Source organism: Globicephala melas, chromosome 17, assembly GCF_963455315.2.
Source record: "Globicephala melas chromosome 17, mGloMel1.2, whole genome shotgun sequence".
Classification (NCBI taxonomy): Eukaryota; Metazoa; Chordata; class Mammalia; order Artiodactyla; family Delphinidae; genus Globicephala; species Globicephala melas.
The window spans coordinates 6,035,720-6,179,898 of NC_083330.1; the positions used below are offsets into that span (position 1 = coordinate 6,035,720).

The 144,179-nt window shown below is 42.5% G+C and overlaps 2 protein-coding genes across 12 annotated transcripts; one reads left to right on the top strand and one right to left on the bottom strand.

Annotated features, from left to right (window-relative positions):
* The first annotated feature begins 941 nt into the window (after positions 1-941).
* Positions 942-46,973, top strand: SDCBP (syndecan binding protein). Of its 4 annotated transcripts, XM_060287010.2 has the most exons (15): positions 942-1,034; positions 1,849-1,895; positions 5,247-5,367; positions 6,127-6,245; positions 6,831-6,979; positions 7,533-7,718; positions 8,135-8,472; positions 31,528-31,593; positions 36,033-36,111; positions 37,218-37,327; positions 40,245-40,406; positions 42,151-42,326; positions 43,678-43,849; positions 44,599-44,690; positions 45,904-46,973. In XM_060287010.2, exons 8-15 carry the CDS (start codon positions 31,543-31,545, stop codon positions 45,956-45,958), a joined length of 897 nt encoding a protein of 298 aa, XP_060142993.1. In that variant the 5' UTR covers positions 942-1,034; positions 1,849-1,895; positions 5,247-5,367; positions 6,127-6,245; positions 6,831-6,979; positions 7,533-7,718; positions 8,135-8,472; positions 31,528-31,542; the 3' UTR covers positions 45,959-46,973. The 4 variants fall into 4 exon arrangements, with proteins under 4 accessions (XP_060142993.1, XP_060142995.1, XP_060142991.1 ...); XM_060287012.2 differs by lacking the exons at positions 942-1,034; positions 1,849-1,895; positions 5,247-5,367; ... (2 more) ...; positions 7,533-7,718; positions 8,135-8,472 and adding an exon at positions 15,128-15,261; XM_060287008.2 differs by lacking the exons at positions 942-1,034; positions 1,849-1,895; positions 5,247-5,367; ... (2 more) ...; positions 7,533-7,718; positions 8,135-8,472 and adding an exon at positions 23,688-23,710.
* On the bottom strand, positions 43,564-108,627 carry NSMAF (neutral sphingomyelinase activation associated factor). 8 transcript variants are annotated; one of them, XR_009559482.2, is made up of 32 exons: positions 107,721-108,623; positions 93,439-93,528; positions 90,248-90,326; positions 90,083-90,150; positions 89,967-90,003; positions 83,842-83,892; positions 81,225-81,296; positions 80,871-80,918; positions 80,714-80,766; positions 71,288-71,417; positions 69,573-69,644; positions 67,757-67,865; positions 65,580-65,756; positions 64,464-64,543; positions 63,476-63,566; positions 63,314-63,377; positions 61,349-61,400; positions 61,130-61,250; positions 60,628-60,759; positions 59,853-59,895; positions 59,379-59,542; positions 57,838-57,946; positions 55,484-55,542; positions 53,272-53,339; positions 52,447-52,514; positions 51,916-52,039; positions 50,898-50,981; positions 49,873-50,023; positions 49,330-49,432; positions 49,093-49,202; positions 48,345-48,451; positions 43,564-48,154 (listed from the first exon to the last, which is right to left on the bottom strand). XR_009559482.2 is itself a non-coding variant. In XM_030859696.3 (31 exons), the coding sequence occupies exons 1-31, from the start codon at positions 107,777-107,779 to the stop codon at positions 48,060-48,062; spliced, it is 2,754 nt and encodes a 917-aa protein (XP_030715556.1). In that variant the 5' UTR covers positions 107,780-108,623; the 3' UTR covers positions 43,564-48,059. The 8 variants fall into 8 exon arrangements, 6 of the variants coding, with proteins under 6 accessions (XP_030715556.1, XP_060142988.1, XP_060142989.1 ...); XM_030859696.3 differs by lacking the exon at positions 48,345-48,451 and having other exon boundaries at positions 57,838-57,937; XM_060287005.2 differs by lacking the exon at positions 48,345-48,451 and having other exon boundaries at positions 43,564-45,386.
* Between the last annotated feature and the right edge of the window lie 35,552 nt (positions 108,628-144,179).

The window sequence follows — 144,179 nt, forward strand, 5'->3', positions numbered from 1 at the left end:
ACATAGAGTCCCTGACTGCTTCTGCACATAGAGGCCGCCGAGTAAGGGGAGGCTGGTACACACTCAGTCTTTCCTAAGTATAAGGGTATATCAGATAGTTAAAAGTCATGCCACCTCTCGGAGGGGGAAGAGTCTCTTCTAGATATGATACACGGAAGTCCAGCCTTGAAGAGTAGTTGCTGTTATCAAGAGCAAGAGGATCAGGAAAACATACTGGAAAAGGAAAATAAAGGAGCAACTTAAAAGATTGCCAGAGGGCTTCCCTGGTGGCGCAGTGGTTGGGGGTCCGCCTGCCGATGCAGGGGACACGGGTTCGTGCCCCGATCCGGGAAGATCCCATATGCCGCGGAGCGGCTGGGCCCGTGAGCCATGGCCGCTGAGCCTGCGCGTCCGGAGCCTGTGCTCCGCAACGGGAGAGGCCACAGCAGTGAGAGGCCCGCGTACCACAAAAAAAGAGAGAGAAAAAAAATGATTGCCAGATCTAAAGTTATATTTACTATATATTCTTTCATCTTGCATGTTCGGTATTACTTGACCATTAATTTTGCACTTTGTGGCTTAGTTCCTAGGTAGTTCATTTGGACAAAGCGAAGTTTCCCTTTTTACCTAAATCTTTTTGGCACATAATAAGTTGTGAATTCTTATTCTGGTTTATTCGGCAGATTCTATCAAATTGTTTCCCTGGTTTATGTAAACAAAAATGTGTAAGACTAAGCAAGTAAAGTTTGATTCTAATCTGAATAATGAATGATAAAAATCAAGTCCATCAACTTTGTTAAAAATGGTTAGTAACTATCAATATTTAGTATGGGTTTTGTTTTTATGTTTAATTGATATAGAAAAATAATACACTAAGTAAATTTAAAACCCTTGTTTCTATTTTTCTTTACCCAAGAGTTAAACAACAAGGGTTTGAACCGTGTGGGTTCACCTATACACAGATTCTTTTCAATAAATATACAAAAAAATACATGGAAAACAAAGTGTGCAAGACTTGTATTGAAGTGGTTAGCCTGTCCTTACATAGGCATATGGTAAGTGATATTTAATATTTTCTTATTGTTTTATAACTTTGCTTTCAAAGAATTACAGTACAGTATGCCTCTCTGTCATAATTGGAAGAACTGCATGTCAGCCTACCATCACGAGTAAGTGTTCTTTTTTAAAGTGTAACAGTATTTCCAATACTGTATTATGAATATGACTAATTCTGTGTGCCATGAAATTTTTATAAAGATTCATTAGTGTACAGGCTGAGCTACTGTGAAGCAATCATACTGATTACATGAGGCTACAATAGAGCAGTCATATTGCTGCTGCTTCATTATCAGTGCATGAATCGTTACACTTGTAAATATGAGTATTTTTGTTATAATACAAAACACTGCATGTTATGTATCATCCAAGACTATTGATAGAGGTACTGACAGATGATTCATTTTGTAAACAGTGGACGTAAACTTCATCCATAAATACAGTACAGCACTGTAACTGTGTTTTCTCTTAATGATTTTCTTAACACTTTGTCTCTAGCTTTATTGCAAGAATATATAATACATATAACCCACAACATAAGTATTAATCTACTGTTTGTTATCGGTGAGGCTCCTGGTCAATAGGAGGCTATTAGTAGTTAAGTTTTGGGGGTGTCAAAAGTTACACGTAGATTTTTGACTGAGTTGGGGGTCAGCACCACATTGTTCAAGGGTTAACTGTTTAAAAGGATGATTGTAAATCTTCGAAAGGAAGAGGTGTGTTTTGTTTTGATTTATTATTATTTTGTTGTGAATTTCCACATTTTCTGCATTGTGGTCAGAAAATGTGATCTTTTATGAATTCTGCTTTTAGGGCTCTGTTTAAAATTTTTCAGTGTGGCCTAACATATCATCAGTTTGGTGAGTACTCCATGTGGATTTCACAATAAAGTACTGTATGTTTTTACATGTTAAGAGTAGGTTCTATATCTCTTTTAATAAGAATTATTAATTATATTAAATTTTTTTATATCCTTTGATATTTTGATTTCTGAGTTATAAACTTTCCTGCTGTGGTTGAGGATTTGTCAATTTCTCCTCATCATTCCGTCGACTTTTGGTCGCTGTATATTTGAAGCTGTGTTGATAGGTATATACAACTAGCCCTCAGTATCCATAGGTTTTCCAACTGTGGAATCAACTAGCCTGGATCGAAAATATTTGAAATAAAAATTCCAGAAAGTTCCAAAAGCAAAATTTGAATTTGCACACTGCCGTAGCATTTACATTGTATTTATAACTATTTACATAGCATTTATATTGTATCAGGTATTACAAGTAATCTAGAGATGATTTAAAGTATATGGGAGAATGTATGTAGATTATATGCAAATACTATGCCATTTTATATGAGATTTGAGCATCTGGATTTTGGTACCCATGAGGGGTCCTGGAACCTGTCCCCAGTGGATACCCAGGGACAAATGAATAGGTTCATGATTAAGGAATGACTATTTCATTAATAAAAGCTTTATGCCATATAGTCAAATTAGTTTTATATTTATGTTGTTAGCCTATCTTCTTTATATCAGTATTTGCCTTGAATATCTTTTCCATATTTACAATTAAAAAATTTTTAATGTGTGGTTTTTAAAGACCAAAGAGCTGAAATTTGTTTATCCCAGTATGAATGAGAGCTTCTGTCTTTTAACGGAATGAAACTATCCTTTTCATGTTTATTTTAGTTTCTCATATCTGTCCGTTCTACTTTTTATTTGTCCATCCTACTTTTTATTTTCCAGTTATCACTTTCTTATTTCTTATCCCCTTCCTACTTTTATTGGCTTGAGGGTTTTTTCCCCTCTATATTTTTCATTCTCTTGTGGTATAGAAGATATGTAGGTATATATGCACATATATGTATTTGAAATTATGTATATTTGAAATAATGTATATATTATTGAAATTATATATAAGGAGAATATATACATAGAAGCAAACCTCCAGGATTATGTTCTAATAGTTCTGTACTCCAATTCTTACACCTAGAAGCAACCTGCTCTTTCAGATGTTCACTTACTTTTAACAGCTAAAATATATGTCTGTATATTTATGTATTAGCTATTGGAAATTAATGTTTCAATGTCAGTGGCGCTCTCTTGCTTCTTGTATTATTTGCGCTTGGAGTTGCTGTGAAATGTGCTTGCCTTCAAATCAGCTGTTCTGCCTATGTTTTGGGCTAACATTTCCTTCAGGCCTTTTTTCTGGTGGGGCAAAAAGCAGCTCGGCACCTGTACAGGTTGCCTAGGTGCTTCTGAGTGTCTCAGAGGGGAGGGGTCTGTTCCACTAGGACCTGCCTCAGTGAATTCCCAGCAGCAGACGGCCTGCCGGTTGAGTCACAGGTGGCCATGGGGAGTGGTGTCCAAGGCAGGAAGCTAAACAATCTCTTTTCACAGAGGCCACATGTGCTAGGGTGGTGCAGTAGCCAGAGCAACGACCTCCCCAAGATGTCCACGTTCCAATGCCCAGAACTTGAGAATGTGCACAGGCAACGTGCCCAGGTGCTGAGCTGCTTTTTGCCCCACCAGAAAAAAGGCCTGAAGGAAGTGTTAGCCCAAAGCATAGGCAGAGCAGCTGATTTGAAGGCAAAGCACGTTTCACAGCAGCTCCAGCCCAAATAAGTAACTACAAGAAGCAAGAGAGCACCACTGACATTGGAAAGGGATTTTGCAGGTGCTGTTAAGTTAATGATCATGAGATGGAGAGACTACTGCATCATCCCTGGGTCCTTATAAGAGGGAGGGGAAAGGTAGGTGTGGTGGCAGAAGCAGAGTTTGGAGGGATGCACTGGAGATGGAGGAAGGACCCCTGAGTCAAGGAATGCTGGCATCCTCCCGAAGGGGAAGGAAATGACTTCTCCCCCGGAGCCTCCACAAGGGATACAACTCTGCCAACACCCTGAGTTCAGCCCATAAAACCCATTTCTGACTTCTGACCTCCAGAACAGCAAGATGATAAATCTGTGCTGTTCTAAGTCACTAAGTTTGTCATACGTTGCTACAGCAGCAACAGGAAGCTAAGGCAGGTGGCATCTTTCTCCAGCAGTAGTGATCTTTGGGTGCGGGTTACCTATTCTCCATGCCATCTTCAGTGAAAGGTCGTCCCAGCCAAACCGGCCAAAGCTGTTCAGGTAAACCTGCTTTGTCCTTCCCTGCCCCAGACTCAAGAGAACGGACAGGTGCCTGTCACTGCACAGATGGGGCAGCGTGGAGGTTTGCGTGCGCTTCCGTGGAACAGCGCTGTTGCGTCTTACTGGCTGCTGGAAATGCAGAACGGCCCAGGCATGGAACTGGGGCTGGTGAGAGATGAAATATTGTTCAGAAAGGTGGGGGAAATGAAGCAAGCAAAGAAGGGCCCCGTGCCCTGAGGGAACCATGCCTGCAAGCTGGGAGGAAGGCCTGGTCCTCCGGGCTCATTCCTCTGCTCTGGCTGCTCCCCCAGGGGCTCTTGGCCGTGGGTCTACAGGGGAAGGAAATTTCCAGGATTATGTCCTTAAGTTCTGCACCCCAGCTCCGCACCCCAGCTCCTACATCTAGAAACAACAGGCTCTTTCAGGTGGGTGGGTGCTTCCCAAGCACAAGGTGCGTTCTGGAGACTGGGCCCATCCCAGGACCCGACCTCACGGGGCCCAGATGCACTATCCGTTCACCACTTCTCTGACTCAGTATTAGAGCTGGTCCCCCATCTAACTTTACAGTAACTCTGTTTGGGGGGCCCTATTTTCTATACCTAGTCCTGAAATTTTATCTAAGTCATCATTTTGATTCTAGAAGACTCCATAACTTCAAATCTTAGAGGATTAGAGTATAGCTTCCTTTCCTCCAAGAAGTCTCTGACTTCTCGAACTGAACTGGAACTGGTTCTTCCTCCTCCTGTGTAAGAAAAATCTGCTTCAAGATGATTTTTCTGCCCCTGGCTGTGACTGGAAATCAAGTGGCAATCTCTCTATATAAAGAGAAAAGTTAAACTAATGCGGTTTTTGGCGGTACACCCATGACTGGGCTTAAATCCTCGTTGTGTGACTTACCGTGAATTTTTATGACTAACTTTGCACATGTTCATTATCTCTACTGACAGAAATCAAGTTTTACTGACCTTTGACAGTTTCTGGCGTATAAAAAATGCTCAATACGCATTAAATATTTTGAAATAATACTGTGACAAAGAATGCCAATTGCCTGTCAAGGTCCATTCTCCCTTCTCCTTTAATAGCAAAACCCCAGGAAATGTGCTTGGCTACGAGACGCTGTTTCTTAGACCCTTCTGCAACTAGATGTGGCCAGTGGGATATAATTTAAGTGGTCTCTGAAGCTTCTCAGAAGGCTTCTGTTGGGTAAGTGTGCCTCACGTGGCATATTGATTAATTTGAATTCAAGTTACTTAGGAAATGGCCAACACGGGAGGAATACTCTGACCCGCCCTTCTGTCTACCCAAAAGCAGGAAATACAGTCTCATGTGAAAGGTGCTCTCCCTGCATATGGAGGTGGAAAGACACCCTTGCCACCAAAGATCTGGATCTCAGGGCCAAGAAGCCTCTGTAAATAAACCTAGTTACTTCTGTAATTGACGACCGCAAAGCCCAAACTGAGTTTACATTCTTCACTAATTGGGCACCGGAATCTAAGCTTATTTGTCCTGTCAATTCCTCACAAATGTATTGTTTATTTGTCTAAAAAGTATAAAAGCTGCCTGCTTTGGCCACTTCTTAGGCCCCATTTCTATGAGGCCTCTGTGTGCAAGATGAAAATTCTTTTTCTCCTGTTAATCTGTCTTGTGCTAGTTTTATTGGGTCCAGCCACAAGAACTTGAGAGGGGCAGAGGGGGAAATTTCCCATTCCCCAACACTTCATAAAAAGGGGGGCTTTTAGGCCCATCTGCTCTTTCTCTTCTTTTTGTCTGGGATGTGGATGTGATGGCTGGAGCACAGCAGGAATTTTGTATTATGAGATGATCTTAGTTCTGAATTTCTTTTATGTGAGGAAAAAGTTAACATCTGTCTTATTTAAGATTCTTTATTTTAGGTTTCTGTTTACAGCTGAACACAATACTACTAAATCAAGCCTTTTTTCTTTTTTTTTTTTTGGCTTGTAGAGCAAAAAAGAAAAGAAACATGGAGAGAGGATTGAGGACACAGGATGCAAAAAACAAACCAAAACAGTGTTAAGATTCTAGGGGTGGTGTTTGCCCTGACGTCTTTCAAAGGACAAAACGTATGGTTTGTTCTACTATCACATGTGTTTTGGGAATGGGCATTAGCGCATACACAATTGATAAATGCGGGGTGATATCAGTGTAATGATGCTGATATGGGATTTCTAAGAGGCCGGGAGCAAACTTTCTTCACAATTAAAAAGCAAGTCATAGCAATATGCAAACACCTTAAGAAAGAAATCCTACAGAGGTACCTTCCTTCAGTGAAAGCAAGGGCTGGGTTAGTGGTTTCAGGAACTGCTATGCATTTCCCAACGTTAAGCTGTCTGGTAAAGCCATGAAGACAAAGAAGGAAGTTGCAAAAGTATTTTCCTTTGTGTTTAAGAAAAAAAAAAGATGAAGGCTCCTAAATCAGATTTCTAATTTTGAGAAATCTGGTCACTTAGAAACAAATGCCCTTATATCTCAAAGAGGAAAATGCAAGCTCCCAAGTTCAAAGGCGGCATAGGGCAGGCTCTAGTGGAGATTGACTGAGCTTTTTTTTTTTAATAGTTGTTTGTTGTTTTTGTTGGTGCTCCTGTTATAAAGTTGGGTGGTGTGGTCTGCCCCAACCCTGTTTATCCCATATGCCCTGTTATTTTTAGTGTATGCTTTTGGAGAATGCAAAGCTTTAAATGATGCGCGTATGACTTTATGAAGAACTGGCTGTTCAAAGGAAACAGTATGAATAGCATCGAAGTATAACTAAAAGAAGACTCCTCTTTCACATCTCAACACTAATCCTTCAGTCAAGGTTGGCTTTCCAAACTGCCACTTTCCGTGATTTTATTTTCTTTAGTCATCGAGAATAAAATCTTGAAAAATGCAAAGCCTTAAACACTTTACTTTTCACACTCCTTTTCTCAGGAAGCTACTAGAGGATGTAGCTCTTCCAAAGCCAGGAGGGTGTGTGAAGGAAGGGGTGCAGGAGACCCAGGGGTGTAAGGACCAGGGTGACGGTGATGGAGAGTCCTCAGAAAACAGCTCTGAGGCTGACAGAGGAGTAAATTACTCAGATGGGGCTTGGGAAGGGAGGTCCCAGGGGAAATGGACAGGAGGTGCAGATGGAAAAGTAATGCTGTAAGGTCTGTTGCAGCTCGATTGGGGAAACCAGGAAGAGTTACCTGGAAGACCACTCGGAACCAGTTCTAACTTGATTTAGAAACGAGATAAGACGGTATTTGCGCCTCCCACTGTGTAGAGCGGGTCACACATCCTGCATCGGCTCTTAGGATTTAAGAATGAAAAAAGCCATGTCATCTTGTCACTTTTCAAGAGTTCCAGTAACAACCCTGTTTTTCAAATAGGAGATTTACCTGTACTAGGCACGTGGAATACTTCCTGCTGTTGTGCTGGTGGCCAAGCACAGAGTGCGGCTCCATCTCCCAGTATCCTGGTTGGAGAGCCCCATCTCTGCACCTTCCCACGGGCATAAAATTCTGATCGTTCCTGTTGCTCTTCCTGAGTATCCTTATCCAGACCTTTGGCTTCAGGTAACAACGGTGCACCTCCTTCGCCCAGTTTCCCAAGTCCAGCCTAGATCTGACACCTCAAAGTGTCCCCTGCTCATTTGATCCACTTCTTTTATAGATGTTAGGTTTACGGTCATATATGCCCCCCTTGCAGAGGGTGGGCCTTCTTAGGGTCAATCTCTGGAGCAGAGGCTAATTGGAGGAAACGAGACCCCCTACAAACTGCCCAGGGTGACGGAAAGGAATTCTGGCCTTTACATTCTTTCTGGCCTTGTTGCCTTTAATTGCACAAGCTATCTGTTTCTTCCCTAGTGGTTTTGCGTTACTTCACTGAGCAATCTTTTTGAAGGCATTTTCAGTGACAACAAGGAATCCAAATTTAAGTTAAAAATGTAACAGTTGGAGTGCTAATAATGTAACTAGGTGACTGTTCACAGGGTTGCCCGTGGAGCTGAAGGGGAACACTGAGCTGGCAAAGAAAACTGTCTCAACTTCTCCCGGCAGCTGAAATATTCCACTGACATCATTACAGAAATCTGAAGTTCTGAGTTGTTCAAAATGTGGAAAACAATGTGGCTCATAGAACCAGGAAAATACGGTGATTCCAGAACTCTAGAAAACTGTTTTGTTTCTTGGAAATTGTGCCAGGCATCAAAGACCTTTTAAAGCATAGCCCCAGCCCTCAGGAAGTTTCTATAAGATGAAGTAATGATTAATACAGAAGAAACCACAGGGGAGAGAAGCAAAGACCACTGCTGATCACATGTAAAATACGGTAAGGACTATAATAGCTGAAGGACAAGGGTGAGGTCCAAAGGTCAAATTAATACAATTGCCCTATTATCCACACACGGAACTAAATTAATGAAAGAAACTACTGTAATTTTCCACACGAATAGGGTTCCGAAGTTATGCATTTTCCTGGCTGTGTAAACACAGCTAATATGGTTGATTCTGAACATCTGGAACACTTTTGGCCACGTGTAACTTGGAACAGAACATTTGGCATCCTTTCTAAGGGTGTGTGTATTCACAACTTGGGAAGGAATCTTCAACTAGAATTCCACAGTTAAAAGCAAATAGTTTTTAACATACTGAAAGAGTACTACTATCCTGTGTGGTAGAGAGACACCAGCCAATAAAAGATGGAACCCAGGGCAACACAAATGTCCACGTGGCACATGTCCTGTGGAATGTGGATGTATTCAGAGACTTCAGTGATTTTAAATTCTTAATGGAACCCAGATGCTCTTAAGTATTCCAGATATTATTAAAAATTAAACGGAATAAGAAGTGGCCACAAAATACTGTAGTGTTCCTATAATGTTTTGAACACTGATGTACAAAGAGCTGCCTCCTTTTACCAACATGGCTGTTTCAAACCTACACTAGTAAAATTTTATGTAGTATTGATTATTTTTTATATTTCCTGTTATAGAAATCCTGTACCAAGGGGGATAAGATATATTTAAATTTCTTTCCTTCTAATTATTATCCATCATGGCCAATGCAAGAAGGTAGAAAATAGAACCTTGAAAATGACCCAAATGACAGTTGAAGCTCCTTGTTTTTAAAGTCACATGTTATTTTACCTTTGCTCTAAAGTTTTTCAGCAGCCCCACAAAATATTTTGTGGTGGAAAGAAATTTCTAAATATCATAAAATTTGTTTTAATTTTTTAAGAAAGCAGAATTCAACATACACCTTTGAAAGGGGAGACAAATGCCGTACGGTAAGTTAATTTAACTTATATTTGCAAGTTACGTTTGAACTTAATGGGATGTCAACCAACCATATTTGTATCAAATGTCAGAGACATGGCTCATGACTGTGATGGAATCTTTAGTACACATGATCACTAGGGGCAAAATAATCTCTGATGAAAGAACTTTACAAATAGCTTTGCAAAAATGGTAAATACATGGGGAAATGGTAATTTAGGATGAGACTATTATCGTTTACAGAGGAATGTTTCTATTATCAGATAACCAGCTACACTCTATCCAAACTTAAAAAGTAGTATTTACTAAGGAATAGTTACTCGCCTTTCACAAATGTCTAGGCTGTACAAAATGATTTGCTTCAATGTTCTTTTTAGACAGTGAGCAGCCCTTGTGCATTTAAAAAGTGATCGAGTTGACAAAGTATCATTTACATTTTTTTTCAGGAACATATTCCCTCTTAAGTGAGATTCTCTAGAAGGTACATAAACAAATTTGTTCCAGGAAAGTCAGCTGAGGAGTGTTTTGAGTGGCAGTTTCACTTCTGAACAAAGCGTTGTTTATAACCTTGTTGATATAAAACCCTGAGGAGGAAAATGTATTTTGGAACAAAGGCTAACGTCATAAGGAGTTTAGGGCAGTCTGGTTTGTCATGTGGCTGAGATTTTTAAAAGGAAGCGGAAGTTACATAATTCAGTAGATCAAGTGGTCTGCAAGGGTTTGACTATTTTTGGTTCTGATGGTGAAGTTAAATCTTCAGAAATAACACTGCTAATTAAGATAGTGTTCATATTTCAGGAACCTTAAAAAGACAAAATTCTCAGTTCTGAAAATTGAATACAAATGCATGTGCCTCTTTACTCCTTCCCATATGCAACATTATCAACCAGAAAGATATCTAAGAGGCATCCTTTTAAGTAAGAGCGCTGTACTTTAGGTTTCCACTGTACATGGAATATTAAAGAGGTTTTAACGTGCAGTGATATCCTTGGGTAGTCATGCCCTACCATGGTAATTGTTAGCGTATATTCATATTTGTGGTCCAGTTTTGTATCAGACCACTGAAAGTTCTAAAGAAAGTAACATGTTCCGGAAAATAACTGCATTTCAGCTGTAGCTAATATATTTATGATCACGGTTTGACTCTAAACCGATAATATTTTGATCTTACTATGTCTACATAAATATTCAAAGATGAGTCGTGTAGAGTGATTACATTTCTTGGTCAATTTTCCTCACTTTTTTTCACTGCTTTGTACTCTAATTTCTTATCATTAATTCACCTCCCCACTCCCAGAAGCAAGAATCCCTCCCAATGTTCAAATTATTATTCTTTGGGGAATTCAGTGGTTAAGACTCTGCGCTTTCACTGCTGAGGGCGTGGGTTCCACCCCTGGTCAGGGAACTAAAATCCTGCAAGCTGTGTGGCATGGCCCAAAAAAACAAAACAAAAACAAGTTATTACTTTTTCTGGAGACATTCCTCCTAGAGCCTTCTATCACCCAGTTTCATGTGGGACTGCATAGCCATCATCCTAGAATCTCCCTTCGACATTGTCCTTTGACTCTCTGGGCCTCTCTCCAGTGCTCTGGGAACCTTCTCATCCCAGTTTTCCTTTCTTGTAGTGTTCTTACTAAGTGCAGCGAAGTGTACATTTCCTTTGTCGTTTACTTCCTGACAGAGGGAACATGAGCGAGGAGCTTGTCGATTCCTTGGTTGATATCAAAGTGTCTTCATTCTATCAAACTGGAATGACATAGTTTAGCCCAGGATAGACTTCCAGGTTAGACGTCACTTTCCCTCATAAGTTTGAAGGCATTGCTCCATTGTTTTCTAGCTTCAGGCATTTCTGTTGAGATGTCCAATCTATTCTGATTCTCAGTCATGGGTATATGGCCTGTTTCTTCTACCTGGGAACTTTTAGGATCTTCTCTTTAATGTTTAAAATTTCACATCTTCCAATTTGCCTTCCTTGAACTCTTAGACTAATTTTTGTTCCCTTGTATATTTCCACAGTCCCCTGACCTTTTTTGTTTTTTAATTTACTGAAGTACAGTTGATGTATAATGTTCATTTCTACTGTACAGCAAAGTGATTCAGTTATACATATATCTATTTTTCATATTCATTTCCTTTATCACAGGATATTGAATATAGTTCCCTGTGCTATACAGTAGGACATTGTTTATCCATTCTCTATATGCCCTTGAGCTTTTTCTTAAACACCCATCACAATTCTATTTGTGTAATTATTATATTTTAAATTAATAGACTTTATTTCTTAGAACAGTTTTAGGTTCACAGAAAAATTGAGCAAATAGTACAGAGTTCTCAAGTACTCCCATCTCCCCACAGTTCACCCTTAATCTCTGGTATTAGTGTTGTACATCTGTTACAAATGATGAACCCATATTGATACATTGTTGCACATCAGGGTTCACCCTTGGCATTGTACAGTGTGTTCCATTCCATCAACAATTCTTTGACACCACCTGGGTGTCCTACAATTTCATTCAATCTGGCCCTAGCTACCCAGAGTTATAGTGTCAGATCCTACAGGTTAAGGACAAGGTCTCTAACAAGACTGCACCCATATCACACAGGAGCCACAGATGGCATCCTCATGATGTCAGCACTTCTGTCCAACTTGGTTATAAATCTGGTGATTCCCACAATGCACCTTCAAATTTGGTGCTAAGAGTGACTCACTGGAAGCACTAGACTTTGGATTACGGTTTTATTATAAAGTACACAAATAGCCAGATGAAGAGATACACAGGGCAAGGTCTGGAAGAGTCCCAAGCGCAGAAGCCTCAGTCTCCTGAGTTGGAGGTGCGTCACTCTCCCGGTACCTTGATATGTTCACTATGATCAGGAAACTCCACCATGCACTGGTGTTCAGACTTTTTATCTGGGGTTTCATGACGTAGGCGTGATTGAGTAAATTACTGGCCCATAGAGGAACAAACTCTTCGGCACCCTCCCCTTCCTGAAGGTTGGGGAGTGGGCCTGAAAATACCAACCTTGTCATCTTGTGCTTGGTCTTTCTGGTGACCAGCCTCCATCCTGAAGCTTTCTAGGGCCCCTATTCCCCCACCCACATTTCAGCCATGAGCTACCTCCTTAGCATAACAAGGACACGCTGGCACTCATGAAACTCCAAGGGTTTTGGAAAGACTAAGTATATATGTACATATATGATTATACCACGTATTCCCGTAATGTCATGTGTCTACCATTCTAGTATCCTACAGAATAGCTTCACCATCCTAAAAAAAATCCCGTGCTTCACCTACCTTATCCTTCCCCGTATTTTCCAAACCCCTGGCAACCACTGATCTTTTTTTTTTTACTGCTGCTATCGTTTTGCCTTTTTCCAGAACGTCACATGATTGGAATCATATAAGAGGTAGCCTTTTCAACTGGTTTCTTTCACACACAGTATGCATTTAAGGTTTCTTCATGTCCTCCACGGCTGCAAGTCTTTGAGCAGATATGTATTTTGCGAATATTTTCTCCCAGTTTGTGGCTTGTCTTTTCGTTCTCTAAACAGTGTCTTTCATAAAGAAGAATTTTTAAATTTTAATGAAGTCTAACTTGTCAATTTTTTCTGTCATGGATTGTGCTTTTGATGCTGTATCTAAAAAGTTATCATCAAACCAGAGGTCACCTAGATTTCCTTCTGTGTTACCTTCCAGAAACTTTATTGTTTTGAGTTATAAATTTAGGCCTATGATCTATTTCAAGTTAATTTTTGTGAAAGTGATAAGTTCTGTGTCTAGATTCTTTAAAAAAATTTTTTTTCTTTTGCATAAGGAGGTCCAGTTGTCCCAGTACCATTTGTTGAAAAGATTACCCTTTGTCTATTGAAGAGTTTGCTCCTCTGTCAAAGATCCATTGAATGTATTTGTGAGAGTCTGTTTCTGGGCTCTGTATTCTGTTCCATTGATCGATTTTTCTATTGCTGATACCCCACAGTCTTGATTACTGCAGCCTTTTTTTTTTTTTTTTGGCAGGCGGATTCTCATCCACTACGCCTCCAGGGAAGCCCTGCGTTGGGTCTTTGTTACTGTGCGCGGGCTTTCTCTAGTTGTGGTGAGCGAGGGCTACTCTTCGTTGCGGTGCACGGGCTTCTCGTTGCGGTGGCTTCCCTTGTTGCGGGGCGCGGGCTTCAGTAGTTGTGGCTTGCGGGCTCTAGAGCTCAGGCTCAGTAGTTGTGGCGCATGGGCTTAGTTGCTCCGCGGCATGTGGGATCTTCCCGGGCCAGGGCTCGAACCTGTGTCCCCTGCATTGGCAGGTGGATTCTTAACTACTGCCCCGCCAGGGAAGTCCCTACTGCAGCCTTACAGTAAGTTTGGACGTTGGGCACACACAGGCCCGTGACTTTGTTCTTCTTCTTCCAGTTTGGGTTGGCTCTTCTGGGACTTTTGTCTTTCCATACAAACTTTCGAATCATTTTGTTCATATCCAAAATATAACTCGCCGGGATTTTGACTGAGATTGTGTCAAATCAGGTTGGGGAAAAACTGACATCTTGACAATAACAAGTCTTCCTATTCATGAACGTGGACTGTCCTTGCATTTATTTGTATCTTCTTTGGTTTCTTTCATCAGAATCTTAGTTTTTCTCATATAAATTTTGTACATATTTTGTTAGTTTTACCTAAGTATTGTTTCATTGTTTTTGTGCTAATATCAGTGATATTGTGTCCTTAATCTCGAATTCCAGTTGTTTATTGCTGTTATATAGGAAAGTGGTTGGCTTTTATATGTTAACCTTGAATCCTGCAACCTTGCTATAACTGCTTAGTTTTAGGGTTGTTTTTTGGGGGGTCAATTCTTTGGGACTTTCTACATAACCATGTCACCTGTGAACAAAACCAGTTTTGTTCCTTCCCATTGCAATTTTTTTTCCATTGCAATTATTTTAAAATGTCTATCAGACCACAAACTCTCTGAGGGCAAAGTTTTCATCTTATTGTCACTTCTTTTATGCTCAGGTTTTTATTTTACCATAGATTAAATTATTATGGCACTAAATAATTTAGCTAGAAATAAAATGCTTCTAAGTTAATGCTATTTTGTCAAGTACTCTGTTACTCCATGGTAAGTACAGAAAACTTAGGCAAACTGTGCCTCAGTGTCTTTGCATGTTAAAGAAGATGCTGTATCTGTCTTTGATGTAAGGACCAAATAAGACTGCTATACATCAAGTTCTTCGGACAGTGCTTGGAACGTAGCCCTTAAGAAATAGTTTTTCAGTTTTTGTATTAGGATAAAGCTATTACTTTTGTGCACTACCACACATAACCTTCAACAACCAGCAAACTTCAGCTCAGACGGACAAAGTAATAAATGCCAAAGAAAAAAGTTGTAACGCAAAGAAGGCAGGAGTCGAGAAGGGTTAGTGGGAGGAACGTTGCGGGGCCCGTGGGTGTGGTGGAAGTTTAGGGCTGGCTGGGAAATGGGCGAACGGTAGGTTCTCGGGCCTCTCGATGTGTCGGAGGTGATGGGGAACTAAGTGACCGTGAGGGCGGATGATCAGCAGTGAGCTGGGGGCCCCCGGCCGTTAGGCAGGGAACTGTCTGGAGAGCGGAGCAGGTGGGCGGGAGCGGCGGAGCAGGCGCACGCCCCGCCCCGCCCCGCCCCGTCCCGTTACCATGGGGAGCGGGTCACCTGACCGAGCGCGCGGAGACGGAAGGCGTTGGGGGAAGGCGCGGGCGGAAGGCGGGGACGCGCGGCGCGGGCGGTCCTCGGGCGCGCACCGTTCTCCTCTCTCTGGGTCTCGGAAGTCTGAGCCAGTGACCGGCGGCGGCTGCAGTGTGTGCGTCCCTGCGGCCTCGGTGAGCAGCCCTTGGGGGAACGGGGAAGCTCACGGCATCTCGGGCGCGGGGCCCCGGACCGCTGGGCGGAGGGCGTCTCGGCGCCGTCTTCCCCTCTGTGGGCTCCGCTCCGCGCTCTTCCCGGCGCCCGGCCGGGCCCGGGGCGAAAGTTTGCGCGAGCGGCGCTCTCCGAGCGCCCACCACCCTGTGGGTTTCGGGGTTCCGTCTGGGGGTGGAGGGCGAGCCTGGGGCCCGGCCGGGGGCGACGCCCGCCGCCCCCAGTCCCCGTCCGCCTCGACCCTTTTTGTTCGTGTCGGGTGAGCTACCCGGGTCTGGTGAGGGGAGAGTCGCCGGCTGCGGGCTGTCCCGGTGCCGCGTCCCCAGGCTGGGCTGCGTCGCCTTCCTCGGTGGCCGCTTCGGAACGTCGGGACGTGGACGGAGGAAGGAGGTGTCCGTTGCGCGGGCGAAGCCTTGCCTTTCGGGAGGGGGAGGGGGAGAGGTGTTCGCGGGGCGCTGGCTTCTGGAGAAGTTGGAGGAAAGGGAGAAACGCCCCCAGCAGGGTGCGCTCAGCAGGAATCCTCCCTCGAGGGTCGCGATTCTCAGCTTTCGTTTCAGGATTCGCTTGTAATACGGGGCAGGTGGAGGCATGTAGATGTGGGTAAAGTTTTCCCTTTTTACCAAAAACGGATTCATTTAAGCTGGGAGTCTGTTAAGGTGCTAGTTTTTAACGGGAGATTTCTAGGTTTATCTGGTCTGTGTATATCATCTGTACAGCCGTTCCTGGTTATTTTTAATATTATGTACCTCTCTTAGGAAGTACGTTTGGTTTACGAATCTCACAACATCCGGTTGTTTCAAAGAAGAAACAGTTGATTAAAAAGGAAAGTTACAGGGGAACCCAGCCGCAGCCTGGTTAGCTTTATCGCCAGTATATACAAATGGTGAAATAAAATGTGTCTATTCTTTTAAGTTTTTCTCTTTGAGGTTGAGGGTAAACGGTAAAAATGTGTGCGTTTGTTTTTTGATTTGCTCTGTTACCAACTTCGTTCTACGAACTTCTGTTCTTTGAACAGTGTGTAAACATTATAGATCAGATAGTTTGTGCTGCAGAATAAAAATAAGGATATGGAATGTCTTTTTTTTCTTTTACATCTTTATTGGAGTATAATTGCTTTACAGTGGTGTTGGAATGTCTTTTAATAGGTTCAGGAAAGAGTCATTCTATTATAATTCACATTTAACTTTGGCACCATTAGTTTTTAGTTACGTTTGGGTGTTATAAGAAAGGATACGAAAATCGTGACTAAAAGAGGAAGCGTTTACTAATAGTTGGCGGTTGAGTGTACTATTCAGTAAACAGTTCCTTTAATTGAGCATGACTCAACTCTTTTTTCTTTCCTGTTTTTTTTTTGTCGGATTTAGGTACTTCTTTAGGTAGTAAATGCCATAAGTTTCTAAAAAGAAAGATTCCCCCCCCCAAAAAAAACCAACCGTTACATCTAGTCATAGTTATATTCACATTTATTCATTTCTTTCCAAGTGCTGCCAAGATTTTTTGCACGTTTATTTAGTTTTTGAGGAGGTAAGCAGTTACAGGGCTCAGCATTTAAGCAAAAAAGGGTATACAGTGTAAAATTTCCTTCCTTCAAGGTCCTCTAGCCAACCGTATTCTCTTCCTGTGGGAGCCAACTGTTCGGCATTTTTTAGGTATCGTTCCAGGGATATTTTATACCTGTACAAACCTATAAATATATTTTTCCCCCTTCTGTTGTTTTTCTTTTTTTTTTTATTGTGGTAAAGTACGCGTAAATTTTTACCATCTTAACCATTGTTAAGTGTACAGTTCAGAGATATTAAATACACTGACATTGGTGTGCAGCCATCATCCATCCCCTTGAGTCTTTTCATCTTAACACTGGAAGTCTCTGCGCATTAAACAGTAACGCCGCATTCTGTCCTCCCCCCAGCCCCTGGCAACCATCGCTGTACTTTGTGTCTTTATGATTTTGATACTGCAAGTACCTCATGTAAGTGGGATCACATATTTGTCTTGCTTGTGTTTGGCTTATTTCGCTTCGCACGATGTCCTCAAGGTTTCATCCATGTTGTATCAATAGTACGTTGCAGAGTTTCCTTCCATTTTTAAGGTAGGATAAAGTTCCGTTGTGTGTGTGTGTGTGTGCGCGCGTTTGTGCGTGCATATATATGTGTTGACATTTTGTTCATCCGTTCATCTGTCGATAGACACTTGGGTTGCTTCCACGTTTGAGCTGTTGCGAATAATGCTGCTGTGAATGTAGGTATACAAATACCTCTTCAGATCCAGATTTCGATTCTTTTGGGTGTATACTCAGAAATGGAATTGCTGGATCATACAGCGTTCTATTTTTAATTATGGGGGGAACTGCCATACTGTGTTTTATAGCACCTGTACCATTTTCCATTCCCGCCAACAGTGAATAAAAGTTCTAATTTCTCCACGTCCTCGCCAACACTTGTTTTCTTTTTTTGATAGTTGTTACTCTGGTGGCTGTGAGGTGGTATCTCATAGTTTTGATTTTGTTGTTGTTTTAGGAGTTCTCTAAATATTCTGGATATTAATCCCTTATCAGTTACGATTTGCAAATATTTTCTTGCATTCAGTGGGTTGCCTGTTTACGCTCTTGATAGTGTCCTTTGATGCACAAATTTTTTAAAATTTTCATTAAGTCCAATATGTATTTTTCTTTTGTGACCTGTGCCTTTGGTGTCATATCGAAGAAACCATTGCTAAATCCAATGTCAGGAATGTTTTGTCCTGTGTTTTCTTCTAAGAGTTTTATTGTTTTAGGTCTTACCTTTAGATCCTGGATCCATTTTGAGTTAAGTTTTGTATATATTGTGTTAGGTAAGGGTCCACCTTCATTCTTTTGCATGTGGATATCCAGTTTTCCCAGCGCCATTTGTTGAAAAGACTGTCTTTTCCATTGAATGGTCTTGGCACCCTTGTCAAAAATCATTTGACCATGTATACGAGGGTTTATTTTAGGCTGTCTGTTCTATTCCATTGGTCTATGTTTGTCTTTATGCTAATACTATACCATTTTGATTGGTTTTTTAAAAAATTTTTCAAATTTTTGGCTGTGTTGGGTCTTTGTTGCTGCACGTGGGCTTTCTCTAGCTGCAGCGAGCCGGGGCTACTCTTCATTGCGGTGCGCAGGCTTCTCAGTGCGGTGGCTTCTCGTTGCAGAGCACGGGCTCTAGGCTTGTGGGCTTCAGTAGTTACCATTTTGAATACTCTAGCTTTATAGTAAATTTTGAAATCAGGAAGTGTGAGTTCTCCAGTTTTGTTTCTAAGATTGTTTTCAATTTCTTTCAGCAGTGTTTTGTGGTTTTCATTGTACAAGTTTTTTACCTTCTTGATTAGATTCGTTAAGTAGTTTATTTTTTTTGATGCTATTGTAAGTGGATTTGGTTTTGTTTTCCTTTTCAGATTGCTTGTTATTTACGTATAAAAATGCAGCTGATTTTTGTGCATTGACTGTATCCTGTTACATTGCTGAATTTGTTTTTTAGTTTTAATGCTTTTTTGTGGAGTCTTTAAGGTTTTTTAAACCCTAAACATATAAGGTCGTATCTGAAAACAGAGATAATTTTACTTCTTTTCCTGTTTGGATGCCTTTTATTTCTTTTTCTTGCTCTGGCTAGAACTTGCAGTACTGTGTTGAAGAGTAGTGTTGAAAGTGGGCATGCTTGCCTTGTTCCTGACCTTAGTGGAAAAATATTCAGTCTTTCACCATTGAGTATGATGTTTGCTGTGGGTTTTGCATATATGGCTTTTATCATGTGGAAGTTGTTTTCTTCTACTCCTATTCTCTTGTGTGTTTATCATAAAGCGGTGTTGAATTTTGTCAAATGCTTTTCCTACATCAATTCAGATGATCTTGTGTTTTTTGCACTTCATTTTGTTGATATGTATTACTTTGAACAATTTTCATATGTTGAACTATCTTCGTATTCCAGAAATAAATCCCATTTGTTAAGAGATGTCTAATCCTTTTAACATGCTGTTGAATTCTGTTTGCTAGTATTTTGTTGAGGATTGCATCAGTGTTCATAAGGGGTGTTGGTCTATAGTTTGCTTTCTTGTGTCTTTATCTGGCTTTGGTATCAGGGTAATGCTGTCCTCATAGAATGAAAGTGTCCCCTTTTCAATTTTTTTGCAAAATTTTGAGAAAGATTGGTATTCTTCAAGTGTTTAGTAGAGTTCACCAATGAAGCTATCAGGTTCAGGGCTTTTCCTTGTTGAGACATTTTTGATTACTGATTCAGTCTCTTTATTAGTTTTGGGTCTATTTAGATTTTCTATTTCTTTCTGAGTTAGTCTTGATAGGTTTTGTGTTTCTAGGAATGTGTGCATTTCATCTAGTTTATCCAATTTTTTAGTGTACAGTTGTTTATAGTGCTCTCTTGTAGAGAGACTTAATGTTTTATTTCTGTAGAAACTCTGCTAGTATTTCCACTTTCATTTTAACATGTTGAGTTTTCTTTTTATTTCCTAGTCCATTTAGCTAAAGGTTTGTCGATTTTGTTGATCTTTTTAAAGAACTAAATTTAGTTTTCATTGATTTTTTCTTAATTTTTTTCTTCTCTTTTTTATTTATGTCTGTTACTTCCTTACTTCTGCTAGCTTTGGGTTTAGTTTGTGTTTCCTCTTCTGGTTCCTTAAGTTCCCCCTTCCTTTGAACACAAATTTGAGCATACTTTATATACTGCACTAAATAATGCTTTGTTTTTTCCAGTTAATGTGATAATATTTTCGACCTCGTTTACTATTTTGTGTATCTAGTACTTCCTCCTTTGTTTAAAGAATTTTGCTATTACAGTTGGTGTTTCAGTGAATAAAATGTTACATTTGTTGCTTTTTGTGTGTAGGTATATTTACAGACTAAAACCTGAAGTGGTATTGCTGGGTTGGAGGGTATCTGCATGTACAATTTTCGTAGATGTTGCAAACTTACTCTTTGTGGAAATTATACTACTTTACACTTTTACCAGTAATGTATGAGTGTTTCTCAGAGCCTCATTATCAGAGTGTTCAGCTTTGGATTTTTGCCAGTTCAATAGGTGGGAAATGGAATCTTATGGGTAAAAAGAAGTTGTACTTAGAGTAGACTTCATATGACCATAATTCTCAATTGCTTATCATCATAGTCTCCTGGGATATTTATTAAAAGAATAATTCCTACGTCCTTCCATGAAATCTGTGTCAGCTTGGTAAAGTATTTTTAACTAGTGCCCAAATAATTCTGATCTGGTGGTGAGCCAAGTTTGAGAAACACTGCCATGAAGACTGTTTAGGACTTTATCACAGTGTGTTGCTTGACACCATATGTGAATCGTCTGGAATGCTTATGAATCCACAGTGTGCTAGAAAACATGATCATTACTATTTATCATCTGGGTCCAGTGAATATTTTGTATAATTTAGGTCATTTTATGAATAACTTGCAGAAATGAAAATAAAGGCATAGGGAAACACGGTTTTACTAGAAACAGAATTTTAATAACAACTTGAACATAAGAAACCAAAAATTTTGTTCTAAGTTTTCCTGGTTTTGAAGGTATATATAGCTGAAACGGGCAACATCTTTGAGTGCAACTAATTGCTCATCAACTGTCCTCCATACAGTTGGGAGATATCCTTTTTATAAATATCGTTCCAGATTTCAGTTACATCTCTAATATATCTTAGCTTATCATTACTTTTAGGTTTTTTTCATGCACTTGGTTGTCAAAACACAATACTGGATTTTAGATTTCATACCCATCTCTCATAGGTTCTAACGTTACTGTTCAGTAATTTTTGTACTTGCGTTGTCAAAATGCAGTATTTTTGCAAACTTTCATGGTTCATGATTTTGCAGGGATGACCATCTAACTTACATTTGCAAAGAATTTTCATTTATACTTTTATAAATACCAATTAGAATAGTCAGTGCAACAGATTTTTTAAAATTTCTCTACATTGCTATTTTCATCTGGTCACCTTTGTTTAACTACCTGCCTTCATTTGGCTACTTACAAACCAAATCCAGTAAGTTTTGCTGTATAGATGTAAAAGAGGAAAGAAGATGGTAAATATCCTTTTAAACAGGATCTAGGGACTTGTTTCAAAATATTGTACGATAAAGTGCTTTCTTCAGAATGACTAACTGAAAAATTGTATTTTTTAAATTAAGTATAGGCATATTGTTTACTCATTGATCTTTAAGTTTGAGGAATTTCAATTAAGATATCTTCATCTGAAAACTCATAGTCTGAGGTTTGCTTTTGATCAATTCCCTCATTATCATAAAAGTCTAGAGTACAGCTATTTGTTTCTTTGTATTCATTTCTGATTTGTCTAATGTCTTCCTCCAGTTTATTCTCTGTGCCATCATGGGTGAAAAATGAAAAATCCCATATTTTCTACTGTGTTCAAAGAATACAGTTTAAAAACAAGGCTACAAAGATGGTGTCTCCAGACTTCATACATTTTTGGAAGAGGATGCAGTACTTTGGGCAACACACACTGAAGGATGACATAATGTATTCCTAGAATGAATAAGAATGATTCTACTTTTTGTTCCTATTGTCATTTTAGTTTTTTCTTTAGCATACTTGGGAATAACGGATGAATAATGATTAAGTAATTCCTAGATACAGTAGCAAAACTGTTTCAAGATATGGGAAAAATAAGTTCACTAAGATTCCATAACGCATCTTAGATTTATAAAGGAGTCCAGTTGAACCCTTGAGATATTTGTAAGGTAGGGTGATTTTACTCTATTTAAAGATTTTTTTTTTCCAGTTCATCCCTCCCTCTCTTTCTTTTGTCTAAGAAAGAATAAAAGTTGTGAAATAGAACTTCTGAAAAAAGAAACTCAGAATTTAAAATTGTGTCCATTGGATGCTGATGGTATACAAAGGGTTAAAGGGCAGATTTCTGGACTCTACTCCAGACTTACTCTTTTAGTTTCTGGGGCCAGGACTCAAGAATCTGTGTTATTAACAAGATTTCCAGGTTATCCTTATGGACTTGAAGACACGATGTTTTAGGACCTTAAGAAGGTTTTTACTTTACTACCATATGCAAGTACTTTAGATTACTTCTCTGATAGAGCATTTCAATTGTTTCCTGTGCTGTGAGGTGATAATCTCACTGTGGTTTTGATTTGCATTTCCCTGATGATGTTGCACACCATTGCATGTATCTGTTGACCATCTGTATGTCTTCTTTGGGAAAATGTCTGTTCAGATCCTCTGCCCTTTTTTTAATTGTATTTTTTATTTTATTTTTTTCGTTGTGGAGTTATATGAGTTCCTTTTTTAGCTTGGCTGTTAATCCTAATCAGATGCATGATTTGCAAATATTTTCTACCATTTGGTAGGTTGCCTTTTCAATTTATTGTTTCCTTTGCTGTACAGAACCTTTTTAGTTTGATGTAGTACCACTTGTTTATTTTTCTTCTGTTGCCTTTACTTTTGGTGTTAAATCCAAATAGTCATCACCAAGACTAATGTCAAGTGGCTCATTGCCAATGTTTCCTTCTAGAAATTTTATGGTTTCAGGTCTTATGTTCAAGTTTTAATATATTTGTGTATGGTGTAAGATAGGGGTCAGATTTCATTCTTTTCCATGTGGTTGTCCAGTTTTCCCATTTACTGAAGAGAATGTACTTTTCCCATTGTATATTTTTGACACCTTTCTCACAAATTAATTGACCATACATGGCGTGGGTTTGTTTTGGGGCTCTTTATTCTCTTCTGTTGGTCTATGTGTGTGTTTTTATGCAGTATCATACTGTTTCAGTTACTATAGCTCTGTAATATAGTTCGAAGTGAAAGTGTCATGCTTCTAGCTTTGTTTTTTCCCTCAAGTTTGCTTTGACTATTGGGGTTTTCTATGATTGCATACAAATTTTAGGGTCGTTTATTTTCTTTCTTTTAAAAATGCCATTGGAACTTTGACAGAGATTGCATTAAATCTTTAGATTACTTTGGATAGTATGGACATTTTAACAATATTAATTCCTCCAGCCCAGGAGCATGGAATATCTTTCCATTTATTTGTGTTGTCTTTCATTTCTTTATCAGTGTGCTGTAGTTTCACTGTACAGGTCTTTCACCTCCTTATTTAAATTTATTTCTCTGATGCAGTTGTAAATGGGATTGTTTTCTTAATTTCTGTTTCTGGTAGTTAATTGCTAGTGTATAGAAAGGCAACAGATTTTTGTGTATTGGTTTTGTATCTTCCAGCTTTACTGAATTTATTAGGTCTAACAGTTTTTTGGTGATTCTTTCAGCTTTTCTACGTATTAGTAACATTTCACCTGCAAATACTGACAGTTTTACTTATTCCTTTCTAATTTGGGTGCCTTTTCTTTCTTTCTCTTGCCTAGTTGCTCTGGCTGGGACTTCCAAGAGTATGTTGAATAAAAGTGGCAAGGTGGGCATCCTTGTGACTACATTTTTACATCCCCCACCCCCATTTATACTTTTGATGTCACAGTTTACATCCGTTTATCTGTGTTTCCCTTAACAAATGGTTGTAGTTAGTTGTGTTTTGTTTTGTCTTTTAACCTTTATTCCAGCTTTGTGATTAATCCACCATGTTTACAGCTTTAGGTTACTCTGAATTTTTTTATATATTTACTTTTACCATTGGGATTGATACTTTGTTTTCCTGTTACTAATTAGCACCTTTTTGTTTCAACTAAAATCCCTATAAAATTTCTTATAAGGCTGGTCTAGCGGTGATGAACTCTGTTAGCTTTTGCTTGTCTGAGAAACTCTTTACCTTGCCTTCAAATCTGAAGGACAACTTTTCTGAGTGGAGTTTTTTTTTTAAAGATTTAATTTATGTTTGGCTGTGTTGGGTCTTCGTTGCGGTGCGTGGGCTTCTCCTTGCGGTGGCTTCTCTTGTTGCGGAGCACGGGCTCTAGGCGCATGGGCTTCAGTAGTTGTGGCACGTGGGCTCAGTGGTTGTGGCTCGTGAGCTCTAGTGCACAGGCTCGCTAGTTGCGGTGCGTGGGCTTAGTTCCTCCGCGGGATGTGGGACCTTGCCGGACCGGGGCTCGAACCCATGTTCCCTGCATTGGCAGGTGGATTCTTAACCACTGCGCCACCTGAGAAAGCCCCCTGAGTGGAGTGTTCTTGGCGGCAGTTCTTTCTTTCAGCGCTTTGAGTTATATCCTGCCACTTCCTTCTGGCCTGCGGTGTCTGCTGAAAAGTCTGCTCAGAGTCTCTTGGGAGTTCTCTTGTACGTAACAGGTGGTTCTTCTCCTGTCACTTTTTAAGATTCTCTCCTCGTTTTGATATTTTAATTATAATATGTATTGGTGTGGGTATCTTCATCTCTTTTTTGGAACTCCCTGAACTTCCTGGATCTAGATGTCTGTTTCCTTCCCAAAATTAGGGAAATCTTCAGCCATTGTTTCTTCTTTCTTATGTGAAGGAAACTTTCTTCACGTAAGTTTTCTGCCTCTTTCTCTCATTTCCTTCAGAGAACCTTACGATGCAAATGTTGGTTAGCATGTTGTCTCATACCTCTCTTAAGCTATCTTCATTCTTTTTTTGCTGCTCTGATCAGATGAGTTACACTGCCCTGTCTTCTGCTTTGTTTCTTCCTTTCTTCAGATTCATTTCTTCCTTTATTCTGCTCTGTCTAGTCTGCTGTTGAACTCCTCTATTGTGTTTTTTAGTTAAGTTATTGCATTTTTTAGCCTTATGATTTCTACTGGGCGCCTTCTTATATTTTCAGTATCTTCTGAAATACTTTGTTCATCCATCGTTCTTCCGAGCTTGGCGAGCATCTTTATGACGGTAATTTAAACCTCTTTATCAGGTAAATCACTTTCATTAAGGTCTTTTTTACAGAGCTTTTATCTTGGTCTTTCGTTTGGGTCATATCCTTCTGTTTCTTCGTTTTCCTTGACTCTCTGTTTAGATAAAACAGCCACCTCTCCTAGTCTTAAACGACTGGCCTTATAGATGAGCCTTCTCGTTCGACCCTGCACCAGCTCTTGGTTGTATCTCATAACCATTCAGCTTTCCCAGCAGCCTGCTTTATTGCTTTTGGCTCCCAGTAGCTGAGGGTGTGTCAGGTCTGTCACTGGCCCAACGGGGAGGATTGCGGTCAGCACCTAGATTCAGGCCGTTGGGAAGCCACGCTCTCAGGCAGCAGTTTTAAAAGTGTGCGAATTTACCTGTTTCAGGGGAAGATTGGGAAATAGGCATTTCTGTCTGCTCCCTCTGCACTGAGCCCTGGTAAGACTGCCAGTTGACTGTGGCTTGTTTGCTGCAGGCCTGTTGAACTGGTGGCCGCCAGGGCCAGGGATGTCCCCTGTGGGCGGCAGACGTGTACACTGGCACTAGGTCCTTGCTCAGAGACGCTAGCTGCCTCGGGTGGGACAGAGAGAGGGAGAGTGCAGATGGTACCTGCTGGCCCTCCCAGTTTCTGGAGAGAATTATAGCCCCTGGGTGTGTGTTTAATTACAAGCCTGCTTGCTCTACAGGCCCCAGCTTTGAAGATAAGGTAATCGACCTCTTTTACAGGGAGTCTGGGGTGCAGTTCAGTCTGCTGTCTTTACACTGTGTCCTGGAGGAGAACCTGTTAAGAACTGTTTTCTCGTAGGCCAGCTGGTGGGGCACCAACTTGTATGGGTTCCGCAGTTAGACCATCACTGGGCCGCACCTTTGGGCTGACAGCCAGATGATGGTGCCGTTGTCCTCTCCACAGATGCAGCGCACTGTTGGCTTGTTGGTGGTGGAGGGGACTCAGGTAGGGTCTTCCTCACACCTGAAGCTGCCTTCGGGGTGAGCCTGTCATACAGGTCCAGCCCCTTCCATGCTGCCGTCAGTAGGAGCGCTGTAGTCCTGGGGGACCTGTGAATGTACGCCCTGCTGGCAGCCGGAGCCAGGCGATCAGGGGTTGACCCCTGGGCGGCGGCTACAAAAACCGGAGCACCAGACGTGTTGCACCGTGTTTTTTTTTAAGATCAGTGGTTCTGCAGTCCTGAATTTTCACCATCCCAAGATTTTTTAAAAACAACTCAGACTAAACAAGCTGACAGACATTGTTTTACCTTGAACGATCACACCATTTGTAAAAGGGGAGGCCAGTTGTAGTGGGTGGTTTGAGGGAAGGAATGAGTCAGTCGCTCAGAAATGATAAGTGCTGCCATTTAGGTGACATTAACGGGACGTCTTCACGAGCATGTTTCCTACTTTGTTGATCAGAGCATTGCTGCTAGAAAGCAAGTTAACTAGGTGTTCCAAACTATCCCATACAGCGTCTGAATTTCGGAGTTCTTTGGTCTGTGCACATATTTAAGGACTGAGGAGGTTACCCTGACATTGCCCTGAGGAGGTAGAGGGTCAGATGGAAAACTTGATACTGAGGCAGAATTAGTCAAATTTTTTGTCTTCAGTTGCTCTGGAAGAACCCTGAAACTGTTCGAAGCACTGCGAAATCTCTTCGTAGTAATTGATTTGGGGGGTTATTTTCTAAAGGCCTGCACCACGGCGTGCAGAGGCGTTCAGTGAGGCGTGAGATGCAAGGAGGTTGCCGGAAGCATAGAGTGGCCCAGGCCTGGGTTTAGGGGTCAGTGAAGAGCACCAGTTCTTCCCAGGAATTAGACCAATGAAACAAAGTTGTTACTTTGTCAGGAATGTTGTGAGCAGACCATTAGAGTACATGGCAAAGGTGTGGTGCCTACTGATCTCAGGAGCAGTGAGAGCTGTAAGCTCTCCCTTCTCACTGATTGCTCCGTCGGCTGAAGAGAAGGCCTGCAAAGAGATTTTGTCTTTAGTTGGTACAGTCATAGTGTTTGATAGAGTTTTAAGTGAGAGTAAAATGGGAATTCTCACACTGATGTAATGGAATTATTTTTGGAGTTCTCTTAAATCTCATTATTGATCATTCTGAAATTCCAAACATAATTGAAAGGATATCAAGAGTAGCCTTGTGGTTCTTCAAAAAGGGCTAAGTATTTTTTTTTAATATTTATTTATTTATTTGGTTGCACTGGGTCTTAGTTGTGGCAGGCAGGCTCCCCAGTTGCGGCTCATGGGCTCCTTAGCTGTGGCATGCGGTCTTCCCAATTGTGGCATGTGAACTCTTAGTTGTGGCGTGCATGTGGGATCTAGTTCCCCGACCAGGGATTGAACCCGGGCCTCCTGCATAGGGAGCGTGGAGTCTTATCCACTGCGCCACCAGGGAAGTCCCCAGGGCTAAGTATTTTTGACACTTAGCTTTAGGTCAAAGGTTTAAATATACCATACAAGTGAGTTAATGGAGTCCTTCAAGAAAAATAATACAAACATTTATTATTTTCCTGGAACGCTTTTAACAGTGTTGTTCGAAGTAGTAGGTTTGTTGGGAGTTCCCTGGTGGCTTAGTGGTTAGGATCCCAGGCTTTTATGGCCCTGGCCTGGATTTAATCCCTGTTCTGGGAACTGAGACCTCATAAGCTGCTCGATGTGGCAAAAACAAAACAAAGCAAAAAAACCCAAAAAACAGAAAAACCAAACCCAACAAAGTAGTAGACTTGCAAGGTGAGACAATTAGAACTTTCCAGTAAGTTTTAACCATATCTTGTTTACTGTAATTTTGATACTATTGGCTAAAATATTTGATAAACAGTTGTTTCCTTTCAGGATAAGGTATTGTGTTAGATAAATAAAAAGTTAAATGTGGGCCTTGATCTCAAGTAGCGGAGTTAAACATAAACCAGCTGTGATGAGAGGCAGAGTGAAACTGCTGAACTGAGAAACAAATGATGTCTGACTGAAGTCATCAAAGGTGACCTCACAGAAGTCACCTTGACTAAGATGTTGATAGAAAAGTCCTGGGAGAATATTCCAGGAAGAAGACAAAGCTTTTATAAAGATGTGGAGACACAGAAACACTTGACCTGGGTAGGAAATGGCAAGTCATTTGTGGCTGGAATGTTGTAATGTTTGGAAAGAAACTGGATGAAATGAGACCAAGAAATAGTTTGAAGTAAAAACATTAAGGAATCCTTTGTATTTTAGAAGAGTGGTGAGATTTAATTAAGGTCAACATACTTAAAATGAACAAACTAAATTTTTAAAAAAGTGTAAGTTGGGGTGATATTTGTTTTTAAAAAAATTCTGGAAAGCCCATTTCTTTTCTTGGCCTGAGTGTGTGGGTATGAGTGACCTCAGAGTTGTTGAGACAACTTCAGTTAATATTAGTTTGAAGAAAAGCTGCTGTGGGGAAAAAAATTGAGAAAACTACTCGGTGAGTTTTGAAATGAGCCACTCGTCCATTTCATTTTTCATGAGGAAAAATGGGATCTTGTAGGTGACCAGTGGCAGAACCAAACATGGAAATAGCACCTGGATTACTGGTCACCATTAGTTACAGTGAATTTAAAATGATTGTGTTTATGATGTCGATAAAATGGTTGAAAGTTTAAATAAAATGTGTTTAAGGAGAAAGCTTCTAGGGAAGTGATCTTTTGAGACACAAAAGGTACTTCATTTTGTTTCCCCGGATTAACAGAGTTAAGCCATGTTTGATTGTGCTTTCTCAAGAATTTGCATTTTATCCACAAACCTAGGCCCCGTTTTCCTCTTCAAAACTGTTTCAGGCTACTGCTATCCAGCATTTTATTGGAGGTTCTACCCCAGGGCAATTAGGCAAGAAAAAGAAAGAACATGGGCAGAGGATTTAAATAGACATTTCTCCAAAGAAGATATAAAATAGCTACTAGGCACATGAAAGATGCTCAACGTTATTAGTCATTAGGGAAATTCAGATCAAAACTACGATGAGATGCTGCTTCACGTGCAGCAGGATTGCTGTAATAAACAGACGATAGCGGGCATGTGCTGTGCCGTCTTACGTAAGGGCCTTGAGCCTTCACAGGCTGTATGTGTGCGGGCGTGGGCAGCGGAGCTCTTAGAACCAGTCCCCGCAGATGCCGAGGGACAACCGCACTGGCCAAGATAGAGAGAAACTGGAACCCTCTCGTGCGCCGGTGGGAATGTAAAGTGGTGCAGTCACTTCAGAAACCAGTTCAGTTCCTCAAAAAGTTAGAGGATGCCCATATAACCTGGCAGTTTTACTCTTAGCTGTATACCAAGACAGGTAAGCGTTGTGTTTACACACAGATTTGGATATAAATGCTCATTAGCATTATTAGCAGCATCGTTCGTAAGTCAGAAAGTGTAAAGCCACCCAAAATGTCATCGACTGCTACCCAGAAGTGTCATGTCCATACAATGGAATATTGTTCAGCCATTAAAAAGGAGTGAAGTACTCGTACTCGCTACAGCATGAATGGACTTTGGAAGCATTATACTAAGTGAAAGAAACTAGACACAAAAGGCCACATGTCCTGTGATTCCAAGTTAAATGTCCAGAACAGGCAAATCGAGAGGCAGAAAGTAGACTCATACTTGCTGGGAGCTGGAGGGACGGGAGAATGGGTGGGCCTGGGGCTGCTTTCTGGGGTGATGGAAATGTTATATTAGATGATAGGGACGGTTGCACAACTCAGAATGTACTAAAAACTGTCAAATTGTATACTTTATAAGAGTGAATTTTGTGGTATGTGAAGTGTATCAATTTAAAAAAGAACTGTCATTTAGTATCCAACTAGGAGACAGAAACCATATAGTAATTTGAACAGTGAAAGTTTAGTGTACAGAATTTTTAACGATACCATGATTGAAGAAACAGGGATTGGCCAGTCAGAAGTAAAGAGAACTTTAAAGAACACAGGAAGAGCACATTTACTAAGTGTCTGCTCACCCCAGGGCTGAGATAGAGTGCCCCAGGATGAGCTGTCCTCTTCCTGTATCGGGATCCAGGCTTTGTTGGAGAGAGTGCAGCCGTCACTCAATGGACGGTGAAGTTGCTGAGATACCAGACTTCCTGGATAAGTCTCCCTTTGGGGTGCTGCACCTTGGAACTTGCTGCAAGCCACAGGAAGGGGGTGCTAGGGAAAGCTACTCATGAGGGATGCCTGGCTGGTGACACCATTGCTGGGAACATGCTCGACAGAGTATTGGGGACGGTTGGCTGCTGTGCACTGCGGGAGCTGGGTGCTTAGGCTGCTCCAAGCTGGCGCCTGGCTGGAGCCATACACTGGAACTTAGAAAGGAAAAAACCCTTTCTCCTGTGGTGTGCCTCCAGCTTCCTCTGCTGACAGAGCTCAGCATCTTGCCACCTGGCAGAAGAGCAGATAATTAGAGGGCCCATCTCCATTTCCACAGAGCAGCCAATTATGGGTGGATTTTGATTGGGAGGTAATAAATTGATATGTCAAACCCTGTACCAATTTAGAATATATTCTGTTTTGTTGGGTTTAAAGGAAGTGTTCATCTCAAAACAGCTAAACAATTATGGAGTGTATATTCCTGTAATTCTTTTAGAGAATTGTGTTTTAAATTACTACAAAAAGCAATTCATGGTCACTAAAAATCGTTGAACCATATAGGAATGTTTAAAATATAAAAATGTCCCTCTTATCTCAGTCCCTTACCATCTAGTTCATTCATTTCTCTTAAAGATAGAACTCTTGATAACAGTTGGTGTATATTGTTTTTTTACATATACATATTTATGTAATATCTGTATATATATATATTTTCCTAATAATAGAGGTTTTATACATAGGTAACACGTATGAGCTGTTGTCGATTTTTGTTAGAAGGATGTAATAATACTGGCTCAGTTGCCAAGCCCTTGTGTAAGCTAGATGAGTCACATAATCGTTCTCTTTGATTTTATTTTTTTTGGGGGGGGGTGGGTGGTACGCGGGCCTCTCACTGTTGTGGCCTCTCCCGTTGCGGAGCACAGGCTCCGGACGCGCAGGCTCAGCGGCCGTGGCTCACGGGCCCAGCCGCTCCGCGGCATGTGGGATCTTCCCGGACCGGGGCACGAACCCGTGTCCCCTGCATCGGCAGGCAGACTCTCAACCACTGCCCCACCAGGGAAGCCCCTCTTTGACTTTCTAAACTTCAGAAATCAAGGGGCTTTTTACTAAGGGACGTTTAAGATCTGTAATGGATGTAGTTTGATCACAGAAGGGAGGGAGAGGTAGTTTGGCAACCATTCATCAGCCAGCAGTTTTTAGTATAGCTGCACGCTCATATTTTCCCATGTGTTTTGCAAATTAAATGTCTCTTGTGTTAAACATTTATACACGTTTATGTGTATGTTGCTGGCTGCATGTACTGTTGAAATTTCAATAAAATCTGAATCTTAGAAATTTTTTCTTTTTTCTTTAGGAAAATCCTGCAAAAATGTCTCTGTACCCATCTCTTGAAGACCTGAAGGTAGACAAGGTGATTCAGGTATGTTTAAGTCCTTTAATTTAAGTACTTTTTTTCCCCATGTACTCTGCCTATATGTTCTGGTTATAGGTGAAGTGAAGTAAGAAACTTAAATAGTAGATGTATTTGTCCGTTTTTACACTTTATAAACTTTTCAATTTTTTCTAAAGTTTTTCTAACTAAAAATTTAGAAAAGCTAGAGATTCTTCTTCATTTCACTGTGGATTAATGGGTACAGGTTATTATTTCTTTGAAACGGGACTTAAACTCTTCAAAGATAGCTTGGTTTTATAAGTAAGGTTTAAATTAAATACATCTTTTTTTTTCTTGTTGCGGTACACGGGCCTCTCACTGTTGCGGCCTCTCCCGTTGCGGAGCGCAGGCCCAGCGGCCATGGCTCACGGGCCCAGCCGCTCCGCGGCATGTGGAATCTTCCCAGACCGGGGCACGAACCCGTGTCCCCTGCATCGGCAGGCGGACTCTCAACCACTGTGCCGCCAGGGAAGCCCTAAATTAAATACATTTTAAGTTGGTAAAATATACTACAACTTCTTAGCTAGTTCATTGTCTTGTTTAAAATTCGTACGTTCTTTTGGGTTTTCAGGTATGACAAGTCGTTAACATAATTGTCTTCTCTGAAGTTAAAAATCATAGAAATAGGGAGGTACATGCTGCTTTAGGAATAGTAGTGTAAATGCACAATGAAAGTGTAGTGATTTGTTTCTTTTTAAATGTAAGCAGCAGACAGTTTACTTGTTCCTGCTCTAAGTGGCTGTGTTAGTACAGTTTTTCTAATTTCATTAAGTCAGAAATTTTTGTATTCCTTTATGTAAGTATTAGTTTTGAAGGTAGATGCTTCTGCTTAAGAAGAAAGTTTGCGATTGGGATCAATTCTTGCAGTTCTGTAAATTTTTATTTTTCTTTTTAACTAGAGATAATTGTATTTAATGAACCCATCGTGTTTCCAGTTTACTTTCAACTTGTTCTCTCAAAGTCAGAATTTTTTCAGCTGTCATTTGTTCTTCTAATTTGACAAGACAGATTGAGCTCCCTGTTATAATTCTTTATTGCTAAAATCTTTTTGATATGATAAATGTGATGAAATTCTTTCATTTTGAGTTGTTTTAGTACTTCACAGCTTCTTCCCCTAAAGATCATTTTACTTGAGGTCTTGACCTCAGTTTACTCTAAATGAGATTTACTGCTTAACAATTATTTAATGAACAGAAAAACGTTTATTAGAAACTTGTGAGAAGAACACAAGAATACAAGTGTTTTTTAGGCAAATTGTTGGCCCTTTTAGGGTGAAAAAAAACCCCAGCAAAAATAGTGACAAATGTGTAGCTGAAATCGTCCGCCGTGTAGCAGTGATTGGATAAAAATGGGGGGGTCACGACCACTTGCTTTCCGTCATGGCGCCCCTGTGGATGTTGACGGGTGGTTTGTAAAATCTCTGACATCCGTTCAGCTGCAAAGGCTTTGGTGCCGGACCGTTTTAAGTGGACTGTTGGGTCATCTGAAATCTCTCTTTTTTTCTTTGGTATTTTGTCATTGTTTTTCTCATGGTTTTTATTTCCACGAAGTTCATCTGAACAGGCACTTTCTTTTTAAAAAGCTTTTATTTGTAATATTTATCCTTCAAGAATAACACTTAGGCCATTAATGTGATATCAGGGCACTAAGTGATAGGATTTGCAGATGGGTCTGAGAAAATGACTCATTTCCTTTTCGTGCTTTTTTTTTTTTAGTTTTGATGGAATTGAACTTTAAATTAACCATAGTAGACTTTGAGCAGAGGTTTTTTATTTTGAGAGCAGCGGAAAGAGAAGGAAACGGTTGATACTGGCAAATGTTGGATTGGAGGATAAAGAGGGCTGTAGTCTACGTCAGGCTGACCTCTTGAAGGAGAGGCAAATTATATGGGTATTTCCATTAGAAGACTTTTTATGTCCTGAGCAGAAAGCTGGCTGCCTGGAGATATAACAGCAAGTAAGGAGGGGGGACAGATGGTTCTTAAATTCTCACTGGATTTTAAAAGATTCCTAACCCAGCCACTGCAGTCTGGGGCTGGTTTTATTTTTTGTCTTCATTTTCTATGGTAGGTGATACTTGGGCTTTTGTTTTTGAGATGCCTCTGTAAAGGTGGTGGTCATTTTCTCCTCTCCTGGCCTTTTATACCACGGCAAAACTAAATTGCAGCATTTTGTAAACTGTCTTACAATCAACGTTAGGCTTGTGGCTTTCAGTATCATACAGTCCCTGAACCTCCCTGTCCCCTGTGAGTCTTTGAGAGGAACCTGTGGTTGCCACACCTGTGCAGGATAAGCTGGTAAGAAACCGTGATTTCGTCAGTTTCCTGTCACAGTGAGCAGAGATTGACACTGGTGGCTCCATGAGCGTGGTGTCTCCACATGCTTTCTGTAATGGCAGAAACAACACGCTCTGGCATAACTGCGCTCCGTGGGACACCCCCTGCCTCCAGACACCATCCCCCTCCCACCCTTTTATTTAAAAAATAGTTTGAGATTTCAAGTATGTGTGAAATGCTGTGCTACATTTAATGGCTTATAGTCCTTAAGCCCTTATTGTACCATCTTTCTTTTGTTTTTACTACAGAATATATAGTAAGTAAATACATAACTTTGCAGAGAGCTTTTTATATATGTTCTTACTTCAGTATTCCTTGGATGAGAACAATAGCAGTGAATGAAAGAACAGAAAATAATCAGTGTAAAAAAGGATCAACTTTTTAAAATTAGTAAATTCTATTTTTTCAGAGCAGTTTTTAGGTTCACAGCAAAATTAAATGGAAGGTAGTTTCCATGCCAGTGACCCCTCCCATGCACCTCCCCCCGACTCCACCTACACAGTGCATACAGTGCCCGCCTTCCCCACTGCCAGCATCCTCCCCAGCACGGTGTATTTGTTACCGTTGATTAACCTGCCCTGACACAGTACTGCCACCTCAAGTCCAGAGTTACACTTGACGTCCACTCTTGAGGTTGTTCGCTCTGTTGGTTTGGACAGATGTGTGGTGACATATGGCCACTGTTGTAGTGTCGTGTAGAATATTTTCACTGCCCTCACCGTCCTCTGTGCTGTCCATTCCCCCCTCCTTTTCCAGAATGTCCTATAGTTGGAGCCTTTTCTGATTGGTGTCTTTTGCTTAGTGATGTGCATTTAAGATTCCTCCATGTCTTTTCATGGCAAGCTCATTTCTTTTTAGTGCTGAACAGTATTTTTTTTCTTAGAGATTAGCCAAGAAGCAGTCCACTGGCCACTAACTAGCTCCTTTTAGCTGATAGTTGCTGAAAGAATTTTCATAATTCAGCATACTTTGAGTCTGTGGATATGTTTAAAATTATAAAGATTTTCATGCTGCATTTTATTTGTTTAGATTGTGACAGATTATGAAACAGTAAATATTAAAGAATGACCCAATAACAAGCATATCAGAACATTTACAATCCAGAGAGTGAGGTACCTTCAGTGGTTTTGTAGACTTTCCTTATTTAATTAAGCTTCTATCTCTCTAAGCATCTTTGGGACTACTCTTAGCATTAATTTCAGTGCTAGGTTGATATGTAGGTATAAACTTCATTACCTAATCGACATATTTCTGACTAAGTAAAAAATGATATTAGAGATGGATCTTACAACTTACTGCCAACCAGTGACATGTGTCTATTTTAGAAAGTCAGATGTATCTGTAAAGGAAAAAGGAGTTCCTTCAGTGGAATACTTAAAATGACACAAGTTGCAAAGGCAGCCCTGGGAGGAGTTCCTGGCATGCTTGCGCATGAGTCGTACTGATTAAGTGTGTGCGCACTGTCAAAGTTTCTGCAAGCTTGACAGTTATAAGTTACATTACTTTACCGTCATTTTTATGTCAGTGATACAGTATGTGTTTTGCATAGTTTGTATTATTTATGTATTTAGTATAACATAACCCCTTCTCATACTTGCTAAAATGTAGATAAAGATTATTTCAGTGGGATATGCTAAAATGGCGAAATAAATATAAGTAACTTAATAAATATTTAAATTTTTAGGTGTTTTTCTGATATATGACGTTTTATATAAATACGGTTAAGCTTTTTTCACATGTAAATAAGATACTTAGACTAATTAGCAAAAGAATAACGAAAACGTAATGTGTGTAACCTTCATTTTATAATGCATTTTGAAAATATTAATTTGCAGTAGCACTGTGAAATATTGATTATATTTAGAATGGTGCTAAGTCACGTTTTATACGATAGTGTTAAATATAACATGAAATACATTTTTGATTTGTGGATTTTCTTTGAAAAATATATTGCTGAAAGTGTTTGGAATTAAAATTTCTTGAATAAAACTAAAGTGTTTTAGTTTCTTTTTGGAATTACTGGATTTAACTTATAAATTATATAACAAGCTTAAGTATAGCATTGGTGTTAGAATTTTCTTTTCTTTTTCAGGCTCAAGCTGCCTTTTCTGCAAACCCTGCCAATCCAGCGATTCTATCTGAAGCGTCTGCTCCCATCTCTCAAGATGGAAGTAGGTTTATACTTCGGGTTCATTCTCCTTGAACACAGATACTTGTTAAGCCTTCTTTTGCTGAAATAGGGAATCCAAGATTCTTTTTTTTAACATATACAGCATGAAATGGTGGTTAAAGCTCTAATAGTAAGAAGAAAAAAATGTTCATTTCAAAAAATAACCCTTTAATCAAGAAAGTGAACTGTGAATATGAAGGTGTGTTTTATGACTTAATGAAAATTAAGTTAAATGGAACTCGCTGGCTGAACTGTCCTCTCTTTGCAGGGCTTGGGGGTTGGTAGAGTTGAAATTTCCAGCCGCTTCCTTCTGAGGGAACTTCCCAAATCCTGGAGTCTCTCCCCGGGTTTCATATCCTCCTTCCTGGTCCCTTTTCCTTCTAAGTTCATAGGGATTCAGGACGGAACCCTTAAATAACATGACTTAAGATACAAAAGGAGTGTTAAATGGGTTTTTATGGCCTGTCATCTTAGAACATTGTTTCTTTTAGAAAATTCATTTTAAGTCACAGAGCATGTCAAAAAGAGCTTTTGGAAATAGTACCTGACTTTGCTACTCGGTTAAATACTGTCAGTATTTAAATGTACTGTTTCCAAGATTTCATTGGTATGTGCTTTTAACATTCCTAAAATGATACGACACTAAATAAATTTACAAGCTTTCAGTTTGTTTTTTGTAGTTCAGAAGAATCATTTCATAGCTGTGTTTACTGAATGAATTTAAAAAGTAGCTGACTGGACAGTGTACATTTTGGTCCGTTGTTCTTAAGTGGAGAATCAGTGGTATGTTTACAAAATTCCTAATCAAATAGGTTTAAGAAAAAGGCAGGGCAAGGTAATTTGGAAAAATTATTTCTACTCTTGAGTATTGTGAAATCTGAGGTTTCAGTTCAAATGTCTTATTTTACTTTCATCTTTAACTTTTTCTGTATTTTCCATTTCTACTTGTCATTACAGAGAGAGTGGGATTTTCCAAATTGCTAATTTAAATCCATCTTAGATTTTATAAGTTAAATGTAATTTTTTAACACAAGTAAAAGTCCATAATAACAGTTTTTGAGTATTCTGCCAATGTTTTTTCTTTATTCATTTATTCGTTTATATTAGATCTCTATCCTAAACTGTATCCGGAGCTCTCTCAGTACATGGGCCTGAGTTTAAATGAAGAAGAAATGTGTGGAAATCTGGCCGTGGTCCCTGGAGCACCAAGTCAGGGGGTGCGTATAGTGTGATCTTGAATTATGTGGAATCATACCTTACACGCAGATATAAGCTAACTCGTCTCTGTGGTTAACTCACAAATGTATAACTTGAGCACTGACCTCTTCTCAGGGATTTTAGATTGCCTTCTAGATATCGCTTTTTATGTAGTCTACTTATGTGCTATGGCCGCTTTTCTAATTAGGAGTTAAAGATTCAGATGCCTCTGACTGGTCCATTCTCCTTCATCTTCTGCATTTAGTCAGTTAAAGACCTAGTGATTCTGTTTCTACTGTGTTTCTTCTATTCATGTAATCCATTCCAGTCCTGGTATAACCCTATTCAGGGTTCCTGTACTTGTAACCTAGATTATTATAGTAGTCTCTGACTTTTCCTCTAGTAACTTCTTATATCAAACAGTACTAGGCTGCTGCTGGACTCGTCATTCAGAAATACAGGTCTGTCATACCTTCTTGTTGCTCATAATCTTCTAAGGTTAAGTCTAAAGTTCCTTGTAATTAGACACCAAATTCTCGGCTTAAATATAGTGTATCTCAGTCTTTTGTTAAGATTACTGCGGTAAGACCATAGTACTTCATAGCACTTGTCATGATTATAGGTAAATGCTTAACTTCATGAAGATGGGGTCCATGTCTGTGTTGTTGCCATGACCCCAGTGCTTAACACAGTACCTGGCTTTTATTTATTCACCAAATATTTATTAAAAACTTACATGAGTCAGGACAGTTGGGACAATAGAAACCACACTAGATTTTTCAACAGAGATAACTTAAGAAATCACACAGGTTGAAGAATTTAAAAAAGCAAAAGTGGAACACAGATGTAATTGCAGAAGGTAGCTGCTTCTCCTAGGAATGGGGCGCTACACAGGGTGGAGGTTGGAATTATCAGAGCTGACAGGCATGGTGGAAGAGCCCCGTGACCTGGGCCTCAGAGGCGGGGACGCTGGCTGTGGGTACTGGTGCCTCTGAGGGGGGTTGTACCAGGGAGGCTGGTCCTGGGAGTGGGAGTGTCAGTAAAATCTGGAGAATGGAATCAACTGCTGTCAGCAGCGTTAAGGGATAGACTCAGGCAGTGCTGCTAGCAGCAGGGGGCAGGCAGGAGGAAGGAGACACTTGCCCTCCTCCGCGTGTGCTGGGTGCTAACCAGAAACCCCCGGTAGAGGAGTGTGTCATTTGCATGGTCAGGCCCCAGCTGCACCAGCTAGGGTGGGTTCGGAGCTGACAGTAGCTTATACCTGGTGCTGCCTGCTCCTCTGACCATTCAGTATATCCACATGCTTCCTTATAGTTTCCCCTTAAAAGATGCAGTGCTTCCTAAGATTGAGGTTCAGCAAATATTTTCTGTTAAGGGAACCATGGTAAGTATTTTAGGCTTTGCTAGCCACATATGTCAGTACAGACAGAGAACTCGAAAGCCTTCAGGCAGACGTGAACTTGGCAGACCTGAGAGACAAGGCCTAGGTGATGGGCAGACAAGGCAGAACATGGTAGCAGATGGCATTGGAGGGGTTGGCATTGGAAGGGTAGTCAGGGCCAGGTGGCCTGCAGCCTCGTAGCGCATGGTAAGGGACTGGGCTCTGAGTTGGGAAGTGACATAATGTGATTTATTTTAAAAAGGTTTCTATGCTTGCTGTGTGGCAAATGAATAGAGGGCAAGATGGAAGCAGGGAGACTATCTGGAAGGTTATTGTAGCTGCCCTGGGCAGGAGGGGGCAGAGGTCACGTGGTGTTGATCATGCGGTCTTCTTAGTAAGAACACTAGGCAAGTGCTTAGCAAAACTTGGTGGGAAGAATGAAGATTTCTTTTCCAAAAGTAAGGCCGCTCCAAAGCTGCTCCTTTTTTGTCCTATATTCCAGCGAAACTAAATAATTCATTTGCTTCTTAAGTTTTTCTTTTTCTATCCTATTACCTAATTTTCCTGTGCTCTTATAGCTATAATCATTGACTTTTTGTAATTCTTCAAAAGTTACATTTTCTGGTATTGTGTTCTAATTTGTAGTATAGCTCTGTGTGTTACTCCGATAGACCATCAACTTTGGAATATGGTATCATAATTACCATGGATTCTGAACGAAAAAATTTGCAGTCTGTGGTGTGTGTGTAACTGAGGTTCCTCTTTCCCTATCATTGCTGCTCTGAGCATCACAATTATTAGGTGGATCAGAGCTTTTTATGACAGATTCCAATTAAGAAGCCTTGGTAATAAATAAGCTCTTCCCTCACTGTCTCTGGTAGAGGGTAAAGGGTCCACTTAAAACAATAAACTGATTTTGGTCAAGAAAACTTGAAAAAATGAGGAACTTGAAACAATGGTACCTGACAGAGTCCCTAGTATAGCTATTCTAGGGCTGTTTGGTGTGTCTGTTCAGTTGGTTAATCCATAGATGTTTATCACTGGGGACGAGAAATACCGTTTGACTGTCTTGTGTGTGTCAGCACTCGTATAACATGCACTTTTCATCCTCACAGTGGAGCTGTGAGCTAAGAAGTTTTCCCCTTTTATAGAAACTCTGAAAGCGTAAGTAGATTGTTGAAGATTGTTGAAGAAGGCCATATAAAAGAACCCTCTGGAAAATGCTGAGTGAATTTCAAAAGTATGATATGGCCTTTTTAACGTTCAAGGATAATTTGGCTTGAAGACAAGCCAAAGTACACATGGAATAGATGCCAGTGAATTCACGAGGCAGCAGAGAGAGTCTCTTGGAGACATAGATGTGGGAATAAGTTACCTGAAGAATTAGTTTTAAAAAAAAAGTCATTTTTGCAAAAAGTCAAATTTTATCTGAAGGAAATAATTTTCAGATTATATTTTGGGAAACCACAACTGAATATATTCAAGTAACTTATCATTTTAGAGTTTTTCAGGGAGAATGTTTCTACATACTGACAGGTTGTGTATGTTTCTGTCAGCAGTTGGTAGCAAGAGCTTCCAGCATGAACTATATGGTGGCTCCTGTAACTGGTAATGATACTGGAATCCGCAGAGCAGAAATTAAGCAAGGGATTCGGGAAGTCATTTTGTGTAAGGATCAAGATGGAAAAATCGGGCTCAGGCTTAAATCCATAGATAATGTGAGTATTTTGTACTGTTTATTTGAATTTGTCTATTATTAAGTGACCAACGTTAGAATGATTTAAAATGTAGGTGCTTTAGTTTTAATGGTGCTCTGTGATCGAGAGTATTTTAAATCCGACCTTCCACTTGGAGACGCCGCCCCGTTCTGAAGAGGCAGAGTTGGGACTTCCAGCATTACCGTGAATGAAATTTTTTTTTCTTTTTTGAGTCCTTTTCTTGGAATAAAGTTGACTAGTCTGCCTGTAAACATAACAGTTTATACAAGTAGAATTCTGGCATTGAAATAGGGCAACACATGAGAAAGTTAAGGGAAGACTGACCAGTGAGAATCAGTGGTCTTATGATGTGTGTTTTTAAACTAAAAGATCATGTAACTTGTTGTAATGTGGTCTTACAGGTCTGTTATTTCCATCCTTCAGTTTGGGTTTAATGAGGCATTTTCTAGGCAACAGTGACTTTCAAAAGTACTTTAGAGTTACTTTTGCCTCTCACCTTACCAGACTGAAGAAATTAAACCCGGTTACTCTGAGGAAACGTTCAGGAATGTTGAGGATGTGCTGAGTCTTCACCCCGATTTGTGGGTTTGGGCATTATTTATTGGATTCCTTTTCAGTCTTCTTAGCTCAGTGTGACCACCTTTGCACATAGAAAAGGATGGTGTGGCCCATGGCGGAAGGTGGCTGAGGGCATTGTGTTTGTCTTTGCACACTCGTGGCTTGTGCAAGACACGTGAGCTTGCTGCTCTGGGAAGCTCGGACTTCTCTGCTCTCCCTTCCTGTTCGGTGAATAGAGTACACTGCTGCCCCTTCCTCTGTCCTAAAGAAGGAGACCACACTCTTCACAGCCCGTCCCCCATAGCAGTTATCCTTGCAGTGGGTTTGTCCACTTGACTGAAGCTCGTTGGTCCAGCCACTTTGCTGGGTGCCGCCTAGTTTCAGGCCCTGCCCTAAAGTGTAAGACATGTGACATCATGTCTGCCCCAGCTTAAGGTGGGAGAAAGGATCCAGCCTTATAAATGCTTTCGTATTGATGTCTTACCATGCTTCCTTTTCCTTTATGCTACTTATTTATATTGTGCTCAGCATCTGAGATTGAGAGTTTACATAAGTAAAAACATCCCTGTGGGTTTAGTTCTCAGGTACTCGTACTTGAGTTTTCTGTATTTACTTCATAGTAGATTCTTTTAACTGGAATGGTATTGAATGTGCCCACCTTTTTAGGCTGTTAAATCTAATCGTAGTGATTATGCACAATTTAGCAAGTGGGCAAAGGAATTCTTCAGCTCAAAAGGTAGAGTTCTGACCTTAGACTATCATTTTTTAAACTGTAAGAGAAATCACACAACTTCTAACACTTTACTCCCTTTCCCCCTAAATAATGATCAGGTGCTAATACCTGTTTGGTATTTTATCAAACTCATAGAAGCTTACATTTATTACAGTAATCTGACTTTATTTTCCTTAGTCTTTTTATTCCAAGATGGGGGGGGTGATGGAGGTTGGTCGGGTGGGTCATGATTTGAGGTAGAAATTACCACTGAGATCTCACTTTTTTACCTATTTATCAAGGTACTGCCTTGATAAAATTTTCAGTTTCGTTCTTGGGGATAATGACACATACTTACTCATGTAATTTTTTTATTTTTAAATAGGGTAGATTCCTAACCAGTTGGTTCCTAATTTTCCAGCATTTTTAAACATGTAACAGTGGTAAATGACCGGTGATTTTCCTGTTCTCTAGGGTATATTTGTTCAGCTAGTCCAGGCCAATTCTCCGTCCTCGCTGGTTGGTCTGCGATTCGGGGACCAGGTGCTCCAGATCAACGGGGAGAACTGTGCTGGCTGGAGCTCCGACCGAGCACACAAGGTGCTCAAGCAGGCTTTTGGAGAGAAGATCACTATGACCATTCGTGACAGGTGAGCTGACTAAACGGTCCACGGGGACACTCAAGACTCGTTTTCCTTTTCTTGGGCTTTTAAGATTCTGTGAATGTAATATTTTGTTGCAGAAAATGATCAAATGTTTCTGATTAGCCTTCTACCCTTGCAGTTGTGCAGTGCAGATTTTTCTTACGTAGTTTGACTTTTTAAAAATAGCATTCTGGTTTAGCATACACTTTATTCCAGAGCTTATAGAAATCGGTCCTCTAAGAAGTCACTTTCCTTTCTTAATCTGTTTCTCTAGAAAATAGAAAAGAAGGATAGAACGGTAACTAAGCAGGCGTCTCAGCCTTGCTTTCCGGTTTCCTGCTCAGGGTAGACACGTGGTGCAGGGCCCCTGCAGAACTCCACGGGGTCTGCAGGTTCAGGAAACCCAATCTGGCCTTTTGGGTGGATGAGGCTCTAGTTGTCAGGTGGGAGGATGGAACGCTTTCTTTAGCTTGTTTATTTATATTGGAAACATTCAGCACACGTACTGCGGGCTTCCTTCCCGGCCACATGGGCGTTGAGGGTGGACCTGTATCACATTGTTAGCTTTAGGGGTTTTATTCGTCTTAGTTAAATTTGTTTTATCTACCTGTGTGTTGCCATATCACACATGGTAGGTGGTAAACATTTTGTAGAGGAATGCCACCTTTGCTTTATATCTAAGGAAAATTTCAAAAAGTAACTTGGACTAACACGAAGACATGACTGTTGTGAAGTTTATAACGTGCAGTTCGTATTTTGTCATGAAACCTGTGCAGTCACGTGGCAGCAGAGTTGCAGAGTGGGCAGGTGCAGCTGGCGGGCGGCCGGCGCACGCAAGCACACGGCCGTCTTAACCACCTTTTCTCCTAAGGGGCTGGGGAACTTCCGTCTCGCTGCTTCTGCGGTTCTTCTAAAACAGAGCAAAAATATCTTCTATAAAGTTTTCGAAATCAAGATGTGAGAAATATTTTAAAGGTTCTAAACAAAATAAGTATTTCCTAAGAAGTTAAAAAAGATAAAAATTCATTTTTAAGACTGATTTTTGTTCAAACCTGTCTTCATGTTAAATTACAGCGAGTACTGTAATTTCAAGGGAAGAGCATATTGATAACTGCATGAAGGTTAAGTCTTTGATGCTTATAAGAAGGAAATCGTAAGGCAGGCAAACCGTAATGGAGAATTTCTTAAAAAGTCATCTTTTGCACTAAGATGTACAAAATCCGTGCCAGACATACTAAGTAGCTCTCATTGGAAACAGTGAGTTTATTGTGACAAAGTATCCAGTATGTCAGAATGGAGAGCCATGAAAATGCTTACTTTGGAATTAAAGTTTTAATTGGAGCCATTATGTTTACAGGCCCTTTGAACGGACAATTACCATGCACAAGGACAGTACTGGACATGTTGGCTTTGTCTTTAAAAATGGAAAAATCACATCCATAGTGAAAGATAGTTCTGCAGCTAGAAACGGTCTTCTCACGGAACACAACATCTGTGAGGTCAACGGACAGAACGTCATTGGACTGAAGGTCAGGAGCACAACTTAGGACTCACTCTGCTGCAGTTTGATTTTAGGAAAAGCGTCTTTTTCATTTGTCTATTTCACTGGTGCTGTTATTGACCAACCTGTAGAAATTCAGTGGGGTCCTGGGCTCTGGCCGTGCTCTCACGCTGGGGCTACCACCTGGAATTGTGGCTTCTGTAGTGGGGGGCAGGGGCTAGGCTAGATCTCTGAAGTCCCTCGACCCAGAACCGTGGAGACCTGAGCACTGAAGATTTTGAGGACACTCTGGATGGATGGATGATAGCTTTTTTCAATCCAGGAGTTGTAGGAAATGCGCAATAGTTTACGTTCAGATTAGTCCTTCACTCTTATGGTTTATTCCCTCCACATATTCCTAAATAGAACTATTTTGACGTCTAAAGGTTTTCATTAAGACCTGCTCGTTTCATTAACCTGGGTTAAGAATACAGTTAGCCGAGGGGCTATGGTAATATTCTATATGGGGACAGTGATTTGATCGTACGTGATGAGAAGAATGATTTGTTGGCTGATATTTTCAACTCGGTTTACTTAGCAGTTACCACTCATGAAATTGTGGTTCTGTTGAATTGAAACTTGGTAAAGAAACTAGAAAAACTATAAATACCAAGGGTCAGGATTTTAGAGACATTAGCAAAACCTCAAAGGACATATATTTTTTTTTTACCAACAATAGTTTTATATGTATTTAACAAAGCTTCAGTAGAATTAATTTTCATTGTGTGTTTTCAACAGGACTCTCAAATCGCAGACATACTGTCAACAGCTGGGAATGTAGTTACTATTACAATCATGCCTGCTTTTATATTTGAACATATTATTAAACGGTAAGTAGACAAATTCTTCAACCTGATGCTACGTTCACGTGACCTCATAGAAGCACTGTGCTTCTTGTAATTCTCAAACCTTCGGGTTTTTTTTTTTTACCTAAGAGATGACATTGGCATTATCTAGAAATTTGAAGTAAATTATTTAAATCAGAGGAGTTGGTTGGTAAGGATGACCCCTCACAAATTCCCAAGTATGGAATAAAATCCACTTCCTAAATTTTGATGTTTCCTAGTAGAAAAAGGTACACAGCAGGGGTGGGCAGGCTCTTATCGGTTTTCAGTGAAATCGTAGTTGTGGTCTGCCTGCAGCTCCTCCGCTCGGTAGACACCTGCTTGTGGTTCATGAAGAATTCTTGCATGTGGGGTGTTGGAGGAAGTCTTTTTTTTTTTGGCTGTGTTGGGTCTTCATTGCTGCACGCGGGCTTTCTCTAGTTGCGGCGGCTTCTCGTTGCGGAGCACGGGCTCTAGGCACGCAGGCTTCAGTAGTTGTGGCACACGAGCTTAGTTGCTCGGTGGCATGTGGGATCTTCCCGGACCAGGGCTGAAACCCGTGTCCCTGAACTGGCAGGCGGCTTCTTAAGACTGTTCCCCCAGGGCTTCTCTGGTGGCACAGGGGTTGATTCCCGGGAGCATCTCAGGAGGCAGCAAAGCGCGTGGGGTGTGCTGTCCGTCCTCAGGAATGGGACTGGAAAGCTGAGGAGGGAGAACAGAAAGGGGGCGGCCAGGGCTGTCTGCCCAGCAGCTTCTACACTCTGGCTTGGCTCAGCCAGCGTAGAATTCTTCTTGCAGAATCTACCTTGCATGTGGAAACAGAATTTAAAATATTAAAAACATACCACCTGTAATGGTTTGTTTCAGCATTCTGGGTAGCATGCAGCTAGCCGCTCTTGGGGTCTCGGCGGGGAGAGTTGTCAGGGCTGATCCTGCAAGAGCTCACTTTTTTTAAACCAGTAACAGCTCCCACCCACTTCCTGCCAACAAGTGGCATTGTCATCTTCTGTCTTCTGAACTATCCAGCCTTGATATACAAAGAAACAAGGACTTTGCTGTATCTTATCTAACTTTACTAGCCAGGATGCAGATAGCTTTTCACACTGGGTATTTTGCAAACTACTAGATTAAAACCTTCCCCCGCATTCCAACCTGATGCTCACAGCGCTAGTCTGGATTGGAGTTTTCTCGGTATTTAATAGAAGTGGCTCTCTTGTAGGATGGCCCCGAGCATTATGAAAAGCTTGATGGATCACACCATTCCTGAGGTTTAGAAGCCGCGGCGCAGTGGAAACTTCACTCAAGTTCTCCCGTTTACATCTCTGGCAACGTACCTTTCTATTATGCACATGAAGCTTTCTAGGAGCCAGCAGGCGTATTTCCTGTCTTACAGCAGGGCTGGGGATCTTACTGTCTGATCCGGTATCTTGTTCAGACTTCAAGATAGTTGTAGCCTTATCCTGATTTTACAGTTGAAAGACTTACTTTTGTAGACTAGTGTGTCTTTACTGGAGACCGACTGATACAGGCTCAGCTCTGTTGGAACCAGTCACCTTCAGTCCTGGGTATCAGGTAGTGCTGTTCATATCACTTTAGTTCTATGGTATATGTGCATTTTTCCTGTTACCCATAGTACATTTAGAATGATTACTTTTTTCTTTCAGTTCTGTTTGTATAAAACACCAATTAAGTAACACTGGTTTCATTCCATGTAAGCATTATTATATAGTGTATGTAGGCTGCAGGAGACTGTATTGACTATCATTACGTTTTAACTACCTTTACTTAAATAATAACAACGTTAAGCCTCTAGAATAAAAGCCAAACTCTTGCTGCCTTTCTCAAGCCCCCAATGCAGTTCTCTGTTAAACGGACACTAGCCCAGAGCAGTGTAACGGTACATGCTGAGCACAGCACAGCTGCTTAGCTGCATTTGAGATTTTCTAGTCCTTGTGTAATGGAAACTTTTCCTCTCAAGAGTTACTGGTATCACTTTCTGAGAAATGAATCACTATATATGTAATGTAAAAATTCTTGTGCTCTATAGGAGAAACTTTGACTTCTTTTCCATGTGTAGATTAAGTGGGATAAGACCTGGCTTTAGGCACTTACATGTAACCCAGCTGCTCTGGGATGTCTTGGAATGCTATCATTTGTTCCATTTCCTGACCCCTCCCTGCAAACAGAATGACAGCGACACTTCATCCTGATTTGTTTTTCCTTCTCTTTGGTTTATGACTATTCTATTTTAATTGAAAATGTATAAATAAAGTTAGAGTTTAGTCTGTCTGTCATTGCATCATTGGAAACATTAGGCCTGTGGGAGAGAGTCATCTCCCAGAGCGGCCGCCACCTGGGAGCCTGAGGAAAGCCCCTCTGTACTGAGAGGGCCTGAGTGTTGGGAGAAGGGCCTCCAGGCGGGAAGCTGGACTGCACTATTGCTTCCCTGGGGGTACCCAGGCCGAGTCATAGTTAACATTCAACAGACCCAGGGCTTGTAAACGGTGTAGAAAGATCTTACGTCACATACTTGCTGTGGTTCAGAGGTGGTCAGTGCTGCTGCTTCACAGCTTACCTCGTGCGAAATTCAGAAAAGCCAAGCACGGCACGTTTTTCAGTTTGATTCTCTACCTCGTTATCTGGATTTTGGTCTGAAGGTAGTTACTGAAGCAGAGGATGATGTTCACGGTACTCAGTATGGTTTTCTGGAAGGATCAGTACTTGAAGTACCCAGTACTTTGTTAATAAATCATTTAAATGAGAATATGAAAACTGCTTTCATTACAGAAAAATATTTTTAATGTCATAGAAAAGATGGGCATTTAATAGCTATAATGAAATAAACCGTTCCCAAGAACTGCTAATCCTTCCCCAGGTTCTTAGAACCTGGGGGCCAGGCGGTTATAGAAAGTAAGCACTCGGTGGAAACACACATCCCAAAACCCAGCGGGCAGCAATTGTGTCGAGTAGGAAGACATAACGGAGTGACTCGGCAGCAGAGAATACTCACATTTTCTTGGAAAGTCCTTAAATTGTTCAGTGCTTTTGGGAAGTTTCCCCAGCTGGTTTAGTATCTCTTAGCTACGCTCTTTGCCACCCAAACTTGTCTTCTGACCATCGTCATCCTGGGCTGACCACCTGCCTTACAAATGTTAATGTTTTTCTCCCCAGTACTGCCACATCTCCATCTGCCTTAGAGCATGACAACTAATGGCTTTCAGTGAAGTCACCATGATTTATAAAGTTTTACTAAAACCACAAATTTCTCATGTGGTAAGACTTCTAACTACTATAATTGCACGTTCACCAGGTCGTTTAAAAGTTTGGTTTAAAAAAGCATTACATAGAGTTCAATAATATTCGAGGAAAAGGCACTTAATACTGCAATTTCCAGAACATAATTTGTCTGTCTTCCCCTCCCGTGATGACACTGCTACACTGGTCGTTCATCCACATACACGTTACGGCACCTGCGAGAAGAGACGTGTGGTTAGGGGGTGAGCTGACCAGGAGGTACCACGTGGTCTTGTCCTATAATACAATCTGCATGAACTCAGAATAACTACTCAGTACAAGGAACTTGGGAGGAATAAGAAACTATTTGAATGTAAAGCTAAAGCAACTGGGAATTGCAGAACAGAATACAAATATTATATACACCTGTGACAAAAGTCAGGCAGCAGATGAGAGAAGTAGGGAATTGGTGTGAGTTTGCTGGTTTACTTCCATTTCTATCAGGAGTCAAAGTGTTATTTAAAGCTTGTGAGCTGGGGAAGAAAGGCATAGACAAGTCACTTCAATGTATAATGTTACGAAGAAATAACCACACGCAACAGTGACAGAGGGAAGAGAGTGAAGGTGGGCAGTCAGTAGATACTTATAACCATAGCCATTACACGAATTAACCATAAATCCTCCAAGTGCTTGAGAGGAGAGGAAGACGTGCAAATGTAAGCAGAGTGAAAACCCAACGGGCAGAACGGTGACGCACACAGCAGCGCATCCTTCACTAATGTGAGACATCTCCAGAAACCCAGCTGCAGAGTCTTCCCAGGATGAGGCCCGGGGGGGGGGGGGGGTCTGTGGGAGGAAGACTTCATTTCCACTGTGACTCATTACTTTGGTACCGTTTCCATTACTTTCGTATTGTTTCTTTCTACCGTGTGCATGTATTAAATGCACATACAGCTTTTACTTGGCTTTTAATTCTCCATGTGGAAGTCAAAAACTTCCATTCTGGAATCGACTGTCTCTGAAACCAAGAGCTGCAGGTGGCCTGGCCAGCCAGGATCTGGAGGGGAACGTCCACGGCACAGAGGACACACGGGGAGTTTTCTGCTTGAGAAGGGCTCGTCTGCTGGTGGGAAAAGCAGGTTTGGTGGAGTCAGGTCAGCGGCAGACAGCTTACCTGTGTGGCCCTGGATTCTCTCCCTGATCTTCCCCCCGAGAAGGTCCCAGACAAGCAGCTCACCGGACTGACTCCCGGATAAAACCGAATTTCCGTCCCAGAGAAAGCACCTGCAAGAAGGATTCAGAGATCATCCTTTCATCGTTGGTCACGAAGGAAGGGCCAAAGCAGGCCCTGCGCCGTGATCGTGAGCCTGTCCATAAATGTCTTCACCACGAGTAACTCGAGAAAGTGCACCTCTGGGGCTCTTCCGAAGTCATAGAAGAGATGAGCATTCCTGTCTGCACATCGACGACGTTTAGACAGCCATCTTCTCCTGCGCTGAGGACGTGGCGACTGTCTGTAACACAAGGCGGAACGTGGATACGGGTTACAGCTTCACAAGTGTGGTTTAGATTAACCTGAGATTTTACTGCTGAATCCAGGGGCCAAATGTTCGCTTGAGCTACAGCTACTCGTTGTATTTAACCAATGATGACTAGCCTCTCCCTGAAACGCTTCTGTTTTTAAGACACTGGGCTGATGACCCTTTGGTGTGAATTCATTTACACCTTATAAATTAATTTCTCCAGTGAGGTGAGGAATTAAGAACAGTACCTGATACTGCTTTTCTGATACAAATACCACATATACTGTATTTTCCCATGAAGCAGCCTTACCCATAGGCAAAACCTCTTTTTATCAGCAAACAGTGCTTTTCTTTTTATATTCTTATTATATATTTCAAAGTAATAATTCCAGTTCCCCTGGTGTTATCTGTATTAAAAAGGCTAACACTACCTGGGCTGAAAGCAGTATCACATACAGTCCCTGAGTGACATGGAATCTGGTGCAATACGGTGGCTGCAGTGAGGTCCCAGATAGTCACTGTGCCTTCTTTGGTGCCTGAAACCAACAGTGTGCTTGCAGCGCTTAAACTGATGGTATCGACCTAGACGAGAAAACAGACGGTACTCCATTTAGAATCATGGTCACTGAGCTGCGTTTCCCCAGCCCATTCCTTCAACACCACCTACTGAATGATAATTCATGTAAAAGTGAAATTCTTCATATGCCAGTGAATACAATGAAGTATTGCTGGGGTAAACGTAACACTTTTCAAAAGAGCCTAAAATTGACAGTCTCAGAATGATAACTCCACGAGTGATCAGTGGTAGCAGGGTGCCGGACTGCCCGAAGCACAGCGGCTCCACGATCACCTGGGGAGGTGGGCATCTCTCGGGGTTATCCTCACACGCCCTTCTTGAACTACACAGTAAATAATATGTCTCAACCCCAGTGAGTCTGCTGACCGTGCAGATTCGACACCAGTTCACCACCTCAGAGGAAAGGCAGTAGTACCGCAGGCCACGGCAGGAGATGCAGCCGTGACCTCATGGAGACAGAGCGGGTGAACAGGACGCGGTGCCAGGCTTGTGCGCCCGCTGCACGCACCATGCAGACAGGTTGGTGTCCTCACCCTAGACAGAGGGCCCCCTTTCCACCCTTGGTGTCAGAAAACACATCTAGTTGCCCCGATAGTGTGAGGATACCCAGGTGTTCAACGTCGTGCTCAGACACTGGTCTTTTGGAAGTCTAGCTGGACGGTAGCTAATTCTCAAAGAAACAGCAAACTGGGGGAAAAGAGACAAAGACGACTTGGAAGCCCAAAGAGCTCCAAGAAACGAGCTTGCCTGTGCTCTCCCCTCCGATGAGCAAAATAATAAGCAAAGCAAAAGATCGTAAACACACAAGTGAAGCCAAGAACCTCCACCACCCCGGACGGGTCAGCTGGGCTCCCGTGCAGCTCTGTTGCCGGTACTCACGCTGACATCGTGCTCCAGCTCGGCCAGCAGGTCAAATTGGTGTCTCCTGGAGCCTGGCATCTCTGCAGGAACCCCGGACCACACCTAGGACGGGACCCATTGCAGAAGGTAGTTGCAAACACTATATTTTATAGCATTTCTAACACGTGCAGGAAAAACTCTCCTGACTGACCAACTCCCCAGCTGCCAACAAAATGAAATGTCGTGAGGCTCGGTCCCTCTGCCACATGCCTGAGCTTTTATTCCCGCCACCACGTGCTTCCCGAGAGTCTGCTGTACCCGTGTCTGCTTCCGTCTCTTGCACTTGCTGCTGTGACTTAAGCATTGTGTGAACTAAAGAAATCAGTGCGGAAGTGTTGTGTCTATTACGGTTTTGAGAAAACTCAAAAAGGCAAGTCACCAAAAAAATTTACTGAAATCACACGTAGGCAAGAAAACTTACCTACCATAATGTCCCCCTCAGAGGCGGGGGCACAGAAATGATGAAAACGTCTTGAAGAAATTCTAATGGTTTTAGGTTCTTGCTTTCTGTTTATATAAATGCAAATTGGAAACCAAAGAGGATGAATACTGCTGTGGTTTATGCAATAAAGTTGTGCAGAATTCCAAAGAAAAGGCCAAGTATGGTCCCACGTCAATAATGGTGAAGGGCTGTGTGGTTCTGTGTTCTGACTTCAAATACAATGTCTTGCCTTACAGTGATTCTCCACTTTAACTTGATATTTACTGATCAACTGCTAGTTCCTTAGCTGCGTGAGGTAAGGGGGCTGCTGTATGTTTCCCTCTAAGTCCGCTGTCTAATGAACCACCCAACCCCCAGCGGAACACACAGGACAGACTCAGGAAAACGTCCTCTTATATTAAGATGTGCACACACTAAACACAGGCAATAACCTTCCACATCCTTATACGTCACTCACACTTTGTGAGAGTGTGACAACACGTCAACAGCAGGGAGCTGAATGGCTTATAATATCTGTATTATCCAAACATTTTAACTTAGAAATTGTATATAAACCTTCACAGTAGAGTCCCACGACGCCGAATACAGCCTGTTGTCATGCCAACAGATCTTACTAACAGCATCATCGTGTCCCATTAATGTGTCTTGGCGTCTTCCAAATGCAATGGAATAAAAATAGCTAACATAAAAGATAACGAGAGCTATTAAGACAGCATTCCAGCTTAATGTTAACACTCTTAAATACATCTTCAAGAAACTTTAGAGAATTTAATTCTATACTTACTAAGGCCCACTGGAATTACAAATTACTTGTTCTCATGTTATTAAACCAAATACTCAAAATGTGAATTGAAAACTAGAGATTTCCAGGTCTGGCTCATCTGTGTTTTTACCTCAATTTAAAAACTTAGAGGAAAATAGAGTCTGACTGGAGAAATTACTAGATTCAGGTAATCACATCCAAACCCAACTGTCCTCATCTGTTCCCTTTTGAAAACAACGGGAGATCCGCCCTCTCCTGCTTCACGTCCACACAGGGAGCTGCACTGCGTGTGGAATCGTGAAGGGGCCCGCGCAGATACATACACATTGTTATCCCACGAAGAGCTTACGACAGTGGCATCTCCTGGTAAAAGTAAACACGATGATAAAGCCTGAAATACAGATGATCCAACATTAATAATTTACAAAACTTAGTGAATCCTTAATGGGGTAAAGCTATCTTACAGGTTCCCCCCAAAATTCATGCTCAAATTCCGTTCATGTTGGCCTTCCTCATATTCATGAAGTTTCTTTTCATCTGGCTAATTCCAGGTGCCTAGTTTCTTCCCAAATGTAGGAAAGTCAAAAGGGTGTCGAGTGCACGAGGACCTAGCCTGACGGTCCTCACTGCCCTGGGCTGAGGGACCCCTAACTCACTTCAGAGTGAGTCGCGAGGGGTGCAGGTGGGGACTGTCCTCAAGAATCCGAACACCAGCTCTGGGTTACAAGACTCAGGTGGGGAAGGAAAGCTTCCAAAGGTCTTTAGGGAATTTCAGAATCTTTCGGATGCTTTACATTAACAATAAAATGTATTTTTTCAGAAGAACTGATTTTCTAGTATTAGGTATCCTATCAACTCAGAAACGCATTAAGTTATGTAAGCAGCACACAGACATTTAGTCTGACAGTTCCAAAAAAGGCAAGATTTACTAAGGAGAATTCTACTTTTTAGGTTACAGATAAAACCACAATAACGTGAGAAAGGCAGCCTGAAAAAATTTCTAGTTTAGAAGGAATCTATCTAAGGCATTCTGAACAGAAATAAGCCCGATTGTTTGCGAAGAAACAAACTCATATATGCGTGTATATAAAACAAACTGCTACATGAAATTCCACCGTAACACTGATGTGAAATTAAAATGAACTCACCATATTTGAAAATGATATACTTCTTTGTAGCATCTTGGATTCTTTGGAAAACATCTTCAAGGTGGAATCTAATTTAATAATGACAAAGCAAACATATAAGAAAGATTTCCTGACCCTTACAGGTGACCAGCACACGCAGAGGTAACAGGCGAGGTGACTGAGGGTCATGTCCCCGATGAGGACGCTATGGTCTGTGGAATTCTATGATCTGCGGCTCCACAACAAGGAGGTCAACTTAAAGCCATGACCGAAGGCAGATTTAAGCCTAATTACTGACAGAAGCTAAAGAGGAAGAAAAGAGCAATTTTAATATTAAAGAAAACAAAAAGATTTGGGCAATGTTTTTCTTTTTCACATAGCCCAATTATGGTGTGATATCCTTGTAGCGTATGACCATTCATGGAGGAGAAGCACTAACTTTCTAAATAATAATAAACTAGAGATTACAATGTCCAAGCTCTTAATTTCCTTGCCGAACAGAAGCTTTTAGAAGTGCATCAAGGTAAACCTCTTAAGCGACAAGACTGCAAATTACAATGTGCTCCAAACATCCCATATTTGCAATATGTAACATTACGGTTCCTAATTTGAAAACATACAGCATGATAAATAAAAGGTCAGATGAGCTTCAAATAATGTCTTCTGTATAGTAAAATCTAATATTTCCACCTAATTTTTGCCAACACCAACACGCAGACGTGCACTGGGGCGTCCTACAGAAAACAGTCAGCCAGCCTGGTGTGTAAAGCTGCTTTTCTCAAAATCAGAGGTTCCCTCTCGTACTAGAGGTAATCACATCAGAGGCTGCTGAGAGCTGGTCCCCCCCAGGTGATGGGGTCACCCGGGGGGTCACCCATAAGCCTGGACACACACCACCTCTGAGGAAGAACCGTAACTCTGGGGTGGTCGTCAGGGTATACATGAGTCAGTAATGCAGGTGTAAACAAAAATGCGTATAGGTCAGCAACATGAGTTATTAACGCTGAAGAAACAAACAAAAACCAAAAGCTTCTGACTGAAAAGAACCCCCCACGCCCCCTTATTCGGCAAGTTCACAAAGAAGTGCTAGGCTTACTAAGCCTCAGAGGGTTAAACCCTGATGCTCGTAAAACTCACGGTTTACAAGGTCAGACCAGTACAGGGAACGGGGGGATTTAACAACCATGACAGACAAATCCAGCCAAGAATGCCGGCTTTGCTAACAGGTCAGGGTCTCGTCTCGGGGGGTAGCGCCGGCAGGAACCCTGGCAAAGCGCCACTGCTCACTCGTGCCACCGCGTCGTCGTCTCGGTGACCCTGGAGTGGCCCCGTGTGTACGCCGCACGTGAACCCACTTTGGTCCACAGCGGGATCATTTTCTGTGCTTTGTGGAAAACTCTGTTTTACGCAATCTGAGATCATAGTTGAAAGCGAAAGGAAGGACGCTACGGATGTGAAGCCACGATCCCAGAATCTGAGAGCAGTAACTCTGATTTGCCCGGAGGTGTGCAGCTGGACAGCACCTTTCCTTAACTTAATGGATGAAAAGCAGAATTTCCTACAATGACGACCAAAGCGCCAGTAGCCAGCCACTCACAGCCAGGTACGAACTCTGTCCACCAGGCAGCTAAGCGACTCGCTTCTCATCTCCGCTGCCCCCCGCGCGCCTGTCAGCACGCTTCAAACGGGACGGGGACCAGATAAACAATGACTAATGGTGTAGACGGCCAGGAAGGCTTGACGCTTAGCCCTTTCGTAGGATCAAAACAGTGAAGTTCCAGTGTGTCATCAAGCTAGTTACAAGTCCCATCAAACAGCCACTGCAGGGCTTCTGCGTGACTTTGGTAACGTGTAAGACATTAACAATGTGTGAATTAGATTTCGAGCTAAATCCTCCAGTCAACACCCAGAAGCACACACCCAGTGACGAACGTGAAAAGCTGACAGCACGTGTGCCCTGTGCTGGCGACGCCCCGTGTGCGGCTCGGCCCTCAGGGCGGGAAAGGTCCCAGCACACCCCCCAAATCCTGGGAAACCTTATCAGCAACAGGGAGGCATTTTTCATTACTGTTTTTGGCTAATCACAGTGGAATGTTACACAATACACAACAAACCAACTGCTCAAAATTTATTTTACGTAGAGGCAGCACATGAAGGTACAGTCCTGGACCGAGTCAGGAAACTTGGACATTTGTGATTCCAGGTAACCCCCCTTTCAGGTAGGAAAACCTACCTTGTGAGGTTGTAAAGACAGACGACCCACTGCGAGAGACTGCTATTCCAGTGACTGCCCTGTTGGAAAACAAGGTTTCATAAATTACCATCAACCACGTGCTAGGACACCGGTCTCCTTCAAGGCCTTGATTTAATTCAGCCCAAGTGTCTGTCATCGTTTTCGTCACAGCTCGTTCTGTGGGACCTGTCCCACCTTCCACCAGGCGTTAGCAAGTCATGGCTTGGCAACTTCTAATTCTGTCCTGACAACGCCTGCGGCTGGAAAACACCCCGACCCTTAGCTCCCGGGCCGCCCTGCACGAAGGCTGCCTGCCCACGTCTGCCCCCTAGATAACCAGTAATGCTAGGTGACCGCCACCCAAACCACTGACGCCCCCCGAGCAGTCACTGCACTCGCTTCATCACTTAGCATCTGGCCAATGACAATGTCACCGTCTGGTCCTGAGGCAGGCTGGGACGGGGACCCTTGGCCACAGTGCCTGCACCCGGATGAACTTCTCCTCCGGCAACAGATACACAAAGAAACTGTGAAACTATAAGGAACTGAAAATAACTGCATGCGTGCGCAGCTGGGGCAAATTATGGGCAAGATACAAAAAGACTAAAAAACCCAACTGCCACTTCTGAAGAGCTGGGAGCAAAAGCAGGGCACTGCCCGAGCCCCCTGCACACAGCACCACCCAAGGGGTGGGCACGCCACCTAAGCCCCGCTCCAGCCGACCCCTGGACACACCCCTGCCCTCACCCCAAAGAGGAGACCAGCTCGCCACTGCCTCGTGGGCCCAGCAAGGGCACCTGCTGTTTGTTCTCACTCCCCTCCCCCCGCGGCAGCAGGAGCCCCAATAAAGCCTTGCCTGAATCTCCTGTCTGGCCTCTTATCAGTTTCTATTGATTAAGGAGGCCAAGGACCCTGACTGGTATCAGTCCCGGCACGTCCTCTTAAAGGTTCACTCATGTCTTCACTGCCTCGGGTGACAAGGCCCCTTTCTACGTGCCGTTTAGAGAAGGTGACAAAGGAAAGCCGTGTTATAACGAGTAAGGTGGGACTCTGGGTTGCTTTGCAGGAGGCTGTGCTCTGATTTGGAGCCACCGATCGGACGGGGACCGGCCCGTTCCGTTCCACCCATGACCAAGTGTACGTGATATCAAACGTCAGACAGGACGTCGGTGGCCCTGGAGCAGAACAATGGGCCTCGTCCCTGGCCCTGAGTTTTCTTTTCTGGAACAGGATGGGTCAGCAAGGTCAGTGCTTCCCCAGCCTTCCCACCAAAGTCCATCACTAGCCCTGCAGACAGGGGACCAGGGACACTCATGACCCCTCTAGGGCCAACAGCAAGCCTGATTTTGGGGAAGAAAAGGTTTGTTAGTTTTTTTAATAGATCTTTATTAGAGTATAATTGCTTCACAATACTGTGTTAGTTTCTGTTGTACAGCAAAGTGAATCAGCCATATGCACACACATGACCCCGTATCCCCTCCCTCTCGAGCCTCCCTCCCACCCTCCCTACCCCACCCCTCTAGGTCATCGCAAAGCACTGAGCTGATCTCCCTGTGCTGTGCTGCTGCTTCCCACCAGCCAACTATTTTACATTCCGTAGTGTATATACATTGATGTTACTCTCACTTCACCCCAGCTTCGCCCTCCCACCCCATGTCCTCAAGTCCATTTTCTACGTCTGAGTCTTTATTCCTGCCCTGCAACTAGGTTCATCAGAACTTTTTTTTTTTTTAGATTCCATATATATGTGTTAGCATACAGTATTTGTTTTTCTCTTTCTGACTTACTTCACTCTGTATGACAGACTCTAGGTCCATCCACCTCACTACAAATAACTCAATTTCATTTCTTTTTATGGCTGAGTAATATTCCATCGTATATATGTGCCACATCTTCTTTATCCATTCATCTGTCGATGGACACTTAGGTTGCTTCCATGTCCCAGCTACCGTAAAGAGTGCTGCAATGAACTTTGCAATGTTCTCTGTGTGTATAACACACACATCTGTTACCATGTTTTAAAAAAGATACATTTTCCCTGACAATATCAGTAAATGCAACACGTGGGTAAGACATATCCTGTTCCTCCCCGAAGGTTCCCACCATCAAGGACTGGAGGTGCCGTGTACGTCTCTGAGAGGCACACGGCTGCCTGCTGTCTGCAGACCCCATCCCGTGCTCTAGAATGACCGACAGCAGAAATGACACACACCCATTTTGTGCCAAGCTTTCCCATGCCACACTGACCCCTGGTGGCTGTTCACTGCTATGGACAGTTTAGGGGGATTAAAACCAATCAAGACCCCCAGGCCAAGACCCCGGCATGTGCGAAGCCGCGGCCGAGACGTTCTTACTCTTTGTGGATTTTGTGCTGCTCGTGGAGCTGCAGTCGCGTGATGTTACTCCAGGCCAGCGTTCTGCTTTCTTCGGTCAGGTCTTCAAAAGACTCTTCACCTGGAGAGACTACGTTAAATTGCAGCTCAGTCAGTCAGCTAAATTTCTGACCAGTGTCGGAGACGACAAGCGTCAGAGGCACAAGATTTTCTATTAAAATCAAATAACCAAGAAAGCAAAACGCCCACCGAAACAGAACTGCTTCGAAAGGTCCATGTTAGTCAAGGGAGAAGAATGAGGTGCATCATCGAAATAAAACAGCAATCATTTGGAGAAAGATTAAAAAGTATCTTTGAACACTGCAGGTCTTTGTATACTTCTATCAGTGTCTGCAGAGTTTTCACTCCGCCCCTAAACTGGGAACTTCAGGAACCATGACACTGAGTAACCATTTCCTTGTCAGCAATCTTTGTAAAAACCTGACAGTTCCCTAAGAACACTGCCGTTTGCTTTTGGCTTCCAGACACAGGAAGAAGAGATGAAACCAATTACTACCACGCTCCTGGACAGGACTAGCTAAGCAGTCCCTTCACTTCTGTTTTAAGAAAGGCTGGAACAATTTCCCTTTTAAGATAATCCTCGTGGATGGGCCTGGTGACTAAGCAGAGCACGGGTTTAAGGGCATCACGAGATAATCTCCAGTCTTCATGACTTAACCCCAGAGACGCGCTGCCGGCCAGCCCTGGGTCGCGTGACCGCGAGAGGCCCAGCTGTGTGGCCCGAGAAGCCTGGACACTCCTGGGACGGAGCGCAGAGCGGGAGAAAACGAGAAATCCAGCGACTTTGCTCCCGAGGTTCCATACAGTGTCAGACTCCTGGGGGTCTGAGGCTGTCTTATGTGAAATGTAAAACGTGGAAAACTGGATGAAGGGGAGCACCTTCTCCTCCCTTTCCAAATACCAGATGTGACACAGTCAAGTTCATTTCAGCATCTGGCATAGACACTCTGTAAATGTCTGTCAAATGACTGAATAAGGAAACAGAATCAAATGAAGAAAACAGAGCACCCCGCATTCAAGATCTGTGTGTCGGGGTAGAAGAGGAGAGTCAGGACGCTGGAAGTCGTTCCTGGGAAAGAGCAGGAACGAGCAGGGCGACGGGGACTGCTACAGCAGTCACGGCCAGGGCGGATCAACAAGAACGCAAGAATGGCTAAGAATCAAACACCAGCTGGGCAAACCTCAGAAAAGAAAGAACATAACAGCAACAATGAAAACTACTGCCAAGTCTCATTAAATTACCAGAAAGTGAAAGTGATTTGATTTCCTTTAAGGTCAAAAGTTAAAACAAACAAAACAACAGCACAACAACAAAGCAACGACTGAAAAAACACAAAAGATCTGTTTGTTTGCAGGAGAAATGCAGTGAGACAGTAAGACAGAATCATCTCTAAGCTGCCCAGGTTCATGACTGGTCTTCTCTCCAGAATCCTCAGAAACGTCTTAATCAGAAAAGAGAACCAGAAGGTGCTCACATGGTTTGTTCTCTTTTCAAAATTTACCTGGAGCGTCTGCCGTGGAAGCATTGTAACCGGAGGGCTGGGCCAAGCTTTTAAACTTTGGGGTGATCCTTCGAGGATGCGGTGTCACAAAGAGCTGCTTTGGTGTCTGCCCGAACTCCAAGATCTGGGTGAGCATGGCTACCTTCTCATCAGGGTCCTCAATGCTTTAGGACAGAACACAAACCATGTGGTGACCTCTAGGTGCAAGCTCCTTGATCTGTATCACTTGAACTTTGTGCATTCAACAGGAGAGAGATTAACCCTCAAACAGTAATAGACGCTACATGCCGGGACTGTCTAGACCGTATCACACATCTTTAATTTCTGAAGCTCGGTAATTTCCACAGCGGTGAAAGCAAGCCGTAATTCACTGTAACACTTCCATACCTTAATATCGTCAAATAACTGCACTACTCATGTAGACAAAGAGGTCATTTGTACTCATGTAGAAACTCCTTACTGACACATAAATACCTGTTCAAGTCGACACCTCCTTCGTAGGTCAGGGGATGAAACACTGAAAAAAAGAGACGTAAAACACTATCGAAAGATGTACTATTTTGTTACAATATACACTCTGTTTATTTTAAAAACTCAACAACTTTAAACTTTTATTCAAAGAAACTGATTTTCACTTTGCGCAACAGCCTGATAATATCCAGCTTGGGTAAGTATCAAGCTGAACTGTTATCTTTTCTGAGCAGCGATCCAACTGGCCGTGGGACGGTGGGCTACCTCAGGGTGCTTCTCGGTCAGCAGGCCTCTCCCCAGGAGAGCGCAAAGCACCCAGTGCGGCACGTGAGGGGTCAGGTCCACACCCATCCCCGTCGCCAACGCTGAGAAGCCCGGCGGAGGAAGAACCGGCCCCGAACAGGAGAGGGCGACCGCGGGCTTCCCTCCGCTCAGTCACAAAGACACTCTGGGGCCTTCGTGGGAACCAAGGCCACCGTTCCATCCTGCTCTGACTGAGCTTTAGTAAAAGTGATGGAACAGGATGGAGAGTACATGCTAAAATTAGAAGACTCTAGCAAAAGACCTCTTGGGACCATGGCGAAGCGGGTATTTTTAGACAAAAGCACTTTCTCTCCCGCCTTTCATTCAGTTATCTAGTCTGGGGTCGCTGAGCCAGGAGGCACCGTCCGCTGAGACAAGATGCTTCTGCTAAGGAAATAAGCTGCTCTGAGCTCAGTTTGGGGGTTGCTTTTGTTTCCATCGAATGCTAAACGGAGTTTCAGTGACTGTTACACACCATTGTGGGCTCCAACAGCATCCCTTCCCTTCTGCTTGTAGCCAAACACGAGATCGATCCACTCGTGAAGGTGCTCTGACACGTAATCGCTTTCCAGCGCGTCTCTGCTCTTCTGGAGAAAGTCCTCGGGACCTAGTAGGTTAGACTCGATCAAAACACCCCATTCCTTTCATCTATCCATATGCAGACAGAGCTTCTGGGACAGGCACGAGGGACGTATTTCTTAATGAGTCTCCCCCCAGTCATATAAAATATAAATTCTGGGGGTTGGACGGAGAGGCAAAAACCATTTTCACAACACTTAGCTCTCTCGTATGCATAATAATGGTTTTACATCACAGACTCATGGAATACTTACAATTTGGAATAAGACGTTACCATCTCATTGAGGTAGAGGATTATACTGTCATTCTGAAAACTCTAAGCCACTAAATAGTAACACTGAGATTGCACGACTAAGTAGAGAATTTCTATAATTCAATACTTCCAAGGTGGTACTCACTCCGTGCCCAAGGGGGCAGTTCTACGTCATCAACCATCTGCCCTCCTTGTCTCTTTCCCAAATCCAGCTTCAGACGATTGACTAAAAAGCTGACATCATCACCATAGAATTCCGGAATCAGCTGAAAGTTTCAGGGGAAGAAAAAGAACAGTAACAAACATTTTTTAAAGCGGTCACAAACCACAAGCCCAGTGAGTCACTGGCTTGGTGACTGCTTACCTCTTTAAAATCAGTCGCACCGTCCAAACAGTTCTTCCAAGTTTCTGCAATACTAAATATGAAAACAAAATTCAACTGATTTTAAATCTAGGGAATGGAAACAGCAACAGCAGCACTTTCTAGGCCCCTGGGTGCTATTCTACACTTTACCTAAACTACATCATCTTGCTCATTAATCCACAATCCCCAGTATTCACATGAGCCATGAGCCACCCCATCGGAGGAGCTCACGTGGATACTGGGGATTCACAGAAAACTCCGGGCCCACGTAGGGAGTGAGCAAGGAGTCGGGATAGGGACCTGGGGGGGTGTCCCCAAGCCCAGGCCAGGGACCTCCCCCATACATGGCCTCATCGAAGGGCCACTCGGGGCAGGTGCTTAAACATGAAACATCAGCAGTTATTTTAAGGGCTCATTTCGAAAAGGGATTATAAACAGCCATGTGCAGAGCTTAGAGAAAGACTGTAAAGACACAGACCAGGGCTTCCCTGGTGGCGCAGTGGTTGAGAGTCCGCCTGCCGATGCAGGGGACACGGGTTCGTGCCCCGGTCCGGGAAGATCCCACATGCCGCGGAGCGGCTGGGCCCGTGAGCCATGGCCGCTGAGCCTGCGCATCCCGTCCGGAGCCTGTGCTCCACAACAGGGGAGGCCACAACAGTGAGAGGCCCGCGTACGGAAAAAAAAAAAAAAAAAAAAAAAAAAAAAAAATCACCGTTTTGAAGAACATCCAATAATACAGGGAAAACTTCAAGATCTAACAAAAGGCTATAAAATACAAAAGGCAGGACAACAATACTGTATTTAAAATATGTTCTCCATCACTAATCATTAGAGAAATGCAAATCAAAACTACAAAGAGGTATCACCTCACACCAGTCAGAATGGCCATCATCAAAAAATCTAGAAACAATAAATGCTGGAGAGGGTGTGGAGAAAAGGGAACCCTCTTGCACTGTTGGTGGGAATGTAAATTGATACAGCCACTGTGGAGAGCAGTATGGAGGTTCCTTAAAAAACTAAAAATCGAACTACCATGCGACCCAGCAATCCCACTACTGGGCATATACCCTGAGAAAACCATAATTCAAAAAGAGTCATGTACCAAAATGTTCATTGCAGCTCTATTTACAATAGGCAGGACATGGAAGCAACCTAAGTGTCCATCAACAGATGAATGGATAAAGAAGATGTGGCACATATATACAATGGAATATTACTCAGCCATAAAAAGGAACAAAATTGAGTTATTTGTAGTGAGGTAGATGGACCTAGAGTCTGTCATACAGAGTGAAGTAAGTCAGAAAGAGAAAAACAAATACCGTATGCTAACACATATATATGGAATCTAAAAAAAAAAGAAATGGTTAGGAAGAACCTAGGAGCAGGACAGGAATAAAGATGCAGATGTAGAGAACGGACTTGAGGACATGGGGAGGGAGAAGGGTAAGCTGGGACGAAGTGAGAGAGTGGCATGGACATATATACACTACCAAATGTAAAATAGATAGCTAGTGGGAAGCAGCCGCATAGCACGGGGAGATCAGCTCGGTGCTGTGTGACCACCTAGAGGGGTGGGATAGGGAGGGTGGGAAGGAGATGCAAGAGGGAGAGGATATGGGGATATATGTATACGTATAGCTGATACACTTTGTTATACAGCAGGAACTAACACACCATTGTAAAGCAATTATACTCCAATAAAGATGTTAAAAATATATATATAATACTTACACAATTGAACAAATATCAAAAAGAAAAAAAAAGATGTTAAAAAATAAAATATGTTCTCACATTTACACACACACACGACTACACAAAGCCTGAGAGGAATAGATACAACAATTACTGTAGTGGTGTTTTTCATTTCCTTCCATTTTTGTTTAAATCTGGTTTTTTGAACAGAACGTATTGCATATGCATAATGAGAAAGTTTAAAAAGTGCTAAGTGAGGCATTTATGCCGAACCTGTTGAACATTCTGTCTGCGTTGTCGAATCTTCCGTTCTGCAGACACAGCATATACTCTGGTGCTAGAGGGGAAAAAAGTCAGAGTTAAGCAAGATCACAAAACCACTGAAGAGTCCACGTGAAATAACATGTCCCTGGGAGAGACGGCGAGGAGTCTTACCAATCCTGACCAGATAAAACAGAACGTAGCCCGGGGAGGAGTAGTGGCTGCCGTACATGAACTTGGGCTCCGGCATCTCCTGGTAGCGTGTCTACAACACAGAGAGAAAAAGTCCTGCTGAGCGCTGGCTGTGAAGACAATAACCGACTCCAGTAGTAAAAGCCTAAGGAAATCGTGGCCTGGACACATTCTAGCCCCTAATTTCTCTCCTAAAGAGGAAAAGGAGAAAATAAAAAAGGGGGGGGGGCTTCCCTGGTGGCGCAGTGGTTGAGAGTCCGCCTGCCGATGCAGGGGACACGGGTTCGTGCCCCGGTCCAGGAAGATCCCACATGCCGCGGAGCGGCTGGGCCCATGAGCCATGGCCGCTGAGCCTGCGCATCCGGATCCTGTGCTCCACAATGGGAGAGGCCACAATGGTGAGAGGCCCGCGTACCGCAAATAAATAAATAAAAACTTTAAAAAAAAAGAGGGGTGAAAATCTGAGTAAACACAGCATTCTTGCAACAAGTATCTTGGTGTTCTTGGCCTCATGGTAACAATGTCTGCCGGGGCAGGACTGAAAAGAAGACATTTTATGCATCTCTTGTGCAGTTCACCAGAGAGCACCTTCGTGAAAATAAATGGGTAAACCTGTGATCGGCTCAGCTTCCTACCTCCTGAATTGTAAGCAGAAATGCAGATGGTGAGCCGCTAAGTTCACAGGGGAAGGAAGGCAGCGGGCAGAGGGCAGAGGGCAGAGGGAGAGAGAGTACGCTCAGAAACTTCGGTCTCTCCAGACATACTTCCCCTAAGTCTTGAAGAAACGAGTTTCAGGTACTATAAAAACACAGGGGAAGGGGGTTCAATCCCTGGTCAGGGAACTAAGATCCCACGTGCTGTGTGGTGTGGCCACAGAGTAAATTTAAAAAAACCGACAAAAACAATCAAACAAAACATACGCCAAGGCTCCCGGGTTGCTTAGACACCAGGAATCTCTGAGTCCACGTACCAGCAGCCTCTCCAGACGTTCCTTGTTGAGGGCCCCTACTGGCTTACTGAGATCCCGGAAGGTTCCTGGATTTGACAGATCTATAAAGGAAATAAATTTTTAAAAATTACTTACAATAAATAAAGCAAACAAGCTTACCCTTAATGACATTATCTCCCTGAATGAATTCACATGCACACATTTATTTCCACATAATAAATAGCTTTTTAAAAATTGAGACAGATCCATTAGAATTAATATTTCTGATGATTATTAATATAGCTGTAAAGGTTAGAATCTGAAGACCTACTGACCAAAAAAACTATATTCCAAGTAAAACAACAACGAAAAATAAACAAATTTCAAAAGCCATTATTCTATCAAAATTTACTTTTTAAGTTTGAATTATAGTGAATAGTATTATTCTGTGATAAGAGCATAATTTGAGAACTGGGGACCTGAATATTATCAGATAAATAAATTATATTGCTAGAAAATCTGTTACCTCTTTCAACTACAAGGGTGCAATCAGTGTCAAAAGTGATTCAGTGTTCACAATATCTAATTTTAAGATATTACAAAATAAAATTACAGTACAATCACATTTTTCGTAAAATAATTTGAGAGAGAGAAAGAAGTATATATACCACAAAGTTAAAATGGTTCTCTCTCGGTAATGTAATTACTGATGAGCCTTATTTCCTTCTTTGAGTGTTTCAGTACTTTCTAAGTGTTCTTTAATGAACAGCTATTATGCTTGGTAATCACATGTTTTCATGTGAATTGAAAAATAATACGGTAACCTGAGGCGCAATTTTCAAAGTGAAAACTTAAGTATTTGAAAACATAGTACTTATTGGTAGCAGTGGTAACACTGGCTGAAGATCCCATGCATGTCTTCTGGGTGTGGCTTTCAAGAAGTATGTGAGTACTTTTAGAATTAAAAAAAATTCAGAGACAGTAGAGAAAACATACGGAACACACGTAATTCCCATGACACCCATCCAGTATCGTGGCATGGAGACGGGCCATCGTCAGTAATAAAATCAAACGGGTTCTGCTCTGTCCACGAATCACAACGTGGCTCTAAGAGGGAAGGTGTTCTTCGCTCTAAAAGCCCGGCTCTGTGGCACGCACCCAGCTCGGAGCTGCTGTAGTCGCCGACGACCCAGGGGAACACGGGGTACTGGGAGAGGTCGTTGCAGCTGCGGTCGGCCAGCGTGTTGAGGTGCAGCAGGTACTGGTAGTTGGACAGAAGCCCGCGCTGCCACTGCAGCGTGTAGCCCTCGGCCGTGCGCTCCGCCACGTGGTGCTCTGGGGGGACAGGTGAGGGCAGGCCCGGGTCACACTGAGCTCCGCGTGTGTGGGCAGCGGTCACTCAGCATGTGAAGGCGTTACAGAGGCTTTCAGTGTAGACCCTTCAACCCATTTTTGAAACGTACATTTTAAAACAAGAAAAGTAGGCTACAGTTTGCTTTTACCGAAGAGTTGTTCTGTCAGGTATGAACGAGCATCTCCAAGATCCAGGAGGGAAATTATTAAATGTATGATATAAAACATATCTACTAAATATATGATATAAAACATATCACATCTATGAAATATATGATATAAAACAAATATGAAAGTATGGAGCAAATACATAAACATGACATGGTAATATATGTAACATTTGCAATATTTATATATAGTCTACAACAATATGTACTAACAAAGAATCCTTCCAAACGTGCTTGAGTTTTAATGCCTTTAAGAAGCCATGACCATCTGTAAAACTCATTTCCTCCATTTCTTATGAAAGTAAAACGAAACAATCTTTTAGTTTTCTTTCAGATCTGGAAGCGGGGTACACTACGGCTAATTTGTCACTGACTACGTATTATTTATGCAAGTGAGGAATCAGGAAAAGAATAGAAACTGCTGAAGGAGAAAACAAGTATCTGTCAGAATTCTCAAAGCAGAAGGACCAGAAAGAGCCCCCAGAAAGAACCTCAGGAAAGACGGAACCACAGATGGTGTGGCACCAGTGATAACTGTCCTGTAAAATGAGTCAACTGTTCTATTTTGTTTAGAAAATTCTGCTTTCAGCTTTGTATTGGCTGCATCAAACTTATCTAACTCATTTGCTGATTCAATATTTATTCTTATATACTTTGCCAAGTTTCTTCTCTAATCAGCTACCAGGAAAGGGCTTAAAAACTCAGAACACTTATCCTCTGACTTTCTGCTCTCAGAACGTCTCAGAGAAAGTCTGAACAATCTCAGGAATGAACTCAGAGAGAACAGACGCTTCACAGAAGCAGACCTTTTAGGCCGTGGCAAGTTTTTTGACTTGAGATTTTAGGACTCACCATGAAAGTTGAGTTTTTTGTTGTCATCTTGTTATAGTTAGAAAAATTAAATCAGGAGGCAGGAGATAACAGTAAACTTATACCAAAGCTATACTTAAGTCCTAAGTTAAACTGAACAGCTTAGTGTGAGAAGAAAAAAAAAATGAACTCAAACCTACTGTAAAATATGTTCTTTATTGAAAATAAACTATTCCTCCTTGAGAGAAAACTTCTAAGGGAGTAAGTCACTACACATCTCATAAATGATTTCACTGCACACGAGAACAGCAAACTAAGATGGTATTAATAAAATCCCAACATTGATTTTTTAAAATTCCATTCTAGTCATGTGGCAATTTTGAAAACAAGAATAATTTAATTCAACCATACAACTTAATATGTTTATGCTTGAAAAGAAAAATACAGGTGTTCTCTCTGATAAAAGTGGGAAAATTCACATTTCCCATGGAAGATTGAGGAAATATTAGTTGTAAGCAAACTGAGTCCCACGGTTCCATACTGAGCATAGAAGGTTCCTGTGTTCCTTTTGTACCGTTTTCCGGCTTTGAGATTAAGACCACAATTAATGATCACAGACACATGACTGGGTAACTGTCTCACATGAAGAAACTGAGTCCTGGTTTTCATAAACGAACATAAGACAGGACTGGACATAAAAATAATTAGGTGGATTCTTATAAAATCCATTCAACTTGGGGGTTGTTAAGATACAAAAAAACATTTAAATATATTTATCAAAAGTTTGTAAAACACAGGATTGAACTATTACCAAATTTCATTTATATTTCCCTTAATTTTCAGTATGCCATTCTGCTAACTATAGTTACTGATGAGAAGAAGTAAGCAGAACCACAGAGAGGTGATTCCAGATACAGAATTGCTCTCCTCTCACTTCCCATCCCAGTTACTCGGGAGTTGAACCACCTTCACATGAACAGATACAATGAAGAGTGAGCACCAAACCTAGGTATGTAGCAATGTAAAAATAGAGGTCATCTCGGTCTTGACGTTCATAGAACTTCAGGTAGACGTCGGAACACAGATCATCTTCTGTGCAAAACACTTCCAAGCCCTACAAGTCCAGAAAGAGAAGAATAAAACAAACGGCATCTCAATGTGAGTGACGCAAGTACAAAAGCCTTTCAACTAAACACTTGCATTTTTTTTTTATTTTTTATTTTTTTGCGGTACGCGGGCCTCTCACTGCTGCGGCCCCTCCCGTTGCGGAGCACAGGCTCCGGACGCGCAGGCTCAGCGGCCATGGCTCACGGGCCCAGCCGCTCCGCGGCATGTGGGATCTTCCCGGACCAAGGCACGAACCCGCGTCCCCTGCATCGGCAGGCGGACTCTCAACCACTGCGCCACCAGGGAAGCCCCTGCATTCTTTATTTGTAGGTCTTGTATGCATATTCCCCAGCAATAAATTTGATTTATAAGGACAAGACGTGTCTCAGCTAAACTTTACAAAATCCCTTTGACCTTGAGGATCTTTATGATGACAGCATCTGTGAGTTTATTATGCTGAAATTCAAAACTGGCTAATCCAATGTCTTCACCTATCTTCTTCAGAGACAAAGGCTTAGCTTTCTTTTACAAATTAAGTCGTAATTATGTCAACTTAAACTGATAATCGAATAACTCATTTAATTAGTAGGATGCAATTATTTTAAGAAAACTATGAGCTGCGTGAATGTTGTGAGGGTGAAGCCGAGACGGGACAGGAATAGACAGAGAAAGGATGAAGGCGCAGCGCTGTCCTAGGTTCAGATACAGGCTTCCAGCGCTACTAGTGAGGGAACCGAGGGAGTGAACTCCTGGAGTCTCGATTCCTTTGTAAAGTAGGGTATCATCTACCTCACAGGGATGGCGCTGATAAACGAATATTGTACACAGATTGCCCAGTAGGCAGAAGGTACTTAATCAATGCCAATTTCTTCTTTTTCTGACTGCATCTCTATACCCAAAGGAGGAGGAGATTTTTCATAGAATCTGTTTCCCTACTCCTCTGTTGGCACTGGAAATGGAGAATTGCCTTTTAAGTAAAATAGGCAGGAAAACAGTTAAATTTCATAAATACAAAACACCAAGATGAGATGCTTAAATATCCACAATGCTCTTGTAATGCCACCAACTTACTGGTTAATCTCTGAAGGAGAACAAATAGATTTATATCGATGTCAAGCTAAAACCCCTTGGAGTCACACCTTCCGTGGCGACTGGTTTCTACAATAAGCGTGTGAGCCTCACAGAAGTGCGGACACGGGCTTATTCAGGAGAATGGCGGGGAGGGACGCCTAGGTGACTGAAATGGTTATTTTATCCATTTCTCCCTCTCACCAAGCCTGAGGGCTGAATTCATACAAGTTAACCATGAGGATACTACAGTTCCACTGAGAGCTGCCGTCGCAGCTTCCAAACTTTGCTTGCAGACCTCGCTGCTGTAACTGGACCGGTTCTGCGTCCATTACCCCCACATCCCCACACAAGCCTGGGAGGACCCTGAGAACTAGGCAGGGAGAAACTCAAGGGCACTTGAGCCCCCCTGCTCTTGGAGCCAAAGCCTTTTTCCCAACAGCCCTCCCCCCACAGAAAGAGTGGCTCCTTGATAAACTTCCAGCGCAGCCAAAAGAAGGGGCGGCGGGCCTCACGGCCCCTCTGCTCGCAACACAAACACCCGCGCCTTTCAGACGAGCCCGAGGTGGGTGCAGGCCAGTAAACCACTGGCCAAGCTGAAGATAAGACAGTCATCCTCTAGAGGGGATGTTCCCCTCGAACTCACCAGAGGCATGAGGCCATGTCTCCTCTTGTAAATGCGGCGGACGTCGTGGAGTGTTATCTGGACCATGGGTTTCTTCAAAAGTAGAAAGACAATCTCAAATGTCAAGATTCTGACACAACTAGAAGCTGCCCTTCAGCTGTCCCACCCTAACTTCCTGACGGGTCACACCTGAACACCTGGAAAGTGAGCTCTGAGAACAGGGCGTGCCTCACTTTACACGCCGGTCTGCCCTTTTCACTAGCTTTGTGACCGTGGACCAGCCCCCCTACCCACCCCACCCCCGCTGGTACCCCCCAGGATGATAATGCAGGCATCTAGCTTTCAGGTTTCTGCAGGGTTGCTGAGGGGTAAGAAATATTAAAGGACTGGTGTAGACCTCCTCTCAGGAATTCTCCTATTTTTATAGACCTACGGTTTGCTCAGAACTGACATACAGCTTTTTTTTTTAGGATCCTGTCTTGTAGCTCCTTAAACTACAGTGTAATAAGGCTCATAAACAGATACAGTATAAAGCAGGGCCTCTAAACTTTACAAGGAGGAAAACTGTCTCGCTTCTCTGGAGGCTTAAAATGCTAGCGAGAGAGCAACAAGGTCGCAAAAGGTACTGAGATCGGCTAAAAGGCGACAGGTCCACCCTCCTCCCTCCAAGTAAGAGGGAGGGAGAGCCTGCAGACGCAGGGTGTGTAGCCGTGGAAGCTGCCTGCAGACTGGCCACGGCCCCCAGCCCAGACCTGGGACCCTGAAGCTGTGGCTTATACTCAGATATTGTTGCTCAAGTATTGACCGAGGCCACAGCAACAGCGCTGGTCCAGCCAATCGATGACGCCACAAAGAATGCCGTCAGCAACGTGTACTGTGTCCACTGGAGGGCCCGGAGAGTGTGCCCTACCACCTGGTGGACAGAACTGTTATAGCATCACCTTTCACTTACGAAAGTGTTCACATTTCAGTGACGTGTAATGACTGACCAGCCTGGAGAATTTCTTCCATGGCAGAAAACACTGCTATTCTTGAAGCTACCTGCTAAACGGTCCAACTGCACTCGCAGAGTATTAGGGTTTCTGTTCTTTCAATAAACCACTCTGAAAAGGGTCCGTATCTAGATAAAGCCGCCAATCTTTACAAGTTTTAGTGCAGAAATCTGAATTCTTCTTTACTGTGTGGCCTCGTGAGCCTGAAGTCATCGTGCAAGAGAAGATGTTTCCAGCATCACAGCAGCAGAACTGCAGCTGCCCAGTGACAGCAGTGCCACACGCAGCTCTGCACTGGCTGGAGAGGCGACAGATGCAGATCTACCGATTTGGTTTGTAATTAAGGGAGAACGAGAAATACAACTTAGGTGACATATCAGCAAATACACAGAAAGCATCCATCTCTTCTTAACCTTAGTATATTTCATTGCTCTCTTGCAGAAGTGCTTCCGAGTAGAAAGGTATAAACCTCTAATGACCCTTTACTAAAATCAGAAGGGGCAGGGCTTCTTTTCCCCCGAAGTAACAGAAAGTCAGTCACAAGAGCTGAAACACGGGTGAGGGTGCATCAGGATTCCACGGGGAGCCGTTAAATACCAGATGCTGGATGGGGACGGGGGTAACTCTGACCCTCCCCAAAATGTGAGAACACTCTAACTGTCAAGTCAAGTTCACAGGAAAGAGAGCTTGAGGACGCAAACGGGAACACCAGAGGAGCCCTCCGCTGGCCTACAGACTACTTACCGGGTACCCATTGAGAGGCTGGAAATACAGGTTAGTGTCAGTGATGCACACGTGGCCAGGATTCGTCACCAGAGGTGTCACCATTTCTGCTTTGCATTCCATGTGCAGCTTTTCAGAAACACTTTGGAATCTGAGAATATGTTTTTTCCAGCAAAAGCAAGAAAAATCAGAAATCGATCTACTTTCTAGATTTAACTTTATCTGAGGGAGCTACAAAGTGACTCTGCAGAACAGGTGTCTAAACACCGCATTTGATACAAGAAAACTGGTGATATAAATCAGTCGCCTAAATAAAACTGACTTTCTTTTCAATGATATAATGAATACTTGAGTTTTTTAAAAGCAGATGAGGTTACGTATCAAAGAAGAGAAGACAGACAAGTAAAAAATACCAAATAACCCTGTTACTGGTACTCTTCACTCCTCCCCAAATAAGTCGGCCCTGAAACTGTTCTTACATTAACATAATTTTCTATTTTTGTGTCATTAAGACCTATTTTATTGTCATAGAAACTGTTTTGGCATGGGTAGCACTTACTGCACACCACGTTCTATAAGGCTATGAGTTTACTTGCACGTCAGTTCCAACGGATAGTCTTTTGTGGACCTACTGCAGTAAAACCAGTCAAAGGTGATCACCACTCCCTCCTAAATTATGTTAACTCATCAAAAAAGTCCATTTTCGTTCTGCTTTACTAATTTAAAAAGAAACAGAAGGGAAACAACCAAATCATCAAGAGTTTAGGCAATTACTTAGTTAAATAACTGAGCTAAAAATAGGTCTCCTCTGGGACTTCCCTGGTGGTGCAGTGGTTGGGAAACCACCTGCCAATGCAGGGAACACAGGTTCGATCCCTGGTCCAGGAAGATCCCATATGCCGCGGAGCAACTAAGCCCATGCGCCACAGCTACTGAGCCTGCGCTCTAGAGCCCACAAGCCACAACTACTGAAGCCCACGTGCCTAGAGTTTATGCTCCACAACAAGAGAAGCCACCACAATGAGAAGCCCATGCACCACAACAAAGAGTAGCCCCCACTTGCCGCAACTAGAGAAAGCCCGCGTGCAGCAGCGAAGACCCAACGCAGTCAAAAAAAAAAAAAAAAAGGTCTCCTCTGTAAGTAGTAGAACAAAAGCAGGGCTTCCCTAGTGGCGCAGTGGTTAAGAATCCGCCCGCCAATGCAGGGGACACGGGTTCGAGCCCTGGTCCGGGAAGACCCCACATGCCGTGGAGCAACTAAGCTCATGCATCACAACTACTGAGCCTGCGCCCTACAGCCCACGAGCCACAACTACTGAGCCCACGAGCCACAACTACTGAAGCCCACGCGCCTAGAGCCATGCTCCGCAACAGGAGAAGCCACTGCAGTGAGAAGCCCACCACCAAAACGAAGAGTAGCCCCCACTTGCCGCAACTAGAGAAAGCCCGCATGCAGCAGCAAAGACCCAACGCAGCCAAAAATAAATAAAATAAATAAATGTATTAAAAAAAACAAACACAAAATCACACAGGAGCAGGCTTCCTCTTCCAGTTTGGACGTGAAGGAGACCTCACAGCTCTCATCCCAACCACAAAACCTGCCAGATGAGCTACACAATCCTTGCTATGTTTAGAAACCCATCAGAAAGCTCAGGTGCAGAGAAACCTAAATGAAGGGATCAGCAGTTGAGTGGCAGGAGGAGGGGCAATCTTCCACAGGGGGAGAGGGCTGCAGGATGAGGGAGACGCCAGACAGCAGGAGTCGGGCCTGGAGGGCACAGATGCTCCGTGGGCGGAGAGCTGGAGGCTCAGCTGGGAAGCACAAGGATGTCTGCAAATCCTTCAAGGCCGACCCCAAGCCCCGCTGAGGACAGCTCTGCGCACTCCCGCCGTGGAACTGGGCATGGGGACCTGGATTTAACCCAGCTCCACTCATTACACTGACGGAGCCCCCAGGGCAAGCAGCGGGCAGGATGAGGGTGGGCACGACCGCCTCCGGAGGCAAATACTCCTCAGGTCAGTCTCTACAGTTCCTTTAAAACAAACTTCCCAGCACACAAAAACTTACAAGAAACACAAAGAAGTGAGTAAATATGACCCGCACTCATGAGAGAAGATTCCACGGAAGAGGACCCAGACGTCGGATCCATCAGAGGGAGACGTTAAGATAACTGTAGTAAATCTGCTAAAAGATCCAGAAGAAAAGATGGAAAACGCACGTGAAGGGAAGGAAAGCTTCGTCCGAGAAGTAGAAACTACGAAAACGAACTGAAAGGAGATGCTAGAAACGAAAATCTGGGCGAGAGGAAATGAAGAATGACTTCAACAAGCCCAACAGACTGGCGCGGCAGAGGCAAAGCCCAGTGTGGCTGAGAACAAGGCCAATGAAAAGCCCTAACTGAAACAGGACAGAAGGAGAATAATAATAATAATAATTTAAAAACACACAGAACAGAGTGTCTGAGGTCTAAGCCAAACTATAAAACATACTAACACGAGTGTAACTCAAGTCACAGGAGAAGAGACAGGAGACGGGGCAGAAGAAACACTGAGTGGAGAGTGGTGAAAACTGTCTAATGTAAGACACCAGCTCACAGGCTCCGTTACCCAGAAACCCCCAGCAGGACAGGCGCAGAGAGACTACACCTTAATTCACAGTAACAACAGGACAAATGATGTGACTTTTCACAGGAAACAATGGACAGCAACATACAACGGAATGAAAACCCTTCAAGTAGTGAAAGAAAACCCTGTGAACCTAGTATTTTACGTCCAACAAAAACACCCTTCAAAAATGAGAGTAAGATAGAGGTATTTTCAGACAAAGCTGGGAGAATCCATCCTGACCAGATATGCACCGTAAGAAATGCTATAGGAAGTTCTTTGGGCTTAAGAGAAATGACACCAGATGCAACACCGGTTCTGCAGGAAGGAAAGACAAGCATCAGGAAACATAAGTATTCAAATCTCCAAGTAAACAGAAAAGAATTCTCAGTATTTTAATTTATGTACCTATAAATGCATGTATCTCAATTCTTGGGATTGGGAGTTTGGGATTGACGTGTACACACTGCTATATTTAAAACAGATAACCAACAAGAACCTACTGTAAAAAAAAAAAAGTAAAAAAAAATTCTTTAAAAACCTAAAAGGGGGCTTCCCTGGTGGCGCAGTGGTTGAGAGTCCACCTGCCGATGCAGGGGACACGGGTTTGTGCCCCTGTCCAGGAGGATCCCACATGCCACGGAGCGGCTGGGCCCGTGAGCCATGGCCGCTGAGCCTGCGCGTCCGGAGCCTGTGCTCCGCAACGGGAGAGGCCACAACGGTGAGAGGCCCGCGTACCGCAAGAAAAAAAAAAAAAAAACCTAAAATAAGAACACCATATCATGGGTTTTATAGAAATTTAATATAAAACCACAGATCACAAAGGGCAGGAGGGGTTATGTGGAAACACACTGCTGTAAGGCTCTTGAACTACTGTAAAGGAGTGTAATATACTCTTACCTGAAGGTACGCTATGTACAAGGTGCATATTGTGAGCTCCAGAGTGACCACTAAGAATGACACCAAGCACTACAGCTAAAAAGTAGAATACTTAAAAATACCAGATTTACCCAAAAGGCGGCAAGAAAGGAGGATCAGACAAACAAAGAACAAATGAAATGCTAGGAAACAAATACTAAGATAGTGGGTTTAAAAACCAACTATATCCATAATTACATAATTATAAATGAATTAAACAATCCAATTAACAAGCAGAGACTTTCGGACTGTATAAAAAGACTCAACTATATAAAGTGTTTTTTAGAAACGGAATAAGACACAGACAAGTTAAAATTAAAAAGGAGAGAAAAAGATACAGCATGCAATCACAACATGTAAGAAAACTGGTGTCTTATAAATGTATGTAAACCTAATAACAGAGCCTGCCAGTACACGAGGCATAAAATGACAGAAATACAGGGGAAAATAAACAATTCCACAATCATTACTGGTAATTTTAACACCCTCCTCTCAGGAAGTGACAGAGCAAGTCAACAAAAAGTCAGTCCAGTATAGATGATCCGAACAACCATCAGCCAACTGGCCCTAAATGACGGGTACAGAGCACCATACTCCACAACTTCAGAGCACTCGTTCCTTTCACGGGCCTGGGAAACCTGTGTCAGGACAGACTACGCAGAGCCATACAACCCATCTCAACAAACATCAAAAGACTGAACCAGGGCTTCCCTGGTGGCGCAGTGGTTAAGAATCCGCCTGCCAATGCAGGGGACATGGGTTCGAGCCCTGGTCCGGGAGGATCCCACATGCCGCGGAGCAACTCAGCCCGTGCGTCACAACTACTGAGCCTGCGCTCTAGAGCCCATGAGCCACAACTACTGAAGCCCGTGTGCCTAGAGCCTGGGCTCCGCAACAAGAGAAGCCACCGCAATGAGAAGCCCGCGTGCCACAACGAAGAGTAGTCCCCGCTCGCCGCAACTAGAGAAAGCCCGCGTGCAGCAACGAGGACCCAACACAGCCAAAAATAAATAAATAAAATAAATAAATTTATTAAAAAAAAAAAAGACTGACCCATATACTCTCTGAACCAAGAGAGTATTAGATTAGAAATCAATAACAATACAACAGTAACGAGATCCCCAAATACAGAGAAGATAAACAACATACTTCCAAATAACCCAAAGAAAAAACCCAATGGGTCAAAGAAGAAATGACAAAGGAAATTATGAAATATTTCATATGAATGATAATAAAAACATATTAAAATCTGAGGGATGCAGCTGAGCAGTGCTTAGAGGTAAATTTATGTTCTAGTCCTACTTATAAAAGAAGGTCTAAAATCAGTGATCTAAACTTTGTAGGAAGCTGGAAAGAGAACAATTTAAACCCAAAGTAAGCTGAAGGAAGGAAATCAATTTTATATAAAATGATTTTTATATAAAAATAGAGAAAAATCAATAAAGTCAAAAGTTGGATCTTTAAAAAGGTTAATAAAATTGGCAAACCTCTGGCAATACTGATAAAGAAAAAACATAAAGCATCAACGTAAGGAATGAAAGAGGGACCATAACTGCAGATCCTACTGACGTTCAGAGGACATTAACAACTTGATGCCCGCATCTGACAACTTGGATGAACTAGACAAAGGTTTTGAAAAATGCAGCTCGACAAAATAGACACAAGAAGAAACAGACAACCTAACTATGTGTCAAGCAAATAGACTAAGTAAGAACACTTCAGGCCTACATGGCTTCACCAGTAAATGTGGTTAAAAATTTAAGCAAGAAATACAATCCTACACAAACGCTTTTGGGAAACAGAAGATAAAGGGAGATTTCTAACCTCATGTTATGTGGCTAGCATAACCCTGACGGCAAAACCTCACAAATACACTAGGATTTACAGAGCAACATCCCTAACCAGAGATGCAAAGATCCTTTACAAAATACTAGCAAAGCAAATCCAGCAATACGTAAAAAGAACAACATATCGTAAGCAAGTTGGATTCATCCCATGAATACAAGGTTGTTTTAACACTGAAAAAACAATATAATTCACATTAACAGAATTAAAGAAAAAAAGATCATTTCAATAAATGAACAAAAAGTACTTAACAAAATTCTAAACTTATTTTTGAAAATACTCTCAGCAAACCAGGAATAAAAAGAAACTTCGTCACTCTGATAAAGGGCATCCATGAAAAACCTACAGCTGGAATCATTCTTTTTTGTATGTTTTGGTGGGTTTTTTTGTGGTACGCGGGCCTCTCACTGTTGTGGCCTCTCCCATTGTGGAGCACAGGCTCCGGACGCGCAGGCTCAGCGGCCATGGCTCACGGGCCCAGCCGCTCCGCGGCATGTGGGATCTTCCCGGACCGGGGCACGAACCCGTGTCCCCTGCATCGGCAGGCGGACTCCCAACCACTGCGCCACCAGGGAAGCCCTGGCGTCATTCTTTAATGGTGAAACATTAAACCCTTTTCCTGTAAGATCAGGAACAAGGCAAGAATATGTCTGCTCCCACTGCGTCTATTAATCAAACTGTGCAATGAGGCAAGAAGTAGAAATAAAAGCCACAAGTATTTCTGTGAAACTGTCATTATTCACAGGTTAAATAATTATGGATATAGAAAACTCTATGGAATCTACAAAAAAAACCTGCTAGGACTAATGAGTAAATTCTGAATTTGGAAAAGTCACAGGATACAAGGTCACTGTTTCTAAAAAACAAAAAAACAAAAAACAACAACAAAAAACTACTTCTATATACCAGTAACAAATAATTGGAAAATAAAATTTCAATAGCATCAAAAAAAGTCTAGGATTACAGCCAACAAATCTACGATTACAGCATCCACACCCACTAAACATATAATAATGGGGGAACTGGATGAGGGGAAGAGAACTCTTTGCACTCACTGTCTTTACATCTTTTCTTTAAATCTAAAATTAGTCCAAAGTATTTTAAAGAGGACATTTTGGGGTATAAATGGGGAAACCTCAATATGGAGCTATAAGTTACCCGGCATATAGAATATTGCTGCTTGAGTGTTATAACAGTATGGAGGAATGTCACAGAACTTTCTTGTGAGAGATACATGTTGAAGTAGTTATGGGTGAAGTGTCAGGAAGTCTTGCAGTGTCATTTCAAATGGTTCAGGGAAAAGTTGTATGCATATATTTTATATGTATCACACAAACATACATACATATGCACATCAGCTATACATACATACAACATATATACAGACATATAATGCATTATTTATACATGTATGCACACACACACACACACACACACACACAGAGCAAGCAAGAGCATGAGCCTGAGCATGTAAGAACCAAAGCAAATTCAGCAAAATGTTGACAAATTAACGCTTGGTGACCCATAGGGTATCTGTGTTCACTATATTATCTTTCAACTTGTGAGGACTTGAACTTTTTTTTAGAATGAATAGGGAAAAATAAATATAGTTTCAACAGAAAAGCATTTCCTTGCAAGTATGATGAAAATTTATCTCAGCAAAAATTTACCTTCTTTCTTTTGGAGGAAGTATACAATCCTGAAATATCTCACTTCACGCTGCAAAAAAAGTCTTCCCCAAATTCTTCAGCCTAACACTTCGGAGACTGGATAAATCAAAAGTTTCACAGTGAACCATTTTAAACATTAATGTCATGCTGAAGCCCAGGATTAAAGTCTAAACTGCTACTTAGAAAAATTACGCATTCTAAGTAGGTCAAAAGAGACTAATTCTTATTACTCCTTTTCCTTCCTAAAATGGAAGCTATTCTTTCCTCCCAACAATCCACTTAACTAATATATCCTACAAGTACAAAAATGAAAAGAAAATTAATGCTATACAGGTGAAACAGAAAAAGAAGTAAACAAACAGAAACACAGAAAACACGTTAATGGCCAGATGGCTTTTCTGGCAAATTCTTTAACATTTGAAAATGTAGTGTAAGGGTCACAAAGGTAGCAATAAAACAGAATATGACAAACGAATCTCATTTATACACATAAGCTTCTAGCAAAAGCCTAGCACATAATAATCCATAAATGAATCTATTCAACCAATACTTTCTACTCTGTCCTAGGCCTGAGGATTCCAAATACAAAAATCTAAAAATAAATATCTAAAATAAAAATGATATCTAGAGACTGAAACAATCGCTACGTAAGATTTTGTACATATTAGAGAACCTATATATAAAGTTAATGGAATGGATCACAAGTTTAGCAGGGTTGCTGAAAACAAAACGAATACACAAAAATCTACTACATTCTAAGTATCAACAATAAAATGAAATATTTTAGGATATCATTTACAACACCATCAAAAACACGAAGTACCTGGAATAAATCTAGCACAAGAGAAGAAAGAACTTTATAAAGAAAAATCATAAAGAAGACTTAAATAAATGGAAAGTTTCACTGCAATCACAGTCAAAATCCCAGCAGGCTTTTCCTTTATGAAACTTGACAAGCGGAGTCTAAATTTACACAGAAGTGTGTAAGACCAAGAACAGTGAAGACGTAAGTTAAGAAGGGAAATAGGGTGCAGGACCCTGCACTGCCTGATATTAAGAGTTGTCCTAATAAAGACACAGACCTACTAGAGAATGGACTTGAGGATATGGGGAGGGGGAAGGGTAAGCTGTGACAAAGTGAGAGAGAGGCATGGACATATATACACTACCAAACGTAAGGTAGATAGCTAGTGGGAAGCAGCCGCATAGCACAGGGAGATCAGCTCGGTGCTTTGTGACCGCCTGGAGGGGTGGGACAGGGAGGGTGGGAGGGAGGGAGACGCAAGAGGGAGGGGACATGGGAACATATGTATATATATAACTGATTCACCTTGTTATAAAGCAGAAACTAACACACCATTGTAAAGCAATTATACTCCAATAAAGATGTAAAAAAAAAAAAAGAGTTGTCCTAAAGCTACAGTAATTCATACAGGGACACCGCAGATGGAGAGAGAGACAAATGGCCCAGATCTACTTAACAGGAGGAAATCTACTTAAAATAAGGCAAGAAACAAATACGAGAACAGGTTAGTATAAAAGTATACTTACTTGCAGAAAATATATTGGATACTTAGAAAAGCCAAAAAAACCCCCAAACAAACAGAAAACCCAACACACCCCAAAACCAAAAACCGAAACAAAACTCCATTAGATCAGTAAGAATGTGGTCTCTAGGTCCCTGCAGGACACCTCAGGAAGGTACCTAACAGCCTGACGGGACAGGAAAGACTTTCCAGAACAACGCCAGCTCAGCTGAAATGAGAAGAGTAAGGAAGAGTTGGGCGGGTGCAGAAGAGGCAGGAGGCCATAAGGCACCTCGGGAATCGCACAGAACGCAGAGATCCAGAGCAGAGCATGCAAGAGGCACCGGCGGCCGGAACAGTGACGAAGGCTACACCAGCGCCCCGCGTGCAGGTGAGGTTAAGGCTCTACCCTGAAGGCGATGGAAGTCTGGAAGAGTTTCAAACAGACAAGTGATATAAAGAAATAAGTTCCTTAGAAAGAATGTATTTTAAAAGTACATTCGACACAGTGAGGGAAACGGGATTGGAGCAGGGAAGGCTGGAGCTGGGGACAAGCTAAATGCTGTCACTGTGATCTTAGTGGCAGGGGCTGGTGGCCTGAACGGAGGCGCTAACCTGTGAAAAGACAGGAGCTCGTAGACTGGGAAGATCGTGGAGAGCACCTGGCAGCAGGCCTTTCTGATGGACAGATGTCAGCTGGGAGAAGTGGCAAGGAGGCCCCAGACCCTGCTCTGGCACTGACACCAGGGCCACTCCCCCAGACGAGCAGGTTTGGGGTGAGGCAGGTGGTAACACCCACTATCGGTTCTGGACACACTGAATGAGGCACCAGGTGACGATGCCACTGCTTTCGTAATCAGGAAACAAAATCATTGAAAACTTACCTGTTTTTGTCAAATGACGTCCTAGCCAAACGGGACTGCAAAATGGCTGTTATCTTTAAAACAGAATCATTTAAAAAGTATGGATATAAGGATTTATAAGTGACATATCAATACACGTTCATTCACAATAAAGATACAGAGCTTTAGAAACTCTTACCATAGCAGTTTGGTCCCCAAGTTTGTCCAGACAGGATGCTCTGTGAAGCTACAATTATATAAATACACAAGAATTTATTTTTTCTCTCAGATGCTTTGAAGATATTTCCTTAGAAACAATGAAACACAACCACCATTCTGTTACTTAGTAACAGGTAAAATGACTCTGATATATCTATGGCTTCTGCCTAATGTATAGTTTTCAAGTTCAACATGTATCAAGTAAATCTGTTTCAGATTTATAAAAAAGGTTATGGTTTTGGTAAGACATATGAGTATGAAATTCTTTAAAAAAAGAAAAAAAAAGTTTATGCCTCAGTTTGCCAGTGAATGTCTGAGAAAAGTCCTGGCTTACCTGAAGCAATGTCTCCACGACACCTTCCACCTTCCCTGAAACATCCAACTCGAAGACATATTCCATTGTGCCCTAAAAAAGAGGGAGACCAAGCACGTCAGGCCCCATCACTTTAAGACATTTGCAGCCCCCTGCTGGCCTGTGCAGGGACCTGCCTGGCGCCCCTCCCTCCGCCCACACGGAATGAGCGCCCCGGGGGAGCAGAGTCTGTTGGATTTAGGCTGTATTTACTATCTCCTTCCTTCTGCTGATTTTGGGCTTAGTTTGCTCTTCTTTTTCTGGTTCCTTGAGGTGTACAGTTAGGTTTTTTAATTTGAGATCTTCAAGGTAAGCGTTTAACACTAAACTCCCCTCTTAGGACTGCTTTTGCGGCATCTTTGCAGTTTGGGTGTATGTTCTGTTTTCGTTTTGATCATCTTGAGGTTTTCTGGGTTTGGTTCTTTTACTTCTTTATTGGAGTATAATTGCTTTACGATGTTGTGTTAGTTTCTACTGTACAGTGAAGTGAATCAGCTGTATGTACACCTATATCCCCTCCCTCGAGTCTAATTTCTCTTTATTTCTTTGACCCATTGGTTGTTCAAGAGTGTTGCTTAATTTCCACATACGTGTGAATTTTCCCACTGCTATGGATTTCCGGTTTCACTCCACGGTGGTTGTAATTTTCTTAGATTTGTTGACTTGTTTTGTGACCTGACACGCAACCTGTCCTGGAGAATGTCCCGTGTGCACGTGAGAAGAGCGTGTGTCCTGCTACCGTTGGGCAGGACATTGTGTGTCTGTGAGGTCCATCTGGTCAGAGTGCTGGTCGAGTCCTCCGTTTCCTGAGTGACCTTCTGTCTGGATGATCTACCCATGACTGAAGGTGGGGCACGGACGGAAGTCTCCTCTGTCCTGTGCTGCTGTCAGCCTCTCCTTTCAGTCCTGTCAGTGCTGGCTTCATACACTCAGGTGCTCTGAGACTGGGTGTGCAAGTGTTGCGGCGGTTAATTTTATGTGTCACAAGCTGCACTCTTCTCTTTCCCCTGAGGGTGAGTCTGCTGGGCTGTATCTGCCTGTGTCTCTGGTGCAGGGTCCCCTGGAGCAGCTGCACAATGCCCAGCTCTTTCCTGTTTTCAGGGGTCCCCAGGCATCTAGAGCATTATGGGTCCTGTCAGAGGTCCAGGACAGGTGAGACAGAAGCCAGTCCCTCAGGCAGCTGCCCCCAAAAGCCAGAACATTGGACCTACGGTCCTGTCTTGACTTTCCCTCCCCAGGGAGAAGATGGGAGCTGGGAGTTCCCTCCAATCACGTGGCACAGTGCCAGGGGAGGGACTACGGGGAAAGGATGCTACAATGTTCCCACAGCTTCAGGGTGGCTCATTTCATGCTCACCTGGGGCGCAGGGCACTCTTAACTGGTTTCTGGATTTCTCACAAAGGGAACTGAGTCAGTCTCTCCATAAGAGGAACAAGGGTCTGGGCTTCCTAGTCTATCAAGTCTCATCACCAAGGTCAAAGTCACAACCCCGCCCCTTTAAACCTGAGAATCCTTTGGTGTCCTAATTCACAAGAGCTTCTCTTTGCTTCAGAAAACCTTACTCATTTCCTTTTATGTAACTTTTCAGCAGCTTTGCACTTCCAGTGGGTGACAGGAGAGCCTCTGCAGGGAGAGTACACCAGGCAGCGGTTCTCAACTTGGGGGGCAGGGGGGCGTTCCGCCACCCTTGCAGGGCACTTGTCAATGTGCGGTACCACACAACAAAGGGGGACAGTGCAGAGGGGGCACCCGTGGGTGGGAACAGCCTGTAATGTAAGCGACAGCCCCTCACAATGAAGAACCGTCCTTCCCAAAGTGCCAACAGCACCACGTGTGAGTGACGAGGTCGCAGTATTCACCGTTTCTGAGTGACTGGCGCATGCAGATGTTTCTTGTACATGAAACTCAGAGGGGGCTGCACGTGGCTGGTGCGCCCCCCGCCCAAGCTGCTGCTGAGGACCCGCAGGCTGGCCTGTGACCGGAACTGCCATCCCGCCTGTCGGACGTCTGCTCGGAGAGGGTGGCTTTTCCTAATTCAGAGGTGTCGCGTACAGGAGCAGCAGTCCCATCTCTAGGTCTCGTAAAAACTCTTCTGCTACGAGTTATCCCTTTACTGCGTACTAAGCTGCAGCGTAAAGCATTAATTAAAGCACAGAAGGGTTGGATGTAACGTCTAGTTCCAAGTCTTGTGTTCACGGCCCCTCAGGGCTTCTACCCAATCAGCAGCATTTATAAACTATTACTGAGCTCTTAAATAAGGGTATTTTATAGCCTATAAGTATTTCTCAAACATTTAAAAGAAGTTCTCATTGATATTCAGTAAATAATCTTTCAAATGATGCATATTCTGATTTCAACTTTTAACCTAATAATTTAAGCTTTTTTTCCCCCTAATAGACACACCTATTTTGAAGTTAAAAAGTTAATTGAAATCTTTTGGACTAAAGTCTGTCATTCCCTTGGTATTTTGTTATAACTGCTAGGGAACAAGCTTTTAAATACCCATTACATTGCATTAAAGAAGTTAACAGAGACACAGAATCTTACTGCTCAAAATCACTACGTAAATTGCGGGGGATAAATGAAAAGCTTTACTTACCCTTTCTATTTTATATGGTGCAACAATGTTGTGTTCTTTAATGAAATATACCTGAGAAAGACAAATCAATACTTGTAAAATATTAAACATTATCACAGTAATGAGTTACTGTTAATTAGGATGTTATGAATCGAATTTAAATCATTGTTACATAATCTGTTTCCAAAAGCACTTGCATTAATATCAGTATGGCTTTCAAGTTCTGATGTTAAAATAACAAACATTAAATTAAAAAAAGATTCATCAAGGCAACAAGGTAGCAACCACTGCTGGATAAATACAACGTCTAAGATGTTTTATGAATGTCATCACTTGTACCCAGTAACCAGACAAGTGAAGGAAGCTAATCTAAGGCTGATTTTCTAAGAAATGAGTAAAACAAAGTCACTGTGGTATGAAATCCATTCATCAACATAAAGAAAACTCTCTTCTCTAGACAGACACACACGCGCACATACACGTGCGCACACGCACATACACGTGCGCACACGCACACACACACTCCTCTTTATTCTATCAGCAAAAGAATATTTGGAAGCAAAACTCTAAAAGCCTAAAGAACCATAACATATTTCTGAAACACTGTGACCTGGTAAGTAATCAAAAAACACAAAAGTTGTGTTCATTTGGTTGTGTGCTTAACCCAGGAAGCTTAATACTTGAAAGAGTAGCTTATATCTAGTCACACCTTGATGTAAAGCTGATTTTGAGTTTATTTGACATGAGACCTCTTATACAAACTACTGAAAGGAGGTGGGAGGATTTGGGGGCTTTATTCTTAAGTTTATTAAAATTATACTAAAATAAGTGTGTGTGTGTGTGTGTGTATATATATATATATATATATATATACACACATACTTTTTTTTTTTTTTTTTTGCGGTACGCAGGCCTCTTACTGTTGCGGCCTCTCCCGTTGCGCAGCACAGGCTCCGGATGCGCAGGCTCAGCGGCCACGGCTCAGGGGCCCAGCCGCTCCGCGGCATGTGGGATCTTTCCGGACCGGGGCACGAACCCGTGTCCCCTGCAACGGCAGGCGGATTCTCAACCACTGCGCCACCAGGGAAGTCCATAAAATGTATATTTTTATAATGGAAACCATACTTTCAACTGAAAAAGTACCTACTCCTTTCAAGATAAGGACTTTCTAGAATAAAGCGACAGTGTAGAATGATACTCTAGACATAATGAGAATACAGGTGTGGACGAGAATCATCAGTCGTGGTGCTCCTTCCCCAAACAGATGTGGCCATAACTGCTCTCATATCCGCCAGTCAAAGCAGCATGAAGTCAAAGAGAGCCTCTGAAATGCTTTCTTCCCTAAAATGATTAGAATCGTGGAAGGCAGACTTAGAAAATCACCTAATCTGATATCTCCCAGGCTTCATAAAATAATTTTCAATATGCATTAAAAAGAGGCACGAACAAGAGGGCTAAGTGATCCAAAAACCACCGGAGGCTCTCTGCCCCCGACCATTCACCCCTTGAGAATCTCAACGCTTCGCGCCCAGTCCTATAGCGTAAAGAAAGCTCTGCATCTTTGTTTCCCACAGCTCTTCCCACGCTTGCTCGATCACAGAACGATACTTTTCTTTGAACACTTCAAGAAGCTGGAGATCCGCAGAGACTGGAGCCAATGCTGACCTCTACCCTTTCATTTTCAAGGTGAAGAAGGTGAGGTTCACAGCAAAAAGGCAGTGGTAATGAGCTCTACTCCTCTCTCATCTATAATTTTTTAAAGATCTCCAGATGAATTGAGCACAGCTAACCCTTGAACAACATGGGTTTGACCTGCATGGGTCCACTTACATGTGGATTGTTTTCAGTAAATATACTGGAAAAGGATGTGGAGATTTGGGACAATTTGAAAGAAGATGAACTGTGTAGCCTAGAAATATCAGAAAAATTAAACTGTTATGTCATGAGCGCATAAAATATATGTAGATACTAGTCTATCATATCATTTACAACCATAAAACATACACAAATCTATTACAAAAAGTTAAAACTTATCAAAACTTACGCACACGCTAACAGACCGTACATGGGTAGCACCAATCTTAGTCGAGAGAAATGTAAATAACGATAAAGATGCAGTATGAAATCACAGCTGCATACGTTCGCCGTAGTTCACACTGTACCACGGTCATAACTTCATAGCCGCCTCCTGTGATACTGCGCTGAGGTCGAGTGCTGAGAGTAACCTCAGAAGGCCGCGGGACGCTATTCATCTTTGCGTGAGCAGCAGGGAATCGGGCATCACAGTAAAAAGTGGTCCCTCCTGGTTCTTGTGCATTTTTCGTCGTGTTTAGTCTAAGATCACAAACCTGGAATAACACCACGGGACCCACACGAAGTGCCACTAGTGATGCTGGCCGTGCTCCCGAGAAGCAAAGTCACGACGTTACGAGAGAAAGTTGAACTACTTGATACGTGTGCCATTGATTGAGGTGAGGCCAGCCGCTGCGGTTGCCACCATTTCAAGATAAATGAATCCAATGTAAACACCATTGTAAAAAGGAAAAGGAAGTTCATGAAGCCATCTGGCAGCTACCCAGCAGGCGGGAGAACCTGGCACCTTTTGTGAACTACCTTTTTATCATGTACTGAAAATGCAGCTTTTATGTGGGTGCAGGGTTGCTGCGTGATGACTAACATGGAGTCATCATATGACAACTTAAAGCAAAAGGAAGGTGAAGGATCTAAAGCTGGAAAAGTTAATGTCAGCAAAGGATGGTTTGATAATTTTGGAAAGAGATTTCGCTGTGAAAATGTCAAGATAACAGGAGAAGCAGCTTCTGCCAACCAGGAGGCAGCAGACGAGCTCCCAGACACCATTAAGAAAATCACTGAGGAGAAAGGATATCTGCCTGATCAGGTCTGAATGCAGATGGAAGTGCCCTCTTCTGAGAAAAAAAAAAAACCCACAAAGGACGTTCATTAATAAGAGACACGAGGACCTGGATTTAAGGCAGGAAGGGACAGGCTAATTCTGCTGTTTTGTGCAAATGCAATGGGGTCGATGACCAGGACTGCCCTGATCTATAAAGCTGCTGACCCCAGCCTTGAAGGGAAGAGGGAACCCCAGCTGCCAGTCTTTTGGTTGGACAACAAGAACCCTTTTTCTGGATTGGTTCCATCGATGCTTTGTCCCGATACAGGAAGTATTCTGCCAGTACGGGACTGCCCTTTAATGTTCTTTTAATTGGACAATACCCCTGGCCACCTAGAACCCCATGAGCTCAACACCAAAGGTGTCAAAGTGGTCTACCTGCCCCCAAACCCAGCATCTCTAATTCAGCCTCTAGATCAGGGGTCGTAAGAACCTTTAAGGCTTATTACATATGGTACCCTGTGCAAAGGACTGTCAATGCTGTGGAAGAGAAATCATGAGAGTCTGGAAGGATTACACCATTGAAGATGCCATGGTTGTTATAGAAAAAGCCATGAAAGCCATCAAGCCAAAAACAGTACATTCCTGCTGGAGAAAACTGTGTCCAGACGCTGTGCATGACTTTACAGGATTTACAACAGAGCCTATCAAGGAAATCATGAATCAGATTACGGATATGGCAAAAAGAGAGAGGCGGTTGAAACGTTTCAAGATACGGATCTTGGAGAAATTCAAGAACTAATGGACACCACATCCGAGGAATTAACAGAAGACAACCAGAGGGAGATGAGAGTTCCCAAACCAGCGCCAGATGATGAGGAAGAAGATGTAGAAGCAGCAGTGCCAGGAAACAAACTGACATGAGACCACCTAGCAGCAGACTGATTTCTGAGACTGCTTTTTCACTTCTTTTATGACGTGGACCCTTCTATGACACAGGCACTGGAACTAAAGCAAACGGCGGAAGGAGGATTGGTACCGTATAGCAACATTTTTAGAGAAATAAAAAAGCAGAAAAGTCAGCCAGAAATCATGATGTATTTCCGTAAAGTTAAACTGAATGTGTCTGCCTCTCCTGCCCGCCCCGTCCCCCCCCATCTCTGCCACCTGCGACAGCAAGACAAACCCCCCCCGCCCCCCGCCCAATGTGAAGACAGACGACAGGAATGAAGACCTCTGGGATGCTCCACTTCTACCTAATGACTAGTGAACAATCATCCTGCCGTGCAGTTAATAAACTCACCTGTTGTGTTTGTGTGTGTCTTCACGTGAACATCTAATAAGCACGTGGAGGAAGCGTATGATACGTTTCTGTGTTCATCACTGTCATCACCTAAGCATTCATAGTGTAGAACATCGTGTGCGAGACTTGTACTGAAGTGGACAGCCTACCCTTGCATAGGCATAAGGGGAGTGATTTTAATATAAGATTAATCATGTGTTAGTTTTCTGGTTTCGTAACTTTGCTTTCAAAGAATTACATTACTGTTCAGATGTCTTTCTCTATCACCACGGGTTTAAAAAAAAAATGTAATCATGTTTGGGGCTTCCCTGGTGGCACAGTGGTTAAGAATCCGCCTGCCAAGGCAGGGGACGCAGGTTCGAGCCCTGGTCTGGGAAGAGCCCACATGCCGCGGAGCAACTAAGCCCGTGCACCACAGCTACTGAGCCTGCGCTCTAGACCCCATGAGCCTCAACTACTGAAGCCCACGCGCCTAGAGCCCGTGCTCTGCAACAAGAGAAGCCACCGCAATGAGAAGCCCGTGCACCGCAACGAAGAGCAGCCCCCACTCGCCGCAACGAAGACCCAACACAGCCAAAAATAAATTTTTTTTTAATTTTGAAAATTAAAATGTAACCACGTCTCCATACTGAATTATGAATCTGATACGACGCTGTGTGCCGTAACACTTTTATAACGATTCACTCAACAGTGTACAGGCTGGGCTACTGGGAAGCAATCGTATTGATGACACAGGCTACGATAAAGCAGTCATCCTGCTGCTTCTTCATTATCAGTGCATGAATCATACTTGTGAATAACACGTTCCTTTTCCACATTATCCTTTTTTTTTTTTTTTTTTTGCAGTACGCGGGCCTCTCACTGCTGTGGCCTCTCCCATTGTGGAGCACAGGCTCCGGACGCGCAGGCTCAGCGGCCACGGCTCACGGGCCCAGCCGCTCCGCGGCATGCGGGATCCTCCAGGACCGGGGCACAAACCTGTGTCCCCTGCATCGGCAGGCAGACTCTCAACCACTGCGCCACCAGGGAAGCCCCTATCTTTTCATTTTTGATGTCTAATGTTAGTAACACATCTAACATCTACAGTGTTTTGTGTCACATTAAGACAATATTGATGTCGGTCCTGTCATCTTATAAACAGATGACGTGAACTTACAGTATGGGTAAGTACAGTACAAACTGCAAATGCATCTTCTCTTATGATTTTCTTAATAACATTTTCTTTTCTCTAACTTATTGTAAGAATACAGTACACAATACATATAACATACAAAATACATGTTATCAACTGTCTATGTCATCGGTGAGGCAACAGTAGGCTATTCGTAGTTAAGTCTGGGGGGAGTCAAAAGTTATACGTAAATTTTCACCTGTTTGTGTGTGTGGGCGTGGGGGTCAGTGCCCCAAACTCCCACTTTGTTCAAGGGTCAGTTGTGTATGACAGGAGAAAAAACATGTCATTCATCTCCGTATTGCCAGTGTTCACACAGTACCGGATGCATAAATCTATATTGAGCAAATGTGAAATGAAGAAAAGGTCGTGACCCCAAGCATTATACTATAATTAGACAAGGCTACACATCCTGAGCCGTGGCCTCGGTTGTCACCATGAGTCCCTCCGAGCTCACTGAAGCGGGAGGCGCTGGCCTCCCACCCTCCAACTGCAGTCCTTCATCTCAACCCTCACGCACTGTCAGGACTCCTCAGGACGGACCCACACAGCCTGCAGGTACCACACGCTTAATGAACGTTAAGGAACGCATCAGGCATCACAGCTTCTGAGACATATAGTTCTCAATGACTAACTTTAAAAGAATTTCAACATCATTCCCTGTGGCCTTCATTTGAGATTTCTACAAATAATTTCATTGTGCTTAAAAAAAAATGTGTATATATATGTATGTGTATATATATACACACACACATATGTATTTATTCATTTAAATGTGCGTTCAGGTTAGAAAAAAATGTTTACTAGGTGCTTCTTACCTGACTGAAAATGAGTGAGATCCCCCCGGATACCGCCCTAAAATGCAGATAGAAGTTATTAGATATATGTAATTTTCTGGTAGAAGTAAAATTACACAGTTAAGACAATGACGTACTTTGCAAAGTGTCTATTGGCTCCATTTTCTCCATGTTTTCCTATTTTTATACAATCTCTCAAAGGAATCTGGAAAAAATTGAGAGAGAAATATTCTAAAAATAAGCCAAGGTAAAATATATACAAAAAATAGAACCGTTTCTGTTCACACTTAAAATGCATTTACCTTAATGATGGGCTGGGATGTTGCATCCGGTTCAAAAATAACTGATTTTGAACATATTTTTAAGGAGCCTCTGATTTTCCTAGAGATGAAAGTACAAAAGGTTATTATTAATGAACGTAACAAAAGTCACAAAAGAATCATAATACATTTAACTAGAATGTAGATGACTAAAGTATAAAAGTATACTTTTACTAGAATGTAGATGACTAAAGTATAAAAGTATAAACTAATAAAAGCTCAACAAAGAGAAGGGTATGAAAGGTTGGAAAATATAGCAAAAATATTTTCCTCATCTCCCCCTCCCTAGAGGTTAAAGAATCTGCATGTGTTGTAATACGGTCTCACTGGTTGAGCACCGTCGCATGTATTTTATTCGCATTACCTCATCTGGTCCTCACAACTACTGTGAAAGGGAAACAGTTTTCTGATCCTTAAGAAACGCTGATTCCATCCTGTCTGTGGTAAATTCTTTTGACTTTTAATTTCCTATATCTTAAAGAACGATTCAGAAAGCAATACTAAGCATCTAACGTTGATTAGGTAGGAGATTTTTTGTGTTCTTATTTATAATCATGCAAGAATAACAAGAGTTTGAATTTAGAACCCAGAACGCTTTTACCGGTGATTCTGGGGTACATAGGAATTCTGGGAAAAACTGGTTCTATGATGATAAGCAATTGTAAAGACCATCTGCCTGCTACTATAATAGCAAATAAATCAGTCATCGGCTTCACCATTCTCCTCCTTTCTTGGGACATTTATACGGCTCCAATGAGTTTTGGAAAAAGCCCGCCTGAGCATGTTAGAGGCCCATGTGCCTCACTTGCCTGAAGCCAATAAAAATCTACACACTTGATTGTCTTTTTATTGACTAGATGACTTTTATCAATTGATCAAACCAAGGCAATAACTTATTATGTAATCAAAACACAGGTTAAGAAATGCTGGAACATCATCTTATAAAAAAATCACCTTAAGATTAGTTTCCAAGAGTACTACAAGTATCTACAAGTGAAGCTCTAAGGATCTTACGTTTTTTAAAATCACTTGTATGACATCTGGACTTTTTCTCCAGTCATTCCTCAGTGTCCTAGTAAACGCTTCTTTTTTTTTTTTTTTTTTTTTGCGGTATGCGGGCCTCTCCCCTTGTAGAGCACAGGCTCCGGACGCGCAGGCTCAGTGGCCATGGCTCACGGGCCCAGCCGCTCCGCGGCATGTGGGATCTTCCCGGACCGGGGCACGAACCCGCATCCCCTGCATCGGCAGGCGGACTCTCAACCACTGCGCCACCAGGGAAGCACGTGAACGCTTCTTGCTCTGGCCGTTCCAGGGTCTCTTAACTGAAGCAATTATGTTACTTATACTCTAGAAAGACCGACCTGCTCTTCCTGCTTCTGTACCCCACCCCCACCCCCCAGGCCGAGTCAGTTCTTCTATCAAAGAAATCTCACATTCTTCCTGGCTTACAAATATGCCAATGGTGTTCTAACCCACAGGATAAAGTCCCATCACAATCTGAGGAAGGCCTACCTCTGTGTACGTAGATAATATGTACCCAGTGCACAAGAAGGCTGGTCATGCTGAAGGTCATGATTTAGCCTGCAATTCTTCTTCCTCAAAAGCTCTTTTAAATTTTGATTTTACATCATTTCTTTCCATGCTGTTATCTGCATTTACTTTCCTAACACCCTAAATCACCTAATAATAACTTAAGTACTTCTATGGCAATTGCTAAACAAATACAAATAGAATAGAAAATTCCCAAGTATCAATCACCTAGTTTCTGCAGTTGTTAACATGCAGTCATTCTTGTTTTGTGTAGAACACCTCAGAACCCTGCTGGATTTTAGATAAATTCCCAGACATCCTATACTTCATTTATATATACTTTAACATGAATCTCTGAAGATAAACTATTTCAATAAATGACCTATCACTGTCACACCTAAAAAAATGAATAATTCCTTAATGTCATCAAGGATACAGCCAGGATTCAAACTTTTCTCTTTCATAAGTGTGTTCTTATAGTTGGTTTGTTCAAGTTGGAACACAAAGTCCATATTACATTTAGTTGACAGGTCTCTCAATATCTCTTAATCTAAGGCAACTTTCATTTTCCCGCATTACGGACTTTGCTAAACACATCTCTGTGGTTTTCCTCTATCTCATTTCCTTTATATAATTGGTAAGATTAAAAGACTTGACCAGCTGGGGTTTGATTTTCTGGTAAGGGTTCGTCAGAGGCAGTGCACATGTACTTCCCTCGTATCAAGAGGCCACAGTGGGTTCAGGTAATGCCTATCTTGATACGTGCATTAAAAAATTTCTCAGCAGCTTTTCATCTGCTGGTTTAGCAGCCACTGAAGATTCTGTCTACAGCAGAGGTTGGCAAACTTCTTCTATAAAGAGCCAGATAGTAAATATTTTCGACTTTGCAGGCCATTTGGTCTCTGTCACTATTCAGTTCTACTTCCGTGTTGCAGGAAAGCAACCACACACAATATGTAAACAGGTGGGTGTTCCAATAAAACTTTATTTACAAAAACAAGTAGCAGGCCAGATCTGACCATAGTTTGTCGACCCCTGATATAGATCCATTATTCACTAGGGGTTGAAATTTTTAACATTCCCTCTGTGTTTATTATCTAGAATTCATCAACAAAGAGCAGCTTTAATTATCTGTGATTTGGTTACCCTAAAGTACAATTTGTACAAGGAAGGCAGGAAAAATGCTCGATTCTTTACGTTTATCAAGTTTTAGAAAAATGAGTTGGTGTCCTAGTACCTTCAAAGGTAACTGATATACATATGTATATACACACACACACGAGAAATAATATATTTATATTACATATATGTCATTATGAACTCATGGATTCGAGCCCTTCTGATACATTTCAATCCACTACCCTCATTATTCTTTTTTGGTGTTCAATCTGTCCCATTTTTTGCCCAGCTCTTCAGGGTGGCCTTGTGCCCTTTTAATTCACAAGCAGTCATTTCTGATACCTTCCTTTCCTGCCAGTCTGACAAGATGGTCCAGGCTCACCTCCCACATTTCCTCCCCTGACGTAGACTCAGACAAGTCTCCGAAGAGCCCTCGTTCCTTTCAGTGGAGAGTAGCATTCAGAGTAGCTCACTCCTACTGAGCTCTCACTAGGCCTTTTCAGAGATCCGAAAACCTTCCTTACCTTTCATTCTGACTGCCCTTGTGCTGAATATGATTAGCTGTATGCTGTTCAAAGTAGTACTCCTCCAAGTTAAGCAGCAGCAAGGAAAATCTAAATTTGGGAAAAAAACAAAACCGCATGTTTATTTTTTTTAAGTATAAGAAAGCAGAATATTTCAAGCATGTGTTCCCAAAGTGTTTTTCCATCCACTACATCAACAAACGCTTACTAAGTGTATATTATATGCCAGGCACTCTTCTCTATCAAGACAGACCTGCCCAGCTATGCCAAAAATAAAATAAATTGTTTACCAGGTGGATTTATTATTCCTTTACAGAAACTCCAAATTTCATGAAATAAAACCATGTATAAAACAGATAGCTGGTGGGCACCTCCTCTGTGATGACCTAGATGGGTGGGATGGGGGTGGGTGGGAGGGAGGTCTAAGAGGGAGGGGCTGTATGTATACATACAGCTAATTCACTTCACTGTACAGCAGAAACTAACACACCATTGTAAAGCAATTATACTCCAATAAAACAACAACAACACTTACTGTTGCCTGAACAGAGCTCGGAGCTTTCCCACCTACAGAGTGTTCATCCTTTGTTCCCCACGACTACACACAAGGCTTCCCCACCCCCTCTTCCCCACCACAAACCATTCTCCACTGTCATGGCTCGTGGGTGGGTGAGTTTCTCTTGCTACTTCCACAAGACCAGTGCCTCTGAGAAGCAGATCTTTAGATATTCCTGTTATAACCAATCTAAGGCTTTGTACGCAACAGCTATTTAATAGATAAAACGAGTAAGCTGAACCCAATGGGAATCAGTTCTTTTTAAAGCTTTAAGTGCTTTAAACTTTTAAAAACAAAATAAAGTAACAGAAAAAGTATTAATTTAGTTGCATGGCCACAGAAACAAATATACGGTGAAGAACTGAAAACAACTGTTTTGTTTGTTTTGTGGTAAAAGGACCAGGAAACATCAACGGCACCCAGAGTCACGGGGAGACGTTTTCACGAAAAGTGTGGTACTTGAGATGCGTCTTGAAGTTCCGGTGTATTACAGGAAGACATCTAGATTAAATACGGCAGAATAAACGTACGTGTTTATTTCTGCTCCCTCTGGAAAAACACTACAATGTGAACAAAAATATTTTTTAAATAGTAACCCCCCCCCACAAAAACTAGTAAAACCCACAGACTAATGGAAATCGGAGAGACATAAAAGCAGATGAGAGATACCTATAAATTTGTGAGACGTGGAAAGCAGAGGGGAGGAATGAGCAGTGATCAGAAGCTGGAAGAGCAGATGCCTCCAGAAAAGGTACCAACCAGGAGGAAACCACAAGTTCCACAACTGCAGGTATCAGGTACCAAGAAGGCAGGGATGGAGCCTGGGGGGATGCTTGCAAGTCCAAACGAGGCCAGCAGCCGCGATTCCTCCCTGATGGTTCTCCCTACACATGGTTTTTCAGCACCAAAATTAAACAAGAGACCCCAAACTAGGCACCAAGCACAGTGCAGAGCAGCACCACTGCATGAAAAGACAGTGATTACACAGAAAGCAGGAGGGTTAGTTCTGGAAAAAACTAAATAGCCCTAGAGAAAAGACCTATGGATACTAACATTTCAAAGAACCGTCTACAACATCATCCCACAGTGAGGCCCAACAGAAAAGGCCTGCCCACAGTGACACAGAATTACGTGCTTCACCCTTAAATAGGAACGCACACCCCAAGATCACCTGCCTCTAACGTGAAAGAACTAGACCAAACAAGCGGAAGAACACAGCGTGAAGGACTAGAGACAATGAACAGAAGGTCAAAAGACTCTAATTAAGATCCTCACAAAGAAGAAATTATATCCAGGAAACGAGATACTGCTTGCTTGAAAACAAACTGAACCAACAGAAAAATAACTCATAAATTAAAAATGATGACAGCGGGAACTAGCTTTACCATCAAAACAGGCAATTTTTATTGGCCTGTTGTACATTGCAAAATCCATGAACAAGAATTCATCACAGGCTAAACTGCCAGAGGTCAGTGTAAAATGCTCACTGTTAACACTTACTCTGAATTTCGGAGCAACCACAAAAGTTCAGATTGGTAGGAGCGTCCTCTGATGCCCGAGATAATTTCCAAGAAGGTATAAATCAGAGAGATACTAAGTACCTTGGCCCTTACTTTTAGCTGGTATTAATAAGTTGAAACCTTTTGCTTGGGCTGGAGCTATGCAACCGTCTCTCCTTCTTCCTCTCCCCACTCCTCCTCTTAGAGAGAGGATAAAATAACTATTCGTCAATAAGACAATGGCATAATTTTGTTGCTATAAAAATAGCCTTCATATGGGCTTCCCTGGTGGCACAGTGGTTGAGAGTCCGCCTGCTGATGCAGGGGACACAGGTTCATGCCCCAGTCCGGGAAGATCCCACATGCCGCAGAGCGGCTGGGCCCGGGAGCCATGGCCACTGAGCCTGCGCGTCCGGAGCCTGTGCTCCGCAACGGGAGAGGCCACAACAGTGAGAGGCCCGCGTACCACAAAAAAAAAAAAAAAAAAAAAAAAAAAGCTAAAATAGCAAATCTTAGGTGTGTGTTTTTTTAAGTTTTCTGGATTTTTAAAAATTTTATTTAAGTATGTGTTTTTTATGCCAATAAAAATATAATCACATCAGCTATTGTATGACTAAAGTCATTATTTTGGTAAATGAATTATATCCTCCTTAATTTACTAATATGCCTATTTTGTAAGTAATGTAAAACACATGATAAAGGGATATAACCACATCATTATTCAAAGGATTAAGAAACTTTTCTGAGTTTATTTTTTTCTTTTTACTTAAGTATTCAGTTATACCTGCTTGAAAATTTTTATATGTAAAAAGTATTACTGTAAAGTTTCATGGTGTTCTGAACAATGATTTTCAAAGTGCATTCCATGGAGTAAAACGTTCCAAGTTTTAAAAAAAAGTAAAAATAAAAACACTTTTATAATTTTATGATCTCCCTCATTAGGGGTGTATCAGACTGTAAATTATCTCTTTAGGAGACTCGGGGCCCTGCTCCTGGGTATTCCTTAGTTTACTCCATCTTTACAGAGGTGTAGTGACATTTTCTTTAGATAAACTGACTCATTCCGCAATTTAACTTTCCTGAAAAAGATGCTGTCCCATCCTCGTGTCACCTAAATTGCAAAGCATACTGTTCAACACTTAACCAACAACGTAAGACAAGTTCACCCCAGGCCAGCCCTCAGAGTTAACCCTGCCTTCACGGCTACCCAACAATTATTCAGCACTCTGTTGATAATCAGTATTTATAATGGAGCCAGAAGATTTTGCTAGTCAATCATTTCTCTAGTTGGAGATGTAAAACTAGCTTCACTGTGAAGAGGATTGTGAGACCGCAGGAAGGGCCAGGACACCTTAGTGACATGTGCACGGCGGCAGAAAGGGTCCGAGTGGCCTGTATTTGCATCTCTCCTCTGAACACCCCACTATCCTTGGATTAAGCTAGACTATAGGGCCCCCGCTACCTAGAGAGCTGGTTGAACTAAACTGGGCATTTTTGGTAAGCTTCTTAAAGCTTGAAGCTTAAAGCTTGGCCTCTGAAACAAGGAATGAATTAAGAAGATGTTTAAGAGACAAGAACACTGTCCAGTGACCCACTGTTAGAAATGTGCCCCCAAGAATACATCTGACAGCAACCTCTGAATAGGCAAACGAATCTTACCTAACTATACGAACATCCATTTCTCCTTTCTCAATTCTGCTATTAAGACATCACAAAACCAAACCTTATTCTCTGCGAGCGTTCAGCTGAACTAAATCGACTGCATTTTCCTGACCTACCAGTCAGAACTCTGTCAAAAAAGATCAGATTATCATGAAATGAATTCATGCTGGAGACGGATGACAACTTCCTCTCCTAGCCGTTTATAAAAATCTGTCTGATCTAGAATTAGCGCTCAACCTACTTATGCACATATGCTCTTTCTGCACCTTTCCAAGTTCCTAGATCATGGAAACATGCCGTGGTTCCAAACTCAAACTCTCCCAGGAGTTTACACCAGGAGACCCAGGCACACGGGTGTCCTCTGCATCTTAACCCATCTTCTGAAAGTCTAGCCTGCCACTTTCAGTCTGATGGTATCATTAATAGAATACAAAATAAGAGCCACTTCCTCTGTCATGAGTAATATTTTACACTGCTGGGCTGGGCCGGGCCCTAGGCAAGAGCCTAGTTTTACACACAACTTCAGGAGACTTAAATATATATATATATATATATATATATATATATATATATATATATATATATTTTTTTTTTTTTTTAACCTGTAGCATCGTTTAAAGCAAGCACTCCTCTGGGGCTTTAACTTTCTTGATGCTAACTTACAGGACTGTGATATCCTCTTAATCTGTCCTTGGTTGTTGCCCTTCTTGCTTTATATATATATTTTTTAAATTATAAGCTCGGAGGAATACTACGTGTACCACCATTCTCTGTTTATTTGCTTGTCTGATTTTTTTTTGTAACTCTTCACCAAAGACCATTTGGATTGGACGTTCTGAATTCTATTTCTGACAGTTTGACAAACTTCCTAGGTCAATATCCTTTTCAGAACTGTCCAGTAATGATCCTGTTTTATTCCCCTTCCTGGAAACTTACAATATCTGCCTTCTGAAAAATTTAGTTTCTATGCATGTCAGAATCCTTTTTAATCCCCCTGGGCTTCAACAATAAATAACTTGATACCATTGCCTTTTCTGATGGTTTCTGTCATTGCTACTTGCTTAATGACTCTTTAATACTCAGAATTTTGAAAAGTTCTCAAGCTCTCGGCCTTAAAATAATTTAAAATTTCAACAAGGGAAGGCAAGGAACGGGAATTAGATCTCATCAAGCTTCGGCTGGGTGAGGTCTCTCATTTTCTGTGTTGCCACTTCCTGTTTTCAATCTCCCTCAGGTACACATCCACCATTTTTTTCCACCCACTTGGGTGGCCTGTAACCAATGAACACAATTATCTCTGTTCCTCTTTCCCATAAGTCCTCCGGGTCTTTCCGCGTGGTTCACGGACTCCCCTGCAGATGCAGATCTTCAGAGCCCACTGCCTCACCTCCTAATGGGTCTCCCCTTTTTGAATAGGTCTACAGCTTTTTAGCACTCGATTCTGATCTTGAGTCCCATCCCATCAAGCTTCAGTGACACCTAAACACATATTAATCCCCTTTTGTAATAAAACTTGACTCATTTTATTACCCATGTTCTATGCATTTTTGCATAGAGACATCTGAGTGATGAAATATTATTTCTAGTCCCTGAACCAGTTGTTTTCTCATGTAAATTATTGGCCCTTCCCCCCTGGAGCAGCATTTCATGCCTGCTGTCCCCCAGGGTAACCGATTTCACTATTTCATCTGGCCCTCTGACCCCTTCCCTTGGGAGTAAGTTTAAAACTCTATCAGACCCTCGGAAATTACGTTCTCCTTTGACTATGTGAGACGCAGTTACTTCCTGGCCAAGATGGCTCAGATGCCGAAATGCCTTTCACTGACACCATCCATAAGCCAGTTTCTATTTTCACGTCTCAACAACCTGTGAGAACAAATGGCCACAGTATCACCTAAGCTCTCAAAGTCTTTCAATTTCTTCACCAGGGGTCACAGCCCCAGGGAGGATACTTCCATGAGCCTTCTCTACACTATCAAGAAGATAAAAGCTGGAAGATAAGTTTGAAGGAACAGACGACAAGGAACCTAGATGAATGCTTAATTACTGTAATCTACAACAGTGCTTCCCGAACTTCAAGCATCTGGGGATCTTGTTAACATGCAGATTCTGGGGGACTTCCCTGGTGGTCCAGTGGTTAAGACTCTGTGCTCCCAATGCAGGGGGTCTGGGTTCGATCCCTGGCCAGGGAACTAAGATCCCACGTGCTGTGTGGTGCAGTCAAAATAAAAAAATCAAATTAAAAAAAAAGAATAAAAGCAGATTCTGATGTGGAAGATCTGAGGGGAGGCTGAAATTCTGTATTTTCTAACAAGTTCCCAGGCAGAGCTGAGGGGATGGCCCATGGACCACCCGTAGTAACAGGGTACTAATGTCGCCATAAACCAGGCGTGGAGCGTTCCTGAATCATAGTAAGTTTCAGAGATACCATAAAACAAGCACTGGCCTAGGATTTAAAACAGAAGCAGCACGCTGTGGTAGAAAAGCGGCTGGACTGGCTCGGAGGACATCTGCTCTAGGCTCAGTGCAGCCACGGCTTGGCTTTGGACTTTTAGCCAAACACTTTGCTTACCCAGGCCTCCAGCTACCAAGTGAGGGGAGGGAGCTATAGATTAGATTACCTCAAGAGTCCTTCCTTAACCAGTGGGTTTACAGATTAAATAAACCTGGGCCTAAAGAAATCAGCAGGAATTCCATTTCAGGCATCAGGGCAGATGAGATGTCCAAAGAAACAGTCTCGATACAGATCCTCTAAAACTGCTGGATAAATTGCTAAAAATTTCAAATGCTCGGCTGAGGTGATAGAAAAGTAAGGGAAAGTCTTAGAAGAGAGAAACAAGTCAGCAGGCACTGGAGCGGTCTCTTCCCAACTCTGAGTAACAGAGCCTGAATTCAGGAGGGGACAGTCATGGGGGGAGGGGGAGGGAGTAGAAAAAGCTAGGATCCCTCAAGTAACACCCTTTGAGGGTGGAAATAAAAAACCACCCACCCTACTTTCCCCAGAGGGATATGGTAGGACCTTGGCTCTGGGCTGGGGACAAAATAAGTTTCCTTTAGAGCCTGAAACCACAAGCCTGCCTTGATACACATTTGGGGTTAGAATTCACACCACCTTTTTAGCCGAATAAAACTCAAAACAAACCACTGTGGTCTCTCCCCCAACCCCAGGCAGATATACATGCAAACACTTTCTGGGAAAACACACTTTAAATCCAGATCTCCAAGAATTCCCGAAAATAACTCAAGGAACAAAAGGCCACAATCCAAAATCATAAATCAAGTGAGGAAGTAAGATTACTGAATGGAGGTCAGTACAAGAAGCAAACGACTCAATGAAACCTGTAAAGGCTACAGATAATTATTTTCTGTATCTGATCATTACAAGGATAAGTTTAAAGAAATAGAAGGACATCAAAAGTACAAGAAAGGAACACACTTTCATCAAAAATGATCAGGCAATTGTAAGCAACCCAAACAAAACTAGAAAATTTAAAATATAATAAGTGAAATTAAAACTTTAGAGGGATAGACAGCAAATTAGGCAACTAGAAGAAAAAAAGTAGTAAACTGTAAGATGGATGTAAATAAGCCACAATGCAGCACAGAAAAAAGATACGTATTAAACAGTCATTTTGAGATATTAAAAGAATGGGGAGAAGCAGTATTCCAAGAGCTAAAGGCTTGGCTACAAATTTTCCAAAACTACTCCAGCTTTAGGAACCCCATCCAGGAGAGATGAACAGAAGGAAATGTCTGTATAGACAAACAGCAAAACACTGCAAAGAAGAGAACTTAAAAGCAGCCAGAGAAAAGGCAGATTCCTTACAAATAGCAGTGAGACGAATGACAGGCGTCTGTTGCAGGCTGGTCTCCCAGAATGGAAGCTGGCCACCCACAAAGCTCCAGAGACCTGCCCTGACCTGTGTTAAAGGCAACAGTCTGGGTCAACAAGACTGAACCCCTGGGACTTCCCGGGTGGCACAGTGGATAAGACTCCGTGCTCCCAAGGCAGGGGGCCCAGGTTCGATCCTTGGTCAGGGAACTAGATCCCACATGCGTGCTGCAACTAAGGAGCCCGCCTGCCGCAGCTAAGACCCAACACAACCAAATAAATAAATAAACGCATAAATATTAAAAAACAAAACAACAACAAGGTTGGACCCCAGTACCTTAATCATGCCAGAGGAAGCGTTGGCAGCTCCCTAACCATGAACACAGACACATGAACCTACCCGACCATATTATGCAGACCCAAGTGCAATACTTAGACAGCCCCCAGTCAAGCCAGGGAAGGGACCAGGCCAACCCACAGCCACAAATGTCGCACTGGGCCTGGCGAGCAAGGTTCCATCACAGCGTAACTCCGCTGTGTCCCAGCCCTGGGTCACCCCATGGGGTCCAGGCTTCTGCTGGAGTCTGCAGCCTGACCCTGCCAGGGAGCTAAGAGCCACACCAGGAGGGCACGGCGCATCTGTCACTGACCTCCCTCTCCTGTGCTGAGTCTCCCCCACCAGTGCTGCCCCAGCAAAAGCCTGATGCATATTCCTGGCCATTTGCCTTCCTTTGCAGAATCTTCAAAAGGCTGAGAGAAGTATACATCCAGCAAAACCGATTTTCAAAACAAGGGCAATATAGGGACATGTTCAGACAGACAAAAACAAACATAGTTTACTATCATCAGACCCTCATCAGGGGAACTTCTAAAGGACATTCTTCAGGAAAGAGAAAATTCTGTAGGGAAGATATTATATGCAAGAAGGAATGCCAAGACAATGGTAAATATGCATGTAAACTATACAAGCATTAACTAAATAATTATAATGTCTAATTTGTAGGCTTAAAATATATTGAAAATACTGGACAATGACAGACTATAATTTTTTTTTTTTTTTTTTTTTCGGTACGCAGGCCTCTCACTGTTGTGGCCTCTCCCGTTGCGGAGCACAGGCTCCGGACGCGCAGACTCAGCGGCCATGGCTCACGGGCCCAGCCGCTCCGCGGCATGTGGGATCTTCCCGGACCGGGGCACGAACCCGCGTCCCCTGCATTGGCAGGCAGACTCTCAACCACTGCGCCACCAGGGAAGCCCCAGACTATAATTTAAGATGGGCCAACAGGAATTAAGTGTTCCAAGGTCCCAATATTGTTAGGAAGGAGGGTAAAGAGAACGATTAGCCTCAGACCTTAAGTTAAATATAAATGTTAAAATTTCGAGGGTTAGCACTAGAGAAACAGAAACAATATGTAACTCCCACACTCTTCAGGACAAATGAAAGGGAACAAGGGGATCTTAGTTAATCCAAACCAAGGAAAAATAAGAAAAAATTAAAGAACAAAATAAAAAAGTAAAAATGATTCCAAATAAATTGGTAATATTAACAAATGTAAATGGACTAATCTGTCAAGACAAGAAGTATCAGAACAAATTAATAAAAAGTTCAACTACAAACTATTTATAAGAAATAAGCCTAAAATCTAAGGACAAGAAAAGTTGGAAGTAAAAGAATGAAAACTTATATATAATGCAAATAACCAAAAGAAAACTAATATAGTTATATTAATATCAGACAAAATAGAAAAAGAATCATTACTAGGAATAAGGAGGTCATTATCCATTGATGAAAGATTCAATCTGCTAAGAAGACATCAATTCTAAGTTTAAATAGACTTAATAACATACCCTGAAAATAGTTATAGCAGAAATTGATAGAAATACAAGGTGAAGTTAGCATCATGAACCCTCTCTCAATCAGAAAAAATTCATTCAAGATCTAAATAACTAACAAGCTTAACGTAATAGATATATATACAGAATCCTGTACCAATATTAATATACATCTATTCTCCACCTCACATCAAACATTTGTGAAGATTGACTACATACTAAGTCATAATACAAAACTTCAAAGTATTAGTATTATACAGACCCCATTCACTGAACACACGTTAAAAAATTAAAAAAACAAAAAGATAACTTGCAAAATCCATGAGTTGGAAATGTTAAATATCTGACGAGAAAAAGACGAAATCACAGTGGCATTTAGGAAAAAACCCAGCGATGAATTCCTTAAATGCCCATTTTATATCACATTTGAAAAACCATACAGCCAACACACTCAGAATCCATTTATGGGAGATTTTGGTGTCTTCTTAAATGGTAGCCATTTTGGAAGATGCTAATTTGAGACAGTAATAAGGGAATAAGATGATAGGCTAGTAACGCATTTTGGGTAAAGCCAGTATAAATTCTAAGTTAATCAAAAAATTAGCAACACTTATTTCCACTTTCACTGTTTTTTTGTTATGTAAGAAAAGTAACTATGATGTAAAGAAATAGGATTTATGTCGATTTCTCTCAGCCCATCAGCAGTCCTGACTAACTGAGCGCTGATTCTGCAGTTTACCTCCATTTTCGACACCTGGCAAATCCCAGAGAGGTATTCAAGGAATAGGATGACCAGTCTTAAAAACGAAAGATTAAACCAGAGTTTAGCAAATCACTTTGCCACCTCAGCAAGTATTTTCAGTGTAACAAACACAGAATCAATTGACAAAATAAACCTATTAAGTAAAAGACATTTAATATCAGCCAAGAAATTTAATATCAGCATAAGCAAGAGAATTATCCACACATGGCATGTCTGAAGCAAAGAGGAAGTCTAAGGAATGCCTGTAGAACGATTAATGCAATATGTGAGCCCAATACAGAACTCATAATCATCACGTTTTATCCTGGAATGACAACTTACAAGCCACAGCTAAGCAATTTGTTCTGTGACACTTAGAGAGAAAACGGACTCTCTTCCAGTGGGGACATGCCTCAACTATCTCAATTTCTATATCATCCAAAACGAAAACAGCTGTGGTTCCCCCACACCACTCCTAGATGTGAACGTAACAATATACAATTAGCTTACTCCTAAATCTTGAAATAGAAATATCTTAAGCAGCAGCTGTTTGTAGAATACCCTCGTATGCTAGCCCACTGTACACATCTGCCTTTCCCGACAATTCCAAGGGAAGCGATGTGAATTGTCTTTTTAGATTTGTTTGCATTTATCTTAACACCTGCAATGGACATTTTAGAACACCAGTAAGATCAACATGGCTCCTTCCCACTAAGTCTTAAGCGGGATAACACCGTACTTAATCTGAATAGCCGGTACCTCTTGTTTTCTAATACTGAAAACTACCCAGAGCATTTCTTTACAGCATCACCAATAAATGATACCACTGTATAGTCGTTTAAATCAGAAACCTGAGAGTAGGACTGCTAGGTTTAGCAAGTAAAAATACAGGACACCTAGTTAAATTTGAATTTCAGATAAATTACAAACATTTTTTAGTATAAGTACGTACCAAATATCACATGGAACATACTTATATAAAAGGTTACTCACTGTTCATCTGAAATTCAAGTTTAACTGGGCATCCTGTATTTTATCTGAGAACTCTAAGCTGATATTCTTCCTCTATTACCTCCTACATGCAGTCCACTCCGCCAAGACCTATCAGTGCTACTTCCTAAAAACATCTAAAATCCATCCACATGGGCTTCCCTGGTGGCGCAGTGGTTAAGAATCCGCCTGCCGATGCAGGGGACACGGTTCGAGCCCCGGTCCAGGAAGATCCCACATGCCGCGGAGCAACTAAGCCCGTGCGCCACAACTACGGAGCCTGCGCTCTAGAGCCCACGTGCCACAACTACTGAGCCCATGTGCTACACCTACTGAAGCCCGCGCGCCTGGAGCCCGTGCTCTGCAACGAGAAGCCACCGCAATGAGAAGCCCGCACACCGCAACAAAGAGTAGCCCCCGCTCGCCACAACTAGAGAAAGCCCATGTGCAGCAACGAAGACCCAACACAGCCAAAAATAAATAAATAAATAAATAAATAAAAAATAAAAATCCATCCATTTTTCTCCATTTCTTCTGCCACCACCTTGGTCTAAGCCACCAATCTAAGAATCTCCCAACAGCCTCTCTGCTTCTACTTTTGTAGAAATATCACTTATTCTAAATATATCAGCATTTATTTCTCTTAGTGTGAAGCTGATGCTAACTTCAAGCTTCTCCTTTCTGGATCATTATTGGGTAGCAGTAGAAATCTCAAATCACTAAAGCAGCGTGACAGGGACCAATGAAACTGCAACTCTGAAGAGGTGAGGCTTTCATGGTGACCTCTGAAACAGTTCCAAGGAAAGTAACAGTTCTCTTGGGTATGCCGGAGTCAATGACCTGTCAATCATTTTGCTAAATGGTGTTTATTGCCACAAAGAGATAAGCTAGGGGAAAAAACCTGTGCAGCCAAGGTAAATTTGGGGCTCAATAAAGTTGGTTTAAAATACTCATCTTGGGACTTCCCTGGTGGTCCAGTGGTTAAGAATCCATCTTGCAATGCAGGGTACGTGGGTTCGATCCTTGGCCAGAGAACTAAGATCCCACATGCCACAGCACTACTGAGGCCTTGCACTACAACAAGAGAGCCCATGCGCCTTAACTACAGAGCTCATGCGCTCCGGAGCCCACACGCCACAACTAGAGAGAAGCCCGCGCGCGCTGCAACAAAGAACCCACTGCAACGAAAGATCCCATGCGTTGCAACTAAGACCCAATGCAGCAAAAAAAAAAAAAAAAAACCCACCAAATAAATATTTTAAAATAAAATAAAATACTCTTGTCTTTCAGAGAGAATTCTAAGATTTAGAAAGAGACTGCTTGATTGTGAGACATATTCCCGTCATTTAAACTGCTATTCTAGGGACACCATCCTGGTTAGCGTACCCATCAACCCAAGGTTGCAAAGCCACGGGGCAGGGCATTAGAGAATTTGGGCAGTCAGGAAGTAGGATTCAAATAAAAATATGTAGCACTGACTTTTTCCAATTACCGATGCTTAAGAACAGTTGCTGCCTCCTGACTGATGAATAATTATTTTGTTGTGAGAGCTACAGTCATCCCTGAGGGCTGCTAGCCTGTCACGCTGCCCGATCAATGGATACCAACAAAGCAGCTTATACACAGAAATGCCAGGGCGGACTTTAAGATTGGTGTGACGCTGCAGAGCTGCACAAGCTAACCCAATTAAACACAAATTACTGTCGTAGAAATAACTGGCAGGTCTAAAGAAAGCAGGATCCCCTGTATACCAAAGAAGCCACAGAATTGTTACCAATGACTCCTAGATCATAGAACATGATGGCAACTCAAGTGTTTCAAAGTTCTTACAATGTAAATGTGAACATTCATCTATTTAATACAGAATACCAAGTCTTAATGTTGTTGGTACTGAACAAAGAAACTATTCACGCTCTCTCCACATGAAACAAGCATTACAGACGAAGTCCCAAAAGCCTCTTACAAGAGTGAGTTACTTCATTCAGGATCCAGTTATCACTACTCAATAAACAAGCCTGTCTGTGGATAAAGCCTAATCACGCTACCAAAATCGTTCTTGGAAGCCCTATCCAAGATACGTTTTTTTGGTATATCTTCTTCTCTACAGTGGAAAATGAAATTCCAGGCTATGGATATCCTGGCAGAGGCCAACATTAGAGATGAGAAAAGGGTATGAATGTTTGCACCGGGGTCCAGTCAATCCCCATACAAAGAAGTGTGGGCGCTGCAAGATCGCACAAGCCTTAAAGTCTGTACTTGTTATCTCATGTACAATCTGCTTCGTTGGTCCCCACTGATCACACAACACCAGGGCAGGCTAGCAGCACTCCGAGATAACTGGCTCCCACATCCAAAACACTCTGTGTAAAATGACTCATTCCCAGCTCCTTTTGGCACCTGGGACCACAGACCCAAGGACCAGCAAGCTGTCTCACTAGAAATGCACTGGAAGTCTACTTAGAAGAAGTGAGCTTTCTCATAAGGGACTTCTTCCCTTGGAGGCTGAGGATCAGAAACTCTTGAACCATAACTGCTTCGAGGCCATTTCAGCCTTTGCTCGTGGGACCCCAAATCCTCACCGGGATGCCGGTGATCCTGACTGTCGTGCCTCAGCGCTCAGGAGTTCAGAGCCTTCACATGCACTTACAATAAGGTCCACTGCTCGGCAGACAACGTCTGGCGGGCTGGACCCGGGCTTTTCTCAGAATCAGGCCTCCCTCAGAGGCTGTCTCCCAGCCCAGGAGGGCAGGGATCTGCCCAGGCATTTGCTTGAGGGCTCAAGTCCGCGGTAACAAGGCGCGGTGATGGGGGGCACCTGCGCCTACCCCGCAGGCGGGGGGTCCCCGAGCCGCGCGGTGCCGCCCGAGAGTACAAGCCGGCGACAGGGGGCCGAGCGCTGGGACCCGACGCCTGGGGCCTGGGGGGTGGGCGTCGGTGGTCCGCCGAGCCCACTTACACCCCACGCCCCCACCCACCCCCGCGCGGCCCCTTCCGGGTGAGCCGCGCCGCGGCGGCGGGCCCCGCGTGGCCGGCCGGGCTCCGCCTGCGCTCGGCTCCGCCGCGGGATGGGCCCCGGTCCGGCTCCCGCTGCTGCCCCCGCGGCCTCGGGCCCCCAGCGGGCCCGGCCTCCGCCCGCGGCTCGGCTCTTCCCCGGGGCCGGGCGCTCACCTCTCCTTGGAGTAGAGCTGCAGCTGCTGCTCGCGCCGCTTCTTCCGGATAAACGCCATGGAGGGAGGGAGGAAGGGCGGCGCGGGCGGGCGGGGCGCGCGCGGCTCCGGCTCCGGCTCGGACTCCTCCGCCGCTCCGCTGCGCCGCCGGCCGAGGAGGTCGGGGAGCCGCGGAGGCGGGCCCGGCAGCCGGCCTGCGAGGCCCAGCCGGGAGAGCACGCCTGCGGCCTGGCGTCCCGAGCGGCGGCGCTGGCGTCCCGGAGCCCACGCTGCGCCCGGCGTCCAGCAGCGCTCACCGCCGCATCCTCTCGGCGTGGGGACTCGGGGCGCCGTGACTCAGGCCGGAGGAGGGGCGCGCGGTCACCCGAGGCGCCCCGAGCTCAGCCGCCGGGTGCCCGGGACACAGAGGCCGGCCTAGGGTCTCTCCTTAGACCCCAAACGTCCGTTGCTTCACCAGCTACCCCGCAGCTCCGTTTCGCTACTTTACGCTTGAAGACGGAAGACAGCCCGTGATCTCTGCCAATTTGTTGGCCACAGGGGTTCCGAATAACATTTGGGCCTTTTATCTCTTGGTAATTGAAATAATTAGTCACATGACTTTCTCTTTTTCTTAACAGCTTTATATAACTCACATGCCAAATAATTCAGCTGTTTATAGTGTAGCATTCAATGGTGTTTAGTATATGCACAGATATGTCCAATTATCATTAGAGTTGAAACTAAGCAGGACCCGCGGGGCTGGAGGATCCTGGGTACCAGAGCCTTGTCGTGCTCCTTGTTTTTTGTTTGAAGAAAAAGGCTTTAGTCTTCTAGGCCTTCCCTGCGTTGCAAAGGGCAGATTCAAACAGCTACTAATCAGGGAAGTGAGGGATGGCAGAAACAAAGGAATAGCAGTCAAACAATAGCGCTTCTACAAAGCAAAGCCCTAGTTCCTCCTCAAGGGAAACACATAAGCTAGCTCTGAGCTCAGAATCCTGTAGGAACTAAGGCCCCCAACCAGGTGGAGGATGGTAACTTCAGGCTGAGCCCAGGGTTCCTGGAGCTCCGCCCTGTGACCTCCACCAACCAATCAGATAAGTCACACACCCTTCGTCGCTCACCCCAAATTTCGCCTATAAAAACCCTTCCCTGAAAACCACCCAGGGAGTTCAGGTCGTTTGAGCATGGGCCATCGGTTCTTCTCGGCTGGCCCCTGCAGTTAGCCTTTCTCTGCCCCAGACTCTGACGTTTTCAGTTTGCGCGGCCTTACGGTGCGTCAGGCGCGCGAACTTGGGTTTGTCAGCGCAGTTTTGGAACATTTGCACCACCTGAAGAAACCCACCCACCGATACCCTTTAGTTATCCCTGCAAGCCTCCCAACCCCATCAAACACTAACCAACTTAGTCTCTAGGAATTTGCCTATTCTGGACATCTCATAAAATGCAGTTATAGATTATATAGCCTTTTATGTCTGGCTTCTTTCATTTAGCATAATGTCTTCAAGGTTCCTCTCAATACTGTAAACAGATAGGGTTAGGGGGTCCACAGAGAAAGTGAACCAGGCATGGCTTTCTTGACATAAGCCGAAGCCATTTTGTGATCTAAGCCTGGACACAATGCTTGTCCTTGAACCGGTCGCAGTAATAATGAACTTAAGAGAATAAAAGGACAAACTTATCAGGCAGGAGAAGCAACAACAGCAAAGACAACAAATCAGTTGTAAAGACTCCCAGTTCTATTTCAATGGTAAAGACTAGCTTAAAACACTGCCTTGAGCTGTTTTGCAGAATTTAAATCCCACCTCCGGTGCCCAACCACCAGATCAAGTGGAATCTAAGGGATGATGACGGTGACCTTTTCTGACCCTCGACTTCAATCAACTAAAATTTGGACTCTGCCTACTGCCAAGCCCCTTCATGAATATGCATGTACCATAGCATAGGACTTCCCTAATTTTGTTGTTTGGAGAGACACTGCTTTAGGAAACGCTCGCAGTGTTCTCCTTATTCACTGCAAGTCATAATAAACCCTTTCTTCTCCCAGTCTTTGGCTTGGTTGTGTCTTTTGCCTCTACACCCACCAAGAGGTGAACCCAGTTTTCGGGTAACAGTACGTCATTCCTTTTTATGGCTGAATAATACTCCATTGTATGGACTTACCACGTTTTGTTTATCCATTCAGCAGTTGATGAACACTTCAGTTGTTTACACCATTTGGCTGTTATGAATAATACTATGAACATTCATGTACACGTTTTTGTATGGACATATGTTTTCATTTCTGTTGACTACACACCTAGGAGTTCCATTTCCACCAGCAGTGTATAAGGATTCCAATTTCTTCACATCCTTGGCAACACTTGTTATTATCTAACTTTTTGATTATAGCTATCCTAGTGGATGTGAGTTATGACTCCTTAATATATCCTAAGAATGAGCCTGTGGTTGTTCACCTTTGAGGGATTCTTAAATAACAAACTTTAAGTTGTATATATGCTGACACACACCTAATATTGTCTTACAGACCAGGTTCTGAAGGGTTAAATTTTTAAAGCTTCAAGGTCAATGTGTATTTCAGCTCTCTAGTATGTGGAAAACAATATGCATAAGGTGGCCACCATTACAATTTTTTGGAATGAATAAAGGTACATGGGTGCCCTGTGACCTGGATTGAGTCTAATTGAAACCGTGGACCTCATATTAGGACTTGAACCCATGTGCCAGGACTGGAACCCAGCCAAAACCCAAACTGGGACTTGAACCCAGGATCTTTTGAGATCACACGCCTGGTCTCAGGACTTAATGAAGCTCAGGTTCTTTATGTCTCATCACAGAAAGAATTCAGTGAGTGGCAAAGTGATGCCTAAGAAGTTAATTTATTCAGAGAGATACACCCTCCACGGACAGAGTGTGGGCCATCTCAGAAGGCGAGAGGGCCCGAAATATGGGCTGGGTAATTTCATAGGCTAATGAATGGGAGGATTGTTCCAACTATTTGGGGGAAGGGGTGGGGTTTTCCAGGAACTGGTCCACTGCTCACTTTTTAGCCTTTTATGGTCGGCCTCGGAACGGTCATGATGCTGGTGGGTGTGTCATTTACCTTGCTAATGTATTACAATGAGCGCATGAGGCTCGAGGTCTATGGAAGTTGAATCTTCTGCCTAGCTGGACCTGGTTGGTTCTCACCAATTTTTGTCATGTCCTATGGCTATATCATTCTTTCACGGGTCCCTCCTGTTTTGTAATGACCAAGTGCTACACAGAACCTACAATGTAAAAAGATGTTGGCAATATTAGCCCAGTGTTCCTATAGGAAATTGTGATGTAGTCGGGTAGCCAAGACAAACATGAGAAGGTACATGATGAAATAAGATAATAAAATTTGCCAAGAGGTACAACATGGTAACTTTCTATATGAGAAGTGCTACAATAGATGCTATGAGTTCGGAAGAGAGAATTCACCTTGGCTGGAATAAGGCAGGAAAACAGCATGCAAGTTTTCTCCATGTAGTTAAACGATAAAGGATGATGTGACCCTGGTGGGTGGAGAGTGACAACGATTCTTTCCCTGACCGAACTCTAGCCAAGCCCCTTTGAGCTTTCTTCTCAACTAGGCCTCAGCCTTGGCCTAGAAAAACGACAGAGCCTCAGCACAAATGATTTTGCCTACCACCCTCCCGCCACGTTAAAAGACTTGTACAAACACTAACAGCTTCTTTTTTCTTTTTTTAAACAACTATCTTTTTTTTTTTTTTTTTGGCTGCGTTGGGTCTTCGTTGCTGCGCACAGGCTTTCTCTAATTGTGGCGAGCGGGGGCGGGTTTCTCTTGTTGTGCAGCACAGGCTCTAGGCGTGTGGGCCTCAGTAGTTGTGGCACACGGGCTTAGTTGCTCCGCGGCATGTGGGATCATCCTGGACCGGGCTCGAAACCGTGTTCCCTGCATTGGCAGGTGGATTCTTAACCACTGCACGACCAGGGAAGTCCCAACACTAACAGTTTCTGACAGCTCAAGGCCTCATCCCTAAGATGACCCCAACCCCCCGCTTAAGTGCCTGCCTGAGAAAGTGCGAGGCTGCCCAAAGAATTTACTGTTTGTTATAGCCAACACCTGACATGGGCCCCGACTGCTGTTTCTTAGGGCATTTACTAAAAAGGGCTTACAGCTGTGAATTCTTTCTCTGAACCCTTGAGATGGATTTGTACCTCTTACAACCCAGGAGTGCCTTTCTCAAGGACTTGAATGCCGTTCCTTTGAAATGCAATCATCAGGAAGGACAGCGCTTCTGTCTCCTGGTCTCCTGGGAAGATAACTGGCGGCCAGCAGATGGAGACACGGCCTTTACACCCCCTTTCTGTGGTTTTGCACTTCCCAGCCTTATCTTCCACAAGAGAAGGGGAGGAAACTCACTCAAAAGGATTTTCTTGAACAACAGCTCGGAAGGATACGCCTCTGCTGTCACAGAGTGTGTGTTTGTGGAGAACTAAGGGAGAACTGAGGCAGGAGCTCCCTCACCCTCCCACCCAAAATCACCAGTCCCCGGCATCTGCTCCCTTCTCTTCATGCCTGCTGTTTCGAAGTATATTTGCTCCCATCAAAGGCAAACTTCTCCTTCCCACTCAACAACTCAGCCTTTGTAATTATCCTTTCTCTCTCCCCTCTTTCTCTCTCTTGCTTTGTCTATTTCTCCCTCACTTTTGAGCCATTCCCATCTGAATATAAATATAGTTTTCTTTTTATATATATATATTTTTATTTATTTGGCTGTGCCGGGTCTTAGTTGTGGCACGTGGGATCTCGTTCCCTGACCAGGGATTGAACCCGGGCCCCCTGCATTGGAAGCACAGAGTCTTACCCACTGGACCACCAGGGAAGTTCCTAAATATAGTTTTCAAAAAATGTTCCCTTTATCTCACATCTCCCTCCATCTCCCCACCCTCAGTGAAACTTCTTGAAACATCTGCCTCCCATGCTGTCTCCAGTTTCTCTCCCTGCCTGGTCGTCGATCCATCCCACTTGGACTTCTGGTTCCAATCTGATGCTTCTTGTAAGTTCACCACATTCACTGGTCACTTCTCCACCCTCGACTCTTCTGAACTCTCTGCAGAATTCAGTGCCGTTGAACATGGCCTACAACACAGCTCTTCCCCCTTTACTTCCGAGACCCCACAGTTTCCTTGCTTTCCTCCTACCTTGCTTCTTCCTCTTTCTCAGTCTCCTTGGTTGGTTTCTCTCCTGCATGACTTCTTAATGTTAAGTCTCTGTACTCACTGTACAGGTCATTCCAACGAGTGCCGTGATTGGGTGGCGGGCGAGGGGAGGATAACATCTTCCGTTTGTGTGTGTGTGAATTAAATTTAGTAGCACATTTTCATGGTTTTCTCACATGGATATCTACCAGGGAGACATGGGAAAAAAAAATCTCAAGATATACAGCCAAGTAAAAGTTTTCAGTGGAGGCTGGGTGAGAGGTTACTTTGAAATGGATGTCCCTCAGGAAATAGAAGTTTTAGGACATTGGACTTCCACTGAAGCTGAGGAAAACCTTGAGCCAGTCTTACCTTGACCTTGAGTTGCTGACAACCATAGTTTGAGGTAATAACACCTACCTCAAATGAAGGTGATTGTGAAACCACATAACTCAGATTCGGACTTGAGCCCGCTGTCTTTTATATTGAGATCACACACCTGGTCTCAGGACTTAATGAAGCTCAGGTTCTTTATGTCTCATCACAGAAAGAATTCAGTGAGTGGCAAAGTGATAGGTAAGAAGTTGATTTATTGAGAGACACACTCCACAGCTAGAGTGTGGGCCATTTCAGAAGGTGAGATGCCCCGACATATAGGCTGGGTAATTTCACAGGCTAATGACTGGGAGAATTCTTCCAACTATTTTGGAGAAGGGGCAGAGAGTTCCATGAATTGGGTCACTGCCCACTTTTTAGCCTCTTATGGTCGGACTCAGAACTGTCATGGTGCCCATGGGTGTGTCATGTAGCTGATGTATTGTCATGAGCGTATAATGGGGATCAAGGTCTATTGGAAGATCAGTCTTCTGCCATCTAAGGCCTAGCTGGTTCTAACCAGTTTTTCTTGTGTCCTCAACAGCTACGTCATTCTTTTAAAGGTTGTGCCCTGCCCCCTTCCCTCCTGTTGCAATTGCACATTGCAGGAGATATGGTAAGCTCTGGGAGAGACCTTATCCCTTCCTCCTGGCCCCCTGATTCTCATCCCCATAAAACTCAGAGCATTGTTCTCTTGAAACAATTTCCATTCAGAGCTGTTCTGCATACACAAAACACATCTTTGAGCTCTTGATAATGTTTTTATTTTCACTTCACAGACTAAAGCTCTAAAAACGTTAAAGAGCTTTGTACTCACCGGTGCAGATGAGGATATGCAAATGTATGTACCTCCCATTTGCAAGGTATCACTTGTCAGAGTAAACAAGAACATTGTTTGCACTGTATTCTGTTTGCAAAATAAATATTTTTCACTAGTGTGTATCTGCTTAAGTTAATTTTTAAAATCTTATGAAGACATAAATATTTACCTATCACCCTTTCTTAAGTTAGAAGCCGTAGCATACATTTTTTTACCTAGAAAAAATGCCTATTTTTTACCTAGAAAAAAAAGGGCAATCTCCATTCTCTTATGTATGTTATGAGTTCCTCCCATGAGGCCTTTGAGCCTGTGTTCTCTCTGCCTAAGTTGCCTGTTTACCTTCCTCCCACCATTTCTCCCTGTTGAAATCCTACCCATACTTGAAGCTGCCACTCAAGACTTTGAAGTCTTCCCCGATGCACCCAAAGGGAGCTCATCTCACATCCATTCACTCAGTACGTTTATTTCACACCTGTATACATCAGGCAAGGTGGTGGGCACTGGGCAGTGACTTCACAAACCTCACAGTCAGGCGGGGACTTCAGCGTGTTCTCACTCCTCCTTATTAGGGTGTGTGTCCACATTAGGTTGGAATCTTCGGGGACCAGGAACAGTGAGTTGTTGGTCATTGTAGCCACAATGCCACTCACCACAGCGTTGTGCACTTACGATGCTCAGTAAATATTTGTTAAATATTGTACTCTTTTTTGTCACCAATCTGTTATGATTTGTTGCGCTATAAGTAACAGAAAACTCAGTCAACAGTTGGAGTTCATTTTCTCATTATTGGCATTGTTTGGATAGCTCAGTCATCTGATGACTTTTCTCTTAGTCCTGTGGTCTTTTGGTCACAAGATCACTGCTTCATCACCACGATCACCCTGGCTTCTGAGCTGAAATAAGGAGGAAAGACAGTCCGCCTTGCTTGTTCCTTTTGCCAGGCAGTCAAAAGCATTCCCAGAAACACACTCCAGACTCCCACTTACGTCTCATCAGCCAGAACTGTTATATCGGCAAAGCCCACAGCAGCAGTGAAGACTAAGAAAAGCAAGTATTTAAAATTTGCAAGCATGGGACTTCCCTGGTGGTCCAGTGGTTAGGAATCCACCTTCCAGTGCAGGGGACGCAGGTTCGATCCCTGGTCGGGGAACTGAGATCCCACCTGCCGCGGGGCAACTAAGCCCACGGGCCACAACTACAGAGAAGCCGGCGCACCACAACGAAAAATCCCACATGCTTCAACTAAGACCCGACGCAGCCAAAAAATAAGATAAATAAATAAATAAATAATAAAATTTGCCGGCAGGATAGTGGAAAGCATCCAGGAAGAAGCGGGTAGGGAATGTTCTTGGGTCACCCGACCAGCAGTGTGTACCCCATTACCAAGATAAAAATAGCCAACAACTGGACGTTGATAGCTCTTCTTAAGGAAGATCACTCTTTGAGACTTTTATTTTCTTCTTTATTTTCTCTTCAATAAAAATGTATTGACTGTTTACTGTATGCCAGGAAATGTTCGAGGTGCTGGAGACACAGTTGTGAACAAAGTCAAGTCTCACCTTTATGGAACTTACATTCGGGTGAGATTGACAGATTTAAAGAGCAAGTGATATAAATTCAGGCAGGGATAAGTACCAAGAAGAAACATAGAGCAGAGTAAGGGACAGAGTGTGAAGGGGGTAGGTGCTGCTTTAGATAAGGGGGTCATCGAAGCCCCTTCTGATGACCGATAGTTGAACTGGTAAATGAATGAAGTCAGAGACGTACATGTGAAGACCTTGGGCAAAGGCATTCCAGACAGAGGAATAGTAAGTGCAGCAGCCCTGAGACAAGAGCTGTAGCAGCTGGAGCCCCCGAGGGAGGGACTGAGGCAACAAGGGGCCAGAGGCATGTGGCCAGGGAGGGCGCTAGATGCTTCGTCATTATTATTATTATTATTATTATTGTCACTGTTAGTCATGTGTGACAGAAGCCACTGCAGGCTTAAGAGCAGGGGAGTGACATGATCTGTTTACAATTTTAAAATCTGACTGCAGTGTAACTAGCCTGATAGAAGCTCAGGACCTAATCGGACAGCTTCAAAAGTTGGACGGGAACAGTTACCAGCTCTTTTCCTTTTCACTTCTCGCTTAAATAACAAAGAGAATGTTCAGCTTAGGTACCTGGAAATCAGAGGTGTAACCGGCTTCAGGGTTCATCGAGCCAGCGGCTTAACAATGTCATCGAAGACAGCTTCCCTCCCTCCATGTTACACCTTCAGCATCATTTAACTGGACTGGAAGTCTAATTCCCCTCCGCACAGGGCCGATGGGTATTTGCTGGTAGCAAACCAGCTGCGCACTTTCTCCCTCACGGAGAGAGGTCACAGGTAGCCCCACGTGCATAGCAACAGACCAGGGCTGCCCTTGCTCAGACCCCTTAGATCACGGCTACCCTTTGTAAGTCAAAGACTTTGTCAAGGAGATGGAATGGTCCGTGGGATTTAGATGGAGGCCATCTCTATAGCTGAAGGTGGAGTAAGCTTTCCCCAGAGCGTACGGGCTAAGTGAAGAAGGGGAGGAAAAACAAGTGAAAATGTGCATGTGAGGAGGACCAGGTTGTGAGGCGGCAATGAGGTGCTAGGCGGGCACCACGGGTACCACTTGTGTTTCCTCACCGTAAGCAATGTGGGGCACACCCCTTCTCCCTTTCATGCCTGTCAAGGCTTTTGATTTAGTGCTGAGCTTACTGGAGGATGAAGACCTCACATTTTCTCAGACAATTCTTACAAACTAGATTAAAAAAAATTTTAATGACTTTCCCATGTAGTTAAAATTGTTGCTGAAACGCTGATTCTTATGTCCAGTTGCAAAATCACCGTGTGCCTCAGGAACTACATATGCCCATGTTTGCACCAGTGTCCCCTCCCCGGGTAATGACAGCTGTCCAAGGGCACCTGTCAGCTGTCACCTGAATAGTTTATTTTCCCTGCGTGAGTAAAGATGACGGTAACTGCTAGAACCATTCCTCATTTAGGATCTTCTCCCTTGTACTTTGTAAATCCAGGAACTTTTTACCAGGCACGTTACCCACCGGAGATTAGAACAGATTAGATTAGAAGGTAAGCAGGAAATGATAAATAAAACAGTGATTAAAGATATACATTATCTTCTCTCAAATACAGAAATGTCAACTTCATTAATAAATACATGAAAATTAAAACAAAATGCAGACTTCCCTGGTGGTGCAGTGGTTAAGAATCCGCCTGCCAATGCAGGGGACACGGGTTCGAGCCCTGGTCTGGGAAGATCCCACATGCCGCAGAGCAGCTAAGCCCATGCACCACAACTGCTGAGCCTGCACTCTAGAGTCCAGGAGTCACAACTACTGAGACCACGTGCCACAACTGATGAAGCCTGCACGCCTAGAGCCTGTGCTCTGCAACAAGAGAAGCACGCATGCAGCAACAAAGACCCAATGCAACCAAAAATAAAATAAATTTAAAAATAAAGTAATTAATTGTTTAAAATCCATATTAATATTTTCTTAGTCATTTTAGGTCTACCACTGAGGATTCCTCATGTTCTTCCATGAAGAGTCCAGGCTCACAAATTCCCACCCCGCTTCCATCTAGCCTCTCCAGGACTAAGTAGTTCTGCCTCCGGATCAACCGGGGGCTTGTTAGAAACACGGATTGCTGGGCCCAGCCTGGAGTTTCTGATCTAGTAGATCTGAGGCGGGACCTGACATTCTGCATTTCTATTAAGCTCCCAGGTAATACTGATGCTGGTCTTGTGACCACTCTGAGACACAGTGCTTTAGAAAAACAAATTCCTTTCCAGTCTTAAAGAGAGCAGTTCCACTCCCTTCTGTTCATCCTGGTGTCAGCAAATACGCAAACCCTGGGGTGCGCACACTGCACTGCAACTGCAAGCACTCATCGGCACATTTTCCCCAACAAATACAGCTCCCTTTCTAAAAGGAATTGTGTGCCGGGTTTAAAGGAAAGATGCCATTTTCCCCCACTGTGTTGCCTCATCATCGTAATTGTCAATATCATTGCCATCTGAATTTATGACGTGATTACTTTGTAGAAAACACTACGCTTAGTACTTTGCCTTCATTTATTCTTCAGTCCTGTCGGGAGCTAATTCTCCATGACTCTCTCACATTTCTCCATGTTAGGCATCATCAGTCAATTTGTTCAGAAGTATTTCCATTCCAGGTGAATAAAGATCGAGAGCATCCTCTCCCTGGAGACATCCAGGAGCACAACGATGAAGACCTCACCCTCCCTGCCCTGCGGAAGACTTGCTAACATCTCAGGATAATGAATGTAATAGTTCTCTTCAGAGCACAGAGTGGCCAGGTCTGCCAGCAGCCTCTGGATGCGGTTGGGGGTTTCTGAAGCTTGGTATTCCTGAGCTGTGACGCAGGACCACTGTGCACCCACGTCCACTGGGCCTCTTCATTTCTCCCATGTGACTTGAGGGGCTGTAAGTAACACACTACCCAAATCCACGTGGGCGCACTGTCCCCACACCAGCCAAATCTAGGGACATTTGCCAAGCCGATCTAGCAGCTGTCACCGGCCACTCCTGAGGAACTGCTTGACTTCTTGGCAAATCTCTAAGATTGTTCTGTTATTTCCATTCTTTGGAAGAGAACAACTGAAGCTTTAGGCAGTTTAATAACATGTCCAATGGTAAGTGACAATGTCAATTACTAAGTGACAGTGACAAGATTTGATCTCATGTTTGCCTGACTAGAGTCTACTTTCTTTGCAATTGTACATTTCTAGTAGCAATTCTGAGGCCTTTAAAAAACGAAGACTCAGAAGTCCTCATTCCTGTAGTAAAGCTCTAAGTAACCTCACAGGAAGAAAACAAACTTTTCCACTCCTGTCAATACACCCAGCGGAGCCCCAAAGAGTGACAGCTGCTCCTGGACAATCTTCCCTGAGAGCAGTGGCTTCAAAGGGAAGAAGGTGGGAGGCGGAAGGGCAAACATGTTTCCGACATCATCTTAAAGTTTGCTTTTCCTGTTTCTCTTAGTAATTTATAATATTTGTAAATCTGTACAAATATTGTAAATCCGTAAATCTGTATTTCAGTCAGGTTTATCGAGGTACAGTTTACGTACAATAACACTGATCAATTTTAAGCGCGCCATGCGATGCGTTTTGACAAATGTGGACAGTCCCGTGACCTCCACCTTGCTTGTGATACAGATATTTCCATCACCCTAAAATGTTTCCCTGTGCCCTGTTGCAAGGAAGCCCTGCGTCCTCTCCTGGTTCCTGGCAACCACTGATCTGCTTCCTGTCTATTGCTTTCTCTTATCTAGACTTGCATATAAATGGAATTATGAGCAATTATGTAGTAACTCCTGTCTGACTCCCCTCCCTCAGCACCGTGCTCTTAAGATTCATCCATGTGGTTACCTGGACTACTGGTTCCTTCTTTTTTTTTTTCCTGAACAGTAATCTTTGTATGAATACACCACAATTTGTTTATCTCTTCAACAGTTGGTGGAAATCTGGGATGTGTTCAGTGTTTTGGGCTATTATGAATAAAGCTGCTATTAACATTTTTGAGTACAAGTCTTTGCTGGAATATATATTTTCTCCCATGTCCTGGGGGCTATCTCCTGGAGGTTCCCGGGGTAAAACCCAGCTCTTAGCATGGCATATGATACTTTTTAAGAGCCTTTCTCTGTCTATCTTTCCCACCGTATCTCTAAATATTTTCTGACACAAAGTCTGTAGTCCATTCATTCATTAATCCAACATCCGTGCACCCAAACAATGCTAAGGACTGGGGATAAATATGAACAAAGCAGAGACAATCCCAGTCCTTACAGAGCATCTAGTGGGTAAAACTGACTATAAACAAACAGACATATAAAATGATTGCAGGGAATTCCCTGGCGGTCCAGTGGTTAGGACTCCACGCTTTCACTGCCGAGGGTTCAGTCCCTGTTTGGGGAACTAAGATCCCACAAGCCACGTGGCACGGCCAAATAAAAAGAAAAAAAAGTGATTGCAGATCATGAGTGCTACAAAAGAAACGAGAGATGAGATGACACTAGCTGGCTGTCATAGGGCAGAGGAAAACATGGCTGGAGGTGAGAAGATCATAGAACAACAGACGGGGAGGTCGGCTGGCTCTGCCGTATGGGTGCAGATGTCATCAAGAGTAACGATAGGGTAGGAAAGAGGAACTCGGTGAGCGCAGAGCCAAAGCCTTTCACAAAGCAGGTGTCAGTAGATGATAAGCCCTGATGTCATTAACTTCTAAGGAATTCTGGTTTTTGAAGGAGGGAGGAAAAGAAATCGTTTGAATGCAGCAAAATGGAGCGAGGAAGATGCTTCTCTCTTGGTCTTAAGGTATGTGGGTGTAAGAAACCAGGATTACACAGGACAAAGGACGAAGGGTTTGGGAGGATAGGGGAGAATGGCGAGGAGCTGGGATTCAGAGTGAGTGTCCTGTGTCAATGGCTTGAGAAGTTTGGGCTACGAATCATAACAGGAGTAAACAGATGAGAAATGGGAGGATAGGTGGGAAAATTGTAGCTTTGGGTCCTGAATATATGGGTCCACGGCTTCTGCTATTCGCTCACTTCTGCTTTCTCCGAGATTCAGAAGCCCGAACAGGGTGCTTTGACTGGGAGTCTGAACATGCTTGCCCACACACTCAGGCCTTTGCAAAGCTGTTTTGACTCGGTCATTTCCCTGTGCTCTGACTTCCCGTTCACGATTTGAGTCAAACTTCACTTCCTCTCTGAGCTCCCCCATCACCGTTTTTACCGACCCACAGCCTGAGTGAGCCACAGCAGACTCGGAAGCTCGAGCATCCTCACGGCCTCCCGTTCGGAGTCTAGGTTTAGCTCACACTATAATGTAATTATCGGTCTACATTCCTGTCCGCCTACCTCTCTCAACAGCCCTTTCAGGACAGAGATCATGTCACTCATTTCTGATTTGTAGCAATCATAGCAATTCATGTGTCTGTCCGATGCACACCTTATCAGCGAAAGTTGACTGCAAGAATAAGAAATTCAACTCCATCGGTCTATTACCTGCTTTGTGAGGTCGTATCTCCTCTTATTTATTGTACTTACCTTGTTCAAGTTGCAGAGGGTGCTCCTTCCTTTAGTATTTCGAGCTTAGCTAACAAATCCATCTCCCCTGACTCACGTGCTTTAGAGTTGTGTGTGCTGTGTGTGAGCCTATATCCCGACAAACTGAAGTGTCCACACGTGGCAGCTTGTTCTTCCAATGAACCTTCTCTCTTCCATCGTTGCAGTCACGTCAGTTGCCCTGCTCCACCCTAATAAGTATAGACTCCCTTTGTTTCATTATTCAGAAAGCACTACTTGCTTTACCCTACTTTTGTTTCTTAATCTCTTCACTAGGGCTTAAGGTCAACTCGGAAAGCTGACTGAAAACAGGCCTGGCTGTCATTGTGTGAATGAGTAGAAAATATCACTCTACACACGGCCTTAACATTCAAGAGATTTTAACTGAAAAGTAGACTAGATTTCTGATCACTGAGTGTTGTGTTGCTTGCCACATTTAATATAATCATTTATGTAAAGGGCAGTGACAAATGACAGGTGTAAACGGATTACTTGTTTGTGGATACATAAAGAGTGTGGAAATTAGAACATAGTCATGGTTAGGACCACACAAAACATCCAAATCTACTTTAGCACAGATTAATGAATAAGATGTTTGGGGAAGCCCATGCAGATATGGCATACTGCTTTTTAAATGATATCAATTGCTTTTGAAAACAATGAAGTCTCCTCTGAATGCTGCCAATAATCGTGGAAGGCAAAAGAATAGCTCCCCAAAGATGTCCACACTTTAATCTTCAAAACCTGTGAATATTTACCTTACATGGAAAAAGAAATTTTGAAGATGTGATTAAATTAAGGGCCTTGAGATGGCAGGATTATCCTGGATGACGTGCATGTGCCCAATCTAATCACATGGGTCCTTTCCTAGCTGTGGTCAGAGGGAGATGTGACCATGAGATGGCAGTGGGAGAAGCACTCAAGCCATGCTTGGTGGCTTTGAAGACAGAGGCCGTGAGCCAGGGCATGTAGGCGGCCTCTATAAATTGGAAAAGGCAAAGAAACAGATTCTCTCCCAGAGCCTCCAGAAAGGAACACGGCTCTGTTGACACCTTGGTTTTAGCTCTGTGAGACCCTGCACAATGGTAAGATAATAAATTGTGTTGTTGGAAGCCACTGAGTTTATGGTAGTTTGACAAAGCAGCCATAGGAAACTAAAACTTGATAGTATTGTAAAAGTGATAGAACTGCTTTCCAGAAGGAAAAAAAAAAAAACAGTGAAAACTTGGCTAAGAGTTGTATCTAATTTAGATGGAAACGAGGAAAGTAACTTTGGAGCATGAATTACTTGTGATTACTTTTTTTCTAGACAGGTCTAATGACTACTTAAAACAGAACAGAGGAAAAGACAACATGATATGCACCAAACGGCTCACAGTGTTGTCTTAGTTAGTGATATTGTGGGTACAGCAGTCCTCCCCCTTCTCCGTAGTTTCGCTTTCTATGGTTTCAATTACCCACGGTCGACCTCAGTCTGAAAATATTAAATGGAAAATTCCAGAAATAAACAATTCATAAGTTTTAAATTGTGCACCGTTCTGCGCAGCGTGATGAAATCCCCACCCCACACAGGGTCCCAGCCATAGACGCCATGTGCTCCTGACAGCTGCCCCGAAGCAGATGGTCTCCCTTCTGACTCAGCGTCAGAAGCTCAGTAGCAGCCTAACGCTAGGTCACAGTGCCTACGTCACTCACCTCGCTCCATCTCATCACATAGACTTTTTATCATCTCACATCATCACAAGAAGAAGGGTGAGCACAGTACAATAAGATATTGTGAGAGAGAGAGAGATCACATTCACACAACTTTTATTACAGTATGTTGTTCTAACTGTTCTATTTTATTATGAGTTACTGTTGTTAATCTCTTACTGTGGCCAATTTATAAACTAAACTTTATCATAGGTATGTATGTATAGGAAAAAACAGCACACATGGAGTTTCGTCCTACATGCGTCAGGCATCCACTGACAGTCTTGGAACATATTCCCTGCAGATGCGGGGGGGGGGACACTGTATGTGTGTGTGTGTGTGTGTGTGTGTGTATATATATATATATATATACACACACACACACACACATATAGCCCCTATCTATTTATCTATATACTTGTTTAGTTTTTTAATTTTTCTACAAATATATGTCACTTTGTATATTAACAAAATATATGGCCAAAAACAAATGGAAGTGAGCAAAAGAAGAAATGATTTATTGCAAAAAGATCTGGTTCAAAGGTCACTCATAACAAAAATCATGAGCCAAGAGCAAGTTTTCCAGAGTCAGTAAGAAATTCTCTTTCTAAACACTCTAAGGTAGCAACACACACACACGTGCGCGCACACACACACACACACACACATCTGTGAATCAAAAACTAGAATTTTTAGGGGCTTCCCTGGTGGCGCAGCGGTTAAGAATCTGCCTGCCAATGCAGGGGACGCAGGTTCGAGCCCTGGTCTGGGAAGATCCCACATGCCGCGGAGCAGCTAAGCCTGTGCACCACAACTACTGAGCCTGTGCTCTAGAGCCCACGAGCCACAACTACTGAGCCCGTGTGCCACAACTACTGAAGCCCACACGCCGAGAGCCCGTGCTCCGCAACAAGAGAAGCCACCGCAATGAGAAGCCCGTGCACCACAACGAAGAGCAGCCCCGCTGGCCGCAACTAGAGAAAGCCTGCGCTCAGCAATGAAGACCCAACACAGCCAATAAATACATTACTTAATTTTTTTAAAATTTAGAATTTTTAAAAACCTTCATATACCGCCATGAGCTTGAGAGTTTCCTAATATTCAAAAGAATGTTCTTGATGAAATCAGTGTGGATATTAGCAATGTGATTTTTTGTTAACATAGTAATAATGAAATTTGTCAACATTTGGAAGTTACAAAATCATACATGGGTGAAAGATCCATTCAGAGTAGGAGACAGATTGATGGGTCTCCATGTAACAGAGGAGGAAAAGTTCACTGATACGGTTTTGGTTTCCCCATTCAACCAACCTTTAAGAAGCTACCACTTGTTCAGTTCCAGTGTTGTACCAAAGAAGAAAATCCAATTATCAATACATGAGAAGGTTATTAAATACTCCTCCCTTTTCTAACTACATATCCCTGTGAGATCAGATTTTCTCCATATACTTCAGTCAAAATGAGATATCACAACGGATTAAAGGCACAAGCATATTGTGGGAATCCATTAAGCCAGACATTAAAGAAATAGTCAAAATATGAAACAATGCTATTCTTCTAATTAATTTTAATCCAAAAACATGTTTTTATGCAAATATTCATTTTAACAGGCAGTGGGTTTATTACAGTCATTTTATTTTTTTTTAATTTTTAAAATAAATTTATTTATTTATTTTTGGCTGCTTTGGGAGATTCTTAACCACTGCACCACCAGGGAAGCCCTCATAGTCATTTTAAAATATTTTAAAAACACCTCACTATTAATTTCTAATATGGTAAATATTAATATATATAACCTCCCATAAACAAAAGTTGTCAATAATTTTTAAGAGAGCAATGGGCTTGGGCGAGGAAGTTTGAGAACGACTAAATAAACAAAGCCATCAGGAAGTTCTAGAATCTGACAGCTTCTGAAAGAGGGATTGCAAAATTTGTTAGCCAGAAATGTCTTGTTTATTTGACACACCTGTCGTTTCAGGAAGGGTTAAAAATATGAAGGTTCTAAGAATAGTTCCAGTTATCCACACAACTGCTAAGATTTCTGGTTGTTGTGATAAACTGAACTGTAAATGAATTACTTTAATATAAAAGAGATTTTCCTATCCTATATATAATAAGAAGTGCAAAAGTATGAAAGCCATTTTGATCCTTTGCTATGGGGGAAAATGGTACTTTATTAAAAGAAAGGAGGAAAAAAAATGAATGGACATTGATACCAGAAGGTGAGAGTTTTGGAGCCATTCTAGAGAAAATAGCCGCTAAGAAACTTTGTGATAAACAGAATTATAGACCATGAAAAGACTGGAATTTCTAACTTGACTGAAGGGATATTCGAAACAAAAAGAGTAATATGGCAGCTAAAATAAAACCTCAAGTTTAAGAAACATTCTTTATTCCTGTAGTTTTTGTAAAGTATACCATCAATGTAAATAACCAGGAAAACCTATTTTTTATCCATACAACTTCTCAGCTGCCATGTCACTGACTAGCTGGGTCATGGTCACGGCCATGGCGGCAAACAACAGCCCTTGAACTGACAATCTGGTATGTGAATAGTTCACATATGCAGAACTGGGAGATCATTTCATGTAATTTAATTTTCCGTCTCTACCCAGCGGGGAACATGTCTCAGCTATTTTCCAGAGTAAATGATCATGTTCCCCTGATTATGATTCTAGGCATACAGTATTTTAATGCTAGTTAATTGAGCCAATGATTCCTTCCTCACTCGGGCTCCACTCACCACACGGAGGAGCTAAATGGGCTGAGACATAGCACTAGTTCGAAAGGGCTGTGGAAGAACTCCATTGCTCCACACCATTCAGCCACGAGGATAACGACTTGATGGTGATCCAGATGGATGGCTAGAACTCACCGATGTCACTGTACCACTGGCCATTCTTTTTACTGCTCGTTCACTTAAGTCCCGTCACAGCACATCTTACTGTCTCATAAGTTAGCAGTTGTTGTTGTTTTTTTTGTTGGCTGCGCCGTGCAGCAATATAGGATCTTAGTTCCCCTACCAGGTATCAAACGTGCGCGCCCTGCAATGGAAGCATGGAGTTTCAACTACTAGACTGCCAGGGAAGTCCCCGTAAGTTAGCAGTTTAGAAAAAAATATAAAAGCTTTTTTTTTTTTAAATTGGATTAAGGGTGTACTCTGAGTGAAAAGCTATAGATGAAAAATCATATGATTTAGTAATAACTGCATAACAATCGTTATAGTGTTGGGTTACAGTTAATTTTAGGACACAAATGTAGAAGGTGTTTATGGGATTTTTGGCAACCAGCATCCCTTGCCTCTTTCCCATAGAATACTCCTTTCCTTTTGAGGACTGTCTGATCTCCCACTGAATTTAATCTGGAGAACTTCTTGTCAGACAGATGTTCCTGCCTCACCACGCCAATGGTTGGGTACATAACCCAAACTTGAGGCACCCTCCATTCAATTTAAATCTTGAACAGAGTGACAGAAACTGAGGATGACTTAAGTGATTTATTCTAGAGGAACAAACTAGAAAAAGCCGTTCTTGCTGCCATTTCATTCCCGTTGCTCCAGTCAGTAGTTCCTAGAGCTCCCTGGGCTCCGACCATAAAACCCTGCTTCTCCAGCCCGAGTCTCTGAACTCCTGATATCTGTCCAGAAAACTTCCTTTTTGATTAAGTTAACCAGAGCCTAAACACGCAGTTTTTGGCTTGCAACCAAAAAACACCCGTATAAGCAAGGGTCCATACACGTATTACCTTTAAACCTGCTAAGAGGAGCTGTGATATCACGCTGCCTAAAGAGCATTAGCCTTAGTCGTGTGCAAGAGAGTGCTGGCGTAAATCCCTCAAACCTCGGTCAATTCAAACACCTCGAGTATCCATGAGAACAAAGAACTGCATTCAAGAATCACTGCAGAATTTGTACGCTGCCCCAGGCATTGTGCGAGACCCTAGGCCAGACGTGGGAGATACGGAGATGAGAACAAAATGATTGCTTGTCTTCAGAGAACGTATAATCTAGCGGAGGCAATAGACATGTACACAATGAAACAGAACCCACGCGGTTAAGTGCCACAACAGAGGGCGCGGGGCAGAAGTCACAGATATTTCCTTCTGCCACGTAGTTCAAGAAGGAGTTAGACCTTAAAACAAATTGGCTTTCTCCAAGCAGAGAGGACAAGGAAGGTATTTCAGGGAGATTAAAACAGACAGATCATGACAGACCGTGGCCTGACTGGGGAACAGGGGTCGTCCTCGGCGGCGAAGGCAGAGCACAGGAGGCGCGAGAGGTGCAGGAGGGAGGGCGGGTCTCGCTTTTGCCCGACTGGCTGCGCAGAGCCTGCAGGCACTTTGGGATTGGAAAGGAGAGCCCGCATTCCAGCAGCAGAGGCAGAGATTAAACATCCCAGATGCAGTGAGTTACGTCATGGCAACTGCGGTCACTGCTGAAAAGGCTGAGCACGCAGCCCTCGGAGGTCAGGGTGTGATGGAAACCGACCCGTGTGCGCGTGGCGCACTCACGTCCCCAGTGCGGGGATCCTTCCCTAAGGAAATGCTGTCGGAGGCTCGACCTGAAACATCGACTGTCCCGCCGTCCTTTGTGGCCAGTGAGGGGCCTGGGGCAGGAGGGAGACTGAAGGGAAGGAAGCTGGAGTCGCAGGAGCGCAGACCTGTGAGGGAATCTGTGGCAAAAGGCTGTGGCCCCGACTTCAGAAGAGTCTCAACTTTAGATTCTGACCGTCTCTCCAGCTGAAGCTGTGTCTACAGTCACAGTATGTGAGTGTTTAAAGCACTGGTGTGTTAAGTAAACACTGTAAAACATATCATAGTTTTTCACTCCCCATTTTATTTTTCTGGGGGTTTCTTCTCCATCACAGCCTCTAAAATTCTACGTGCTCGGACCCCGGGCTCCTCGGGTTCTGCTGGTGAGAGTGTGACAGGCCACACGGGCCTCGCTGGCTGTGGAAGGACTGGACTCGTCTCCCCAGGGCAGGGGAGGCCTCAGAGGGGTTCCGTCCACACCTGAGAAGCGCTGTGCCCGTTTTCCCACATTTATCAACTCCTCTGCTTTTCACCGCTGCCTGGCAAGGAGGGTATGTTTAGCCTTATTTTGCAAAAGGGGAAACCAAGGCTAAGAAGAGGCTAAATAATTTCCCCAGGTCACACTGCTAGGAAATGTTTAAGCCGGCCGTTTAATAGGGACCTAACTGCCACGCTCAAGCCCTCTCCACTGCCTCGTGGCCACCCGCTGCCCTGCAGAATTGTAAGAAGTACTGGGCAACGCTGGAAAGCACAGGAGTGTTATGGGCTGAACTGCATCCCACTCAAATTCATACGTTGAAGATCTAACTCTCAGTAGCTCAGATGTGATCATATTTGCAGATGCGGTCTCTAGTTAAAATGAGGTCTGTAGGGTGGGCCCTAATCCAATATGACCAGTGTCCTGATGAAAAGAGGAAATTTGGGCACAGACATGTACGTGTGAAGACACAGGTAGAAGGCAGCCATCAGAAGCACAGGAGAGAGGCCTTAGAAGAAAACAAACCTGCAGACACCTTGATCTTGGACTTCCGGCCTCCAGAACTGTGAAAAAGTCTACTGATATTTCTGATGGTTAAGCTATCTGTCTGTGGTGCTTTGGAATGACAGCCTCTAGCAAGCAAACCAGCACAGGGAGTTTGTTACATTTTTTGTACTTCTCTGCGGTTGCTGATACTGTTCTCTTTCCACAGATGCCCATGTTCCTGGCAGATTCCCTAATACAATATTCCACCGGCTACAGTCAGAGCTTTGCACACCTGGCCTTCTTCCCATAATTAAAAATTATCATCAGGTTAATCTTCAAAGCCTTGCCTTCCTATCATATGATGGTGCATAGCAAAAGATTAAGCCGTTTAAGCTAAATCCTGGCAATGGTCAATATTAGCCCTCCAAGTTGAGGTAAAGCCTTTACTCAGACATTAAGAATGCTACGACGTAATTAAAGCTCTTAAGGTGGGATATAAGTCTTAAGAATTTCAGGTACCAGCAGTTAATCAAGAGAGAGATTTCTGAGTAAACTTTCAGCATCTTTGGAATCATCCTCCAAAGCTCGTGCAAAAGGCTGACTCCACTAAAAGGAATATTTTGGCAGATGGAGGGGTTGAGAAGCTCGTGAAAATGTACTCTCATGGCTTGTTTGGCTTCACTAATTGGATCAATATTTGTTGTGTATTTTTTTCTCTTAAAAAATAAAACCAAATACAGTACTAACCCAATGCCTTTAGAAACCTGTATTTTGTCTTCTGGAGACTTTTTAGTGTTATAATTCCCTCAGCCACTCTGTAATTCTTTATTAAGTTTTAACGTGGTTTAAACTCTCCATCTGCAGACAATGCATTATTTCCGCCTCTTTGCCAGCAGGTGTAGTATTTCCCAGGAGTCTGTTTTAGAGCGCCTTCTGGTGGTTTACAGCTATTATGACACATCCATCTGTAGCATCTGCATCCATTCCATCTCACGGTGATTGCTAAGACCTGCTCACCAAAACAATAATAGAAGTTATGTGTGCAGTAGATTGCAGCAGAATGATGCTCAGCTTTACAAATTAAGAATAATTACTCAACGTGTGACTGTCAGGAAAAGGACAGGAGAGTTTTGGGGAGGCAGGTTACAACCACTCTAGCAAACGGCTCTTCCACCTGGAACTGTAAAACATACTCTGAAGGATGCATTGTGTATTTCTATCGCTTGCTGAATTCGGCTAATTTTCAGTCTGGGGTGAAGGTAGTGAAAATGCTCTGGCTTTGTGTTATGTCTGCTCATATTAAGGTCTCTTCGAGTGGGGCAATATGACTAATTACTAGCTCCTTCCAAGACTTTTTATTGCTTGGTGATGAATCGTTAGAAGAAAGAGCTCAGTGACTTGTGTTCACATTGCTCTCTTGCCTTACGATCTAGGTCTCTGTGCCTTTCTTTTTATTTACTATTTGTCTTTTATTGTGGTAAAAACACATTAAATTTACCACCTTAGCCTTTTTAAAGTGTGCAGTTTCTGTGCCTTTCTGACTTGACTTTTTTTTTTTTTCTCTCCGTCTGATCATGCCCTTTTCCTTGGTACTTATAACACTTAAGTACTGATATAGAAATGAAATAAAACATGTAAGGATTACAATGATAAATTGGCCCGCATTATGATGTGACCAGAAAACCTTGTGAAAAACTTTCAAAAACAGCAAAAAACCAAGCCTAGATGTATATAAGAATGAGTGTTCTTTTCAAAGTCACAACCTTGGGAAATTAAACACTTACTAGAAAGACTTTATCTAAAATTCTGGCTTTTACTTCAGAGAATATTGAATGTGAGTTATGTCTCCCTTGCTGCAGAATCATCCGTCTTCAGAAATAGGTTTGGTTTTCAGAAACTGACAGAAGAGATATGGTTAATAACATAGATGAGCAAAGCTGAATCATGGGTAGTTGGGTCAAAAATAAACCTCACCTTAGTTAAGGAGATGTGTTTTCCTATGTAACTTGTAAATGGATTTTCCAGGCAGTTCCCAAAGAGGAAATTTTTAAATGTCTTGGGAAATAGTAGCATTTTTTGGAATAAAGAAAAAAAAGGTGTCGAGCTATTTAGAGGTGACAAAGCATTTCAACTTTATTTTCTCATTTAACCATAACACAGCAGAAAAGTAGATGAAAGGGATTTTATTATTATTATTATTGTCCCCGGCATGTGGATGAGAAAATAGAGACTTGTGGAGGTCCAGTGCCTGGTTCAAGGTGCTGTAATTGTCCACTGTGGGAGTGATTAATCTGGACATGGGACAGCAAATCCCATGTTCTTTTAGCTCCACCACAACTCTACAGTGACTAGCTGTTCAGGGACATTATTAGAGATATAGTTTATGGTATTTTTGCTTTATGAAAAAAATCAGATAACTCTTATCATAAACCTATACATCTTGTCACATTAAAAAACTATCTGCTGAATGGGAAGGAAGTCTGGAAGAATATCTGTCCAACCTGTTAACAGTTGAATGGTAACATGATATTATTTTCTTCTTGAAACAACATGAATGTATGTATTGATAATCAGAAAAAAAGGTGTTAATTGTAAAATCAATTTCAAAAGAACTAATTGCAGAGTTCACAGTTCATAGGTTTTTTTAAATTAAGATTTTATTTTTTTAGAGCACTTTAAGTTCACAGCAAAATAGAGGGGAAGGTTCAGAGATTTCCCATATGCCCCCTGCCCCACACCTATACAGCCTCCCCCATTATCAACATCCTGCACCACAGTGGGGCATTTGCTACAATTGATAAGCCTACCTTGATACATCGTAATCACCCAAGGTCCGTAGTTTAAACTATGGTTCACTCTTAGTTGTACATTCTGTGGGTTTGGACAAATGCATAATGACATATACCCATCATATATGTAAGATGATGATATCAGAGTATTTTCACTGCCCTTAAAATCCCCGTGTTCTGCCCACCCCCAGAAACCACTGATCTTTTGACTGTCTCCATAGTTTTGCCTTTTCCAGAATGTCACAGAGCTGGAATCATACCGTGTACATCCTTTCCAGATCGGCTTCTTTCACTTAGTGATATGCATTTAAGGTTCCTCCATGTCTGTTCATGGCTTGGTAGGTCACTTCTTTTTACTGCTGAGTAATATTCCATCGTGTGAATGTACCAGTTTATCCATCACCTCCTGAAGGACATGTTGGTTGCTTCCAAGTTTGGGCAGCTATGAATAAAGCTGCTGTAAATAACCAGGTGCAGGTTCCTGTTGCTCTATATCCTCAGCAGCACTGAGTTGTCAGTGTTCCGGATTTTGGTTGTTCTAATAGGTGTATAGTAGTATCTCACTGTTCTTTAAATTTACATTTCCTTGAATTTGCATTTTCTTTAAATAAATTTTCAGAAGAGGAGGAGTTTTTGTTTTTTAAATAGATAAATTCTTGAAAATGTATATAGGAAGAAGTTATTCTAAACTCCTAACTGAATAAGAACACATATGGTGGGGTCGGACTTTTTTAGTGATCTTTGATCTATTTGTTTAAAAACCTCTTGGAAATTCTAATGAAAATTGTGAACTCTTTCATCTGGAGTATGTACATGATTTCAGAATTTTGCCTATAGTTAATTTGTGGACGATCTAAGCGCCATCCGTAGGCCATATACTACCTATTCCTGTTTTGTTTTTTTTTCTGAGAATTTTCTTTACAACTATCAAAAGTTTATTTTTTATGTATTAGATTTATAACATCTTAATTGGTAAAATTAAATTAATATCTTCTCTATAAATGGAGAAAATATTTCTTTATTAGCATAGAGATATTATTTTTTATCGTCTCTCTGTGCATAAGTACCTGAATGGGTTAAGGTCTCCTTAAGAACATTATTCAATCTATGGACTAAATTTCCTCCCTTTCCCTTCCTTGACTCCCTTCCCTCCATCTCTTTCCAGAAAGGATTTAAGGCAGTTTACAAACATGCACTAGATAAAGGAAAAGTAAAGATAATTCAGTGAGTAAATTTGGGCAAAGAGAGACTCAGCATAGGGCAAGTGAATTGAAATAATGTCTGCTTGGATGATCTAGAAGTGGACCACCTCTTGGACTCTGAGATGATGACATCGAGAAGGAAATGTGGTGTCTCAGGTGAGTCAGTGATCATGAGAGAAGACTTAATCACGGCTTAGGAGAAGCACATTTATTTTTGGCACTAAGTCCAGAGAAAATGTTTTTATGGCGGTTCTTATCAGGAGGACAGGAGCAGTGGACTGAACAATATCTTTAAAAATATCCATACTGTAAACAGAGTAATGAGTTACTCAGGGCTGCTTCTTATAGAGAAGATCTCAATAGAGATCCATCACAGTTCAGTGAGCAACTTCCTGGGTAGGGAGCCTAAGGGATACGGCCCCTGTAACCAACGCTACGACACTCTGACCTTAGTCCAACAATATGAGTAGAGGAAGGGTTAGATTGTCTGTCCTTCGGCAATCTTCCACAAAGATAGCGTTTCTCAACGACTTTTGATAAATATTTTTAAAAGCTCTATCAGGGTAATACATGCATACAGTAAAGTACTATGAAATAAAATTCATATTTATGGCAAGACAAGAAAAATTTAAACATAAAAAATTTTCTCTTCCCTTTGACCTCCTCTCTCCCCAGTTCTGTGCAATGTGTATCTACATAACGCGTCGACCAAACCTGCCCCATCGGCAGAAATACCTGCTTAACCATAAAGAGCAACATTCTTCTAACCTCAACAGGACAACTCCTAGAAGACAACATTCCTACCTGATCATGTAAGAGGCCAGATCTGGATTGTGTAGACTGTCAATAATACATCATTTAACGTACAGCCCTCTGTTTCAAAAAACTTATATAACCACACCTTGACTTCTAACGGGTGCAACAGTTCTGGAAGCTTTCTGAGATTCTGTTCTGTTTCTGAGTTTTAATCCTCAATTTGGCTTGAATAAAATTTTCCATTTATTTATTTTTGGCTGTGTTGGGTCTTCGTTTCTGTGCAAGGGCTTTCTCTAGTTGCGGCAAGCAGGGGCCACTCTTCATCGCGGTGCGTGGGCCTCTCACTATCGCGGCCTCTCTTGGGAGCACAGGCTCCAGACGCGCAGGCTCAGTAGTTGTGGCTCACGGGCCTAGCTGCTCCATGGCATGTGGGATCTTCCCAGACCAGGGCTCGAACCTGTGTCCACTGCACTGGCAGGCAGATTCTCAACCACTGCGCCACCAGGGAAGCCCTCCATTTCCTTCTTAAATGGACTGATTAATCCTTCGTTGACAGTATCCAATAGTAGATAACAGCTTTGACACAAGCAACAACCTCCCCCCCGCCCCCCTCCGCCCCCCCGTCCTCCCCACCCTCTAGACTCATTCCACAGAGACACTTATTACACAATGCTTATTTCTTCTAGTGGTTACTTTCAGAACACTAAGTAAACTTTCTTGATTTATAAATTTTAGATAAAATCTAAATTTTAATTTTAGATTGAGCTGAGCTATACTACTCATCTCTGATTGACAACTATTTTCAGTTCTTCTAAAAACTTACACTAATAAAACTCTATCTCATATTTCATCTGCATGAAATAAAACTCTATTTCATCTGCATATAAGATGAAGATATTGGCACGTCTAAATTTCTTCCCCCTTACCTGCCTTCCTTTGTAAATTATACTTTTATTTTCACATTGTAAATATTGCTAGTTTGCTACCATTGTATTATATTCTGTACCCTTGCCTTCTTCATATGCTGAATTACTTCTGATAAGCAGTTACCTTATTATGGTTACTATATTATTATTTACTTTTAGACCAAGTGGTATACTAGGATTATATGTCCTTTTTGGCGGGTCCATAAACATCATACAACATTTGAATTTGCTAATTTGGACCATAGTTTTCTTTTACAGCATTTGGTTTTGCCTAGAGTTTCTAATAAACTTTTATTTCTTGTTCACAAAATAGTAGTATTGCTATCCTCGTATCCTCATATTTTCACATTCTTGCAGTTGTGCTACCTGTGTGTGGGGTCCTTTTGCTTGGGGTCCCCTTTCTCAGTGGGGAGTCCTCCCCATGCTTTGTCCTCTGCCCCCATCTGGGTCATGTGTTCTCTGGAGCTGCTGAACTGTGTCACCTTTGGGTTTGTCTTCACTGCTCAACCTCTCAATGGTTAACCAAACCTTACATCTTTCTCTTTCCTCTATTTTCTTTCATCTTCCAAGTAACGTCCTAAGAAAGGGTATGAAGGAGTTAACTTTTCTAAGTCTTTCTTTGAATGGCTCAATGTGTCTTTATTCTGCCCCGACATGTGACTGATCATTTGTCTGGGTAGAGCATTTAGGTTAAAACTCACTTTATGTCAAAACGTTGAGGGCCGTGCTCCATCGTCCTCTCACATCCATTGTTGTTGATGAGAAGTCTGGCATCAGTTTGATCCTTGAGTTTTTGTAGGTAACCTGTTCATTCTCTCTGGCAGCTTTTAGGAAATTCTCTTTATCCTGATGATCTAAATTTCATAGCAATGTGTGTAAATGTTTTCCCCACTCATTCCATGGTCCTGTTCAATTGGTAGTTCCTGTCCTTCTGGACATATTATTCAGATGTTGAACCTAAATAAATGATCCTTTAATTTTCTTATATTTTCTCTCCTATTTTGTAGTCTTCTTTGTTCTACTTCCTGGGATATTTTCTCAACTTTATTTACCAACTTTCCATATTTGATTGACCCTTTGTGCCTCTTTTCTCTCATTCTCTATTTTTGAGGGGATATCTTTACCCACTTATTATACTTTACAAAATCTGCTTTTACTATTAACATTAAGGATTTTTTTCCCAAGAGCTCTTACTTGGCTTCTTGATTATTCTCTTTCATGGCATACTGTTCTGCTTTTGTGTGGTTATAATATCTCAGTTCTTCCTGAGTATACTAAAAATACATTTTAACAAATCTATTTTCTGAATTTTCTGTTTTCTCTTTATGTTTGATTTTCATGCTGCTGGGTTTTCTCCTATTCCTGGTGATTTATGATTGACATTCCTATTTAAGAGAAAGCTTAGGGAGCCCCAAATGCCACAACAAGATCAGGTGTGATCTCTCTAGGCAACCAAAACCCACACTAGAAGCTGTAAAACTCTCCAGGGAACATTCACATCTTTAGTAAACAGTCCTCTGGATTTTTTTTTCCCCCCAGAATTAAACGCTAGATTTCCTGATTACTTTGAGTGGTTAGGCAGGCTGAGAAACTGAAGGGTATATCCTTTGTGTACCCAGACCTTTAACAGATTCCCTGCTTCCAGCCCCACTTGCTGCTCCTGCCCTCTGTCAGATCTTCTGACTCTGAGCCTGGAGAATCATACATGTTCCCAAAGGCAGACGGTTCCCATCTCTTGTGCAACACCCTTGGAGCACATTCCTGACGGTCGCCCCTTCTGCTGTATTTCACCTGACAATACATTCCACCCACTTAATTTTTTAAATATTTATTTATCTGGCTGCACCAGGTCTTCGCTGCGGCACTCAGGATCTTCATTGCTGCATGCAGGCTCTTAGTTGTGGCATATGGGATCTAGTTCCCTGACCAGGGATGGAACCTGGGCCCCCTGCGTTGAGAGTGTGGAGTCTTAACCACTGGACCACCAGGAAGTCCCTCCACCCACTTTACATGGTCCGCCAATTTGCTGAAATCTCTCATATGCTCTTGATACTTCTCATTTGCACTGCTACTATAAGATATTCTTTTAATGTATTTCTATAATTTTACTTCATTGGGAGGAATAGAAGACTTTCCTTCCATAAGTACTCAATGGCAGTCAGCTTCAGATTATGCTCTGTTATGCACTCAACTGTGTCACCTCAAAAGCCATAGGTTGAAACCTTAGTCCCAAATGCGACTATATTTGGAAATAGAAGCTTTAAGGAAGTAATTAAGGTTAACTAAAGTCATATGGGTGGGGCCCTAATCCAGTAGGACTGGTGTCCTTGTAAGAGGAAGAGAAACCAGGAATGCACATGCAGAGAAAAGACAATGTGAGAATAAATAAGAAGTTGACCATCTTCAGGCCAAGGAGAGAGGCATCAGGAAGAACCAAACCTGGCAACACCTCTCTCTTGGATTTACCACCTCCAGGACTATGAGCAATAAATGTCCACTCAATCCACCCAGTCAATGGTATTTTGTTATGGCAGCCTCAGCTGACTAATACTTGCCCTAAGAATAGTCCCCATAGTTCAGACAGTCCATATTACCAAGTAAGTTCTGGGCTTGCTATTTCAGCTGACACATTCCCATGAAAGTGAGGAGTTCTAATGCTACATGGCAGTGGACTAAGGGAATTCTCAAGGCTGGCTCCAGACATTCATTTCTTAAGAAATGGTTTGGGGACTTCCCTGGTGGTCCAGTGGGTAAGACTCCACACTCCCAATGCAGGGGGCCCAGGTTCCATCCTTGGTCGGGGAACTAGATCCCTCATGCATGCCACAACTAAAGATCCTGCATGCCGCAACTAAGATCCTGCATGCTGCAATGAAGACCCGGCGCAGCCAAAATAAATAATATTTTTTTAAAAAAGAAAGAAATGGTTTGGGCTGTAGGTGATTTTATATATATATATATATATATATATATATATATATATATACACATACACACACACACACGTGTGTGCACATATATACATATATATATGTATGTATGTATTAGTAATGGGAAGGCTTTTCTAAAATTTATGCTAAAGACATAACTCAATGGAGAAAAGTGATCAGTGTGATCACATAAAAATGTAAAAGTTCTATATAGAAAAAAATTGCCTTGATAAACAAGTTCCGACCATATAGCACGGGGAACTATATTCAATATCCTGTGATAAGCCCTAATGGAAAAGAATATGAAAAAGAATGTATGTATAACCGAATCACTTTTCTGTACAGTAGAAATTAACACAACATTGTAAATCAACTGTACTTCAATAAAATCTTTTTTTTAAAAAATTCCCTTAGGCAAACAAGATTTGAAAAGCTGGGGAAAATATCTGGGCAAGACATTTTAGAGACATGGGCTCAATGTTTACCAGTTAAATAATTTTTTAATGAAAAAGGTAAATACCATAAGAGAAAACAATAGAAATCAAAAGATAAGAACAAGCAACTCATTAAAAAAAGAAATATAAATGTACAAAAATAGATGTAAAAAGTATCACTGGTTTAGTATACCTGTACCCAAATACCACCACCTGGAATAGAACTGACCATAATGCTACCTGTCTTGGAATTATTCCCCACTTGCTCTTTGTATGTATGAAACAGCCATTGTCTGTGGTGCACTTCCAGCTAATAAAAGCTAGCAGCAGCACGAATTATGCTCTCTGCGCCGTGAGCTTTGGCACACTCTGCTGTGCTCTGAACGAGCACGCGCTCTCCCAAATCAAATCTGCTCTGCTAAATGTGGTATTTATTGCTTGGTCGCTAAGATATTTATTTTGTGTTTGGAAATAATTTTTACTTATAATGGCTGAAAAACGTATGCATGTTGTAGTGTTGAATTATGCAAACAATCAAAGTTAGAGCACCACCATGGATGCTGAGATGGAAATTTCACAACAGGTGCTTAAAGTATTTTTTAGAAAATGTTGAGGATATAGAATGTGTGGTAGCCACCTTCTTAGGTGGGTTAGTTTCCTGTGGCTGTTATAAAAAAAAAACTACTGCAAACCTGGTGGCTTAAAACAGAAATGTATGTGTTCATTGTTCTGGACGCCAGAAGCGTGAAATATATCACTGGGTCAAAGCCAAGGTGTTGGCAGGGCCATGCTTCCTTTGGAGGCTCTTGGGGAGAATAAACTCCTGGCCTCTTCCAGTTTCTAGTGGTTCCTGCCTTTCTTTGGCTTGGGGCCTCATTTTCAAATCTGTCTCTGCTCCATACTTACATTACCTTCTCCTCTGTACGTCTGTGAAAACTCCCTCTGCCACTCTCTTGTAAGGACATTTGTGATGACATTTAGTAGTGTCACCCACTTGGAATGTGCATAATAGTTTTCCCATCTCAGGATTCTTAACTTAATCACATCTGCAAAGACTTTGCCGTACGAGATAACATTCACAGGTTCCAGGAATTAGGGCTTGCTAACTTTTGGTGGGGGACAAGATTCTGACACCAATCACTATGTGTGGTTTCTTCCTGCACCAAGCAATTCTCAGACACCAGCTGGGTGTCCTACAATTCAACTCAATTCTGCAATTATGGGCCTAGAGGTAGTGTCAGATCCCACAGGTTAAGAGCTCAGTCGTACAAGATTCCCTCCCCCACCACTGCCCCAACTTCAGAGGCTATTTGCAAATCCTCGTTGTCATCTGTGCTTCTGACCAACTAGTTATAGACTGAGAGTTCCAACAACCCCTTCCTTGGGTTCAATTAATTTGCTAGAGTGCTTCACAGAACTCAGAGAAACATTTTACTTATTAGATCACCAGTTTATTATAAGAGAGTTTAGCTCATGAACGGCCAGATGTAAGAGATGCATAGGGCAAGATATGGAGAAAGGAACGTGGAGCTTCCATGCTCTCTGAGCAGGCCACTCTCCCCACAAATCCATGTGTTCACCACCCAGAGGCTCTCCGAACCCTGTCCTTTGGGGGTTTTGCGGAGGCTTCGTTACATAGGTGTGATTGATTAAAACACTGCCCACTGGTAACTGAACTCAATCTTCTGCCCCTGTCCCCTCCCTGGAGGTGAGACTGAAAATTCCAATCCTCTAATCCCATGGCTGTTTCCTCTGGTGACCAGCCCTCATCCTTAGGTTACCTTGGGGCTTTCCAAAGGTCACTGACGAACATAACCAAAGATGCCTTCATGGCTCTTCTTAAGAAGTTCCAAGGGTTTTAGGAGCTCTGTGCCAGGAATAGGGATAAAGACCAAATATATGTTCTGATTATAAATCACAGTTCATGGACAGGGGCACGATTCTTTCTGCCACAGTGGCCCCAATAACCCCTATCTCCTGGTGCTCACAGCCTTGTCTAGTTCTCTCGCATATTGACTAGGGTTGGGCGATGTGACCAATAACATAGAGCGGAAGTGATGATGTCCCTTCCGAGATTAGGTTATAAAAGACTGCAGCTTCCATCTCAGGTGTCCTCTCTCTCCCCGCCCCCCAAACCCCACCCCTAATCACTCATCATTCTGGAGGAATCGAGCTGTCAGGTCTTGAAGACAATCAGACAGCCCGCGGGAGAGGCCCTGGTGGTGAGGAAATAAAACTTCCAGCCAACAGTCAGGGGGGAACCGTGGATTCCAGCTTTAACACGTGAGCGAGCCTCCTTCGAAATGGACCTTCCAGCCGCAGTTAAGGCTTCAGACCACTGCATCCCAAGGCGACTACTTGACTGTCACTTCCTGAGAGACCCTGAGACAGGACCACCCAAACTGCTCCCACATTCCTGACCCTCAGAAACCATGAGATAACAAATGCTGTTTTAAGCCACTAAAATTTGAGGTTAATTTGTCAAGCAGCAATAGATAACTAAGACAGAAAGTAGATTGGTGTGCAGCTAGGGATTGGTGGAAATCCACTGATATTGTGAGGGGTCTCATAAATACCCCTACAGTCTGTATTACTGTCCAAAAATTGTATAAAAGATAGAAGAGTTATCGTAGGAAACCTGCCATGAAAACATGGAATTTTAAACAACAAAAAGAACAATTGCCGGGCTTCCCTGGTAGCGCAGTGGTTAAGAATCCACCTGCCAATGCATGGTACACGGGTTCAAGCCCTGGTCCGGGAAGATCCCACATGCCGCGGAGCAACTAAGCCCGTGTGCCGCAATTACTGAGCCTGCGATCTAGAGCCTGCAAGCCATAGCTACTGAGCCCACACGCCACAACTACTGAAGCCCACGGGCCCTAGAGCCCGTGCTCTGCAACAAGAGAACTTGAGAAAAAGTTGTATTTTGTTTAATGGATTATCCTATGTCAATCAGAGCAACTTGATTGATAGTGCCATTAGATTATCTGTATTGTTAATACTTTCTGCTTCCTTGACCTATGGATTATTGACAGAGGGGTGCTGAAGTCTCCAACTATAACAGTGGCTTTGTCTATTTCTTCTGTTTTTAAAAAATCAGTCTTTACCTTGTGTATTTTGATACTCTTGTTAGGCACATACATGTTTAGGATTATTATATCTTCTTGGATAATTATATAACCTCTGTAGCATTATGTAATGCTCCTTTATATTTAAGATAATTTTCCTCGTTCTGAAGTTTTGCGTTTGTTCTTTGTATATTTCCTCTTTTATGCCTTCTCAATTTTTAATGAAAATTTTTATATAATCCCATTTTATCTTCTCTCTCAGTATATCAATTACACTTCTTTTTTAACATTTTCTTAATGACTATCCTAGAGTTTGAAATATACATTTTAAATTAATCTGAGTTCACTTTCAAATAACACTACTCTGCTTCAAGTGTGGTACAGGTATCTTATGACAGAATTCTGAACTCCCCACTTTGACATTTCTATCATGCATTTCACTTATCCATATGGTCGAATGACCCAATTATTGTTACCATCATTACTTTACACAGTTATATTTTATATCAAATAAGAATAAGGAAAATAACATACTTTATTCCTCCTCCAGGACTCAGCCTTTCTTTGTGTGTATACAAGTTTCCAACCTATATCATTTTCCTTCTGTCTGAAGAATTTAACATTTCTTGAAAGGCACGTCTGCAAGCAATGAATTCCTACAGTTTTTGTTTGAGAAAGCCTTTATTTCTCCTTCACTTTTTTTTTTTTTTGGCTGAGCCACATGGCTTGTGGGATCTTAGTTCCACGACCAGAGATAGAACCTGGGCCCCCTGTAGTGGAAGCACAGAGTCCTAACCGCTGGACCACCAGGGAATTCCATCTCCTTCACTTTTGAAGGATAATTTCTCCGAATATAAAATTCTCGGTTGGTGGTTCGTTTTTCTTTTTTAATACTTTAAATATTTCACTCCACTCTCCTCTTGTTTCATGGTTTCTGACAAGAAGTCTGATGTAATTCTTATCCTTGCTCCTTTATAGGCAAGCTGCTTTGTTTTTCTTTCTGGCTTCTTTCAAGATTTTCTTTATTTAAAATTTTTTTCTGTAGTTTAAATATAATGTGTTGAGGTGTTTTTGTTTTTATATTTGTTCTGCTTGGTGTTTTCTGAGCTTCCTGGATTTGTAGTTTGGTCTTAGTGAATAATTTTGGAAAAAATTTGAGTCATTTTTACTTTAAATGTTTCTCCTGCTCCTTTCTCTCTGTCTTCTCCTTCTAGTATTCCCATTATGTGTATGTTACAACTCTTGAAATTTCCTACAGTTTTTGGATATTTTGTTCTTTTTCTTTTTGAATTTCAGTTTGGGAAGCTTCTAGTGACTTATCTTAAAGCTCACTGATTCTCTCTTCAGCCATGTTATGTCTACTGATGAGTCCACCAAAAGCATTTTTCATTTCTGTTGCAAGGTTTTTGCTTTCTAGCCTAACCTTTTCTTTCTTGAAGTTTCCATGTCTCTGCTTACATTACTCATCTCTTCTTGCATGTTGCCCACTTTTTCCATTAGAACTCTTAGCGTATTATCATAGTTATTTAAAATTCCCAGTCTGATAATTCCAAAATTTCTACCATATCTAAATCTGGTTCTGATGTTTATCTTCCCTCTTTAGACTGTGTTTTTGCCTTTTATCATGCCTTGTAATTTTTTTTTAAACCTAGATATAATGTACTGGATAAAAGGAATTTAGGTAAAGAGGCCCTTAGTGTGAGGATTTATGTCAATCTGGTTAGGAGTTGGGCTGTGCTTAATGTCTATCGTAGGTATAGGTGCCAGAGGTTTACAATTGCTCTAGCATCCTAATTTTTGTCTCCCTTCTTGACTTTGGGCTTTCCTATGTACTCCTTCTTGGAGACTGTGTCTTTCAGCTCTTTTAGCTGTAACTCACTGTTATTATAATAAAGCCATGTCAGTGTGGTGGTAAGGTATGGGGGACAGGGTAGCATTCTATCATCTCATTTATTTATTTTAAAGGATTTTCTCTTTAATTTTTCAGGCCCTTTTAAATTTATTTATTTATAATTTTTTTGGCTGCGTTGGGTCTTCGTTGCTGTGCGCGGGCTTTCTCTAGTTGCAGCACGTGGGGGCTACTCTTCATTGCGGTGCGTGGGCTTCTCATTGCGGTGGCTTCTCTTGTTGTGGAGCACGGGCTCTAGGTGCGTGGGCTTCAGTAGTTGTGGCACGTGGGCTCAGTAGTTGTGGCACATGGGCTTAGTTGCTCCACAGCATGTGGGATCTTCCTGGACCAGGGATCGAACCTGTGTCCCCTGCATTGGCAGGTGGATTTTTAATCACTGTGCCACCAGGGAAGTCCCCCTGCAGACTCTTCTTTACCTTTTTGTGAACAGGAAGGCTAGAGGGGACTGGAAAGTCAAGCTAAAAGTACCTCTAGCAGCCTCCCACCACCCCCGCCACCCACCTAGTGCTCAGTTCCTGTAGAGAATGTGTCTCTCAGAGAGAAGCTTACCACTGTCCCCACCCTTATCTTAGCTCCAGAGCCCTGACTTAGGGATTTTATCTGAAATGGAGAAGCAGGCTTTAAAACAGATAGCTTCTAATCTTTTCTTAAAGGAACTGATTCCATATACAATAGAGTATGGAGAAAGTCAAGTCTAGGGGTGACCTCAAAAAGAGTAGGTTATGATGGAAAACAACTGGAGCAGATTCAAGATACAGATACAGGCTAAGCTGTAGGCTGGCCAGGTTGCCAAAGAAAATTAGGGAATAAGTCAGCTGGGAGAAGCCCTCGTATTATGAACTAAATGTTTGTGTTTCTCCAACATTTATTCAAAGTGACTGTGAACATAATCAACTCTGTGCCTCCCTGAGGAAAAATATCAGAAGCTTATGCTCTGGGAGGGGAAACAGACTTCTCCAAAATAATCCAGCCAATCACTAAACAAATAAACAAGCATATATCAACAACAGACCTCAGAGAGGGGTGGCCAGTATGAAGGGTTGCTATCATGTTATATAATATCCAGTTTGCAACAAAAATTTATGAGGTATAAAGGAACAGAAAAGCAGGACCCAAAAAGTAGGCAACAGAAACTTCCTGTGAGAGTAACCAGATGTTGGATTTATCAGGCAAAGATTTTAAAATAGCTCTTATAAACATGTACAAAGAATTAAAGGACACCATGATTAAAGAAATAAAGGAAGATATGATGACAATGACACACCAGATAGAGAACAGCAATAAAGAAATAGAAAGTATAACAAAGAACCAAATTAAGTTGGAAAATAACTGAAATAAAATATTCACTAGATGCCATACGCTCCAGAAATTGTGCTCCTTAGTATTTATCCAAATGAGTTGAAATTTTATATCCATACAAACACCTGCACACAAATGTTTACAGCCACTTTATTCATAATTATTCATAATTTTGTTCAGAATTCAAAACTTGGATGCAACCAAGACGTCCTTCAGTAGGTGAATAGTTGAGCAAACTATGATATTTCATACAATGAAATATTATTTAGCAATGAAAAGAAATGGGCTATCAAGCCATGTAAAGACATGGAAGATCTTAAATGAGCATTGCAAAGAGAATAAAGCCAATTTGAAAAGACTACATAGTGTATGATTACAAATATGTGATATTCTGCAAAAGACAAAACTTTAGAGATGATAAAAGATGAGTGGTTGCTAAAGGTTTAGCAGGACAGGGGCAGGGAATAAATGGTGGAGCAAA

Bases quoted from the DNA above. Each gene is read 5' to 3' on its own strand.
- SDCBP (XM_060287008.2), top strand. From the start codon at position 23,690: ATGTTGAATAAAAGTGGCAAG. The intron at 37,328-40,244 runs GTGCGTATAGTG...TGTTTCTGTCAG, and splicing joins CTGGAGCACCAAGTCAGGGG to CAGTTGGTAGCAAGAGCTTC. The intron at 43,850-44,598 runs GTCAGGAGCACA...TGTTTTCAACAG, and splicing joins AGAACGTCATTGGACTGAAG to GACTCTCAAATCGCAGACAT.
- NSMAF (XM_060287003.2), bottom strand. From the start codon at position 107,779: ATGGCGTTTATCCGGAAGAAGCGGCGCGAGCAGCAGCTGCAGCTCTAC. The intron at 57,947-59,378 runs GTAAATTTTGAA...AATTTAACGTAG, and splicing joins TTCCACGGCAGACGCTCCAG to TCTCTCCAGGTGAAGAGTCT. The intron at 52,515-53,271 runs GTGAGTTCATTT...TCTGTATTTCAG, and splicing joins GTATATCATTTTCAAATATG to GCTTTATCATCGTGTTTACT.